The following is a 143,191-nucleotide window of genomic DNA, read 5'->3' on the forward strand; positions in this document are numbered from 1 at the left end:
TCGAGGTCACGTGACCTGAGGTCAACCTTTGACCTTGACCTTTCGAGGTCAACATATATATCATTCGATGCGGATTGACGAGAGGATCACGATGATGCCCTTAGTTTGTTCCTATCTTGACTAGTATCTTGACTAGTTCGAAAGTTATTCGAGAAAAACTCTCTCAATATCTAGCGCCGCCATTTTGACTTTTTCGACCCCTGTGACGTCATCTTTGACCTGACCTGAAAATGACCTTAGTAAAAATTGTAGATCTTGACCGTGCGTATCCGATGCCGTTTACCGCTTGTCGCTATCTTGCTTCGTTCTCGAGATCTCAGGGGGGGCGGTCATCCGCCCCCCCCCCCGTCGGTGCGAAGTTGGCGCAGACCCCCGTCGGTGCGCGGGTTAAATCGCGCATGACTTGGGTATATTCCATAGCGCGAGTGACTGGGTAGGCCTCTGCAAAGCCACCCCCCCCCCCCCCCTCCTCCATCTCTCTTATCTCCGAAACTACCTACTGGTCTGATTTTCCCAATTCAAATGGTTTTCGATAGACTTGGTAAAATGTCGAGCAAAAAGGTAACTTTACTGACCTCGAGTTGGCCGATGACATATTACGGGTCAGGTATGTGCAAAAAAAAAAAAACAGCAACACTTTGGCAAGTTCACAATTCTCTTCGTGCTTCAAAAGCGTGATTATAATGATTAATGATGACCTCCCTCACAGCATGCGCACATCGATCACTGAAAAACTTCCCATTCCTTAAACACATCAGATATCGCCATAAGCTAGCAGCAATGAAGATGAATGCACATTTCAATTATTTTAAACGTTTATTCGGCCAACGTGGCGTTTGTTCAAGTTGGAAGTTGGTGGTTGCGTTTATGACAGACAGAGAGCTTACCTGCTCTGCCAGTTAAGTTGGTTTTAAATGTAGCTTCTTTGAGAAAATACGTTATAATTTAGCATAGCAGTGGAACGCGAAACTACATATGTGACGCCAAGAGCAGTTTGTTAGATGAAAATGACAGACTTTAAATGCTCTAAATACTCACGGTGGCTATAAATGATAAATGTAAATACTTTTCAGTTTTCAGTGTAACAGTCGGACTCGGAAACAAGGAAAAATAGCTCCGCAAAGACCGTCTCGAAACTTATCGAGCAATAAGCAACTGAGCTCACTATTCTATGAGAACAGTTTCCTTGCTGATTTCTTTTTTATATATACTTAGACATGAACTCCTCCGCTGCACGGTGTCCCCAAAGAAAACTTACCCAATGAATCTTAAAAAAAAAAAATCCATTTTTATTACATTCGTCTGAATTATAGGTATGCGATGCTTAAGCAATGCAATGAAAAGTAAGTGGACAAGCTTTCAGGCGAATCAGTTGTGCACGCCAGCAATTGTCGCACCTAAGAAATACAGAACATTTTTGGCGCCAAATCAAGTCTAAGTATTCGGTGAGGTCGTCTGGGCTGTGCGGCCACAGGTATTTTTCAAAGAATTTTGCATTTCATTTACCATTCGCCACTTCGGTGATCGCCAGTTATTGAACTGTATGACGACTCCAAATGGCATGAAAACATACCTATGAAAGCAAAATTCGTGCACCCAAATGCTACAATGTTTACTTAGTTATCACAGATCGAATTCTCAGCCGTGCCTGCCGATTGCCATGCGCTTGCGAATCAATAAAAAACTATGTGGAAATGTAAAGTATCCATGACAGTTGGATAGCGACAACTCAAGAAACTCAAGATTACTTTCAAACGATATTTATTTTTAAATTACTTTTAAATACACAAAGCTTTCGGTCACATACGACCTTGATCACTGTGTTTCACAATGTTTTACAATTATACAAACGATGATATGAGCGGCTTCTAACGTTTTTCGTGTCTTCTTTTTATATTTCTTTCTAATATTCTTGTTTTAGTCCAGTCTGGTAAATGATTGCATTTGTCTAGTCTATATGAAGGACAATGGCATTCGACTCTCTATGATATTTGACATCGCTTCGATGTTCTTTTAGGCGTACGTCAATGCCCCGTCCTGTTTCACCTACGTAACTTTTTTCCGCAACCTTTGCAAGGGATTTCGTAAACCACACTCTTTTCTTCATTTGTATTTTTATCTGATGACGTTGTTTTGGCTATTTCTTGTATCTTGATTCCTGTTTTCGTTGCGACCTGAATGTTCGTTTTCTCGAGTTCTCGTGAAAACATGAGTTCTCGCAACGTGAGTTCTCAACGTGAGTTCTCACTTCTCGCAACGAAAACAGGAATCAAGATACAAGAAATAGCCAAAGCAACGTCATCAGATAAAAATACAAATGAAGAAAAGAGTGTGGTTTACGAAATCCCTTGCAAAGGTTGCGGAAAAAGTTACGTAGGTGAAACAGGACGGGGCATTGACGAACGCCTAAAAGAACATCGAAGCGATGTCAAATATCATAGAGAGTCGAATGCCATCGTCCTTCATATAGACAAATGCAATCATTTACCAGACTGGACTAAAACAAGAATATTAGAAATAAATATAAAAAAGAAGACACGAAAAACGTTAGAAGCCGCTCATATCATCACCCGGGACACATTCAACTCGAGAAGTGGGTTCATTTCATTATCATCCTGGGCAGCAAAACTGGAGGTAGGCTAAGAAATTTTCATGCGCTTCACATTAAGAATTTTAGACGGTTTTTGTATCATTTTTGCGAAGTTTGTATAATTGTGAAACATTGTGAAACACAGTGATCAAGGTCGTATGTGACCGAAAGCTTTGTGTATTTAAAAGTAATTTAAAAATAAATATCGTTTGAAAGTAATCTTGAGTTTCTTGACTATATGTGGAAAGCTTTAGCCAAAACGCACCCAAAATGCATCCACGCCGGCCTGAACATGGATGTGAATAGCATTTCTAGCAACTCAGATTCTGAAAAACGGTGAAGCACTGCAATATGCATGGGGTTTTTACTTATTGTTGCACTGAGGCACAAGATGGGGGGGGGGCGGTATATTGACGAAAGAACTGTATGTTTGTGTTTCGTTGTGGTTCTTATTGCCGTTTATCCTAACATTTTGTTGGGATTACCCGAAAATTCAAAGTATTTCAATAAGAGGTGGCAAAAGGTGAAAATTTTGGGAACCAGACTCGAACCAGACCCAACTGGACATTTCTGGAGCCAGTCAGAATTGAAACCGGAACCATTTGGACCCGTTCCCCAAATGTCAATTAATGCAAACTATTTGCAGGTAACATTAGTTGCATGACGTAAAACAGCCTTTTTCCCCACTGGGAATACTTAGGAGCTACAGTGTGCAAAGAAGCACACATGAGCAAATATTTTCTTTCCATTCACTTCTTCTTTTTTGCAATCATGTGTAGTGTGCAAGATGTATGGTTTATGGCAGGACCCGGTTGAACCCGTCAGAAAATTTCCAGGAACCGGTCTGGACCCATATGGGTCCAGACTGGTGTTTGGGCCGGGTCCTCGTGTCCACATTTTGCCACCTCTAATTTCAATTGATACGCAAATAAATGTTTTAATTAATTATAACACGTGCACTTTAATGGAGTCAGTCTAGAAATGATATACCAACATCGGAGCATATTGCGATAAAAGAATTTATCCTTACATTTCCAATCGAGGCGAAATGAATGATACGTCACTAGCGCCACACTTTGTTTTTCTTTCCACATAAATAAAATCACAGTTGCAACGATATTTGAGCATTTCCTTGGAGTGCACCTGCAACGTTAAAATGGACCGATTCTGGCGGCATGAGCTTTTTTATCTGCATGATAATTGCCGCGCTCTATCAGAAGATGGCCGTAACCCTATTTCATGTGGGAAAAAGTCGCATAACCTTTGAATCTAAGAGCTTTAGCCAAAAAAAAACAAATCGTCGGGAACAATATTAATTTGTGACTCATATTGCATATCACATAGGCGTAGGAACAGGGGGGGCCAGGTGGGCAAGTGCCCACCCACTTTTCGAGGTGGGGGGGCCAACCATGTGTTTTGGCCCACCCACTTTTTACTCGAGGCCCCTCGTCTCGATTTGAGAGGACGTCGTCACCTTCCAGAATAAACAAACTCCGTAAAAATAAGTTCCACGAATCCCCACGCACGGACTCCAAGGGGCCGTGATGGATCCAAGGAGGCCCTCTGTTCATACTTGTCAGTCGAAGCCCCTGAGACTGATGGCCTGAGAGGCCCTAGTGGATCTGAGGAGGCCCCAATATCCACACTGGTCTGGGGAGGCCCCTGACACTGGCAGTCTGGGAGGCCCCTCTATCCACACTAGTCAGGTGTCTGAGACTGGTGGTCTGGGAGGCCCCTCCATCCACACTAGTCAGAATAGGCCCCTGACACTGGCGGTCTAGCCGAGGCCCCCTACCCTCACTAGTCAGAGGAGGCCCCTCTATCCGCAATAGTCAGATGAGGCCCCTGAGATTGATGGTCTGGGAGGCCTATCCATCTACACTGTAGTCAGAGGAGGCCCCTGAGACTGATGACCTGAGAGGCCCTTATAATCACACCAGGCAGAAGAGGCCCATGAGACTGATGGACTGAGAGGCCCTTCTATTCATACTGGCCAGAGGAGACCCCCAAAACTTTCGGTCTAGGAGGTCCCTCAATCCGGCACCAGCCAGAAGAGTCCCCTGAGACTGATGGCCTGGGAAGCCCTTATATTCACACTAGGCAGAGGAGGCCCCTGAGACTGATGGTATGAGAGGCCCTCATATTCACACCAGTCAGAAGAGGCCCCTGAGGCTGATGGCTGTGAGGCCCTTCTGTTCATATAACTGGCCACTGGGGGCCCCTGAAAGCGGTGGTCTGGGAGGGCCCTCTATCCACACTAGTCAGAAGAGGCCCCTGAGACCGATGGTCTGAGAGGCTCTTATATTCATACTGGCCACAAGAGGCCCCTGAGACTGATAGTCAGAGAGGTCCACTCCTAATGAATCTGAGGGGGCCCTCTATCCACATTTACACTTTTCTAGGGAGGCCCCCGAGACTGATGGTCTGAGAGGCCCTTTTATTTATACTGTCCACAGGAGCCCCCTGAGATTAATGGTCTGAGAGGCTCTTCTATTTATACTAACCAGAGGAGGCCCCTAGGATTGATGGTCTAACAGGCCCTTCTATTTATACTAGCCAGAGGAGGCCCATGAGACTGATGGTCTGAGAGGCCCTTCTATTCAAACTAGGCAGATGAGGCCCCTGAGAATGATAGTCCGAAGAGCCATGCGGCGGCAACTGGCCGTGGCCATATTACGGCTCGGTAGGGCCCCACAGAGCTCATGAGAGCACCTCAAGGGCTCCTAAGTAGACACGCTTATCCCCATAAGGATGCCACGCCGGCTTCTGAAGGCTCCTTGTAGGCATCTAAGGGCCCTTTCCGGCCTCTAACGGCTCCACCCGCCTGTGGTGGCTCCACGCCAGTGTTTATGAGCGCCACACAGCGGCGCCTTTGAGGGTCATACTAGTGTCTCTTAGGGCCCTATATCGGTGGCTCTGGGGGCCCCACACCGGCGCCTCTATGGGCCACCACACCTGTGCATCTCAAGGCTCTATAGGTACATTTGAAGGACCCACACCGACACCTCTGAGGGCCCCACACCAGTATCTCGGAGCTCTGAAGGCCCCCAGTGACTCCGAGGACTCACCGGCTCCTGAGAGCACCATGTTGATGTCTAACGGCTCCACAAGGCCACTGAAGGCACCACACAAGCTCTCACTGAGCTCTAATGTCCATGTACCGGCCTCTGAGCGATTTAAGCCAGCGCATTCATAGCTCCACACCAGCAATTGTAAGAGCTTCACACTGAAGTATCTGAGGGTTCCACACCGGTGTCTCTAAGGGCCACATACCGGCATCTCTGAGGGCCCCATACCGGCGTCTCCGAGGGTCCACATCTGGTGGGCACCCATCAGCGACTGAAGGTCCCACACTGTCGACTCCGAGAGCCCCATCTGCGTCTGGGAGCACCTCTAAGTCTAATCTCTAAGAACCACAGCGGCTCCTCCGTACGAAAGATGGGCGTCTACATGCCAAAGGGGAGCGGTTCTGAGACAGTAGGGCACCTACGTGCAATAGAGGGGCGCCTATGAAGCCCATAGGGGCGCCTCAATGCGAAAGAGGGGCGCCTCTGAAGCCTACATATATGGGCGTCCACATGCAATAGAGATCTGCAGACTGCAATTGATCAATGCCATGGGGCCTGGGGGTGCATTCATAAGAAACAGGAGCGCCGGCATGGCAAAGAGAGGCGCCTTCAAGTGTCCATAAAAGAGAGACGTCTATGATAAGCGCACATTGTATGCGACAACGGGGCGACTGTGGGACATATAGGGATGTCTCTGATGACTATACATAGGGCGCTTATATGCCAAAGAGGGCGCCTATGAAGCTAATGGGGGCACCTGGGAAACGAGGAAGACATTTGTGTAAGGGTTTTCAGGGGTCATGCGCCGTTTGCGGCAAATAGATTCTAAAAAAATCGGAGGGGAATAAGTTTTAAAAATGGTGCGCGGACTTCCCGCACTGTTCGCTTAAGCGGTTACGCCCCTGGGTACATCTGCCCGAGCTCAGAAGCTAGATTTGGAGGTCATACTTGAAAGCAGCCAGCAGGACGAGGCAAAAGTTGGAGGCCCCTGAAAATAGGAGGCCCCCTGGAAAAGGAGGCCCCTTGACAGGGTGGCCCACCCACTTTTCATGACGTTCCTACGCCCGTGGCATATCAAATCAAAGCAAAATCAATAACAAAAATCACGGAAACAAACAAGAAAAATCACGAAAATAGCAACAGCGCCAGACTTCCCTATTTAACCCTAAATTACAAATCGTTAGTTGATGTAATCAGTTTCATCTCTTGGGAGGCACACAAACCTCTAGAAGAAATCCAAGACATACATGCAAACACATCCAGAAACAGGAAGATGGTGGCGAGTTCTGACTCCACTCACGCCTCAGGTCGCAGCGACACCGCCGGCGGAGCACATCTCCCGTCCGCCCGTCACAATGGCGTCAGCGCTAACAAGATGCAAATGAACCGTAATGAAGAGCAATAGGATAACTACAAGATGGCGGTCCCGTCCGCTGATTAGGTAAATTATGTGAGGCAGCGACACAAAGGCGCCAGCAGTGAGAGCCACGTCAGTGGTGCGCGCGAGCGCCGCTCGCCGGCAGAGAGGGACGCTGAATGGCCCGCGGCGCTATAGGGGGACGGGGAGGGGCGCGTTGAATGGCCGACGGCACGGCAATCCTCGCCTGGGCTCTCAGAGACACCCGTGCAGTTTTCCTCAGAGACGCTGATCCAATCTGAGAGTGATTGGTAGGATGTGTCTGGTGGCAATGGGACAAGAGACGCTAATGGAAACATCGTGCTTTCATATAGAAATATAAGTTAGAGCTAAATGTTACAGAGAAATAAGGCTCTAAAGCTCTAAAGACCCATGCTAAGCGGAGTTTTTAAGCAAGTCGTTGCCTGATAGACATATCATGAAAAATTATATTTAATGCAGAAAGGTAGGGTAGCATTTTACATAAAGGCATCTTTGTCATTACCCGACTTCACCTGTCTTGTAAAAGCGACTATCATTGCTGATTGCATGCCATTCATGTCGATATGTCTGGAGCCAGGCCAGCACCAAGCACCAAATAATGCTTCCACCACCAATCGCTTTAGCAGTCGGATGCTCTTTCTTAGCCGAGCACCTATAGATTATAACTGATGAGAGGATGATGCTGAGATTGGGGAGCGACTATATTAGAGAGCCAGGTATGTCGGACACTTCTTTGCAAAGCCAGTGCACGAAGTGGGCTTCATTGTTGCATCTAGTGTACAATGTCAGAAATATGACTGAGAGCGGGCGGCGGTTGGAGTGATTCATACATTCCTTCTTCTTGCATGTTGAACGATGAATTGCATGCATGACGGATATGTTGGCTCGGGAGGATCTGAGAATGCTGCCCCCGAGAGGCGGTCCGAGTTGTAGCTTCTATCGTCTCATATCATAGGGTATCTTTCTTTATGAAATTATATAAGCATTTATATCCGACTTCACGTGCAGTTGGGCAATGGCCGGTTGTCCTGTCGTATGTTCTGGCTAAATGAACAAAAAAGATAGGTAGGTACGCCGGAAACAAACCATTCACAAGATTTATGTATTCCTATGCGAGCACCTTAGAAAGCTTAGGTAGCATAGGTAACTAATAAATTCACTAAGGCAACTGACGGTCTGCGCTCGGCTCGCGTAGTTACGGCTCTTGCGAGATTAAGCGTTAGGTTTGGCACTTTTACATTTCCGGTTATATCTCAGAAACCAATCGATCTACGATGAAACCATTTTATTTTACACGATCATGGCCGGCTTGTTAGCCAACAAGTCGATCGCATCCTCAACACTTAAAAGCTTAAGACGACGAAGATATAGCCTGAAGTACACTAAATTTTCTAGGTGCAAAACCTACCGTTAAAACCCGCGAGACCTGAACTTCGCTCGCCGCTCGAGTTTGTGCTCTCGCTCGCTGCTCGCTGGTCGTGCGCCCGGGTCGGGTCGGGGGCGTCGCTGGCCGGGCCGTGCGGCTCGCCGGGCTGGCGCCACCGGACGGTGATACAGCACTGGCCCAGTGACAGGCTCGCCGCTATCGCTGTCAATCTGGCAGACCGCCTTTATGCCGAAATGAATTAATACCAGTGTTGGCCCGTCGGCCCGTCCGTCAGAGCGGCACATTCCGCGCCCCGCCGACGATAACATCGACTAATTGCTACCGAGGTGAGAACTTAATTTGCTACTGGTGCTGGCTGACGTTTTTGTGGCCTTTTTGTCACCTGCGGCGGCTCTGTGTTTACCGGCCAAAAACGGCGGCCAGCGATAGGCGTGTATTGATGAACGAGACGTGGTGCCGCCGGTCGGTAATGGGTCGACCGGTGACATCGCCGGATGGACCGGGACGCGGCCGCCGGGTCCGCACCCGCCGCTGACGGCAGGGCAGTGTCCGCCAGTGCGCTGATGACCAGGATAACCGATAATGAGCCGGCGCGTTACGCAGCAGAAACAGTGAATTAATAACTCAGTACTGGAGCAACACCAGTGCAAGTCCTGACAGTGTTTGAATTAGCATGGCTGGGGCGCATAATTGTCTTAGGAATTTACCATGCCGTTGTTCTCATTCGCTTGTGTCTTCAGTGACATACTGATGATAGCATATCATGCAGAATAGGATGCATTGCACTTCCATAAAGCAATGATTATTACAGGCTCATCGCCAGCATTAGCATAGTATTTCCGGCATGCATCCCGTTCACGTCGAGCTGACGGAAAGGGAAAGCTGAATCTGAGTTCCCTGAATTACGTATGACCAGGACCGCTGCCATTTTGACCGGACAGAGGTGATGACTGACAGGGGCTATTGAAGCCGGAACGGGTTAGGTGCCATTCTGACCGATGCAGTTAGTTAGTAATCGATACAGACCGGGAGAGGTAGTGTCTAACAGGGACAGGCATGGTCTGCCCGAGACAGCCGAAATCTGAAAATTCGGACCGGTGCGGCTTATTAAGACATGCAGAGCCTGACCCGGGCAGCTGAGACGGACAAGAGTAGCTGGGTTACCCTGACCGGAACTGCTATGAGCCAGAAATTGTATGTTACCGGTAAAGCTTAGTTTTGATTGGGACTTTGAGGTGACCCTGATCTGACAGAAACTGACCAATCAATTATGAATCTTGAAATAAGCATGAAAGAAATGTATTTCAGTTGAGACAAGTATAATAACACGGAACAAAAATGATAGACGAACGCGTTTCGGCTAATCACCGTCATCAGCGTCTAAAAGGAGAGCAAGAGGCACACATCGAGCAAATATCACAGTTCAATCGTTTTGATTTTTGCATACACTTTTAAACAAGCATGTTACAATGTGGACAATGTGACAATGACAATGTGTATTCTCTTAGGATTCTTTTAGGATATTTTCTCTTTATCAAAGGAAATGTAACCACATTGTAACATGCTTGTTTAAAAGTGTATGTAAAAATCAAAACGATTGAACTGTGATATTTGCTCGATGTGTGCCTCTTGCTCTCCTTTTAGACGCTGGTCGCTGATGACGGTGATTTAGCCGAAACGCGTTCGTCTATCATTTTTGTTCCGTGTTAGCATGAAAGAAACTCTTGGAGACAGATTGTTCACGCTTTCACATTCACGCGATCAATCAAATAAAATCGGCAAGTATACCAGTTATTCACGAGGTAGGTACACTTGTCCTTTTATAAAGCGTTTTGTAGCTTTGTGATGCTGAAATATTATTGCTTGATCTACACATGAAACGGTTCCAATGGGGCCAGTGAGACACCACGGAGATATTCCATCCACAACCATCGCACCTCATGTTCTGAGATGTCACAAAGGTGTCTCTGAGCCATGCCTCTGCCGAAGCCCACAGTCGCCGAATTACTGGGCCAGCCTCGATCGTCTGATCTCACCAACGGCTTTGTCCCCAGCGCGGCTTTGTTGGCTCTGCTAATACGGCATAAGAGCATTTCAGCAATTTTCATTCATATTTTGCGGTGGGGAGTGTCGGAAATTTGAGTCGTCCCTTTGGGCTTGTCTGACGTGTCTTGGTTTAACAAGGCTTTAGACGCGCTTCCAACGGCTCAAACCGCCGCCATTACAGCCGTCAAAGAGAACACGATAATCTTACATGGGACATTACAATATTAATCTCCCGCCCGCCATCGTGCGGTGGAAGTATCGAATTTATCGACGCGCCTGCGAGGGGGATGGGTGAAAAGCCATTTGACACCGGCCTGGTGGCGCTGAATGAAAGTTGTGATTAGATGTTGATAGTGACCGGGTAATGGCACCGCTCAAACCGTATCCACCAGCGGTGATGGCGGTCCCCGAGCCCCTATGGCTCGTGCGGCAGCGAACCTCCCCTCACCTGCCCCCCATCCACACACACACTCACGGCTCCAGCGGCAGACATTTGGTCTGCACCCCGACGGCAGGGGCTCGCAGCTTACGGCACTCCTGCGGTAAGTACAGGCACTCAGTCTAAGGCGCTCTTACGGCAAGACTGCACGGAAACATTCGGGGACTGTTCATTTTCTGATTTGTCTCGAAACGCGTAAGTATGGCTGCATGGTGGGAGTCGCTGTCTTTCTGGTCGTCGCTTTTTTACCACTCATCAAACGTGGGAATAGGTACAGCCCTCAGCACACTGCGTAGTAGGTATTCTTTTTTAACAAAACCGATAATAACTCAAAGGCTATGTTATCAGTCGATCGGAAATCACTTGACATAGATGCACCATGCTCCACTCCTTCGATTGGCTCTATCACTGAACAAAGTATACACCCAGTGTGGCAATAAAAATCAATAGTCTGCTTTTGGGGCCAGTATAAACTTTTGGGTATTGTTACCAAACTGGATGGAAAATGTATACCATGATACCTAAGCCAAATCTAATGTGCGGAGCATCGCGCGTCTTGCTGTTACGAGTGTGTACAGAGCTGTGCAAGGTTTGGTTACGTTGAAGCACACTATACGAGTGTTCTTAGGTGGTCGGCGCTTGTTTAGGCCTAGCTTCGGAGTTTCCGGCCCCAATGGCTACTTAAGAATCAACGTCCATGAGTGTCACCCAGTCACTACAGGGAATGATTCTCAATTGGATAACCGTTTTTTGTGCTCCTATGGATGCCACAAAGCAGACAGACCCCAGAAAGAGACTTACCGTCGCCCATCAAACATTAACGTAAACGACGAGGCAATAACAATTTTCAACGTGTTCTTATAGCCTATGGATCAAGTTTTGTACCAAAATATTATTTATTTGTTCTAATTTACTTAGCGCTTACAATCCTAAAAAGATAGGGTTAAAGGCAGTCAGTTTTACTTCTTTTCCTCGAGCAGGTTTTTTTCAGTTACGTTATGCTTTCATTTTAACCTCGCCGGCACAGGCCATTTTGTGTCCTTCGACGGCACGAGGGGAGGGGGGTGGTACGACCCCCGCCTCGCGTTTGGCCCCTGATCGAGCTAGAGCTTCGCGGAAAAAATGAGCGTGCTGCCCGCCACAGGAGAAAGCCGATGATACCCGATTTTAAGGTCCTATGTCATCGGTTGACCTTCCAGGTCAAGTCAATGACCCAAAAGTCGGGAAAATCTGGATCTGTTAGAACGTTGTAAAGTGTGGCTGCTATGGGTTTTTCGGGGTGCTGATTGATTACGATTATCATGTTAGTTTCGATCACAGATGATGTCTTTATGCATTTAGGCCAGGTCCGGTCAGGTCAGGTCAGGTCAACCAGTAGGGGTCGTGACGGGTATTCGTAGTACGTGTCAACCGCCTCTGACAGCTTCGTAACATGTTACGAAGCCACATGTTACATTCTCTATAAAAAAAACTGCGGTCAAAAAGTGATGGTGACTCACCTTTGGTCACAGCTAAAACAAAATTTGAGATATGGTGTAGGCTTCATGAAAAGAACGAAATTCAAAGTAGCTGCCAATTACCATGTTATCAGGTTTTTTGGAAGCTTCGATAAGCTTATGAAATAAAACTTTTTCTTTCCTGCGCTGACATTGGCAAAAAAGGCACTATCGGACGCTTTTCATTACCATCGGGATCATTAATCCCATTTTCATCATTTTAAAGCCCTTCTGATAGAGCATCGCCATATTAACCGCTCTGTGCTTTAACTCATTTGGTCTTCACATCAATGAAAAGTTCTTTCTGTCATTTGCGAGGATTACGGCAAACGTTCAACAGTATCCGACCCTGTGAGGACAAATAACGATGAACTTCGCTTCTTGCGGTAAGTAGATGGCGATGCGTTGCCGCTTGGCCGATAGCGGCTCTTCCTTTCAATTTCTCCATTTCTTGTGATTCTATGGATGTATGCCGCAAATGCGAGCAATGTGTCTTCGCAGGAGTTCCGACCCGGTCGTACATCAAAGCTTCATACACGAGCCGAACGGATCAGAAGACAAAAGGGCTGACCACCTAATAAAGAACTGTGTTCTTTCTGCCTGACCATGCAGGTCTGAAAAAAAATGATTTCAGGACAAGTGTCGAGGTGACATTTGACTGGACGAAAAGACCTATAACCGAAAATAACATTTATTTTCATTCTCCCTTTTCTGTTTATATGGAATTCCTTGTTTGATTTACTTCCCAAACCAAAACCAGCATTTAGTAGGGTAGCCTGGGGCAAGACGCCCCAGATAATTTATTTTGCTACATAACTTTTGTCCTACATCACCTGGAAGGCCAAATTTGTGCTCAATGCGTTCTTTGGACATTTTACTTTAAATTCCACCCCTCAAATTCATTCACTCATGATCGGACTCCAAGCTAGGAAGTGATTTGTGAAGCAACTGCAAATGGGGCATTTTGCCCCAACCCCAGGGCAAAACGCCCCACGGCCCGGGGCAAGAAGCCCCATACTCTAGATTAAAGATTAAACATGCTAGTTGACCAAATCTTATATGAGAGGTCCGTTAGACCTTGGGAGGCACGGCACTGAAGTTAGCACCTTCCATCCTATCAGGTGTTCAGCTATGACACTATTGTATGAGCAGGTTTTTCACCTGCCTCATAAGGCCAAATAATAAATTATTGCCATGCAACTGTCAACCAAATACTTCCTTTGCCATCCGGTTGCTGAGAAAACTACACATAAATGCATAGAAACTTACTGTTTGCCAGCTACCGAACATTAGGAAATGGGTAGTACGAACAACACATGAGGCAAAACGCCCCATGAGGCTTTTTGCCCCGCGACCTACTGGGGCGTTTTACCCCATCACGTAGTTCGGTCAGAAAACAACGCCTTGCACTCCAGCAAGACATAATTTAACACGAACCAACCCGGCATTATAAGCGTTAGATAATAGTTGTTCAAAATACATAAAAGTCGTTAACCTGATGTGGACCATAAAAGAACGCCATGATGCATAACCTGACAACAAAACATAAAAATCACTCCAAAAACACATTTTTGGCTATATCTCCCTAAGGAGTCATCACAATTTCTTTCCAGTCTGGTCATATAATGATCATATAGTGCACGTTTTATAGAAGAGAGAATATTTCCCCAGATCCTTGCCAGTTCCGAGAAACATCGGTGAGGCGTTTTACCTCGGCGGGGCGACTTGCCCCGGTCTACCCTACACCTTTTTGCACTCAAAATAGGCATCTTTTCATTCAATTTCGGCGAATTGCATTCAATTTTAGCGATCTCTCATTTGCTTCGAATAGAGAGATCGCTAAAATTGAATGCAATTCGCCGAAATTGAATGAAAAGATGCCTATTTTGAGTGCAAAAAGGTGTACTCCGAGGCACCTATTATTCTTTAGTCAAGATGCCACGCCCATTTCGGGCGCTGCCGAGCAGTGTTTCCCTATCGTGAGCGTGGCGGCAGCCGACGACTCTCTCGGCAGCCATCGCCGCTGCGGTGCCGGGTGATAGGATTACACTCGCAGCTCGCGCACCTAATGGGCACTGGCTGCCGGAGCCGGTCGGGGCGCCACTCCCGGTCACTGGATACTACCCCATTACGGTGCTGTCAACGCGACCGGCGAGGCGCCGCCGCGTCGCCGCAGGCCGGGTCGATTGGTCTATCCACGGCGTGAGATGGCTGCAGTCAACCAGACACCTCCGGTGGGTTTGATGGGAGACGGAAGACGAGATGGCTGCAGTCACCCAGCCGGAGCCATCTCTCGTGGGGTTTGTGGATTGTGGAAGTCGTCCTCTGAATGCCTCGCGATCAATGTAAGCGCCACTAGCAATATTTGGTTATTCCAGTGGAGAAGGAGATGGTGTCTAAAATTGAAATGGTGTGATGGAAGGGGGTGTAGAAAAGTTCCTCAAAACCGTGACCGGCAAGTCGGATGGATGGAGCGAGAAAGATGGAAATATCGCTTGGAAAGCCCGTGAATGTCGCAGCTAGATGATATGCCAGTTCTGGGCGCAGAGATGTTAATGAAAGTTCTTCAATCAAAACAAGAAGCCAACTGCCAAGAGGCCACGTGATATACCATTTTCGTTAAATGTCAGTCATCATCGTAGATCTCATCCACGTATGAAATATTCGATAAGAAATTGTTATGTTGCGATATGCTGCACTACGAACAAACGAAATTCCACTTAAGTGAACTTTGCACCTACCACATTGTGTGCGCTGTGCATTTCGGTCTGATCATAAACGGACTTTGTGCACGACTTTCTCAGCCATTCACAGGGACATTTACCGGCCAATTCGGGGGTTCAGTTATTTCTCCTCCTCTTACCTTGGGTATGCTTCCATGGCCGCAGCATCCGTCTGTGGTCGGGACTAGAACAGAGAACTTGATCGTCTTCCCCGTCATTGAAAAGGGATTGGGATGCTGACATCTCGAGCTCCACAGCACACGATTCCATCTTTTCCGCGTGAGGTTTAGAACTCACGTCCTTCACAGAGCACGGCACTACAGCTCACTGGACTGGTGGGCCGGGAACGCACTATTCGCGCTACGCCCTAGCCACAGCGCGGTATTGCGGGATAGCCGCCGGCACGGGGCAGGTCGGGGCGGTTCGGGTCAGGTCGGCTCGCCGGGCGAGGGCACGACCGAACCGGCCAGGGTCAGATCAGGGTCGAAAAGCTGGCTGTGTTTGAGTGTGCTATGCTATGATGCGTCTTGCTGGACTCTGCTAAATAAATGCTGTGATCGTATTTAACCCTCGCGGGCCCGGGGGGGGGGCGTTTTTCGCCCCCCCCCCCTGGTGAATATTTGCGATAGCTCTCGAACGCTTAGGGATAGGAAAGCCAAACTTTCAGTACCTTTTTTCCCATCAATTTGACATCTTCTGAAGTAAAAAATTTGGACCTAGCCCCCTTGATGACGTCACAAGGTCCATTTTGCTAGACCCCTGCACGGCAAACTTTGGAGTCACAGACTCAAACTTCAAATAACTGCTAAAAATATAGTTTTAGAGATAAAGACAAATTACGAGCACGGTTGTGTAGCGTTTGACCTAGAGAAAAATAGAAAAATAGTTTTGGTGACCTGAGGTCAGAGGTCAGGTCAACGACCCCGACATGTGGTTTTAGTTTTTCGCAAATAACTTCGACAGTGGTACCATCGCATTCGCCTTGTCAAGCCGCGTCGAATGATATATATTTTGTTCGGAAAAGGTCAAATTTTATGTTGACCTCATTTGACCTCGAATGACCTCTGGTTGACCTTAACACATGAAAGGTCGTTTATGATGGATTTGTACCCGCTGATCACGAATCTGGCATCTATTTTCCTCTAAGCCTTCATTTAGAGCTTCCGGATGGCAAAATTGTCTTATTTATTATTACTATCTTGAATCAGTGAAATAGCCTCTAGCAGGGATACTCTTCTGTGACCTTGACCTTTGAGCAGCCTTGTATCGTAAGATGAACCACAAATAGGGAACTGATGAGCCTCAAAACATTTCAAAACATCTTTGAAGCTAGCACGCAAGATGTGCGAAAATGTGCCAAGTTTGAGGTCAATTCTGAGTGTGACCTTGACCTTGACCTTTAATTTTGAGCACATTTTCGGAATCCTCAGATTCTCTCCTTTCGTTTGACACCTAATTTTGCCGGTTTGATGCAGCCTGCCGTCCTCTAGAAGGCTTACTTTGATATCACTACACATGTGCCGGTATTTGCCTTTGACCTTGACCTCTGACCTTGAAAATTGACCTGAGGTCAAAAATTTTAGATGCTTTAGAATCGTCCCGTAAGGACCTTTCGTTTGGTATCGCTTTTGTTTCCGTAGCTCCCTTATTTACGGAGTTAGACAGGGGGGCGAAAAACGCCCCCCCCCCCCGGGCTGCGGTGGTTGGGATTACCCCCCGGGCCCGGCCGGGTTAAAGAATTCTGCTTCACCTGACCAGCAAGAGTTTATATTTAAATACTTCGATTGCATACCGTCAAAGAATCACAAAAACGGATGACAAATGTGGAAATCATATCTACGAATTTTGTCGTCCCATACGACAGATAATGTCCTCGAACTACTGGCATCTAGTGTCGAACGATCTATCATGGGTTTGGTGTAAAACGAACTGAGAGTGCTGCTGAACCTGATTAAATCTAAGTGATTGAAGGGTGCCTGATTAAATCTGATTCCATGCTGAAAAACGACTGATGTCTAATATAGCGCTCACCTTGACCCTTTACCGTAAACACTTCTTACACACAATTCAGTGCTCACCAAAACACTGTTTACCGCAACCATGTTGTATTTATGCACTCATGATCGTACGCATTTGACTAAATTGGCTAAAACCTCTGGCCGCAGTGATGTGGCGCCTTTGATCTGGCTCCCGTGGCTCGGCCAGGTTTCTTCCTCTGCGCCCGATCAGGGCCGCTCGCCGCTGGCCAGTCGGCGCTCGATGTCGTCAATGACGACCAGCAGCTCCGTCACCGAGTCGATGACGTAGTGACAGCCGCAGTCGGTCATGATGTCGTAGGCGCGCTTCATGCGTCTCTGCACCTCCTGGCGTGGGGTGACCGCCAGCTGCGCGGCCGACAGGCCCACGTAGTTACCCTGTGGACATACAGTGAGGCTTATATGACACATTTCCAACCGATCTGCGAACTGCGACAGTCAAAGCAGCGTAGTAGCTGGCGCTTCGGGGTATGTAAGTACATGAGACAATGCCTGAGCTCCAAACATGGTGTTGGCCGCTCTATTCTCTGCAATATGTTATTCCCTTTCATTCTCAGGCCAATTCGAGGCAAATGCACCCCCTGATAGGATGGTGAAACCATAAAAACTATAAAAATGAGTTTCTACTGATGATGCAGAATAGACAGTGTCTGTCAGCCAAAATGGTGTCCGACCCTCCCCTCGTTCGGCCCAACAATAGCGATAGATGCGACATCTGCCAGTAGAGTGCAGGGCTCGCCGAATCCATAGTTCGGTGCTTGGCCGCTTGCTAGTTCCAATGGTGGCGCTGCAGCCGGGGTGCAGCCGCTACTTTAGGGGTAAGAACGACCGTTCCAGCTACCATATACCATTTTGTCCCTAGGGGACCCGTTTTGCTTGCCGCCCGTAACATTACTCGGAGGACGGAGACCCATTGCACCTGACGGCCCATACAATAAAGACCCTAGCCGTTCCACCACTGGGTACCCGTTCCATATCCCGTTCCACTCCTGGGAATCAGTTCCACTTTTCGCTTCACCACTGAGTAGTAAATACCCCGTTCCACTTGCCGTTTTGACGACACCGACGGTCCAGCAGCCGGCGGCCAGCCCCTCCCGGATGCCGTCCACCGTGTCGTCTACTTTGACGATGGCCTCGATGGGGCTGACGTTGAGTCGGATGGCGTTCAGCCACACCATGTGCGGCAGCGGACGGGCCGCCGGCACTTCGTCGGCGGTGACGCTCACGTCGGGACTGAAACCCTTGCGCGCCGCGATCGGCTGCGGGTCGAGGTCAGAGGTCAGTCTTAGCGGCATGTCTGTCACCTTGACAGTCGTCCTTACCTAACCACGAGCCAGCCCACCCTCCCCTACTAACTTTCCACTAAACGGAAAAATCAAGTTTGGGCAGGTTGAAAATTGGGAGTCTGTCATCTGTAAGAATCTGCGATATAATTCACAAGGTAACTTTCCATATCATGCTGATAGTGAAAAAGAACTTCGAAGGGCTGCAGCGAAATGGTGAGTTTTATAGTGCAAGTAATGATATATCTATGAGCTGTTGCCGTTTCGGTCGACCGTTTCGAGCAATGTTTTTTTTTTTTATAACTTCTTGCTGTTTCGAAGTTCGATGCATGAGAGGATAATAAGCTGACTAATTTGTGACCAATGTATGTAGCTCAGCAATATTAGTTTAGTGCTGCTCGTTGCTGCACCTAAGTTTCACTTTCCAGGACCTCCTTTTGCTTATTACAGCATTCCAGTTTTAACCCTCGCCGGACCTATTGGTTTTCTACATACGCGCCGGCCGAGGGGGGGACGGGTACGACCCCCCCCCCCCCTCGCCGTTTCGCCCCTGGTGGAGCTAGCGCGTTGCGGAAAAAACTAGCGTGTGCGCCGTTACGAGACGCAGAGATTGGAACCCGATTTTAAGGTCCTAGGCCAACCGGTGACCCTGAGGTCAGGTCAAGTGCCCCAAGGTACGGTTCAGTTTTTGGTGAATAACTTCGCAAAAAAAAACGGCCACAGAGCCGCGATTTTGGCAGCATCGTGTTCGCCTCGCTCAGGCGCGTCGAATGATATACTTTTTGCTCGGGTCAGGTCAACTTAGGGTGTTGACCTCAGGTCAAGGTCAGGTCAGCGCCCCAGGTCACGAAGTTGGTCTAAAGAGGTCATGTCGCATATCATTCGCTTCGGCAGGTCTTCTTGAGTCCATTGGTGGCTTTCCCCGACTCGCTAGCTCAATTTGATCAAGAGTTATTGACAAAAAACTAATATGACCTTGATGACGTCATAAATGACGTCACACAAGGTCAACATTGCAAAAGTGACGCATCTAACCTTGCAAGGAGTGCATCAAATCACGATTCTGTGTGCTTGAGATAGTTGGAGATCGTTCCCGGCGCCAGAATAGCAGTTTTCATTTCCCCCCACTGATTTATAATGGTGAGATCACGAAAATGACCTGACCTCATATGACCTTTAGGAGAAATCCGAGATATACAAGTTGTGAGACCCATAATGGATACTAGATCCTGCAAGTTTCATTTCCCTGTGACATCTCCTCTGGCAGTGAGGGCGTTGCGAAGTTGCGACATCTGAAGACCGTGCAGAGTTTCACTTATGACGTCATAGGTCAGGGACCTGACCTGACCCAAAAATGCGGTTGGTGTCAAAAGATCCGGTTTGAATCAAAGGTCAGGTATGCCAAGTTTCAGCTCTCTATCCAGCATGTTCGGAGCTATCGTGAAGAACCCTATGGGGGGGGGCGGGCCGGCGAGGGTTAAATTTCAAAACAGGCATAACCCTGTCATAACCCTGTCGAACTGTGTTGATTTTCAGAGAGGCATGTAGGTAGTGCAGTCATGTAGCTTGTTATCGGCCAGCAGAACCTGCCCGTGTGCCGCCGGAAGGCTGACCCCGCCCCACCGGTTGCCGGCCGGTGTCAGGGTACGTCGGACCGCCTGTCACCACTCTGTTCAGCCCAGCGACCCTCTCAAGGACGCTGCCCCACCTACCGCATGTATAATGTCAACAAATCTACATATGAAGTCTGTGCTGACTGGGTGAGATGTACCAGCCGCGGGGCCGAGCAGGTCACTGTAACAGTGGCGTAATGACTGTGGAAAAGGCCGGTAAAATTTACAGTGTTTATTTGTGAGTCAGTTCAATATCACTTTCAGGGAACGTCGCTAAAAAATTTAAAAATTGGACGGCATTTCTGGAGAAGCGATTCGTTTTCTTTGCAGGTTCTTGAATTTATAGGTCCCTACCAGTAATTGTAGATTAAGTGAGACGCATTTTCCGAAATATATTGATTTGATATGATGTGGCATGTGATAATGTGAGTTAGAATAGAGGAATGAGTATAATGTCGTATCCTTTCACACCATGTATCGCTGACCTCACTGATGACGTAACAACGTCACTGATGATATAACATACGTTTAACTACAAACACCCTCGAGCATGAAACACGAAACTGACCACGGGCCTGTGTATGCCGAGGTCAAAATATACAGACGTCCGCGACAACATACCATCAGCCGGTCGAGGATGGGCCGCACGAACCCGGTGCAGGAGCCGATCTTGATGCCCCGATCTCTCAGCTCCTCCACCGTCTGCGGAACGTTGGTGATGACGTCAGCGTGCGTCTCCAGAGCCTCGATGTTTTTCGGCACGAACTTGGCGTACATGCGGTCGACATCGTCCTTGGTCGGCTCTCGGTCGAACTTTTCCACCCATCGGCGACGAACAGTGGGCATCTCCAGCATTTTCTCAATGTGCGTCTGCAGGCAGCGAGAGCATCATGTCAGGTATTTGGAATTTGATGTGCCACCGAGGACAGAAAATTAAGATTATTAAAAGGTGATGCTGTCAAAACAGCGACACGAGAGTTCTAGCACTAGAGAACTACAGGATTTATAATTACGGACACCTACCTATATCTACACTACAACTTATTGTGCGGATGAAATTCTAAGATTAATTCCACTTGACTTTTTCGCTATTCCATCGTAGGAACTTATTCACCCCAACTTTCATTTACATCGATGATAAAGCTTAACTAACTAACGAATGGTTAATGCAAGTTTACCGTTTATTTGTTTTTATTATTTATATATATTTATTTATTTATTTATTTATCATTATTATTTTCTTTTTATTTATTTATTTTTTTCCTTTCATGTGGAGCATCACTCATCATCATGACGTCCGACGTCCGTTTCACATCAGCTATTTACCCTTTTGTGCATGCCCATCGGCTCTCTGACTTCATTGTCCGTCACTGCAATGCCCTCTTCTTCAAAAATGGCGCGGAATGCCAGCGCTGGCGCCATCACACCTGTGTCCACGACGGTACCTGTTGGAGCCACGGGGGGGGGGGGCGTCACTCGGATACAGAACAACATGGGGTCACCACTCGGCACTCACCAGTCACCATAATCAAGATCGTATCGTATGCACAAACGGAATGTGGCGTCTGGTCTCTGAAGAAGGACGACCTTTATAAAGAGTGAGGTGCAATCTGCACCATAATTTCGCTACGAAATGTTACTTTAGAGTTTAGGGAGAAAAAAACTGGTGCATGACCTGGCTGCATGCATGCCGATTGCCGGTCGACAGCTTTCATATATGGGTAAGCATATAAGTGGCGACTGGTGAAGGTCCCCATCCTTAGCGACACTCGAGCGGCACTCGAGCGGCACTCGCTTTCCGGCCATGCCATACCTATGCAGCCCGGCACGTCAGGCCCATAAAGTGTCTGACGTGACATTATCAGCGACACGGCCCGGCACGGTACGGTCACACATGAGATGTATCCAGCGAGCATCGCACGCCGCCCAGTGGGCTGTCAGACCGGTCCTCCCCCCCCCCCCCCTACCACTACCACTGCAACCACTATTACCTGGGTGCAGCTACTTCAGCTAAGTTAGCGAGTGACCTTGCGTAGGAAAGCAAGGTTGAGAGTGTATATTTGAGGACGACTTTACATTTATTTTGAGGTTTCTTGTTTGCATGGTATCGCTTACAACGTAAGCGAAATGTACGTTTTTAGCTGTATAAATAAATGCTCTTACCTGCCCAGTCGAAGATGACAGCCTTCACTTTGCCAATGTATGTGCGTTTCATGCGATATTCGGCTTCCATGATGATTTTCTGTCAGAGGAAAGAGAAGATTGATAGAGGTTGATGATGAATAATGGTCATCACACATATAGCTGGTCAATGGCTACTAGCCATTGGCTAGGTCACAAAAGTCAATGAGCCAACAATGTTGAATTTGAAACTACTGCTCAATATAGTTTGTAAAATCAAGCACTTTTATCAAATGTGCTAACAAACTTCGTGTACCTATATCATGTTCAATTACCCTCATTCCTTCATACACAGGCCGATTAGCGAGCAAAAGCGAACAGTACCTAACTACATCAGTGAAAATATACTCGTAAAGAAGGCAAGCTGGGATAAGCGGGCAGTCACGATTTATGGCATGATCTTTATCAAAGTAATCATTTAATTTTAATAAAAAGTAGTTAGCTTCATCTACATTTTACAAATATCATTTTGTACGCGTTTTATACAAGTCGCACTATCATAATTAACCCTGTAAAATAAAGCGGCATCCCACAACGTAACAAAAAACATGTAGATGCACGCATGCTTCGCTGCATCGATATGTACCCACGAGAAAATCGGTCATCCTGTGATCCCAGACCTGGCACAATGCACATCACGTATAAACCCTTATGTCGTCAACCACTACACGAGGTATATATGCCTGACTACGCGAGTCGGGTCGTCATTGCGTTACGTAAACGGGCAGCTCACCGGGTAGATGTGTGTGAGAAGACGTAGTCCAGCAGTAGCAGCCTTGGTAGAGGCGACGGCCGTCCGCCAGGTCGAGCCACTACAGGACTAGTGAGACCCTCCTCCTGTGAAGGCCACCCCGCTGCCCGCCTGCCCGTGCCCCCTCCCCCCCCCCCCCCCCCAGCCGGCAGTCGATCTGATATAAACATAGCTGAAGGGCGCACGGCAGGCGACGGTACGGGGTTCCTGTGAAGTGGTGCTTACTGTTCACTTCGCACGAAGAGACGGAGAACGGGAAGTCATCAGTAATGTTTTATTCTGACAGCAATATCTTTCATGTGCAAATGTCTTGAAACGTATTGTTCGCATGAATGCATGCGTATTTTTAATGGAAAAGTAAAAATGGCATTAAGTTATGAGCCTTGATATACCAACGATCAGCAGTATTAAATTTAGTTGAAGTCTCATAATGAGGTTAGGAATAGGTAAAAAGCTAAGCGAACGGATTATCGAACGGTAGAAAGCGTCTGGCCTCATCAATGCCTCGTTCAACTTTAATGAAGAGCTCTCGTGCTCCAAGTGATCAAAGCCCTGGGTTAGGCCTAACTACTGAGGAGACAGCCTACCGCCTCTGCTATTTCGTTTTTACGCCTACATCTACACCGGATCTGTCGTGACTTGTGTCACAGGGCTGCGGAGTTGATGGATTTTCGGCGACGCCGACTTCGACTCTGACTCCGACTTTCAAAAACTAACTCCGACTCTGACTCCGTCTCCAGGCAGAATTGTTGACTCCGACCGACTCCAACTCCGACTCCGACTCCGCGGACCTGGCATGGCTGCCAAGTCGATGGATTTTAGGTGACCCCGACTCCGACTCCGGCTCTGATTTTCAAAATCGACTCGGACTCCGACTCCGGTCATAACTGTCGACTCCGACTGACTCCAACTCCGACTCCGACTCCGACTCCGACTCCGCAGCCCTGAGTCCTGTGATAACTGATAAGCTCTCAAATGCGATTTCTTTTAAGCCTTGCGGTACAGTCTAACTTCAGGCGCTGACTACCAGTGACATCTAGCGGCAAAAGTTGAACTAGCGTGACAATGGCAATCGCATACCATGTATGTACTCTCAAATGCAGATTGCACATGTTCATATCATATACCTACAGGCACTATCAGCACCATATTGGACTGAAAGGAGGATGAACACAACAAGAGTGTTCATAGCTTACCGAGCGATGGTCGGGTATCCGTCTCTTTCTATGCAATGCAACAATCGTTAACCGTAGTTTATCGTATCTCTGGCCGTTGTCGCCAGAGTCAGGCAAACCAAGGAGACTCGTGAAAGAATAACTGAAAGCTCACTGATGTTCCGTTTATTGGTAGGTGCTCGTGCACATGAGGTAGGTACCGGTACTAGTTATGTACCTATCTTATCATCCTAGCAATTATAACATAACTCTGCCACGATGCAGTTATGTCCTGCGGTACAGCCTAAATTCAGGCGTTTATTGCTATTGCCACGGCGCGATATCTCAATTGTATTGGTAGCCCCTGCTCTCACTGACGATTGACCTCTGGCACTAGATAGACGACAAAATATTGATATAATGCTACGCTTCTGTGTGCTTTCTTATGCTCTTTTTACCTTCATATACCTAAAGATATCTTACAGTATTTCAATAGAACGTCTACGATCATCGTCATCAGGCGTCTACGAATAAAGTCCCTCGAGACACTGCAGGATATGCAGCGTCTGGCTCTGCATGCTCTTCTTCTCGTCACACCACACTGCAGCGACAAGAGCTATTCGTGTTTGTGACCGTTAATTCTGAACTCTGGGCGGTCCAGAAACCGAGTGATACCCCACGGGAAAGGGGTAACGGGGAGCAGGAAGCCGTTCCACGACCATGGGAGAGCTGTATAAACAACCGAGTACCTATCCCGTTAGATCGCGGTCAGTCGGCGATTCGGTACTAGTGAATGTATGTGTATACGAGCTTGTGTATCTCGAATATTGAGTAACTGCATGTTGTCAAAAGACGTCACTTCGTCGAATTCATGCAATGACTTTACATGATACAGCGAAGACAGCCTCCTTACTGCGTTATAATTAGTGTTTACCCTAACTGAGGAAGTGAGCTGCAGCGCTGTCGGAAATAACAGTAAATAAGCGAATAAAATGCCGTTCTATCCATGCATGCAGGACGTATAGAAACCGTTCGACTTCAAGTTTCAACCTTCAAATTTCAATCTGGCAAAGTTAGCCTGCCATTTCGCATCCATTCTTGTTTGCCTCTTAGGTTATTGTTCTCGAATAAGAAATGTTTGTAAATAGGGAGTGGTGCCGTTCGCTGCACTACCGCCATCTGTGTCAACTATAAGTGTAAGAGATCCTCCGTCAGAGGGCGCCAGTGCGGGCTGTCGAAGAGACTGCATCGTAGTCGGCCAGTGGCCGATGATCCGATCAGTCATCTTTTGTTTGGAAAGCGTTGTTACCACACGGTCTGCAATTGCATCCTAAAATAAGCTACATCACTATTTTCAAGCATGACACCGAATCACAGCCTTTTCACAGGCCAATCGCTGCAGTGCAACATCCTTAATCCCGGGGAGCATCCACGCTTAGACACCACCACTTAGGTACAGTCTGTCTTAAAAGTACCGCGCAAAGTGACGGTGGATCCATCATGCCTGACCGAGGAAGGGCCTACTAAATTTGAGTCACTGAAGCAATTCACATCCTCGTCCATTCCCTAGGTCAATTGGTTCGGTGACTTTCAAATTATAGCAGGCCCTACCTCAGTCAGGCTTGATGGATCCACCGTCACTTTGCGCGGTACTTTTAAGACAGACTGTACATGGCTGGGGAGCGCAACAGGAAAGGCACAACCGGTATTTTAATGCTCGACTGCAGCCTGCTACATATATCAATGGCTGTGGGTTTCGCCTGCAATTACACAACCAGGTTTGATTTAATTATTTATGTATTTACTGCATGGCATGGGATACAACACAGGACCCAAATACACATAGAACACAGGGATTAAGTTGTGATGTTGACGAGTTGTGATACCCGTTTAGGCACAGACCGCATCAGTCGAATTCTAGGCACATTTTATTTTAAACAGGTCAGAAAATGCAAACACACATTGCGCCTTAAAGCTATGACGTCCAACAACATCTGTGCAGTTATTCTGATTCCAGTCGAATTATGCCTTCGTACTATCAAACAAGAATACGGTTACGGAGTACAGACGTCGAGCGCAAAAGCATTCACGCAGCCCAGAAACTTAGCTTAAATGGAGTATCGCAATGGTGTCATATATGACACTGGCCAAACATATGCATTATACAGTGACCAATCACGTTACACACTGAACCAGTAGCAGCTAGAACTATAAGTCACATAAATAACACAGAAACCGATACACATGAATCGCCCCAGCTAGCCTATCTGTAGTTAAATTGTAAAATAACGTAATATAGCGTCAAATGGCTACTACCCCGTCATAACCATTATGCCCATACGATCACCCCACATGTTGGACAACGAACACTCGATATGCATGACAATACTTGCCCCGGTGAGCCTGGAGCCCCGCAACCCCCCCCCCTCCCTGCCCCTCCCTCCCTCATCCCCATCGAACGACCTGATGACTCGGGGGCGGTGCCCAGCCCATTAAGTCCAGTCAGCTCTGGTCACATCAGGCGCCTCTGGAAGTCAGTCTTCTGGACATTGCGATCAGAAGACCCATCCAGCAGGCCTTCAAATACTACACTAATTCACACAGATTAAATGTCAATCAAGTAAGACAATTTAGCGTACACAGCATTTATGCCAATATATGGCACATTTGCTGGGACGCACTACGAATATAATATAATAGGTAGGACATTAGCTTCAAACAGAGGTAGCCACACACTGTCGTATACGATCTGTCACTGATGAGTACTGAAATCGGTCCGGTATTGAGCGGTAAGACACTGTGTCCCTGCAGTCACGCTGTACCCGAGATGCGGTTGCGCCATGACCTAGTCCTCGGGCAGAGGGTCGTTGGTCTCCTCCTTGATCACCCCCATACCGGCGTCGTACGTCATGCTCTCCTCCCTGCGGACCACGGCAGTGGCGTCTTACTTCCAGGCTCCAATAACAGCATATAACAACCGTGCGATATGGGATACATAGACGGTATCAAATACCAATAATAATTGCGATTATACGAGAATAGAAAAGCGTTTATCGTACAAATATGACAGCTTAATTCGGAATAAAATAAGACAAAAACAATACACATCAGGCCGCAAAAGAAACTATTAAGTATTAGCATGCATCACATGCAAAAACGCACACATGCTAGTAAATTACACGAATGGAGATAAAAACCCACGTCTCCTGATATATCCGAACGATTACGGTTGGGAACTTGACACTTGACTGACCCTTACGTCACGCAGCTCAGTCACGACGTGACGGTTAGATGATATAATGAGCCCTCGCCATGCACCCCGACAAAACTACTAATGGACCTCATGCCTTGTTCCCCAGGAAGGATGCAAAGAACGCAATAAAATCAAAAGTTTTCGAATAGCAGTTTAGCTTGATCTTCGAATGAGCCTTAAGGCCTGGCTACACTATGCGTTTTCTTCGTGCGTTTTTTGCGTGTTTGCGTGTTTTGCGTGATATCGTTCTAGAAAAAAGAACGATATTACGTTTTTGTGATGTTTTTCACCTTAAATTTTAGTTACATAAGAGTTATATTAGCTTTTGTATATAACCAAAGTAAAAATTATATTGTTTATAACATTTTTCCTAGAACGATATTACGCAAAACACGCAAACCTGCAAAAACGCACGCAGAAAACGCATAGTGTAGCCAGGCCTTTACAGCTTGAACAATTTAGATTCTCCTTTGCATGCAGTAGAGTGAAAAAATATTATAATTATAAGCAGACAAGCCGGGTGTTAAAAGTTATAATTGACGAGCGAACTATATCACGCCTCTTGAAGCAATATAATTGTTGAATTTTATCCATTTAATCAATCGTTAAAAAAACTTACTGTACCTGCTACCCACAACTATGGGTCACTCTTAAATTGTTTTTGAGAGTAAGGCATCTTGCGTTTGTTTTATGACGGGGTCGCTTAAATTCTACAAAAAAAAAACGTTATATAGTAAAACGTTTTAAATAAATTACGAACAAATAAACCAGCTAGCCGCAGCCATCGGCAGTCCGCTGCAAATCCCCGGTGTCTGTCGGTGTATCGCTTTCTCACCGCGGCGTGTTAGCGCAGGAGGCGAGCCCGCCGGCCCCGTTAGTCGCATGCTGGGCGGGATAGGGGCGGGTCAGTGGGCCGACCCGGCGGCTAACCTCTCCGCCTCTGCCATCGACTCGGACTCCGTGTCCTCAGAGTCATCAGAGTCGCGCGCGGCGGCGGCGGCGGCTCGGCGGCGCAGCAGCTGTACGGCAGCCACCGAGTCGGAGTCCTCGCAAATGCTGGCGCGTCGCGACACACACGGCGTGGCCACGGGTGTGGGTACGGCCGACACGTGGCGCACGCACAGCTGGAGGCAAGTGGTCACAGGTCAGAGCTCAGACACGTGGTCAGACAGGTCAGAGCTCAGATAAGTAGTTAGGTCAGTCATTACTCAGACACGTGGTTGGACCGGTCAGTACTCAGACACGTGGTTATATCAGTGGGTAATCAGATACGTGGTCAAACACTAGGGGTGGGACTTCCACTGGCGTCTAACTGAGCAGACGTCCAAGTTGGTGTCTAATTGTTGGACGGATACTTCCAAGCTAGAAGCGTCTTAAGTTAGCTGTCGTCAGATAGATGCAGCCGCCGTCCAGCTAGACGTGTCTAAGACTTAGACGCGTCTAGCTAGACGCGAAGTGGAAGTCTCCACTCTTCAAGTTTTTATTCGCATAAGTTGTTCAGCCGACAAGAAATAGCTCAGGGAAAAAATAATGAAATACAATAAACATACAATACGTTAGATACGGGGAAAAAATCGAAGGGATTTGCCTTGAAACAAAAGGTTTGGTTCATTTCAAAGAATGACTAAGGAATATTATTTACCCTTTGGCAGTCCACTCCCGCGTTCCTGATCCTTACGTTGCCGTCCTTGTCGGTGTAGTACCAGCTGACGCCGCAGTCGGCCGAGCCCTGCGCCTCCAGAGCCATGCGCACCAGCTCGCGGTCGACGGGCGCCCCGGCGTCCTCCTCCGCCGGCTGTCGGTCCACCACCTGGATGCCGGCGGCCATTACCTCGCTCTCCAGACGCTCGGCGTCCGTACTGGTGCACACCGTGAGACCGTGCTCCCTGGGGGAGATACAGACACACTGTCAGACCGTGCTCCCTGTCAGATACAGACACACCGTCAGACCGTGCTCCCTGGAGGAGATACAGACAACGTGAGAAAGTGCTCTCTGTGGGACAGACGCACTGTCAGACCGTGCTCCCCGTGGGGAGGATAAGCCTCTCAGCACCGCCCTGAGGTACCGTTTGAACACCGGTCGAACAGCAGCCAGCCACCTTTTACATAATTGGTCAGTCACCGGTCACTCAACAGTCCGTCACAACTTACAAGTCGGCAGTCGCACGGTGCAAACAAAGCGGTCAGTCACCGGTCAATGAAAACAAGCTACCATTAGTCGTCGGGACCTGCAGCAGCGGCCATCGAGGACTCGTACGATCAGCGTACCTGTGTCATCTCCAGAAAGTAGGCAGACCCTTGCTTCATTCTTATCGACACCAATTGTGACATCATCCAGACAGCTCCACCAGGGTACAAAGAGTACAGACGGTTGAGCGGAGACATCTTGCTCGAGTAGCTGATAACATGATCATTATGGTCCGGACCCAAACCCCATCTTAGCCGTCCATCCACTCATAAATAGGCCTCACCCAGCAACTACCAGCGTATCTCGGTGCTCCCGATGATTCACAAACCATGTGAACCCGTTGCTAGCACGCAGCTGAACAATGTCGATAGCCCTATTCTCTGTCCTCAGCAGCACATATTCCATCCCGGCTAATCCGCAGAGTCAGCCCTACTCGAGTCTGTCGCTTACATAACCGATAACATAGATAGTGGACGCGCGACATTGTTTGTCACCGGCGACACTTCAAAGGCGTTTGACTGTGTCAAACATGTCGGATACTGGAGGCTGGGGTGGGACGCATTGACGTCAAATGGCTTCGTGGGTGGCTTTTTGGCGTTCCGGCCGTGCCCATTACATCATGGACACTGGACAGTGGAACATAATCAGTAAGATGGCGGTACAATCGACTCAGGAGTTAGGAGGGAAGGAGGAACACCAAATAGCCGCGGCCAACCGGCATTATTCTGTCTTTTGATTGGGCTGGCTAGGATGCAGCGCCGTATATCGCGTGAAACAGAGAAACTCGTCGTAGAGACCCTCCTACCTTCCTTTTCATGCAACTGCGCGTATTTGAGAGAGGTGTTGCTCCGTGGGCCGGACACAAAAGCTTCAGATATACATTAACTCTGTCACACTCGATGTCGTATCGAGCACATGCTATCGGAATTCGGAGGTACTGCACATTGCACATGTCTGGCACGCTGCACGAGCGTGGCTGGTTCACTATCGGAGACCTGATAACTGACCGTGACCTGTGCACCATGTACCGACTTATCCATCATGAGAGTGACCCTCATTACTGCTCCCGCGTTCAAGGGGGTCGTCGTAGGTATCAGCGTGGGCTACCGGGAATCATCGATGGATGAGACTGACTATCAGCGAGAGAGACACTGCTCCCGAACAGAGTCGGCCAGACGCTCATTTTTATCAGGCTTTAAGAGTATGGAACATAATGATGCGAGGCAACAATACAATAATCGAATGCTATGGCCATTTTTAAGACGTATATAACAGATCCCACTAGGAATCGTCTAGAGTTTACGGCTCAACGTAAATATTCCTATAGTCGTCACGAAGACTCATCATTAGGTAGTTGATAATTCGCTTCCTATTATCAGATACAAATAGAGGTAGTTTGATACAGATTGAGGTAATGTTGCGACCTTCCTGATAAACAGCATGGCCACCTCAGGGAGCACTTAGCAGAAGGTCAAACCGCACGTGGTTTGAAATATTACGCATTTCGCGACTATTATCAGCATTGTGTCATGTCACTCCAGCATTCGTAACAACGCCCTCATGAAGCTAACTATGTGGAAACGTTCTCCAGGCCGATAAGGCCGAACAAGGAGATGATAAAGACAACATGTGTGCCGCATATTTGGTACCCTATGACGTAAACAAAGTCGGTTCCGACGGCCCCGTCGGAGCGGTCGTCCGATAAAGACTGGCGTCTGTCGGCCACTGGCCGGGCAAGTCTGTGGCACAAACACCGCGGCCGGCCAGACGGACCCTAGACCGGGGGCGAGGGTGGCGCGGTTCAGTCGCACTGTTTGTGCGCAGTAGCCGCTGGCGCCGCGCTCAAGGCCGCAGTCGAGGGTGTGGGGGAGGCTGGGCACCGCCGGCCAGGGGGTCTGCTCACTGTCAGCAGAGGGCTGGCCATCCAGGATAAAACACACAGCGTGGAGCTGGGTAAATTCTTACTGAGTTCTATTCCCCATTTCGCGTCAACGGATCTGAATTATATAAACAGGTAAATGACGGCTACCGTACAGCGTATATCCCAGTCGGAGAGTCTGTGACACACAGACACGTCGAGCACCGAATTGCACTCAACCTTATCATTTGCTAGCCGTCCGATAACTTCACTTATCAATGACTCACTGCTACTAACCCAAGACTATCTCTATGCCCATCTTCAACTAGAGTCCGTCTCGACCAGCTTTTATAGGAGTGTTCCGACCACCTTGTATATGTCTATCCCAAACCGCTCACCTGTTGGTGAAATCCACGTGGAACTCGCGGTCAAAGCGTCGCACGATGCCCGGAATGTAGGCGTCGGCGCCGTCGTCGAGCACGTCCGGCACCTGCGTCTGTCCCTCTTCCAGGCCAGCCGCTACAGGAGGAGTGCCAAAGTCATTAGGAAATTCACCGAGCGGTGCATACGCCGACACTTGAGCATATGAATCAAAGGTGCATTCAGATGGGCGTGACTGCATATTTAAAATTCGACATTCGAACGACGTCAACGGTATTGAAAATGTCATTTGTGTTACATTTTAAGGACATTGCCAGTTATTTACAACGGGCGCCGTACTAACACTCTCTGGCTAACGGCGATCAGCGCATAAACTTATACTCTGTGACTGGCAGCGATCAGTAGGCATACTTACACTCTCCGTACTTATAATACTTCCCATACTTACACTCTCCGTATTCGGTGAGGTTCAGCCAGCACAGTAGCGGCCAGCGGGCGTATACTCCCCGTACTTACACTCTCCGTATTCGGTAAGGTTGAGGCGGCACAGGTAGCGGGCGTATACTCCTTGCATTCCCCGTACTTACACTCTCCGTACTCTGTGAGGTTGAGCCGGCACGGGTACTATATATATGAGCAGGCACAGGCATATACTCCCCGTACTTACACTCTCCGTACTCTGTGAGGTTGAGCCGGCACAGGTAGCGGGCGTGTACTCGCCGTACTTACACTCTCCGTACTCGGTGAGGTTCAGGCGGCACAGGTAGCGGGCGTGCACCTGCCGAGAGCGCGGCAGGTGGGCGCTGAAGCCGCTGTGTACGGCGCTGATCACCTCTCCGGCGATAGTCTCCAGCACAAAGGCCAGCTGCGGGATGCGCTGCACCAGCCTGGACACATAGACAGATACCGGTCAGAGGGGCGGTCAGGTCAGACAGGACAGGTTAGGGTTCTATACTTGTCAGGTCAAATTGACAGGTCCCTCAGGGAAGGCTGAATCATTTGGATCACTAAACAACACTCTGTCAGGCTATGATGACATCTAAGAAGCGGCTATTCGGGACCCAACGGATGCAATTGTGATCGTTCGGGCCTCTATCTGACACGCGATTGGAGCTGCTGTCGGGGTTTCTATTTCCCTCTATGGCAGCGCGGTGGCGGTCGCCGTACCTGTCGTAGATCTGTCTGATGATGCCGAAGGGCAGCGTCCATGGCACGGCCAGCACCATGAGGTGTCTCACGCCCGGGAAGTTGAGCACCCAGTTACGCAGCATGCTCCTCTGACGGAGGATGTTCTGGTGGAGCGGCTCGTGAACGGCGTCCGGTAGACGGGCCAGCATCGCCTCCTGAGGGAGCGACGGGGAGGGGGGAGACGGGGCCGGTCAGTTTGGGGTGACCCCGTGACGCATCAACATCGATAATGACGCGAGAGATAAACAAAGTGACTGAGCTTTAGAGCAAAAAGTGAAGAGTGGAAAAGATACGCAGAAGCTAGCCGGATTCTGTGTATCGAGGGTTTTCAACAAAAAGTTGAGGTGTTATCGCGTGTTGTCGTCTTGTCATTCATCTGTCATGAATTAATTACGATATTAATAATTTCCGTGTAAACTCCGTTTGAAGTTAGCGTCGGTCGTCGACATTTGTAAACATATACGAGCAGCCGTCACAAAGAAGCTGCTAGTTCGAGCATGTTTGAACGAAAGATCGCCTGTTATTTGTGTGAGCAGATTTGTACGCGAGAAACCGTCGCTATTTTCTAACTTGTTTGTGCAGTCGTCACTGGCCTATTCTTTGCGGAAGCGATTGCTCACTAATCTGTCGTTTATACAATCCTCACTGGTCACTGACCTGTGTTTGCGCGATCAGTCGCCACTGGCCTTTTTTCCTTTTTATACACCAGTCATCACTATAACTTATCGTTGATGCGATCATACGCCACTAACCTGTTGTTTGTGCGAGCAGTCGTCGCAGTGCACGTGCTGGATGAGCCTCCCACAGCTGGAGTAGGCGCGGCCGACAATCTCTGTTGTCATCACGCACACCTGACACTTCATCAGGTCGTGACGCATCAGAAAACGGATGGCGTCGTTGAAACCCTGCGTCGCAAAGACGGACATTCTCATTTGCGTGGCCGGTAGCTGTGTATTCACTAAATAATCTACTGGGTGTTGCGCCGACCTAGCCGGCGTAGATAGAGGCCTCGCAGGTTACTGCATTTCAACGACAAATCACGGGCGGCTGTGTAGCGTTCGCAACACCTATTGAAACAAGCCTTTTACGTCTGCCGAGCACTAGCATGACGAACAACAGACATTTTCAGTGTCAATATACCTACCTTGAATTTGAAATGTCAGCAAGCAAAGGCGCTCAACTCCTTCATCTCACCTGATTGGCCAGATCGGAGAGCGTCTCGGGCGACGGCGGGTACATGATCATAAACACCCGCATAAAGTTCTCCGGCGTCAGCTCGATCCGCGTGTTAGCCGCATCAATCTGAGGAAAACAAACGACGTGTCATTGAGACTGCCACCGATGCGTGCGCACAGTTATCACTAGCTATTTCGTTAACTAATTTATTTTGCCCGACATCATACCTTGCTTGTTTATAGCATATGCCAAAACGTTTTCAGCAGGGCAAAGTATGTCGACATGTGTGGTATATTATCGTTAAGAACATCCCGTATCAGAACCGGCAGCCAAATATCGACCTCAAGCGCCCACACTGCCTCTATACTAACCACGATGAGGCTGAGCGTGCGGTCGCGCGGGCAGATGTCCGCCTCGCCACAGAACGGGCTGACAGTGATGGTGCGGCTGTCCAGCGTCGGCAGGTTGTTGCTATAGCAACCGTCCATGTAGCGGACGCCGTCGAAGCGCGGAGGCCGCCAGCCGGAGAACGCCGGGATGAAGGCAGTGCACAGCAGCGCCTGTGGAGAGGGCAGTGGTTAGTCGGTTCGGCTCTTTACCCTGGACCAGTGACACAATCTGTACATTTGTCGGCTAAGTTAACTCTGACTCGGGGCATCGGTCAAGCTGAGGGCACGCTCAGTCGTATGAATGGTGAGCCAGCCGCAGAACAGACAACCACGTCGAAAGAACAGCGAAGGCTGCCGCACAAGGCCTGCAAAGTGCAAACCTTGCTGAGACAAGGACACGTCATATTGAAACATAAGTGACGACTATGGAGCAAGTAATTTTCCGTGAGGAAATTTCCAATGTGTATATTTTCTTCAGCAGCATCGTTTTGAGAAGCTCTTCTTGATCTTATATGTAAGTCCAACATTGCATTTACGGAGGAGGCGAGCAGAAACATGATTGACGGCTGTGAATACACGTACCGTGATGAGCTCATCCTTGGACTCGAAGTGAGACAGGATGGCGTTTTTGCCGTCCTCGAGACGCGTCACCGAGATGTGGAGACGTCCCGAGCACAACTCGTGGGCGTTATCCGGCAGATTCTGAAACGATCCGCCAATCACGTATGATATCAACGGCCTATCACTTCGGTTACAAGCACACACAGACACAACTAACACTCCCGTACAGAAAGAACTAGATCATAATTCATAAGAAACTACACATTATAAAGGCAGTTCCACTACAGTTGATAGTTGTTTATCTACGATCGACTCGCATGATAGCCGCCGGCAGTCAAAGAGATTGCATGCCGCTCCGTGTCACTAAATGGTCACAATGGCTACAATTACCGTGGCTTGATGGGGCCATCCGGCCTGAGCTCAGACAGAATCACCCAACAGAACACACCGAAAATGACTCTGGCCCAATGATGTTATATCAAGGATGCTAAGCTTGCCGAATTACGGTCCACGGGCGCGTCGGCTACCAGGTCATTTGTGAAATACATCCAAAAATCCAAGGTACTACGGTGGCCATCAAATGGCCTGTTGCTCAGGCCTGTTGGCAGCGGCAATGGGGAGCGCCGTTGAACCCCGAGGTCAATGTCCCATGTGTCCACACTCCACACCCGTTCTTACCTTCTGCAGGCCGGCGCGCAGCATGACTGGCACCGAGACGAACGGGCTGAACGGACCGCCGATGTGGTCCTGGATGACCCGCGAGACGGCGACCAGATCCGACATGATCTCACCTGTGAAATACAGACACATGTACTGACACATACTGATACGACGAAACCGACATGTACTGACACATACTGACACGACGAAACCGACATGTACTGACACATACTGGCACACACCAACTCATACTGACGCACAGCCGACACAAAGTGACACCGAAACACACTGAAACATAGAGGCATAAATTGACTTTACTGAAACGAACTGACATATACCGATACCGACGCATACCGGAACATACCGAATACACTGCCACACAATGACACAGACAACTTAACAAACGGATAGATTCACTACAGGACACGGACACTAAAGGCATCATCGATTGTTTACACACGATTCTTTGCCGCGCCTTGAATGCGTCACGGGAGGGCAACACACCCTTCGACCATAGTTGACCATTCGCAGATCGGCCCCAGTTCACCAAGGCCGCTGCGTCTAGCCGTCAGCGGGGACGTCTCAATGTAAACACCGTCTGCAGTGTCCGCACGCTTGTCAGGGGCGATTAGGTATGGTTGTCTTTCCATAATATTTGTGAGTTTTATAACATTTAGAGTTTAGACATTTGTCTACAAAAGAAACTGACGAGAGGTTCTAGTTCATTCTTAAAAGATAATTTCTTTATTGTCTGGTCTGACAAAATGGGGCAAGTTTTGACAGACTGTTTTGTTTGGGTTTTCGGGACACACGGGTTGCAGAGGTCACAGGCGTCCATCTGGCAAACTGTAGTAAAAGCCGAGTCTGTGAGCAGGGGTCCCTGTGTACAGTGTACTATGTAGTGCAACGACCGTATACCGTCGCTCGTCACTCACTGAGACTAGCGTTACAGATGAGAGCGGCCGCCGCGATGGCGCCGGCCGACGCGCCCGCGATCCGGTTCTGCAGCAGCTCCGGGCAGTAGCGGCTCATGCAGGCCGCCACGCCGATGTGGTACACGCCGAGGAAGCCGCAGCCGGCGAAACTGAGGTTCATCTGGGACAGTTTGTCGGCCACGGATGGTCGGGAGGCAGACGAGTGCAGCTGGCGACGCGGCAGCCGCGGCCGGCTCGGTCCCGGCTCCGAGCCGGCGGCGAACTGCACCACGGCGGCGCGGCGCACCACGCGCTGGTCACCACCGCCCAGCGTCATGGCGGCCGCGGCGGGGGGTGGTCGGGCTCCGTCCACCTGTAGGACGGGGGACGATCAGACACATATTACACATATAGCACAGCAATAACAATAGCCGGGCTCCGTCCACCCGACCATATGCCGTGCCTGCCCCCCCCCCCCCTCCTTCGAACCTGGCCGTGCCGTTTGTGCACCTTTAACCACTGCTATTAGTCCACCTAGTCCCACTTCCAGTTGTCGAGGTTAGGGTAACATTCTTAGAGAATGTGATGCGTCAACATGCGGGTAGGTATGCAGGGCTGACTGCTTTGTCCTACCTGTATCGTCTCATTCACTAGCTAGGTTCGCCCGGTTACCGCACCCATAAAGATAAGTGCCGCTATGTTTTGTCCCACTTGCGACACCTGTATACACCTACACGGTATCAGTCAGTGCCCTGTGGCGTGATGTGTCATGACGCGGTCAGTGCCCGACCTGTCTCCAACGCGACTGTGACTTTTTGTTTTACCTCTGTGGCTTTGTGTGAGCTATATCTCTTTATGTGGCTGATCTACCGGTGTTCCCTGACCCTCGCCCATGTCGTAGCGAACCTGGGTTTCAGCCTTGCTAACGCGTGCGACGCCGTTCTCAGGGCACAGTCTCTGTCAAACGAAGAGCTATTTCTAACGAGCTCGCTTGGCAGGGACCAAGCCCCCCATGAGGCGGCGCAGCTAACGTTACGGGCTGACCTCACATTTTTGCGTTCGTGTTGGCACCACTACTGGTATAAAACTGTGACGTGTTACAAAAATACAGGCAGTGCTTCGGATCGGCTCTTTGAAGGAGGACGGAGCACTGCTCCTGAATAGAGGTAAGGGGGCCGCTCCCCTCGCTACTACAAAATGGTAGCAGCGGTAGGATACATGTTTAACTAGCATGTTTAGGTTAATCTTGTTTTAGGTTCTATATTTTCTTGCCCACCTCCCGCCCATTTTATTATCATTATTAGGTATCACTTGTTTTTTTTTTTCTGGGAATTTTGTTTATAGGTCGTAATCATGCCAAATGACCCAGAATTACAGCCTTTGCCACCAAACCTTAATATTCACCAAATAGGTTCATTTATTCCCAATTTTGATGGATCATTTCCTATTCAGGATTTTTTCACAGAGGTCAAGGAAGCAAAAGCGTTAGGTAACTGGCCTGATGTTGTGGCGATCAAGGTCGCAAAATCGAAGTTACAGGGGCACGTGGCGGACATTGTCCGTACTCGTATGGCACTTGCAAATGCTCAAACTCTGGAAGAATTTGAGACCCTACTTTTAAATGCCATGCACACGGACAGACCAATAGCAACCCGGCTACAGGATCTAATGACGTGCACACAGCACCCCGCAGAAACTGTAGACCAATTCGCCAGTCGGCTTAGGGCCAAGGCGAAATCTCTAACTGAGTGGGACGCTACTCCGGAAACCCAGCAGCTGAAAAACAAAACCGTGGCGGCTACTTTTGTAAAAGGGCTGAAGCCAGCCCTCCGCCAGCTGGTTCTGCCTCACAACCCTGCTGATTTCGAATCAGCGATAACCCTTGCCAGGACACACGAGATGAACAGCTCCTTTATGCCCGACACTAACTCCGCATCGGCAGCACAAGCAACTACGAGCGTTATGGACGAGCTCCAACGCCGCGTAGCCAGCCTCGAGCTCGCTGCTGCACAACCGACCTATCGTGGTCGTGGCCGATTCCCCTCCAACACGGCCAGCAGAGGTGGCTCGGCACCGCCCAGCCGTGGTCGTGGCCGTGGCCGTGGAAACGGTCGAGGCCGTGGCTATTTTGGGCCACCCCGTGCTCCTCCCCTATACCAACGACGGCCACCTTCTGAGCACCGCTGTCAATGCGTGTGCCAGAATTCAGGCCACTACCAATATTCACCTTGTGAATGGTCTGAGCGCCGCAGCTCGCCGCGACCAAGGTCGCGTGAGCGTCGGGAACGGTCCAGGTCACCATCTTTCTCACCTGACCGGAGTCGTTCTCGAAGGTACAGATCCTCTCGTTCCCCAAACCAGAACCGCTCGCAACGCTAGACGGTGGAAAAGCGTTTGCGAGCGTTGCATACGATCAAGCTGAAAACCTTATTTCTCCACCAATACTGAAAGATATCTATGTTTGTGAGACAAAAGCATCTGCTTTGTACGATACTGGATCCAGTGTCAGCCTGATCAGTCGAGATTTTTTCCGAACTTGCAACAGTGAGAGTTCTCTCGGACATCCGTCAGTATCTATTCTTGGCGTTACCGGCTCTGCAATCGAAATCGTAGGTGAATGTTTTATTACCATTAACATTCTTGGTCGTGATATCAAACATAAATTTTATGTCACCGAAAAGCAGCTTTCTTTTGGTTGTGATATTATTTTAGGCATCGATTTCATCATAAAACATCAGCTGATGTACAGTCCAGCATCAAAGGAAGTGACGTTCCTTCAGCCATGTGCGACATCTTCGATTCGGTCGAATGTTCCAACATCAAAACGGCTGAGTCCAAAGCGAAGAAAGCGAGTCAGATTCTTGTTAGGGACAACGGACGATTCAAAACCCATCACTTCTGATAGTCCGATATATACTGATGATGTCAACGAGGCGTTTATCATCGACGATGAAAAGAGTTTTCCACTTTTTGTATCTCAATCAGTTGAAGTTCCACCATTTTCGGAACATTTTGTTCCGATGAAACTTCCGCGTAACTTTACAGCAGACGAACGTCCTTATTTTATTCAGGGTCATGTTGAACAGTCAGTTACAGGAATCCATGTAGCACGAGCTATCGCATTCTTTCGAAAGTCACGAGTGTCCATACGTGTAGCTAACATAACGTCTGAACCTATCTTGCTCCGCAAGAATGTCCGTCTTGCTCAGTTCAGCCCCACTGCAGCTACAGTCAGGGAGAGTTCTGTGCAATCAGATCATGCCTTGCACGCTGCAGCAGCTTCAGCTGAGAGCAAGATCACAGTCGACGACTTCAAAATTGATCATGTTCCAGAACCATATCGATCCCAGTTACGTGACCTACTGATGGATCATATTCAAGCATTTGGAAAAGATTTGAAAGACATTAAATTTACAGATGTTTACGAGCATCATATTGAGTTGTCTGATGCAACTCCTGCTTTCAAACATCCCTATCGGTTACCTTTTGCTCATCGTGATGTTGTCAAAACAGAAGTAGACAAATTATTAGCTAGCGGTATCATTGAGCCTACCGTAAGCTCTTACAATGCACCTATCATTGTCGTTCCGAAATCGTCAGGAGGATATCGACTAGTTTCTGATCTGCGCTTGCTCAATCAGAAAATTAAAGACGATCGTTTTCCAAGTTCGTTCGCGTCTGACGCTATTGATCAATTAGCTGGATGTACACTATTTTCTACTCTTGATCTTCTCAGTTCATTTCACCAGGTCCCATTGACACCATCTTCACGTCCGTATACAGCATTTACGGCAAACAATCAGCATTATTGCTATACTTCTGTTCCATTTGGATTGAAATCAGCTACTTCTGCTCTGAACAGAGCTTTGCAAATAGCACTCTCTGGTTTACAGGGCATTGACGCATTTCTATACGTAGATGACATTTTGATAGCTAGTCGCAACTATTCTGAGCATTTAGAAAAGTTGGAAAAGGTATTAACTCGTCTCGAAGAAACGCGTTTTGTTCTGAAACCCTCAAAATGTTCGTTCATGCAACATGAAATCAAGTACTTGGGTCACATCATTGACGAAAATGGTGTTCGTCCTGACCCGTCCAAAATTCAAGCGGTACAAGATTTTCCGACGCCTTCTACAGTCAAAGAAGTGCGATCATTTCTCGGTTTTACAAACTACTATCGCAAACACATCCCAAATATGTCTGAATTAGCGGCACCACTTATCAATCTTACAAGAAAGGATGTTCCATTTGAATGGACTAACCAATGTGAAGAAAATTTCAAGGCCATCAAGCGATCATTGGTGAACTTTCCTGTTTTACGTTTTCCAGATTTTACCAAAGAGTTTTATCTGTCAACTGACGCGAGCAATGTTGCAATTTCAGCAGTTCTAGAGCAAAAACATGGAGACGATCTCCACCCTATTGCGTTCATTAGCCGTCAGCTCAACAAAGCTGAACGAAATTATTCTACAACAGAAAAAGAATGTTTGGCTATCTATTGGGCCTTCGAAAACTTGCGGTGTTACCTTCTAGGTCACTTCACTCATGTCTTCACAGACCACTTGCCATTGCGTGGTATCTTCAAAGGTACCAATCCAGGTGGTCGTTTAACCAGATGGTCCCAAAAGTTAAATGTCTTTGATTTCGAAATACATTATCTACCGGGACGTAAGAATGTCAAAGCTGATGTTCTTTCTCGAACAAGAACTGATTCACAGTCCAAAGATGACTTTCTTGGTTACGTCTCTAGTACTTCCCTAGAAAGTGAAGGGTGGACTCGAGAGAAAATCAAATTTGAACAAAGAAAAGATCCAACTTTAGTACCTATCATTGATCAGTTATCAGGAAAAGAAACGGGACGCAAAGATTTGCAACTGCATGAGGAAATATCTGCATATTTTCTTAGTTCAGATGGTTTGCTTTATCATGTTTCTCCGCAAAAGAACAAGACTCGCCCATACATAGATCAGATGGTAGTTCCACAGCCAATGAAAATGAATATTATTCAAAAGTTTCATGATACTATTTGGTCCGGTCATCTCAAGTTCGACAAAACTTTACAAAAGATACGACTGTCATTCTTCTGGAAAGGCATGTACACAGATGTGAAAAGTATGTAGAGTCCTGCCGTCTTTGCATGGAAAGACATGCCCACAGGCATATCAAACGTGCTCCTCTTCAGCGAACACTCGTTCCGGAGTACCCGATGCACATTGCATCATTTGATATAGTCGGACCACTCAAGAAAAGTTACCGTGGTAACACGCACTATCTCAGCTGGATAGATCATTTCAGTAGATATCCTGAAGCTGTTCCCTTAACCGAAACAACTACTGAAGCAGTAGCACAGGCATTCGTCGAGCAGATCATTTCTCGTCATGGCATTAGCAAAATTTTGCTTAGCGATCGTGGATCCAACTTTACGTCAAAGCTAATGCAATCTATTTGCAAACTTTTAGGAGTCAAACGTATTTTCTCGTCACCACGCCATCCTCAGGCAAATGGACGTGTCGAGCGACTTCATTCGACAATCAGCAACATTTTATCTCAGTTTGTGGACTCTTCACAAAGAAACTGGGATGAAGCACTACCACTTGCTCTTTTTGCGATTCGGTCATCAGTCAATCGTTCGACTGGAGACACTCCAGCCCAAATTTTCACTGGGCGTGATCCTATCCTACCACTGGATGTGGATACACAAGCTCCTTTTGATCCGTTTGCATCCATCGATTCTTATCGTGACATCCTCCACAAACACTTGGATTCACTGCACTCCGTCGTGCGTGCAAACAATGAATCCGCTATACTGGCACAGGAGAAAGCTCACCCCACTCAGGACAAAACCTCATCCTTCCCACCGAATTCCCTTGTATATCTCCACAATCCGCAGTTCAAGCCCGGTTTGACTAGAAAGTTTCAGAAAATCAACCGAGGCCCTTATCGTGTGCTGTATATGACGAGCCCTGTCAATGCTCGTATACAGCACGTGCACAATGCTGATGACGTGCAGCATGTTCACGTCGACCGTCTGAGACGTTTCTCTGAGCAACCCCAGCTCACGTCTCCAGACGACCATCTCAACAGCAGCGAACCTGACGGAGGTTCCGTAGGCAAAGCCACAGAGAGCAGTAATACTGATGCGAATATGCTCATTACGCTGCCGGCTACGCCAGGGACTTTCGCAGGACCCCGCTTCGCTGGAGAGAATGGTCCCGCAGACAATGCGGACAACAATGTGCCAGCGGAAGCTGCAGCACCAAACATACAAGAGGGCGATCTCGCCATGATTGAGGAACTTTGGAACGTTCCTGCGGCCCCTGCGGTAGACCAAGGTCACCGACAGGACGCGCCGGCCTACAACTTGAGGCCGCGCAATGCTTTAAGGCCGCCAGAAAAATATCGCCAATGAGCGAAGAAAAATAGCTAAAAAGCTATCTGCGCAAAAAATGCATGCAATATATAAATAGATAACGCGTTATCCTTGTATATAATCCTATTCAGAGAATATGTAGTGTAAACTGAATGTGTGAATATGAAAATGAAATGAATGAAATGTCATGAGAATGAAATGTCAATGTGAAAATGCAATGAATGCAATGTTTAAGATGTACACTCAAATATGCAAGTTTATATAATTCAATGTAAAATTTTTACCGTTTATTAACATATTTAGATGTGTTCTGTTTCAGGTTTATCGAGAGTTGTGGTACAGTCATGCAGCACCCATTACGAAATTATTTCTTATTTTGATTTACCATTAGTCAACAGAAATATCTTCACTTAAGGTTTTATAGCCGAATGTCAAAATGACGTATGATCGGTACGTCGAGCCCAACGAACGTACTATACGTACATTCCATTAGTTGCTCTGTCACTAAGTGCTCGCCGGAAAGTAATAACTGTGTTCAAAAAGCTTACGTCCTAAGGGATTTGAATGGCAGAACACAACAATATACTACAACCGGCAGATTATTTTGGACAACGCTATAGTGACTTAATGGGATGCCTGCTGCATGTGACTGTACCCAACAAACTCGCTACACGAGATGCCGTTATGAGGAGGTGTTCCCCGTACTATTCCCTTCGTCAATTCGACGAATTTCTTCGGCCAACTCTACTGTTCAACGAGGTGAAAATATCCATTACCCGTTCCATATTAACTGTCCTCGAATATCCCATAGAATCAGTTGTGGATTGGTATTGTATGCCCCATAACTGCCAAAACAATCCTTATGTGCCAAATCCATTTTGCTCTTCAGGTAAAATATCCGTATCCGTCAACGCCATCTATCTCTCATCCCGTTCAATACAATTAGATTTTAACAGCTCTCTCGTGACTCACGTATTTTACTCATCACATCCATGTCACGCTGAGCGTGTCTGTATATTATACGATAGAATAGTCAATATTGCATCGTAACATTTAGATTCCCTGACTCTTTAACCAATTTAACGTAACGAAACCTCTGCCCATTCTACAATTATATTGCACTTCCGTGGTCTTTTAGATTTTACTATGACCACAATCCCTTGGCACTCAAATGATCTCTTCTTATTTTGGGCAATGGACACGAGGGCATCTATACTCATCTTTAATGCACTATCAACGTCTTTCGCCGTTGACTGACTACTACACCATCCGGATATCTCGTCACTATCGACCGGCACCAGGCAGTCACCGTGGCACGCCGCCACGTGTGACCATTGCCAACGCTGTCAACACTATGCCATCTCTATGTGACACTTCATTGTTAATCTTCAAGTTCATTATCAGCAAGTTCTTCTAATTGCATATTTGTGTACTGTTTCCAAGACTTTGTTTTGAACTATTGCTGAAGCAGCACATCACAAAGCTGCCATTTATATTGTAAGCTTGATTGGCTACATTACAACTTGTATGTATGTATGTGTACTGTTTGTGACAAGTGTATGAAAGCATATTTGTATGTGTGTAAGCTTACAAAATCTTGTTTCACTTCTCAGGCCACCGACCAAAATACGAGTTCTGCACGGTGTTATGCTGCCAACCTCCATGAGTCACAACGGACCGTCATACACATGCACGCAACAGACCGAGCTCCAGGCCTCCGCCGCCAGCCACGGGCCCAGGCCGGCAGCGGAGACGTCGAGATTCAGCGAGTCGAGATCTGGTACATACCACGTCTTCAACACGACCCTGGCGCCACGCCCACGATATCCACACGGGCGCGGTTCACTCATCGCCGAACAAGACGGGTCGTCTACTGCCTCTGGCGCCGCAACACACGCATCCTATCGTGTGCGGCCAGGCTGAACAGAAGAGGATCACCAGCAACATGATCCAGTACCAGCGACATCGACTCGCGACGTCTGCTACATCTCTGCTCGCACTTCGCCTCAACGAGGTTCGTGCTCTGCCTCAACTAGCTCTGGCCTGCCAAAACTAGAGTCCAGCGAAAAGGACCACATCAAGAGATCCCACCACACGAAGGGACATCAATCGCAGGCTGGCCAGAGGCTGCAACCGTCAGAGACCTGAATCTTCAAGTGCAAGAGATTCGAGTAGCAGACCGCGCACAAAGACGTCCATCTCGGTCATGTGTTGTTATTTTGACGCCTCCTGTTGTCGGCTCATGGGGGAGGGTAAGATAATGTCGTAGCGAACCTGGGTTTCAGCCTTGCTAACGCGTGCGACGCCGTTCTCAGGGCACAGTCTCTGTCAAACGAAGAGCTATTTCTAACGAGCTCGCTTGGCAGGGACCAAGCCCCCCATGAGGCGGCGCAGCTAACGTTACGGGCTGACCTCACATTTTTGCGTTCGTGTTGGCACCACTACTGGTATAAAACTGTGACGTGTTACAAAAATACAGGCAGTGCTTCGGATCGGCTCTTTGAAGGAGGACGGAGCACTGCTCCTGAATAGAGGTAAGGGGGCCGCTCCCCTCGCTACAACACCCATCCCTCGCTCCCAGGGGCAGGGTCACGAGGCCCGGGCTCACGCAATTATCGGCCGATGTATGGCTCCCGCCAGGCGGATGGGAATACCGACCAATATCTTTAGTCTCCGCGCGGATTCAGCAGGTAGCAACCGCATCTAAGCCAAGGCTGCGAGTTAACCGTTTTTCAGTGGCTTCGAGCAAGACTCCGGCTTCAGTTTCACAAAACCGACTCAGACTCCGAATTTACGCACTACACACTAAGCACTGCAGGGATCGACAGAACTGACATGTAGAGGGTGGAGTCTCAGTCAAACGTTGCGTAAGGATATACATTATACATGGAACCGTTTCAGGTGACCAGTCTGACACAGCCCACCCCGCTCACCAATTTCATCTGGCCTGTGATGTGACCACTGGCCACCGAAGGTACCTAGGCTTCCGTCGGAAATAAATAGCGAGCGGCAAATCGGTTCGGACCCTCCGTTCCGTCGTTTCCATCCTCAGGATCCTGAAATCCTTCTCCTCCACGCCGCAACCCCCACTCCGGGCCGGACAGGCACCATTGTCTCATGCGGGCTGCTCCCGAGGGAGCGCACCCCGTAGCCGGGTGCAGGGTGCTTGGGGGGGGGGGCTGGTCGGCTTGTCCATTCGGACGGGCTCAGCCCCGGCGACTCTCTAGGCCTCTAGGGTGTCTGCCCAGACCAATGTCTCCCCCTAATTCCTATCATCCTTCCGGCTCTGAAATGGTCTTGTCAGACCGAAAGGGCCTAACCCAACAAAACAAAACAAAATCGGTTCGGTCCGGGTTTCAGTTTTCACCACCGTACCGATTGTCTGTTGTTGTTGTTGTTGTTGTTGTTGTTCCCCCTGGGCCCTCCTTACGGAGGACCATAGCCGAGAGGCTCCCTATGACGAAGGTAGCCGGCCTCCAAGGCAGCCACCAGGTCGGCGTCCCGCAGCCGCGACGGGTCAACGTAAATGCTGCCAGTTAGCCGCAGGCGGGCGCCAGCGAGGGCCGGGCAGCGGAGCAAGACGTGCTCCGGCACGTCCGCCTCCTCCCGGCACACGGCGCAGAGCGCCGCGGGGCACCGCTTATCGGGGCACTGCAGGCATGCCACGGAGGGGTGGCGGCCGATCCGGTGCAGGTATTGGAGCGAGCGGCCCCAGTGGCCCGCCCTCAACTGGTGCACCGAGATGGCGGCCTCTCGGTCCTCTCCGGGGATGGGGAGCGGCAGGGTGCTCCCGAAGATAGTCTTAAAAAAGGAGTCGGGCCAGTTTTCGCGCCACTGACGTGTGGCCATCCGATGAACTGCCCGTGTCAGGGACCGAGCGTCCGAGGGCACGGCGCCCTGGGGCAGGGTGGCCGCTTGTTTGGCCAGGGCGTCAGCGCGCTCGTTCTCCGCCAGCCCGCAGTGAGCAGGGACCCACTGCAGGGTCACCTGCCGGCGCTCGGCAATGTCCAGCAGCGTCCTCCAGATCGCCGCGCCGATAGTGGTGGTCTGGGCGGCCGCTCCCGCGCTGAGGAGGCTCAGGGCGGCTCGTGAGTCAGAGCACGCCACCAGCGGGGCGGGGGACGACTCATCCCGGACTCGCTCCAGCGCCGCCCTCAGGGCGAACAGCTCCGCGCGGGTGCTGGAGCAGAGGCCTCCCGCCGCCACCTCCACCTCGAGAGTCTCCCCCGACGCAGTGAAGATGACGGCGCCGCCTCCTCCTCGCCTGACCCCAGCGTCCGCAGAGCCGTCGGACCAAATCCACGTGGCCTGGGCTGGGAGCGCCGCCAGGTGCTGCCGCGCGGCCTCTCGTCGCGTCTCGTTGGAGGAGGCTCGACGGCCGCCGGGTCCCACGTCCAGATTGAAGGCGATCGGGCGGCAGGTTGTCCACGGGAGGAGGGGAACCTCGAGGCGCGGCTCCACCGTCACTCCCTCGGCGCCCGCCTCGATCAGCGCCGATCGCCCCAGTTGTCGCCAGCCAGTGGTAGACCGCAGTCGGGTGGGTGGGTCGGCCTCCGCGACGCGGCGAAGAGGGTCGTCCTCCGGCAGGGCGAGCGCTCGGCAGAGCGTTCGCGCGGCCAGCGTCTTCCTGGTGGACCATGCTGAAGGGATGCCTGCCTCGGCCAGCAGGGGATCCCTGGGGGTGGACCGTGGGCATCCGGTCACCACCCGGGCGGCCGCCAGCAGCTCGCGCTCCACCAGCTGGACGTGTGACGGGGACGCGGCCGGGAGCCAGGCACCCGCCGCGTATTCAAGGGCTCCCCGGACATACCCGTTCGCGACTGTCCTGAGCTGCGCCTCGCGGAGACCCCAGGTCCGGCCGGTCATCCTCCGCAGCTGTGCCGTCCGCGGCCGGACCTTCCGCCGCAGAGAGTCGCAGTGGTCTTTAAAGCAGGGATGCGGAGCCGTGGAAATTTCAGACGGCTCCGGCTCCGGCTCCGGCTCCGGAGAAAAAAATCGGCTCCGGCTCCGGCTCCGGCTCCGGGTGAAATGTCATGGCGGCTCCGGCTCCGGCTCCGGCTCCGAGTAAAATGATTCGGCTCCGGCGGCTCCGGCTCCGGCGGCTCCGGCTCCGGCTTCTACTCAGTACATCACCTATGCGATCAATTAAATACGGGTGGAAGAAAAAAGGCGATGGGATTGGTACACGTTGCTTCTGTATTTGTATAACAAGGCTATTTTGAATACCACATTGTTTTACGCCTTGTACTGTCAAACCGAACTAGGTAAATAATTGTTTCCTCTTAAGAAAAGGAGCCGGAGTCGCCCCCTTTTTTGACGGCTCCGGCTCCGGCTCCGGCTCCGGGCTATATTGTTTCACGGCTCCGGCTCCGGCTCCGGCTCCGGGCAAAATATGCCGGCTCCGGCGGCTCCGGCTCCGGCTCCGGCTCCGGCTCCGCATCCCTGCTTTAAAGTGTAGAAGTCTATCGAAGGTCACCCCCAGACCTTCGATAGACTTCTGATAGTCTACCGATTGTCTCATTAGTCGAGACACTCTCCACGGCACCAGCGCCACGAGGAAGGAGAGATGGGATCATGGGAACGTCGGTCCGCGATTTACCGCTTTCCCAGTGGAGGACGCTGGAGCCTGGAAAACAACCGCTGGGGGCATAGCGCGCTAGAACATGGCTCCATAGAGAAAATCCTACGCTCGGGTGTTCGACCCATTTCAGAGCTGTCCGGATCCTCTCATGAGTGGCATGGGTCCTTCAGAGACAAGGCAGTGGACAGAAACGTTCGAGAGGATCGATAAGCATCGTCACGTGACGGCGAGCATGGAGTCGCCTGACAAAGCATGACCCAACAAAGTCCGTCTCGCGATCGAGACGAGCCAGGGCAGAGGCATCAAAACTATCAGGACTGCTGTAGAACTCGCACATCATTAGAATAAGAAGCTGGGCCGATAAGTAGACCCTCCGAGATCAATGGAAGTCGTCTCAGGACTGTGTTGAGACATCCCAATCCCGAGTAGTTCGCCAAGGACTTGTTGGTCATTTGGTAGACTCTTATGATGTCTAACAGTCCTCTGAGGGACTAGGAGTCCTTTCAGAACTGGTGAGAGGTACAGTAAGACTTCTGGGCTGGATGACCGTTCTGGGTCCTCTGATAGTCCTCTGAGGACTATTTTGGGTCCTCCGAGGACTGTTGTGAGTCCTCAGACAGCCGTTGTGGGCAGGGCAGCGGAGTCGGAGTCGGAGTATGAGTCGAAGTCGTTGCGAGCCGACAGTGCTGAGCGGAGTCGGAGTCGATTTTGGAAAACCGGAGTCGAGTCCGAGTCACCGACAATGCATCGACTCCGCAGCCCTGGCGGGGTCAGAGTGTAAGTCGGTCGGGTTCGACAGTTTTGCCCGGAATCGAAATCGGAGTTGATTTGTGACAGTCAGAATCGGCGTCGGAGTCACCGATAATCCATCGACTCTACAGCCCTGGTTGTGGGTCTTCAGAGGCTCAGCGTACGATTGCGGATCCACGGAGGACTGTAATGGGACGTGGGTCCTCCGAGGACTGTTGCGGAACGTGGGTCCTCAGAGGACTATTGCGGGACGTGGGTCCTCCGAGGACTGTTGCGGTTCCTCGGAAGACGGCTATGGAGTACGTATCCTATGGAGTAGAGGAGTATAACTGCTGAGTCCTTTGAGGATTCTTGGTCCTCTGAGGACTGTCGTGGGCCCCCTGAGGACAGTTGTGGCTCCGCTGAGGACTACTATAGGCCCTCAGAGGACCGTTATATAGGTCCTCTAAGGACTGTTTCCGGTCCTCAAAGTACCAACATCTGCCGAGTAAGGGCAGGCATAACCTATTCCCCTGTAACTCACCTTGCTGAAAATGTTGATTGGTATCAGTTATCCTCACTTCCCTGGATCTTCGCTATCAATCACACTGCGTCCGCGCCCACTCTTCTCAGTCGCAGTCGCGCCACTGCCGCCTGACAGCCGGGTCCGATTTACGCACCACACCGACGCCTCGGAGTCGGCCGACCGAGGCCGCGGCCGCTGATTGGTCGGGCGGTGGGCCACGTCTATGACGTCACAGGCGGCGCGCCGCCGCCGAGCCGGCCGCTTTATCGGGGAGGAGCGGTCCAAGGGTCGGACGGCGGACGGCAGACGCGTGACAGTGCGTGTCCCGACTGTTTTATCTCTGTGGTCACATCTTGAGGATGTAGGATTGGCGTATCTGTGGGGAAACGAGGAGTTAGTCCCATGTAGGCTGGGTTGACAACACCCTTTACCCAATAGCCCCCTCCCCCCCTCACACACACATCAGAGCCCCTCTACTCTAATGATCATGTGATTCCAGTCATAAACTGAAACGTCATTCTCAGAAAAAGGAACCAAAGCCTGTGTGAGCCAGATACATGAATCATTTTTAACAAATCTCTGGCGCAAGGATGACTACGCATGCATTACCATTCACCAATGACATGCTGGTCCAGTGGCCAGTTTGATCAAGTTTGCTCGACAGTGACGCCCTCTAGCTGGGCGTAAAAACGCCCTCACATCTGAACCAAGAAGCCTCGGGGTAGGTTCAAAGGGGAACAAAGCAAAAAGCCTTCAACAAAAAATGACAAAAAAAGAAGTACAAATAATCATGAGGTCGCTGATGAATAACTTCCCTGGTAGTCGAGATTCGGGTCGTCCATCCGTCACGCCTTGCCTTCTTTCGTCACACACGGAGCGAGGTACACAGATTTATTGAAGCCGACGTGGGGCGGCGCGCCGCTGGGTCCGGTGTGTCCGGTCGAGAGGGCAGCGGAGCCGTGGTGAGACGGTGAGAGCGGGTCTCAGTGGACTGGTCGGGTCTGAGACCACTGGCCGGCCGGGTCTTAGACCACAGACCGGTCGGGTCTCAGACCACTGACTGGTTGGGTCTCGACTCACAGACCGGCCGAGTCTAGACTCACAAGACCAGTCGGGTCAGGACTCTCAAACCGGCCGAGTCTGGACTCACGGACTGGTTGGGTCTCGACTCGCAGGCCGGCCGGGTCTAGACTCATATGCCGGCAGGATCTGAGTTCGGGGACTGGCCGGGTCTCAGACCACAGACCGGCCGGGCTTGAACCCTCAGATCAGCCGGGTCTCAGCCCGGACCAGCAGTGTCTCAGCCCGGCGCAGCTAGTGATTCCGGACAGTCTCAGTCCTTGCAAAGCTCCGCCAGCCGTCGTCATCAGACCACTCCCCCGCCGCCCCGCGGACGCGCCTGCCGTGCTAAACGGCGCCCTTCAGCCGCCGTCCACTCCTCAGTGGCCTGAAGTAGTCGCCGCTGCGCTCCGGGCATATATCCATAGTCATATCCTAATACAATATATCCACATAAGCCAATAACAAATCAAAACAATAACCAACACTATACCGCCCTCGACGACAGGAGTGTGTATGTGTGTGTGTATACGATCATACGCTCGCGCAGACAGGAAGCATGGAACTATCCGCTCATACTGGGGAGATATACGGCCAACAGGCTGAAGGGTACAAGAGGGTAAAGCTGGGATTGTCGACAACAGCACTACATTGTCACCGGCAGATAGCAAGGAGAGTAGGGGGCGAGGACGACACGGATACAGGGTGCCACGGCGGTACGGGTTAGGGGAGGGGACAGCTGGAGGGGCAGAGGGGGGTGGTGGTGCTCCTCTCGGCCCGGCGCGCGGCTCAGACAGTCACACACGCGGCGCCGGGCGGCCGGCGCGCGCCGCACCACCGAGGGGCGCGCGGCTGGAATGGGGCAGCGGCGGCGGCGGCGGCAGAGACCGGCCGCGGCCGCCCGGGGGACGCAGACGTCACTAGAACTGGTCGACCAGCAGATCACAGAGCACCTGGGACGTCTTCTCCTTGCTGGAGCGGATCGTCAGCCGGTACATCTGCCGCGGGGACACAGAGGCGTCAGGAGAATCGCCCAACGGCGACCGGAAATAAATCCTCCGCAGATATCAATGAGCCATCGATTAATTATCACCACATAATTCATCAATAAAATGGGGGTAAAAACATACCGTGAAGGCATAACTGCTGATCTCTTACCAAAAAGTGTTCGTTCACAGATTGTTTACAACAGTCAGCGACTCAGTAACAAAAACGTCAGTAATGGCAGTCTTATCTGACACGACAGCGCCGGCCAGCTCACCTGCGCCTGTTTGTTGGGCTCGAGCCGCAGCAGCGAGCCCACCTGCACGCCGCGCCCGTGCAGGATGCCGGCACACACAAAGTTCTCCGGGTTCGGGTCGACGCCCTCCAGCAGCTGCATGCCGAAGCCGGCCAGACGGCCGCCCAGGCTGGCGTCCATCGGCAGCTTGGCCTTGAAGATCTTTTGTGCTTCCTGAGCCGGACTGCGAGAAAAGACGAGATTTGTGAATTTCGATGAGTCTGAGAGGATGTGCGATAACTTACGGAGAAAAAGCACCGAGGAACGGTAACACGATGCCTTATAAAATATTAGTGCGTATGCCCAAAAATCTACTAACCGAGCGAGAACACGTCGAAAAAAATACTACTTTTTTCGGTAGAATTCCGACAAAGGCACGAATATCTGGATCTAAAGTGACAAAGAAAATAACTTAAAGAAGACTTGAATGATAACAAGTAAAAAAGGTGATACAGCAGCCATCCAAACACCATAACCAGACGTACCCGCTCAGGTTTTTCCAGCGGGCGAAGAACGCCTCCGAGTTCATTTCGGTCGGCTCGATAAACTTGTTGGGCGTGACGGGCAGCTTGAGGTGTAGCTTCTGCTGTACTCCGCTGTACATAAAGCTGACGGAGAGGTCCGGCATGCCTGCAGAAAGGACATAACGTCACATACGGAAGGGTAAACAGCTCATAAGCCGCGGTAGTAACGTAGGTTTAGTACAGGATGGGACGCATCTGATGGCACCCGTATCGGCTTCCGTTGACTTGCGACCAGTAAACTGCTGGGAATGGCGTGATCGCGAGTGATTTTTGTCGGTCGTGTCTACGAGTCACGGACTCACGAGAGTGCTGACGTAGCAGTTCGTCACCCATCGACTGACGGATGCATAAATATATGACGATATACGTCGTGTACACTGCGCAAAACTCGCTTACAACCACGAGCCGAAGGTCAAAGCTGGCGTGCACGCTTGGACAAGCGTATTAAGTACTACCGTCACAATGAAATCTTACATAAAAACAGCGATCAAATTACTCAAATACAGCTTTAGAATACGGTGCTTCTGGCACCGGGAACGTTATGGATCACTGGAACATTATTGTGGATGATATTTTGTGTAAGGACGTTGTAGTTAGTTTTCACTTGTTCACTATCATTAGCTACTCTTGCGATCTCAACCACTGCACTTACCCACATACTCCTCGATGAGCTCAAAGTTGACGGTCTGCTGCACCTGAGCTCCTCCGTCAATGTTGTCGTCCACGGGCTTGGCCTGGACCGTCAGCCGGTTGGTCAGGCCGTCAGGCAGAGTCACCGATGTGCTGAAACCCTGTGGAGACGGCCGTACAGAGCGTCAGTGGCGGAAAAATTGGACCCAGTCAGCCTGTGCCGTGTAAGTGATGCCAAACACATCTGGCATTTTAAATACCAAAGACGGGGTCAAATCATATGTCTAGAGAAAAAATACGAGAAAACGCCAAACATATTTTTGTGAAAAACCTTTCAATTAATCTCATCAAGACAATCGATACAAAACAAAATTATCGATGAGTATTGAGCATAGCAGGCAAATATACAAGAATATCGTCCGCTGCTCGGTACGGGGAAGCGGCTTTAGTTCATTCATTTTAAACAGCCCCAAAATCCAACAGTCCATCCCGTTTCCCACCCGTTCCACACCGATACCAAGCCCAGTGCGGACGCCCAATCTCTCACCGTTAGCGCCATCGGCGTCTTGTTGCCGAAGAAGATGCCGACCCGTCCCAGGTTCAGCCGGTACTCGCTCTTGATACCGATCTGCAGAATGTCGTTTTCAAACAGCACGCCGTTGTTCTTGCAGATGAACCTAAAGGAAGGGATAAATCAGCATAAGGCTTAAGTAAGTTTTTTTGTAAAATTCATTGCATGAGACTAAACTGTAAAATCAACGAAGACAAAATATGTTCTTGTCTAGAATCGGCGCAAAAGATCAGTGCTTATCCCCCGGTACCTCTCCAAGAGAGGAGATTTCCCGCCTCCCTCTCCCCATCCCTATCCCGTGTGTAGCGTTCGGCGCCTCTCGGAACCTGTTGCACACACAAGATAGCGAGAACAATATTTTTATCACGTAATACCATCAGCGCTTGGTTCCCTGTCATATCGGTGTGCGGAATGAACTCACTTTTTCACAGCGGCCTGCTGGTCGTGCACGGCTGCGGCGGCGGCGCCGTAGTCCCCGCCGGCCGGACTGGCCGGGTGCGCTCCGTTGGTGGCCGGCGGGGCGGCCGCGGTGGACGTGCCGCCGCCTCCCAGGTCCCCCAGTACGTCCACCAGCAGGCCGGTGTTGGTCGGCGCGGCTGCCGACGGGGGCTGCACGGCTCCACCGGCCGTGCTCAGCAGCGTCGGCGTGTCGGAGGTGCCCAGACCCTGTGGGGGCGAGATCAGGGGAACGTTAGCGAACATCAGAGGACCATCAGTGATCATAGACGACCCTCAGCATCGTCTATCATCGCCCGTACCCCGTTAAACAATCATCAGCATCGATTAACCAGAGTACAGCAGCTCCGTCGCCGTATGGACATATTTCTGATACCCAGCACTGCCCGCGCCGCGTCTGCCACCCGCGCCATGAATGTACTGCGATCAGCTTTTCGTAGCCTACGGGCTGCGCTAGAGCTCACCGACACTAGCGCCATCCATCAAGCGCTCGGTCAACCTCAACCTCTGCTGTCACCCACAGAGATGGAGACCCTGAAACGCTTGGGGCGCTCTGGTGGTCGGAGTAGAGGGCGACACCATCCAGCACACGACTCGCGGCCGGCTCGAGTTGGCTGTGACGTGATCTGGGGCAGCAGGTCCAGCATGCGCGAGAACAGGCCGACCCGGCCAAGGACGCTGCTGTACCCTACCGTCGTCTCTGGGGACAGCGCGCCCGGCCCAGTAGCGCGACAGGCTAACGTCCCTGTGCAGAGACGGCTTAAACTCGGCCACATCAACATACGCTCTCTCGTGCCTAAAATCGACGAGACACGACTGATATTACGACAGAACAGCTTGGATGTTTTATGCATTTCTGAGTCGTGGCTTACTGAGCAGGTGAGCAGCAGCTTACTGATCTTCAACGGGTATCAAGTTTTTCGACAGGATCGAGCCAGGGCCAAGCGAGGTCAGAAGACGGCCCGAGGCGGTGGACTGGCTGTACTGGTCCGTGACGGCATCTCTGTGACGAAGTTGAAGATATCGTCACCTGTCGACACCCGCCTGGAGACCATGTGGCTGCTGATGTCGTTTGCCGGCGGCCGGTCGGCGGTGATCGGAGCGGCATACAGACCTCCGGACGGACGGACGACGGACGACCTGGAGGCGCTACGTCACCAGCTGCTGGAGGCGGTCGGCACCGGCAGCCGTCTGTACCTGCTCGGTGACCTCAACATAGACCTCATGAAGCCTACCAAACCTGACACCGTTCAGTATACTGCGCTACTGACAGATCTGAGCCTGACTCAACTCATCTCAGAGCCGACTCACCCAGGACAGACGCCCTCCCTCATCGACCACATCGTCACCAACGACATCAGCGGGGGTCTGGCCGGGTCGGTGATCCAGGTGCACGTCAGCGATCATGACCTGATCGCGGTAGAAGCACCGCTACCACGGATAAAGAAGAAGCCGCGGACGGTCACCACTCGGTCAGTTGGACAGACAGACTTCAACCATCTGTGTCTGGACCTGCTGATGTCAGACTGGTCTCCACTCTACACCGCGGAAAGTGTTGATCAGGCATACTCAGCGTTCCTTCACATCTGGAATGCAGCCATCGACACACACTGCCCTCTGAAACAAGTCCGTCTCAAACACCCGGAATGTCCATGGCTGACGCTCAACGAAGACCTTCAAGAGCTGCAGGCGAGACGAGACCTGGCGCGGAGACAGAGGGACTCGCTGCGCACCGAGAGCGCTCAGCGGACCTACTCTCGCCTCCGCCGTGAGTTCCGATCTCGCCTCGCCAGGGCGCGCGCTGAGTTCTTCTCGACACCAACATCGTCAACACAGATGTGGAAGACGCTGCGCTCGTTCGCCCTGAGCTCATCCAAGAACAAAGCTGACGTCGGTCTGGACGAAGCAACTGCCACATCCTTCAACAGGTACTTCGCCGGCGTCGGAAGCCGCATAGCGGAGGAGCTAGCTGCCCAGCCGGGCCCTCCGCTGCCGCCCCGACCGCCGGTGGTGACCAGTGCTGCATATCGCGTCCGGGTGGCGACTCTTCCCGAGCTCGGAGACGCTCTGAGACGTATGTCGAACTCGAGTGCTGTGGGCAGTGACGGCGTGTCTCTGCAGCTCGTGAGGAAGTGTTTCCCTGTGATAGGACCACATATTTTGTATGTCATCAACAAGTCATTCGTCTCTGGGCAAGTCCCAGCTATCTGGAAACGCGCGGTTATAGTACCGATTCATAAGTCAGGAGACAGGACGCTGCCATCTAACTTCAGGCCCATCAGTGTTCTCAGTGTGATAGTAAAGCTCGCAGAGAAGGTCGTAAGTTTGCAGCTTGTCGAGTTCATGGCTGAAACTCAGTTTCTAACACCAACGCAATATGCCTACCGCCCAAAGCACTCGACTGAGGACGCTGTGGTAGACGTAGTGAGCGCCATAGCTGCCAACAGAGACAAGGGCCAAGTGACATGTCTGACATCTTGTGACCTCTCCAAGGCTTTTGACACTGTTGATCGTGAAAGACTGCTGCAAAAACTCAACTGGTACGGAATATCAGACCACTGGCTCCGAGATTATTTTAAGGACAGAACACAGGGTGTGCGGGGTAGCACCGAGCTGGCAACGGTCGATTTTGGCGTGATACAGGGTAGCACTCTGGGGCCCTGGCTCTTCAACACCCTCACGAATGACATGCCATGTCATCTGTCCGCCAACTGCAAGGTAGTATCGTATGCTGATGACACCGTCCTTATGCACAGCGCGCTCCCCACCGCGGACGGTCTTGCTGAGCTTCAGCGGAACGTAGAGGCTGATCTGGGAGCGGTGGCTGCATGGTTCCGGTGCAACGGACTGAAAGTCAACCCTGACAAAACAGAGATGACACTGGTGGGAACTACCTCGTCTGTCAAAAAAGTAACCAACTTCAACATCACCTTCGACGGCATCAGGTTGGAACGCACTGAACACATGAAGTTTCTCGGCGTCTTACTTGATCAGACTCTGTCGATGGAACGACAGACAGCCCGTGTCGTGCAGCGCGGGTATGGCACCCTCGTCACGCTCAGGAAGCTGAGAGGCACGCTGCCTCCCTCCACCATGACAACGCTCATCCAAACCCTGGTCATGCCTCACGTCACCTACTGCCTGCCTGCATGGGCTCCGCCCACGCATCAGCTACAACATCGCATCGAGAAGATGCTGAACTTCGCCATCCGCATAATCACCGGTAAAAAGAAAACCGATCACGTTTCAGCCGCTCGCAGACAACTGGGCTGGTTGAAATTTGCCGAAATAATCGAGCTCAGAGACTGTGCTTTAGTGCACAGACTTGTGCACTGCACCGACACTCCACAAGCCCTGAGATCGCTTGTGTGTGCCCGAGCGGATGTGTCCGAGCGGACCACTCGTTCGGCCACCGACGGTGTCCTACACGCACCGCGATGCAGGATGGAGGTCACACACAAGACCGTGCCAGTTCGTGCTTTACGGACATGGAACCGTCTGCCCAACGAGCAGCGACAAAACATCAACCCGACCACTTTCCGAGCCAGCGTAAGAGCAGCATACGCGAGCCAGTCATAGATGCGCCACCTATCATCCGTTTTTTTTTTTTTTGTCTGTGATTTTTAGCCAAGCTGTGCCATGTGCGTACTTTTATATAATTTTATACGTTTTATCACACTCGCGTGGGCATACCTATTTTTATCTCATGTTCTCTGAAATCTGCTTCAACGACTGTGTGATATACGTGTCCTTTATGTACTTTGACACTGTGGCGGTAAAAGCCAACATTGTTGGATCCCACTAAGACATGCAATAAATAAATAAATAAATAAATTAGTGGGGACTCTGAGCAAGAAAACACAACATAATTGAGATGGATTTAACATCGAGTGACCAGTACGAGCATTGGCCGTTCCACAATTACCTGCGTTTCCGTGGGCTGTCCCTAAGTGAGAAATCAAACATGCACGTCTAGCAGCCCTCTGCAGGCAGTTACATTTGGTTTGCCCTGAAACCCAATATGTGGCGTTCAACGTGACTTGATACCCACCTGTGGCCTCTCACTGGCGTGCGGGTTGGCGGCCCGCGGCGTTTTGCTGATGTCCGGGATGCGGCCGCTCTTCTTTTTCAGGATGGCCAGGATGGAAGACTCGCGCTCCGGGAAGGGCGGCATCTCCTCCAGCACTGTTGCCTGAGAGAAACAGGCGTGAACTTCAGTGAAATGTTGACTCGATGACATCAAGTGAGCTGTTGATGAGATAAGAAATATGACTTTCGATATGGTCAAATGACAGCACACCATATTCTATCACCGAAGTTAACCCGCGCCCTGCTGGGGGGGGGGGTGTTTGAACACCCCCCCCCCCCTTGTGGTTTTTCGCAAATACATATCTCAAAAACGGCGGCGCGGAGCGCCGCCGTTTTTGGTACACCTTATCATGCATCAATTCTACACATTTTGTGAAAATTTCAGACCAAGGTCATTCAAGGTCAGGTCACCAGGTCACTTGAAGTGACCTCACCTCATAAAAAGTTTCAATGTCTGTCATAGCTACACCGAGTGACCGATCGCTTTGAAACTTTCAGCGATTGCTAAGAGCAATAGCATGTACAAAATGTATATCTCAGAATTTTGATATCGATGACCTAAGGTCAGGTCAATTTTGCGACCTCCCCATTATAAGTCAATGGGAGAAAATTGAAATGCGTCTCTTTTGGGCGAAAGACATTATAAACACTCCCAAACACTGAATTACAAGTGGTTTAGACACACTGAACATGAAAATGGTGTCCGTGACCCCTGTTTATGCCCTGAGGTCATCTTAGGTCACGAATGGTATCTAACAGTTTTTCGCAAATAACTTTTGATAGAGGCATGCTAGAGCGATGAAAACACCTTAGATGTGTTCAGCTCGATGATACGGATCGACTGATATGCAACATGGCCCTTTCCGGTCAGGTCATGACCTTGACCTGAGGTCAAATTTTCAAGTTGACCTTTCAAGGTCAAGTTATAGTTCATTCGATGCGTCTTGACGAGAGAAACACGATGCCGGTAAAAGTAAGCTCTTACAAGGCTTGGGTCAAAAGTTATTGCAGAAAAACTGTTTCCGAAAAAAAAATCGGCTATTTTTGTAGTTTTTGCCCCTGCAGGCAAAACCGTTGACGTTAGGTCAAATCTGAGAGAATTATTCAGAAAGGGCGTTAATAGGGCTATCGAATGCGCTTTTCCGCGGCGCTGTAGCTCTATTGGTTTCCGAGTTATGCGTTGGCTTCTTGGAAATTTTCGACATTCGACCTGGAAATCGGCGAAATTTTGCCTTCAATGACCTCTGGTGACCTGACCTTTGACGTGACCAAAAAATTGACCGAAGTGATTTCCTCATTATTTTTGACGCTCTTTCGAACGCCGCCTTTCGCGTATCGCTACGTGGCCCAGGAGCCGAGTTACAAGGGGGGGGGGTGTTCAAACCCCCCCCCCCCCAGCAGGGCGTGGAAATCCAGGACCCCCAGCCGGGCGCGGGTTAAATTGACCAAAGAGGAAAATGAGTTTGGATATAACTAAACACAAAAAAAACAGCCAGATGCGAGCTCCCGATATTGTACCGTAATATTTTACCATAATATAGAGAGCCATCGCCTAAGTCTAAGTAGCAAGAATTATAACAACGGCCGCTCACCAGCACGTCTGTGGTGGCGTGCACAGACAGGCTGAGGTACTCGGAGGCGCGCTGCTGCAGCTCCGCGTCCGCCGACCGCAGGTTGTTGTCCGAATGAAGCACGTCCTGGATCTGGGACTTTATCTCCGGAAACAGGTTGATATACTTGACGTAGGTGGAGAGCAGCAGCGCTCGCGTCGGCGCCGAGCACAGGTGGTACTGTAAACAGAGGGATACCAGTGAACGGTTATTCGATGAGAATGAGATATGACTGAGTTATTCCAAAACAGTTTTGGCTATTGAACTAGTCGGAATGTCCATGGATCTCCAAGGAGAAAGGCGTAATTCTCCTATCATTCATATACGTTTTTTCGAGCCATTGTTATTTTCTACGTCCACAGATGCAATAATCAGCTGCAGCTGGTGTTAGTGACTGATGATTCAACTGCCAATATCCAGAAATCGTGCTTTTCCAACCAAGCGGCTATGAGAGCTCAGATAGGCATTAGGCAACCACACGAAACGGCTTACTCACCGCAGGCAGTACCGAGCGGCGAGCAATCAAAACCGCAATCGTTTCACGGATACTGAAGAATGTTTCTCGACCGAAGAGCACGAACGCAAAGCCATTTTTCTACAATCATGTCCGTTAAAATCAAATTCGTAGAACAGCATATTGGCTACTCGCCCCCCGCCCGCTTCCACCGTTTCCCATTATAGACCAAGCTGGTGGTCACCTTGGAATGGAGCAGTTTGAATTGTACTGCGGGCGCCGAGCGGGCGTCGCCGGCGATCAGGTTACCGAACTCGCCCAGAATATAGCCGCCCACTTTGACCATGTTCTCGTGGCAGGCGGGCGCCTGCAGCGCCTCAAACACCGTCTTGGCCGCGTATCCCTGCACGTCCTCTCGGTTGACGACAATCTGGATGACACGGTACCAGACTTCCTCGCTGACGTAGTCGCCGGCGATCCGGATCAGGTTGAGGATGACGTCCACGTACCAGGTGTAATCCATGGCGTACTTCTCGGCCAGGATCGCCACCTTCAGCACCTGCGCGGAAAGGCGAACTGATACGTCACAAAACTGGTATCACTGACTATCGACATACAACGTCCTTATACGTGTATCCGTAAGCAGTACAATGCCTCGCCTACAGTGAGGAAAGAGAGTCCTACTGACATATTTGGACAAGCAGATTGAGACACGAAAAATTACACGCAATATACGAGCTAATATTCACAGTCCGGTGGTCGAAAGCATGCCACTTCTTATGTTCATAACTACCACTCCCATCATCAATTCAATCCCCTAGTACCACTGAATTAGTGGAAGCCGTACCATCTCTTCTCGGATGGAGTAGTCGGCCGACTCGAGGTAGTTGAGCATCTCCTGGACGATGGTCTCGGCGTTGGTGCGGTCACACATGGCGTACAACAGGTCCACGGCCCGCTGGCGCACCGAAACGTCTCGCTCAGTCTGTGGACCGGATAAAGATACCGGTAAATTAAATACGGTGCTACACACAGCGGCACGGGTAAACACAGACCTATATCCACCAATACGTCCCTACCAGCATAGGCGGCCGTGCAGCTGCCGGCGGCACTGATTTTATACCGACCTGCGTCTTGGAGGTGGAATTTAAAAATAATCAAGGAGGTAAAAATCATAAAACCATTGTCGAGTATCATCCACCATGACGAACGTCGTCCACCTAAAACGACCTTCGTGGTATGGCCACTTTGATGGTAACGGTAGTCACTAATACCATGGTAGTCATTAACGATGATATCGCCCTACCTTGAGCGCGTTGATGACGGTCTCCTGATGTTTCTTCACGGCTTCGTGCGAGAACTCGGAGGTGGCCAGCAGGCACATGGACTCGAGCGCCAGGTAGCGCAGGTTGGTCTCCCGGTGGGTGAGGAACTGACCCAGCTGGTTACAGGCGCGCACCAGCAGCTGAGGCTCGCTGCCGGAGCAAAGGGTAAAACAGAAGCGTGTCAAACGGCAGGTCGGCAAATGCAATACCATTTAGAACGTCAGACACACGTCTTTAGCGATGATAAATGACTATCCTTGTCGAGTCAGCGTTCTCTGATCGTCCCCAGCCACACGCAAATAATGTAGAACATCGGACTTAATAAGCATCTTTGCATTTTTAGCGATCAAAAGACTGGCAGAAGCTGCCGTAACAAAACTCTTTTAATCATTAGATGGTTCCGCCAATCGCCAGAACGACCACTTGGCAAGTGTTGAATTCGAACTGCATACGTTATCTCAAACCAGTTCTAAAAATAACACTCAGCTGGCTTAGATAAACAGCAGGGGCTGTCTGTCAATAGCAGTGACCTTTCAGGCGGCAGTAGTTGATACGGTCAGCCTAGGCTTTCCGCTCCGATTAAATGCTATATCGTTCTCTCAGCTCCGATTAAATGTCATCTCCGACTATTGTCTGGCCCTCCGGAATATTAGGTATCTCGGTCTTGCTCAGTCTGAAATCTGAATACTACACCGGTCGCTAAGCTCCATTTGAACCTACCCCAGGCTGTTGGTATGCCGCTCAGTCTCCCAGCACTCCGTTCTTATGTGGTTTTCCCGTGTTGCTCACCTGTCCGAGTGAATGATGAGGCTGATGGCCTCCATCAGCACCGCGTTCTTGGCGTTCGAGTGCTGCACTTTTTTGGACTTGGGCGGCTCCTGGGCCTTGTTCAGGATGGTCTCCAGACACTCGTTCAGCCGGCCGCGCACGCCCGGGTCGTCTGGAAGCGGATATAACAGCGTCGGTAAGCGTACAAAATGCACAATGCACATGCCACATACCTATTCAGAAACAGGCTTACCCAAAAATACCCGGAAACATTACGACACAATAAAAAAACACGCCTGAAAAAACGAGGTGGGAACTCGGATTCCTCTGATGTTACGCTCTGTTCGAACCAAGGCCGCATCTGACAAATATGTCGTCTTGGTCCAAACATTTGGAGCTGCGGGGTATCGATCCCCGTACCTCTCACATGCTAAGCGAGCGCTCTACCACTTGAGCTACAGCCCCACATGCAAGGTGACGGAAGCGTACTCAGAATGGCGAGGGGAGGTATGTAAATTTGAGACCAGACCCCGACCCATCATGCTCCAAACAAACGGACCAGACACCCGTGGGGCCGGCCTGACCAGCCCGCTGTCAACAAACCCACTAACCACCCTACCCTAAGCACCGCGCCGTGAAAGCGATGTGGTGGCCACAGAGCACAATTACCGGCGAGTCCAAACGAAAAATTCAACTGTATGTACGCCTTCAGTTATATCACCCAAAGACAGGATGATTCTACATCTATCTCGCCTAACAAGGGAGAGTTTCGAATAAATTATATTTGCTCGGTTTCTATAGAAACGTAAGCAAAAATGTCAGCTCTGCTAAGGTTTTCATGGAAACTACACACACATGTAAACAACCACTGTACAGGGTGGGGCAGAAAGATTTACCTGTTTGTTTTCGGTCAATAACGCAAAAAGTTATAAACGGATTTTGATAAAATTTTGCATGCAGCTTCCTAACTGACTCATGTATCAACATTATGATCCTGTTTGCATTTTGTAATATTTGTTGGCGAGCTATAGCGAAGATGACTAAGAGAGCCCAAATTGCGGCGCTGAAGTAGGTTGGCCATAGCTCCTGAAGCGTTGCCAAACAGCTCGGTGTTGCCGTAAAAACTGTTTGCAATGTAATTAAATGACTTAAAAAGACAGCCTTAGTGTCGACGAAGTCCATGCCAGGCAGAACAAGGGATATCTGCTTCAAAAAGCTGGTAAATATCGTGCACAAGAAGGTGTTTCAAGTTCTAGGCGAAGCATGCGCAAACTGCCAAGGGAACTCGGTGTTTCGCCAAGAACCGCCAGGAGAATCATAAACGACGGCTTGGGCTTCATGTCATACAGTGTGCAACATCGGCACCTAATTTCGGCGGGATCCAGGGAAAAGTGGCTACACAGGACCCAAAAGACATAGGAAGAGATGAGGAGCGCCGGTAACAAGGCATTTTTCTGGTCCAATGACAACATTTTCATGCTTGAGCCCCAGAGACACTCCCAAAGCGTCAGCTTTTTGGCAGATGGTCCATCCAGCATTGATCCTGCTATTCGCACCATTTTTCGTCGCCAGCAGCTTGCTGGTGTCTTTGGTTGGGCTGCCGTCGCATCCGACGGCTCAAAAGGAGCCTTGGTCTTCATCAAGGAGGCTGTAAAAGCTAATTTACAGGTTTAAGCCCATCTGCTGGAGAAACACGCTTTGCCTTGGGTCACTCAGTCGTTCCGAGACGGATACGTCTTCGTCCAGGACGGCGCGCCGCCGCAAACGGCCAACATCGCTCAACCGTGGTGGGAGACCCACATGCCTGGGTTCTGGGACAAAGACATTCGGCCATCATCAAGTCCAGACCTGAACCCGATGGACTTCGCGATCTGGACCATCTTGGAGAGGAGGGTGTGTGCAGCGGCACACAGCAGAATCGCCGCCCTGAAGCTGGCCCTCGAGACGGCACCGTCGAATCTTGGCGGGGACACCGTGCGGCGCTCGTGCCCCTCCGCAGAGGAACGTTTCGAGGCAGTGGTGAAGGACAAAGGTGACCCTATGGAGTCATAATGCCGTCGCTGAGATGTGTACATGTTACTGCATATATGTGCCAGAAATCAATTTCATATCTTTGTTCGGGGCCGAAATATTTAAGAAAATCAAGAGGTAAATCTTTCTGCCCCACCCTGTAAACCCTGCTGTAGCGCCGCGTTCGAAAGGTGAGCCATAATGGCTTCTTTTCCGACCGTAGTACCCTCAGAAGCTTCTACGTGGACGACGAAGATTCTAAGTAACGTCACGTATAATCTTCGCGACATCGACACCAAACGGCGTCTTCGGCCCGAGAGAAAAAAAAATATATATGTCGTCCGGGAGACATCGAACGCGGCCTAAACCAACGGCCCTCTCACCAGGCGGTGGGTAGTTTTGCAGCAGCCGCAGCAGTTTGACCGACAGCCAGGGCGCCGGCACGAAGTAGTAGGTGTAGTCCTGGAGGTCCTGGTAGCTGGAGGTGACGATCCGGCTGAGCCGCGAGACGGCCAGGCTGACACAGCCGCGGTACTCCTCCGAGCTGTGGCGGACCAGCGCCTCGATCAGACTGACGGCCGCCGTCACCACGCCCATGTGCTGGTCGTTGAGCAGGTGGATGATCCGCGAGGTCCACTCGCCGCTCGGGATCACCTGGTGGCGGAGCAGGGAGTCAGGTATGGCGCACTACGAGCGGCAGACGCGGAGCACAATCCAATAGACATGAGTGCGATCCAACAAACATGTTGATGCCACTTCCATTCATGGCGATAACCCTGTTATTCGCCGTTTTCATCACCAGGCTGCCAGCTTGCTAGAGCTTTTCGACTGTCATTCGTCGAATTCATGTGGTCTGAGCGGTTCACCAACGAGAGGCCAAGAAACGCCAGCACAGAACTTCCATATATGGGGAAAACGGTGGCATGCTAATATTTATTTATTTATTTATTTCACATCATAGACCCATTCCACACAAGCGTGGCTATTCTAGGATCAGGGTCACAATTAAAAAATAAGGATAGTTGGTCACACATATCGTACACGAATTCATTCTCACAAACTCACACCCAATCACACTTCCCGCGAGCGGGTCGTCACTAGCCGGCATCGGTCTGTTGCTGGAGCAAATACCTCCGCAGCTCTCTTTTAAATGGGCTCAGGCCTAGGTCGCGAATCGTTTGTGGTAAGTCATTAAAAGCGGTCACGGCTGAGTATAAAAAGCGTCTCCTACCGGATTCTGATCTAATGGTAGGCACATTCAGCAGCTCGTTCTGTCGCGTGTCGCGCTGATGAACATGTCGTCGAAGCGTGAGGCTGGCGGATAACGTCTCGGGCTGAGAGGTAGACAGAATGCGCTTTAACAATGTCAGCGTGTGAAAAACATGTAAATTGCGCGCCGAAAGCCACTGCAGTTCATGAAGGACGTCACTCACATGATCAAATTTTCGACGCCCGGAGATGACGCGTGCTGCGAAATTCAACACTTTCTGTAGCCGACCAGTTTGTGTGGTGTTACAGGTTCCGTAGACACTAAGACAGTAGCGAATAAGTGATACGACTAGAGATTGGACTAGAGTTGTGAGCGTCGCAGAAGGTAAACTATGACGGCAGTGACTCAAACCGATTAAAATGCCTGTGCAGCGCCGAACCACATCGTCAATGTGCGCGGTAAAAGTCATAAATTGGTCGAATACGACACCCAGGTTCCGCACCATGAGAGATCCGGAGACAGTCGTGCCCATGAACTTGATAGAAATGGTTGGTACCTGTCGAAGATTTTGTCGAGTGCCGAGAGCTATGAGCTGTGTTTTTTTTAGCGTTGATTTTCATGCCATTTTTGCCAAACCAGTGAGCAAGTTGCGAAAGATTACGTTCCATGGAGCTAACAAGGGCACCAATGTCTCCGGGCCTGCCACTCACGAGAACCTGAGTGTCGTCCGCGTACTGCACTATGCACGCGTCATCAGCATACAGCGGCAAGTCGTTGTCGTAGATGCTGTACAACAGCGGACCGAGCGCTGACCCCTGGTAAGTTCCGATCGGGTTCGGCAGAGGCGACGACAGATCACATGAGCCTCGCTGGCTCCTAGCTACTACTTGCTGGTAGTGGTCCGCCAGGTAGCTCTTAAACCAGCGAGTGTCTACATTGTACAGCTCCAATTTTCTCAGAAGTCCATCATGAGGTACAACATCAAAGCACTTTGATAGATCTAAAAGGCACAGAAGGGTGATCTCTTTCCGGTCCATGGCCTCAAACACTCTGTCAGTTACAGTGAGTAACGCTGTGTCGGTCGAGTGGTTCAATCTAAAACCGTGTTGACTAGAGGAGAAAAGGTGATGGGTTGTAAAGTACGTAAAAAGCTGTTCATAAACGACACGTTCGGTTATTTTGGCGATGGTTGGTAGGATTGATATGGGACGGAAATTGGATAGGTCAGTGGATTTGGGCGACTTTTGGATAGGATGGACTAGGGCTAGTTTCCATGATGTTGGGACGGTGTGGGAGTTGATGCTGGTGTTGACAATGTGGGTGATGACAGGACAGATGGAGTCGAAACACTGCTTGATGAACCGCACACACAGTCCGTCCGCCCCGCACGACGTGCTGCTCGCCATCCGGCCGATAACGCGCCGCAGCTGCTCCGGTGTAACAGGCGCTACCTGGAACCGGCCGGTGCTGACACGGGGCAGGCGCACTGCCAACCGCGGGCCACCAGAGTCCACCTGTCGGGCGGTGGAGGTACCGACACTGGCGAAGTATTGGTTTATCGCGTCCACGTCCGCGTCCGGTAGTGGTCGGGTCGGCCGTTTTCCCGATATAACCGGCCGCACATTGCGCCACATGGAGCTCGGTCCGCCCTCACTTATACGCCGGCCGATCTCCTCGCGCGTGTCACGGCGGACAGCCGACCTGACCTGTCGGTTTAAGTCCTTATAACGATCCCGGTCACCGGCCCGGAGCGCCGCGCGCCGCTGTGACATCAGACCTTTTGTGTTCTCTGTCACCGGGGGCGCCGTCGGATTGCGCACTTTGACCCTCCGAATGGGGGCTAGGCTGTTCACAATGGGCACCGTCACGGTCGTAAAATAGTCCCACTGCTCACCGGGGTCGGCAGTGTGGAACACAGGGCTCCAGTCCACGTCACTGAGGCGGCGGCTCGCCTCCGTCGTGTCCAGTCTGCGCCAGCACCGCCCGGTCACCGCACACCGGGCCGGGCGGCGGCCGGGGACCAGTACCAGAGCACGAGTCCAGTTGTGGGGACTGAAGTGGCAGTGAAGCGTGCCGGCCCGCTCTACACCCCGATTCGTGGCAATCACATCGATGGTGGAGCCTGATGACCTGAATGTAATAAAAAACAGGCACGGAACAGCGGTCATAATTGGCGATCTATGATCGACCTTTTATGGCCGTCGTAAGACTGACCTCTCTTGACCTCGTCCCCCTTTACAGGATCTTCAAACGACATCATGAATTTCTCTCCGGCCGCAGTAGCTCACCTCCGGACTGGTTCTGAACAGACGCAGCAGACAGAGCGCCGCCGACTGTTTGACCACGTCGATGGCGTCTGCGGAGACGAGCAGGCGCGGGATCTCCTGGCCGAACGCCTCGGCCATGTCTTTGCTGCCGATGTTGGCAATGCACTGCATCGCCAGGTTGACGTGCACAGGGTTCCTGGGCGGCACAACCGAGTTCGCCCGTCAGTGGGATACTGAGCGGGAGGGCAGTCACCAGGATCCTGGACGCGACAAACAGGCAGGAAGGAACACACACCCGTCACTGGCGGGCTACACGCGACGGACAGTCTCTGGGTTCATGAGTGCGACAAACAGGTACACCTGTCATTAGGGGGCTCTGTGATTGGTGCAGTTGCCAGCATTTGGACGACGCGACAGCTATAACTTGAACTATCTCACCGGCTCATCGTGAAAGAGGGTGACCACATAAGCTAACATAATTTTCTGAACAAAATAACAGCATGTTCACTTAAAAAATGTTGAACTTTGTCCTAAAGAGGCCATTCGTAAATAAAAGGTGCCCACCAAACAACACATAAGTGGTCATGGTGCATATTAAACATGTGACTTACTTGGAAGCCAGGTCATTTTTGATATTTTGTATGATGAGCTTGATAAGATCAGAGTTTGTGTTGATGAGCACCGAAATAAACAGGTAGCCCTGAAAAAAATGATGGCATCTGTCAGCCACATGATTATTGGTCAATGGTCATTGGTCATTCATAATACCTCATCCAAAGATGGGCACTTCTTCTTCTTCTAGGTTTCTTCTTCTTCTTCTTCTAGGTTTGGGAAAACAATTAAATTATGGTCACTAATCTCTAACATAAAATGCATCACTCATAGTATAAATAGGAATAATCAGCAGACAAATCTTAAGAAAGCATAAATGAACTTACTCATAATGAAAAAGATAATGATCAAACTCCTTCAATACTCACAATTTGTTTCTCTGTGTACTTGTTTGAGGACAGCAGATTGACTGCCTCCATATGGCCAAAGTCAATGTCATGGCCCAAGAGGAAAATGAAGAGCAGCTTGCACACATATTTCTTCTTCTGATACCCATCCAATGTTTTGTCACCTTTGAACTTCCCACGAATGTTTGCCAATTCTTTGTTTATCCTCTTAATTTCAGCTTCTTTGCTCTTGCCTGAAACAGATGATGTTTTTCAAACAATTTGCAGCATGAAAACATTATGGCAATGACCAAAGCATTTTAAATGTTGTGTAACCATTTTTGTCAATATAACTGACTTAACCCTGAACCAGCCTAACCAACTACAACCAGAACCAGCCTCAGATTTAGCAACTATTAATCTCACCTCCAAGGACACTAGTTGAAATAACACCCTCGAACTTGGGTAACAATCACTCTGCCTTATAAACCTGTCATTTGAACAGTTTGATCTCAAATATGGCTAAATCCCTTGGTGAGTGTTCTTGTAAGCACTAGGAACCATTTCCTTATAAATAAAAAGACTGATTAATGGTTAGAGCTAACCTAGAGGTTTATGGCAAAATCATGGTGTTATTCTTAGATTTCTGCTTAGCATATATTGAAAGATCGTATAAAATAATAATGGCAAGCACACACAAAAAGGCTGTTAGATTAAATTTCAAAACAATACTTACAATTTCTGATATCAGAAATGAAGACAGCCAGCCCTCTCATACCATCTCCCCGGACGGCAGGCATCCTGCCAGACCTGAAAGCACAATACCTGTCAGGAGGTGCATAAGCCTAACAATGCTTGCCACTCCTTAAATCCTCTCTGACCAGCCTGACTTTGTAGAAGGACATGTAGGTACTCCCAGTTCTCACCACACAAACACCAGCACCCTACCATCTATTGACTGGGCAACCAGACTGACTCATGCAGACAAATCTAACTATGCAGTGCTCACTGAAAAATCAAATATCACTGGCAGCTACCTATATACTAATACCCCCTGCCTCACCAACCAGGAAGAAATGAGTCACGACAGTGCAGTTCCGAATTTAGGATAATACATTAGTTTACATGATTTGTTATACACGGTTTGTCGACATATTATATTCAGAATGGACAAAGTAAGAAAAAATAAACGATAGCATACTAGCCCCATGCCCCAAACGCATATTATTCAGAGAAAATGGGGTGAAAATGTTGATGAGACATAAATGACGCGCATCATTCTTTCATAGTGCACCAATTCCTTACTTTTACAGGCCTCACTTTTGAAGAATCGAACTCCAGAGATGTCGGTTGACCAAAATATTATGCCTTCAAAGAAAGGAAACCACAAAACACATTACACAAACACCTCAATTTCACCGGCCACCGACCCGAACCGCCCCTTCCAATCCGACATCCACCCCCTTCGTGGCGTGAATTGCTACCAAATTATCAATGTTCAAATACTTTCTCAAGTATTTTGGAAAAAAGTATCTAGAATCAGCATTTTTTGTTGTGTTTTCATATTTTAAATATTCATTCTTTGATTCTTGTGTAGTCTTTCTTTATTTCTATGGTAGTTTATACAGCTTTTTTCAATTTCGCTAAAAGATACGACCTGTACATCCTACTTATACCTATTATCGTTACCAGCCGGCTGCGATCCAGAGAAAGAGTTATTTCTATGCGACTCCTTTTGGTCCATTAATATTCATTAATCCAAATGATCCGTCTCATCCATTTAAAAATCCACTTATATCCAAATTATCCATTATAAAATCTTTTTCATGAAGCTGGGATTCATTCATCGCTTCGAAATAATAAGGCTTTCTTGCGGTTTAGGTTAAGAGTTGTCTCTAAAATCGTCAAATCGTCTGTAGATATGGTAGCTCTACATAGTAGCGTTACTAGCGCAGACGTCACATTAGTGCTGTTCAATCACTATTTTTGCATCAGAACGCTGTCAGAAGGCAAGCTTAACTCGGCTTCTCATTGGTGAAATTCACGTAGGGCGTACGGCTCACCAATGAGAGGCCAGAAGGGCCCAAAAGTAAACTTCCACGCCGTGGGCGTGAGGTGCTAGGGCGTGCTAGGGAATCATATATCAATATTAGGGAACTGTGGAGAACGCTGGAAAGCGTTGATTTTTTGGCATTGATGACTAGTCAATAGGTACGCGCCCTAATCCACAAGAAGAAGAAGAAGAAGACTAGTCAATAGGTAATTTGTGTAATATGGATTCGATTTTCCATGAAAAGGTAAGTGTTTTATCAGAGTTTTGTCACACCATTATTGTCAGGTCCTTTTTAATTTTCTGTTTTGGGACTGGTCTTTGGGAAATGTTTCATTAACATTTGTGAGTTTGCTATGTGTTATTTGCTGCATAATGTACCCTCATATGATTGACAGGCTCAGACAGACTTGTAACATTACAATAGTGTGTAGGTACCACTGACACAATAGCAGGGGCGCAGGAACTACTTCAGACTGTGGGGGCACACCATGATAGAGATCAACCTAGGGTACCCCCAAATTTAGTTTTCTCGCCAGTTTTAGGCCACTTATTTTTCATCCCTTGGCTTTTTCAACAAAAAAGAAAACATTTGCAAAAAAGTGAGGTATTCCGTCTTAAAGTTGTGGGGGCACCGCCCCCACGGCCCTAAAGTTAGGGGGGCAAGCTGCCCCCACTGCCCCCCCCGGTTCCCGCGCCCATGCCGCCCATGCACAATAGTCAAATACTGCATTTTACTTTGAACCAGTTCAGGACATTGACATTCTTTTCAGCAAGAGGGATCATTGTGTGCCCAGCACTGTCTGAATGCACTACTCCAAGAGCCTTACTTCACGGCTGTCGACCTGGCCACCCTGGCTCAGCAGATGGATGAGGCCGAGCACAGCCGAATGTCTGAGGCAGGCGTTGACAGTGAAGAGTACCGCCACTTTGTCCAGGTATTGCGATTGGGTCAAGGCAAATCCTTGTATGGTATTTCTTTGTTGCCCAATTCTTCATCCTCATTTGCTTCATTCACACATTTTTTTGCATCATATTTCTTCATCTTATATTTCATGGTAAGCGCCAATATTGATAGCACACTTAGTCCCATCCCACATTTCTTTTTTATGGTGATTAGGTTAGGTGAGAAAGAGTAAGTTAACATTTTGCTAGGTTAAGCTGGGTTGGGCTGGTTAGGTTAGGCCAGGTAAGGTTAGGCTAATCCTCGCCTCGCCGGACCTATTGGTTTTCTGCATATGCGCCAGCTGAGGGAGGCAGGTACCCCGTCGCCCTTTCTTCCCTGGTGAAGTTAGCACGTCTCGGAAAAAACTAGTGTGTGCACTGTTACGAGACGCAGAGATTGATACCCGATATTAAGGTCCTAGGTCAACCGGTGACCTCTGAGGTCAGGTCAACTGCCCCAAGGTATTGATCCGTTTTTGTTGAATAACTTCGCTAAAAACGGCCGCAGAGCCGCGATTTTGGCAGCATCGTGTTTGCCTCGCTCAGGCGTGTCGAATGATATAATTTTTGTTTGGGTGAGGTCAACTTAGGGTGTTTACCTTGGGTCACGGTCAGGTCAGCGCCCCTAGGTCGCGAAATTGGTTGGAGGAGGTTATGTTGCATATCATTTGATTCGGCAGGTCTTCCTGAGTCCATTGGTGGCTTTCCGGACTCGCTAGCTCAATTTGATCGGGAGTTATTGACGAAAAACGAATATGACTCTAATGACGTCATAAATGACGTCACGCAAGGTCAACATTGCAAAAATGACGCATCGAACCTTGCAAGGAGTGCATGAAATCACGATTCTGTGTGATTGACATAGTTGGAGATCGTTCCCGGTGCCAGAATAGCAATTTTCATTTTCCCCATTCACTTTATATGGTGAGGTCACGAAAATGACCTGACCTCATATGACCTTTAGGAAAAATCCGAGATATACAAGCTGAGAGGCACCTAATGGATATAAGGTCCTGCAAGTTTCATTTCCCTGTGAAAGCTCCTCTGGAAGGGATGACGTTGCGAAGCTGCGACAACTGAAGACCGTGCAGAGGTTCACTTATGACGTCATAGGTCAGTGACCTGACCTGACTCGAAAATGCGGTTGATGTCAAAAGATCCGGCTTGAATCAAAGGTCATGTATGCCAAGTTTCAGCTCTCTATCGCCGGCGTGTTCGGAGCTATCGCGAAAAAAACCCTTTGGGGAGGGGCGGCCCCCCCCCCCCCTCGGCCGGCGAGGGTTAAGCTAAGTCAGTCAAGGTTGCCTTGGGGTAGGTTAGGTTAAGTTTGGCTAAGCTAGGCTAGGCAAGGTTAGGTTAGGCTTAGGTTAGGTTCAGATTTATGTAGACGAGGATTTGCGGACAAAGCTTTGTGGGGCTCGAAAAAAAAAATGTGGAACGGAAAACACAGACGAAAGGATCCAGAATGCAGATGGGAAGAAGTGGGCTCGAAATATATTTTACGCTTACGATGCAAAGAGAGACGAAAATGAAATGCAACTCGACACGTCACACGAATGCTCGCTTTGTATTTGTGTGTCTGTATGTGTGTTGTTTGTCGTCCCTGTGGTTACATTCGACTCAAATTGCCCTGTTTTCCTCTAGGCAGGCTCCCAGAATATGGACGACAGCGGCTACTTCTCTGTGCAAGTGATCGCTGCAGCACTGCGTGTCTTTGAGCTGGAGCTGGTGCCGTTTGGCAGCTCAGATCCGCGGGCCACGAGCGCTCGACAAAATATCGCGTGAGTGATGCTATTTACATGACATCCTGCCCACATAACCTGTCTGCGTAAGTTTTTCGAGAAAAAAAATTGTCGTGTGGTGTGGAACCATTTTATTCGTTCATTGATAGTTGTCGGTTTTTCGTGCGAAGAATGTGTCCAACATGTATTGTTTTATTTATAAAAGCATTGAAACTGGAACTTAGTCACTTTTGGGTTCTTTTAGGTATAATGCTGAGTTATGATGGCGACCATACACGTGTCGACTGTCGGCATATTATGTCAATTTACCGTTTATTATCGACTTACGAAGGCACTGATCTCTCGCAGGGGTCAATCGGCGTTCATTTGTAACTACCGGGAGCACTGGTTCACGGTTCGGCGACTGGGCCGCCAGTGGTTCAACCTGAACTCGCTGCTGACGGGGCCTGAGCTGCTGTCCGACACCTACCTCTCCGAGTTCCTCGCCCAGCTGCGACAGGAAGGTAGGCTGAGTGCTGATATATGCTGCTGCGTACCGATACATATGAGACTAATATACCGACTGCCGGGACACCCTGAACAATGAACATGCTTGATGCACTTTATTTTATATGTACTCGTCGTGGCTTCGTTGTACGCCCCTGCCAGCTCATACCGTGGTGTCATCAACTTATGGGTGCGGATGTCTGGCAACAGACGTTAAACGTTGAATTTCTCGATTATAATAGCATTAGCTCTCTTTATGGGCGAACTTACACTACTGTAGCGTACTATTAACTTACTACATATTTACCAGCGTAAAATAATGTGTGCGCTGTGCGGCAGGCTACTCGATATTCCTGGTGCTGGGCGCGCTGCCGCGCTGTGCGGCCGACCAGCGGCTGCAGACCGAGACGGTCACGCAGACGGTGAAGCCGCGGCTCATCTCCGAGCAGCGCACCATCGACTCTCTGGCCGGCGACGATCCGCAGCTACGCGCCGCCATCGCCGCCAGCCTGGACGGCGACACCGGCGGCCAGCCGACGGACGAGGAGCAGCAACTGCAGGCCGCCCTGGCCGCCAGCCTGGCCGAGTCGGCGGCGCCGGCGGCCGAGGAGCAGGAGCAGGACGAGCAGCTGCGCGCCGCCATCCAGCTCAGCCTCCAGCCCGGTGGGCATTCATGCTGCTTCTTTGTTGAGCGTAGGCCATAGCTGACTGTCAGGGTGGAATTCGCTGGGCTGAAAACCGGAATCTTTAGTTTGTGGTGCACAAGTTTTTTACCTATCGCATTGCTGTTTCAACTTCACAAACTCGCAAAGAATAATCGCAAAAACGTGTTTCCGGACCGTGTATGAATTCACCTAGTTGACGGTCACATCCTGTATTTCAGAGGCTGATCCTGCTCCAGCCGACGGAGAACAGGTGCGCGCCAGGAGACAGGCGTTCCTGGACCGACTCCAGCGCCCTGACGGCGGTCAGTCCACCACGTAACGCTCGTGACACCCCTCCGGCCCGGCGTGACGCTGCCGCGCGCGTCCGGGCCGCCCACTGTGATTCAACTCGTGACTCTGGTGTGGTATTTCCGCTTGACTTCATCGGAAAGTGTGGGCGGAGTGATATTTTTGTGCTCGTTATCAGTAGCGAGTAGCGCACTTGCTACTACTAAATGACAGTCATATTGTGGGTACTCACACAAGATAGTGTGATACGTTGGATACGCATTACCGTGCATGTCGCCTCAGATAAGGTTGCTATAGTTCGTTTTTTTTTTAAAAGGACGCTGGCTCCAAGTATGTTTTTCGAACAAGCACGTGTTTTAGCCGCCAAAACGAGCAAAAACTGAACCTGAGAAAATCGAACGTCGACTAATTTTAACATGTGATTTCTTCCCGATAACTTCCATATGTGCGTTTTGGAACCAGATATGGGAACAGTGCTGACGTCATGCTGTCGAACACGTATTGCAATGTAACGTATAACTATCATGGACGGAACCGCTTACTCGATTATGCTCGGCAACAGTGAAAAACTAAGTTTCACCCAAATTCGTTGACACTTGTCCCATTGCACGGACATTTGGGTGCCTGCTGCCACCAGTGACGTCATTATAGAATGTTCATTTTTAAGAAACAATTTCCAGCTACTTACCGTGCACAATTTGAAATCGATCATTTTTTCGGTAAGAAATTCTTGGCCAGACACTGAAGCTGCCAAAACTCACGTGAGAGCTTCGATATTGCACTTTGAGCCAGCGTCCTTTTGAAAAAAAACGAACTATAGCAGAAACACAGACCTTTATTTTCACTTGCTTATTTCACTTTATTTGTTTTGAAACCAAGAAGGACCGAATTAGCGCGTTTATGTTTGTAACTTATGCATCGCGTTTTTGCTATAACACTGCGTGATAAATCAACACCAGCGTGTTTTAGTTGCGTTTTTACAGCTGAAGCTGTAAACTGACCACAATAAGTAATTTTAGGTGAGCCGGTCGTTTGGGCTCTGTCGGACAGAGCTTGGTCTGACTCGCGGTCTTTTTCTTGTGCCGTTCTACATGCTGTAAGGAGAGTCTGATCCCCGTCACTACATGTTTTCACGATCACCTCGTAGAGAAAGTATACGATGTCATGTTTGCTGCTATTTAATCAGGTGACACACTACACTACCGTCTGAAGACAAAGCAAGACTGATGTCCAAGTATTCATTTAAATTGGTAGCGAAATGCCTTTCGGCTGTATTTTGTTTTCATGCTACCAGCTGGTGCCTTTGAATCAGTTGAAACCCTGTTACCAAGGATAGACTGTGGGATTCTCAGTCCAACTCTTGAAACCGAGGTCCAGCAATGTGGCGATGTGCCTGCGGGTAAATACAACCTCCTGGCCCTGAGCTGTCGTGTGCAGAGTTGACTTGCTGAAGCAGGACCTGAATAGAGATAAGTAGATTTAATGTTGTAAGCCTAATATGCTGCGACCGAGATCGAGCATGACGCTCAGAACAATTGTGTAACTGGCTATGGCCTATGAGGCGCAACGACTGAACGAACATCGTGAAAGTTTTAATTACGAACACTCTACCCGCTAATATTGTGTTCCCGCCAACAATATCCACAAAATATTTGTATATGCAATGAAATAAGTTTCGTAGACCCTTGAGGTTCGTTGAAAGAGATAGATGTGAGTGTGACCGTCAGATGGCGGTACGGTATCGTCGGCGACGCTCTCTTCCATCTGCTATAGCGCTGACAGTGCTCGGCTCATACTGTAGGTGTCGCCACCACCGCGCTCCGTCCAGCCCTGATGGCCGTGTGGGGCGGCGTGGATGGCCGTAAGGCGTATACACAGCTGAGAAGGACGGGGAGGGTGACAGCACTCCGCCGGGAGGGTGACTGGAGAACGAGAGCCGCTCGAAAACAGGCGACGTCCCGAAACGGCCGCTAGCGACAGTAGGGAGACGCCACGGTCGCCGTCGACGGGCTGCGGTCGGGCGGTCGGGCCCAGAGCGGGGTGTTGACTCGGCGAGCGGCTATTGCGGCATATGTGCTAGGTCGCGACTGGCAGATTTATCCGGCTGTGTATGGTGATTGCTTTTCATTAGAGGGGAAGGCCCCTCTAATGAAAAAGGGGAAGTCCCTCCGTCAACTTCTTAGCGAATGGTCAGGGGCAGGCAAAAAAGACGGCAACCCAAAGCTCTCGACAAGGCATGAACTAAAAGCATGAACTTATGTTACTATTATATTTCTTACCTAACCTCAAAGGTCACTGGTTGACCCCTGATCGCAAAATTGAGTACCAGTTGAGTTGAAACGGCTACGTTTTTTTTCCTCGAAATTCTAGCTAAATTAGGGGGCGAAACGGTGACCAAGTTCGTGGGTCATCGACATGTTGAAAACGAATAGGTTCGGTGACGGTTTGACTGGTTCTAGGTATTTTCCCTCTAAGCCACAACACAAATTGAGACATGCGACTGTTGAATTCGAAACTGTTCATTTAGCTTTTAACCCAATAAAAGATGACTGATCACCAAAGTAGGTAGAAGGTGACGATTAGGTATTGAAGACTAAAGCCGAAGTGCTTTCAGCGAGGTGCCGATCGGTGCTGTCCGTCACTACGTGGCCAAAGAACCGAATAAATGGATGAGGACCGTAAAAGCGGCCCACGCCGCGTTGTGGTTGGCGCGAGGACAACCTACCGAACAAAGAGAACTGTCAGGGGATAGTCGATAAATTAGTGCTATCTGCATGTGATTGGCATTCATTTTCCCAGCATTGCCGACCTCGATCTTCTAGGCCTGTGGATAACCGAAGTTATCATGGAATTAACAATGTACGAATAAAGTCCGTTTTTAGATCTTGGTTTTTAGGGCGTGCGTTGAACCGTTTACCCAAGTTCATAAGTTTTCAGAGGCAGAGCACACGCCTTATGAACTCGTACTGTTATAAATGGGGCAAGAAAAGTTTGTTTTTCGCAGCAGTGTGCCGCTCTTCTTGCACTCAGTTGCGTAACTACGTTTTCGTTAGAAGATAGGCACACCTACCTACTACTACCGGTACCGTACTAAATACGTACCCCATGAAATTGTGTCAAAAATACTTATACGAACGCTTTTAGCCATGAGAACATATATTTTTCGTAGCCCTCGCAAGCAGTCTTTACTGCGCGGAAATTGTCAAGGGGAGACAATGAACATTACATTAGGACAATTGGGCATCCATTAGGCTTGGGCAAAGCATGGGTGTAACTTTGTATACTTTCGAGGTCCCATGTGGGACCCCAATGCGAACATTTGGGACCCCAATTGTCATTTTGGGACCCCAATAGTGGAGGCCCCCCGAGACGCACCAGCTACTTTGCAAACGGAGGCCCGATGTTCATATAAAAGGTTCTCTGTTTAAATAGGAGGCCCCTTGGACAAATCGGAGGCCCTGTTGGACAAATAGGAGGCCCCCTGAACAAGTAGGAGGCCCCCCGGAAAACAGGAGGCCCCCTGGAGAAATAGGAGGCTCTCTGGACAAGCAGGAGGCCTCCTGGACAAATAGGAGGCCCTAGACAAATAAGAGGCCCCTAGACAAATAGTAGGCCCCATGGACAAATAGGAGGCCCTCTGTACAAAAAAGAAGCCCCCTGAACAAATAGGGAGGCCCCATGGACAAGTAGGAGGCCCTCTGTACACATAGGAGGCCCCCTGCAAAAATAGGAGGCCCCCTGGACAAATAGGACTTAGGAGTTCCTAGGCCTAGACAAACAGGAGGCCCCTTTCACAAAAGGAGGCCCCCTGGACAAATAGGAGGCCCCATGGACAAGTAGGAGGCCCTCTGTACAAATAGGAGGCCCCCTGCAAAAATAGGAGGCCCCCTGGACAAATAGAAGGTCCTAGACCTAGACAAACAGGAGGCCCCTTTCACAAAAGGAGGCCCTCTGGACAAATAGGAGGCCCCTTTCACAAAAGGAGGCCCCCTGGACAATTGGGAGGCCCCTGAACAAGAAGGAGGCCCCCGGGATAAAGAGGAGGCCCCCTAAAAATAGGAGCCCTCTGGATAAATAGGAGGCCGCTTGGAAAATAAGAGGCTACTTTAACCAATAGGAGGCCCCCTGTACAAATAGGAGGCCCCCTGAACACGTAGGAGGCACGCTGGACAAATAGGAGGCCTCTTGGGCAAAGAGGCCCCCTATAAAAATAGCAGGTCCCTTGGACAAATAGGAGGCCCCCTGGACAAATAGGGGGCCTCTTGAACAAATAGGAGGCTCCATGGACAAGTAGGAGCTAGAGGCCCTCTGTACGAATAGGAGGCCCCCTGGACAAATACAAGGCTCCCTTAACAAAAAGGAGTCCCTTAAAAAAGGAGGCCCCGGGACAAGTAGGAGACCCTTGGACAAATAGGAGGCCCCTGCACAAATATGAGACCCCTAGTCGAATAAAAGACCCCTGGATAAATAGGAGGCCCATGGACAAATAGGAGGCCCCTGAACACGTAGGAGGCCCCCTAGATAAAGAGGAAGCCCCCTGGAAAATAGAAGCCCCCTGGATAAATATGGGACCTTCTGGAGAAACAGGAGGCCTCCTTGACAAATAGGAGGCCCCATAGACGAATAGGAGGCCGCTTGGACAAATAGGAGGCGCCGTTAACCAATAGGAGGCCCCCTAGACAAACAGGAGGCCCTCTGTAACAGTAGGAGGCTCTCTGTACGTACAAGAGACCGACGCTCGACCTGTAGAAGCTTAGCTGTATGTACACTAGGAGGCTCTCTGTGCAAGTAGTCGAAGTAGGAGGCTCTCTGGTCTGTACTGTACCTACAATTACAATTAAGAGGCCCCCTGGGCAACTTAGATGCAACACAAATCGGAGGTCACCTATAAAAAAGCGGGACTCTGTTGGAATACCTGATTTAATAAAATATTTTTCTGATATTCAAATTACTTAGATAGGTAATCCTCGTCCGCACATGGGGGGGGGGGGCAGTGGTTGCCACACCCAGCTCCCCGCCCTAGGTAGTTTTTTCTGCTCTGCACTAAACATTTTGATTGCTAGAAATCGGATGTTTCGTATAGCTGCTGCTCTATCCTGTTTTAGCGTCCACTGAAAATTTCAAGTTTCTGTGGTTTTTGGTTTCGGAGATATGACCTTATTCTTCAGGTAATGTCATAGCCCAAATGACAAATACCCAATATCTTGCGTTGGCGTTGGGTCTTGTGAGCTTTTGACACCTTGATTTCGGCCTTTTTTGTCAGTCTTACTCTTACCTCCCATCTATCATGGAATATGTTGTTCAATGATGTAGAGATGCCAGGGTCAGGGTCAAGGTCAACCTAGGTCGTCTAAAAATATTGCGTTTTAGGCAAGCTGAATTTACTTTCGTGAAGTTTCTTTGACTGTATTTTTTGGTAAAAGCTTCTCAGTTCATGATCTCATGCAGGACACATTCACAATCGGTGCACACATCAGTATACACACAGACACACAGACATACAAACACATGTCATTGACCTTGAGCTAACTTGACCTGAAATGACCACAGCCAGCAAAAACCTAGTCGGATAGTGTGACAAAGAGGTTCTAGCTGGCTTGGCACCACAATACGGCAGCGTCATCGGTATATGATGAGCAGCGCACGTGATATTCCAACGGGCAACGGTGACCCCAAACAGCAACATTCTTTAGTTTGACCTGACCTGGAAGGTCAATAACTGACCTGATGAGGTAAAATTGGTATCATTGGATTCGTCTCTTCCCAAAGAATCTGTTGCTCTTGACCGCAAGGCTTAAAATCTTGTAAGAAAAATTGTGGTGATGTCGAATAAGATACCTACCTACACAAGCAGCGGGCCAACCCATCATAGGTATACCGATGACGCTGCCGTATTAGTGCCAAGCCAGCTAGAACAGCTCTTTGTCACACTATCCGACTAATTTGCTGGCTGTGGTCATTTCACGTCAAGTTAGGTCAAGGTCAATGATATGTGTTTGTATGTCTGTGTATGTCTGTGTATGTACTGATGTGTGCACAGATCGGTTTGTGTGTCCCTAACACTTGATCATGAACTGAGAAGCTTTTACTAAACATACTTACTTACTTATACTTACTTATACTTATAAAGTTCGGAATTTTGAAAGGCCACATGGCCTCAAGGATCCGGTCCTATCGAGCTCCTTACTGACTCAGTGTCCTGACTCAGTCGTTAAGGTGAGTTGTGTGTTTCAAATGTGCCCAGTGTTTGTCCAGTCTGGCTTTGAAGGCGTTTAGGTTGGGGGCATCGACAACTGATGGCGGGAGTCCGTTCCAATCGTTGATGACTCGGACGGAGAAGACATTTCGACGCACTCGGGATACGGCCCTCGGTTTCGACAGCTTCCATTGGTGTCCGCGGGTGTTGCCTGTCGCTGCCGCCGCAAAGAATCTCTCTGCCTCGAGGTCAATCCCCTGTCTGAGCACCTGGTAGACAGTTATCATGTCGCCCCGGCGTCGGCGATGGTATAGAGACGGCAGGTCGAGAATCCGGAGCATCTCCTCGTATGGCTGATTTCGGATGGCGGCAACCAGCTTCGTAGCTCTCCTCTGGACCTTTTCAACGCGCCTCTGGTCCTCCCGATTGAAAGGTCCCCAGATGGAGTTCGCGTATTCCAGGTGAGGTCGCACCATCGTTCGGAACAGCAGAGGCAGAGTGTTCTCGTCCACTGGCGGTCGCAGGGGGGGGGGGGCACGGGGGCCATGGCCCCCCCTTTGGTGCTGAAAGGTGGGGCCATACTATCTTTTGGCCCCACCTTTCAGATCGAACAAAAGTCCTAGAAAAGCTTTTTGTGTGTTTCATTTTCTTTCTTGCGCCATCAAAGGACGTAAACTTCATGCACTCATGAGTGGGCTCAGTTTCGCATTCTGTCAATTTGGCGGTCAGCGTCGCTGGCACCGGTTCACGAGTATGGCCGGATCTTATATGGAATATCAGCGTGGGTTTACTTGAGGCTCTCGTAGGCCCAGCATTCAGCAATGGCTGGCATGAGACCCTCTTCGGCAGTGGCGGGTGGGCCCTGCTAAAGGAGATTGGCTCCAAGACATTAAAGTAAGACCTCATGGGTTGGTGCTGTGCACCTCAGAAGCCCGGTGGTGACGCCGCATGCCGGCTTGGTTTCTTAAGGATTAGCGTGGGACCTCCGGGGCCTGCATAGAGTTTGCATGAGCTAGTATGTAATCTCAAAGGCATGTGTGTAATGTGTACACAGTGGCGGTCGCGGGGGGCCGGAGGGGGGGGCATCAGGGCCATGCCCCCAAAGGTCAATAAAGGGGGCCATCATATCATTTCCCCCCCCCCCCCCTCAAACAACCAATGGGCCCCCATATAGGTGTATGGGGCCCTGGCAATTATTCGATCGTCACGAGCCTAAAAACCCACGCCCAGCTACCCACACCGGTCTTTGAACGTCCTACACTGACCTCTGAGGGAACTTCAGTGGCGGTCAAGCGCCCACGTTGACCGGTAAGAGCCTACATCAACCTCTGAGGCCCCACATCTGATGAGGGCCCCTAACCGGCCTCAGGGGTCCCAACCGGCGTCTGAGGGTCTCACACCGGTCTCTGGTGGCCTTATTTCTGTCTCTGGTGTCCCAAGACGAACCTTTAGGTGCCAATAAGGGCCCCGCACTGGCTGCTGAAGACCCGATGCCGGCCTCTAAGGGTCTGCATTGGCCTCTGAGGAGGGCCCATCTTGGCCTTTGAGGGCCCTCTGCTGGCCTCTGGGGTCCAACGACGGCTCATGCCGGTCTTTTAGGGCCCCACGCTGACCTCTGAGGGCCCATGTTGGCCCGTAATGAGTAAGGACCCACATTAGCCTCTGAGAGCCCAACTCGGTCTCTGATGGTCTCAAGCTACTGGCCTTTGTAGTTTGCTCAGAGAGCTGAGAGCTGTTACTCAGAGACCTGTACTGGTCTCTGAGGGCCCTAAACTGGCCTCTACATGAAAACATACATGGGTGGGTTTCTGAAGATCAGAGGGCTCACGCAGTCTCCGGCACAGCCTTACGTTGGCCCTGATCGAGATTGCTTTACGTCCTGATGGTCCCGCGCTGATTCCCTCATATTTCGACGTCGGGACCCCATGAGCCGGTGTGGGTCCTGGGGCTGGCAGAGACTGATGAAGTCCTTAGGGTTCAGGGCCAGTCTTTTTAGCAGTAGGACTAGGCAGGTTGAGTGAGCCTCAACAGAGCCGTTGCGAAGCCCCGCAGGAGTCGCGCGCGGCCCTCAGATGCCAATTCTGAAAGCTCGGAACCTGTGGGGGTCTCCAGAGGTCGGTGTACCCACAGTGTGGTGTACCTACTCTCTCCCGCCGCCACACAACTAGGTACCTATATGGGTAAATGTCATAGTCTAAAAATGCTCTCTGGGTTTCACATGCTTGTTCAAAGCAAGAGGTATCTGTACTTTTCAGCAAGAGGTATCTGTAATTTTCCGAATTGTTTTATAGTGGTAAGGTCATGAATCCGCGTGCCTGACCTTCCATTATACCTATGCTACACCGATCCGTCGTCATGGTGCAGCGGCCCGACCGGTGGGCACACCGTGAGACGGTAGGTAAATGGAACTGGTGATTTTGCCTTAAATTGAGCTCAAAGATTTCACGCAAGAATGAGATGGATGAAGCATAAGTAATGCCAACTGTGCGGCGCCTCGTGGACGTAAAAAAAAAATAGCCGATCACCCCTCCCCCTCCCGGTGACGGATACATGTTATGTCCCGCGAGTGTGACTTTGGCCCCCCCCCCTTTTGCTAGCGGCTGCGACCGCCAGTGTTCTCGTCTAGAAGGGCGAAGCTTCGCCGGATCACGGACAGGATGCGCGATGCTTTCGAAATCGCCGCGGCTGCCTGCTCACGGAACTTGAGTTGGTGGTCGACGTGGATTCCGAGGTCCTTCTCCACCGAGGTCTGGTCCAGCTGCGTGTCGCCCATGTGGTAGACGTCATAGACCCGGGAACAGGGGGGGCAGCGGGGGCGCTTGCCCCCCCAACTTGAGAGCCGAGGGGGCGGCGCCCCCTCAACATTGAGGCAGCGAGAAAAGATCTTTCCTCCCTTTTCCGGACTTTTTTCCTTCTTGTTTCCTTTATACATCTACGCATCAACACATGGCATTTTCCTTGTCATCTGAATGGTTTCTGCTGATACAGTAGGCATCGATTTGACAACATCTGCTATTGACTATTGTCATCCCGCTTTGATTTGGGCCTGATCGTGGCCATAAGTTTGGCAGGCCAGATTTTATACTGCACCAGCTTGAGTCAACTTTGAGAAATACATAACGTACAAGGTGGTAAAATCGTTGCTATAACACAGTTTACCCGCTCCGGATGTGATGGAGGGGTGTGGGGCAATGAGTGCACTGACGTGGCGCCCTCGGAGGGCCGGTATGGGATTAAAGCTCAGCGACACTAAGGGCGTGTGTGGTGCCTTCGGTTATCGGTAGCACCCTCAGAATCACCGGCGTAGGGCCCTCAGAGCCGCCGGTAAGGGGCCTTTAGAGGCACTGGTGTGGGGCCGCCATGCAGGTGCCGGTGTGGACGCTCAGAGGTGCTAGTGTGATTCAGAGGCGCCGATGAGGGTCCTTACAGGCGTTGCTGTGGATCCTCATAGACGCTGGTGTGGGGCCGTTACAGACGGGTGTGGGGCCTTTAGTGCTGCTGACGCGAACTCTCTACAAGCCGGCAGGGAGTCTCAGTGACCGGCAAGGGGACCGTACGCCGGCAGAAGTCCTGTGGGGTCCTTAAAGACCGGCCCTCATAGGCGCCGACGAGGGCCCCACAGTTGCCGTTATGGGGCCCTCAGAAAATTAAGTGTGGGACCATCACCGGCGGGAAATGCCCCTAGAACTGGCACCTCATAGGCCGGTAAGACCTCTCAGAGGCCAGTAACGGGCCTTTGGAGATCACCGAGGTGTCCTTAAAAGCCGCAAGATGCCCTCAGACGCCGGCGTCGGACCCTTATGGAGATCTTAGTGTGGCTATTTAGGGCCCATGAGGTGCTCTGACGAGCCCCATGGGGCCCTTCTGAGTAGAAATATGGCCATCGTTAACCCACAGCGGTCAAATGGCGCCGCAGGGCCCCTCGGACCCGAGGGTCCCCTTTATCCCGATGGTTTAGTGTCCCCTTAGACCCCTAGCTACGCCACTGTTTCATATGCATCATGTCAGGTATTTTAGGCTCGCCCCCCCAACTTGAAAATCGTTCCCGGGCCCCTGGTAGACGTAGTTTCCATTGTGGGAGCCAAGATGCAGTGACTTGCACTTTGTTCGGTTGAAGGGCAGCTGCCAGCGTTCCGACCATTCAACGAGTGTATCTAGGTCAGATTAGAAGAGTCAGACATTTCGTTTTTCTCACAGACAATGACAATAGGTACAAAAACAATGTAATAAGACCAGACGTTTCGACAACAAAGTGCCTTCGTCAGTGGAAAAACAAGATATAGGCTTTACATCGATAAAAAAATATAGAAGACGACCAGCCTGCACGAAATACAGTTTTACTTTTTTGAAATACAGGTTATATCTAATCTCGCACTAAAATGTTATATCGTTCTTCTGTCTAAACTAAACACTTGGATTCGTTACGTTGACGACGTGCTCGTAATAGTTCCACACGATATGAACCTGAAAGAGAAGGTTATTGCCCTGAATGCCGTCGATCTGAAAATCCAATTCACAATTGAAACCGAAAACAGCGGAACGATTCCTTTCCTGGACACACTGGTTATTAGGTGCGGAAGTACAGCAAAATTTAAGGTATACAGAAAGCCTACAAATAAAGAAGACTACGTCCACTTCCTTTCAGGACACAGCGATCGCGTAAAAAGTGGCATAGTCATCGGCTTCTTTCTCCGAGCATTCAGGATTTGTAGCGAAGAATTCCTCGACGAAGAGATCACCCATATATACGATACGTTTACAAGACTTCATTATCCAAAAGGTTACTTAATTCGGCTCCAAAACAAGGCGAAGGAAATAAGGAGGAAGAGTGTAGAAGAAAAGAAGAAACAAAAACAAGAACAAAAGAAACGAGGACGATTCATAACGATTCCCATCTCGAAACAAGCGAACGAAATAGCGACTAGTCTACGATCAGCTGGAACCAATGTAGCCATCGTTTCAGGATCCAAGATTCAAGATTTAGTGCGACCGAAAAAGGTGAACACATCAGACAACAGTGTTGTATATAAGATACCTTGTTCTGGACCATGTTCAAAATCATATGTCGGTGAAACGGGGAGGGGTTTGAAAACACGACTTCAAGAGCACAAACGTGATGTTCGAAATCATAATGTATCCAATGCGATGGTGCTTCATATAGAAAAGTGTCATCATCTTCCAGCTTGGGATTCAGCTACAGTGATGGAAAAGGGCATGCCAAAACCGATTAGGAGAGCCATGGAAGCTGCATATATTTTACTTGAAGACACCGTTAACATAAAGCCAGGCTTCTACAGCTGGTCCAGGATAGGTGCGAAAATGGTGCTAAAAAACAAATAGCTATATCTATACATAGGAGTGTCTCTGTTATAATGTGTCAATGTGTCGATTCCAATGCTGTGATTATGACTTACAGAATAGTTTAGACAGAAGAACGATATAACATTTTAGTGCGAGATTAGATATAACCTGTATTTCAAAAAAGTAAAACTGTATTTCGTGCAGGCTGGTCGTCTTCTATATTTTTTTTTATCGATGTAAAGCCTATATCTTGTTTTTCCACTGACGAAGGCACTTTGTTGTCGAAACGTCTGGTCTTATTACATTGTTTTTGTACCTATTGTCATTGTCTATCTAGGTCAGCTTGGAGGGTGAGAACGTCTGATGCCCGGCTGACACTCCTGTAAATTTTCGTGTCGTCTGCGAACATCTTGATTGAGGACGCGACTTCACCGGGCAGATCGTTGACGTACACGACAAATAGCAGCGGCCCCAAGACAGTTCCCTGTGGCACCCTGCTGGTCACAGCGGCCCATTCCGACCTTGAGTTGTTCACCCGAACCCTCTGTTGCCTCCCCGTGAGGAACGCCTGCACCCAGTTCAGGAGCTTGCCATCAACGCCGCAGGCTCGCAGCTTCAAAAGCAGGCGCTGGTGTGGAACAGAGTTAAAGGCTTACATACAGCCAAAGAGTTAAAGGTTAAAGAGTTAAAAAAGAGTTAAAGAGTTAAAGGCTTACATACAGCCAAAGAAATTTCACGAAAAGTAAATTCAGCTTGCCTAAAGCGCAATAATTTTAGATGACCTAGGTTGACCTTGACCCTGACCCTGACATCTGTACATCGCAGAACAACATGTTCAATGATAGGTGGGAGGTAAGACTGGCAAAAAAAGCCGAAATCAGCGTGTCAAAAGCTCACAAGGCCCATAGCCATCGCAAGATATTGGGTATTCGTCATTTAGGACATGACATGACCTGAAGAACAAGGTCATGTCTTCAAACCCAAAAGCCACAGAAACTTGAAATTTTCAATGGACGCTGAGAAAAGATAGAAAAGCAGCTATACAAAAAAATCAGGTTTCTAGCTTTAAAAATGTTAAGTGTAGAGCAGAAAAACTAACTTGGGGGTGGCGACCCTCTCCCCAGGTGCGGGCGAAGGTTAACGCTCACACTTTCTGGGGTCGGCTTACGGCTAGATTCCTTGCGCAATGCTGTGCGGTTAATTTTTTTTCTATAATAAAGGCATTGTGTTTTCACTGATGTTAGTTGTCGGACTTTCGTCCCCGTCTTGAGTTGAGATGTTAGTTTCACAACGTTTCGGCCAGTTACTTCTCCGGCCGTCGTCAGGTGTTCTTTGGCCCTTAGAAGGACCTGGATGTTGGTGGCGTTGCGCCGTACGCGTCATACCGTTCGAAAGCTCCTGTAGTCAGCGGGAATCGAACTCGGGTTTCCCCGGTGATAGTCCACGGTTCTAACCACTCCACTATCGAGGCAGACATCGTTATGGAGCTGGAAACTTGGTGTCATTTATCCCCCAGAGGTTTTTGTGATTTCCTTAGTAGTGGGAGCCATATTGGGCTAATGTCAACGCTTGGCTTGCTGATGGGGTTGCTAGCCAGCGCCATGTGTGCGGCTTCCTTGATTTTTCTGATTTTCCAGTGTGGCTCCTTGTCGATGATGGTGGTATCATCCCAAGCAGGTCTGTGATCTCCTTCAGACCATGCATGCTCCGCCACACCGGATTTCAGTGTTTCGCCTCGGATGGTGGCCTTCCTGTGTTCTTCGAGCCTGACCGCCAGTGGGCGGCCAGTCTCGCCCTTGTATGACCTGCCGCAGCTGCACGGGATGTCGTATATGCAGTTCTTTGTTTTCTCCTTGGTGGTTGGCGGTCTGACCTTTGTGAGTGACCTGCGGAGGGTGGTGGTACTTCTGAACACCGTCCTGATGTTGTATGCTCCGCAGATTCGCCTTAGCTTCTCTGACAGTCCTCTGTTGTATGGGAGGGATACTGTCGCGATGGGCTTATCCCTTGGTTGTTGTTGGGATGCTTCCTTGGGTTTGTGTTTCATGAAGCTCGTTGGGTATCCGTTTCTCCTGAAGGTGCTGGTGAGGCGTGACATTTCCATCTTTCTGGCTGCTTCGTCTCCACAGATGTTGGTGGCTCGGGTCTGCAGGCATCTTACGATACCTTTCTTCAGTGGCGCAGCCAGGGGGGGGTCAGAGGGTCAGCTGACCCCCCCGAAATTTCTGTCAGGGGCCCGCTCGAGAGAGAGAGTGAGAGAGAGAGAGAGAGAGAGAGAGAGAGAGAGAGAGAGAGAGAGAGAGAGAAAGAGAGAGAGAGAGAGAGAGAGAGAGAGAGAGGAGAGAGAGAGAGGTCCTAATCTAATCGGACGAGCCCGCTTCGAGAAATGCCCACTGCGACACCTCGGGTGAGGGGTCGGCCTGGGGCCCCAGGTGGACAGGGCCCGGGCCCCCCAGGAGAACGGGCCAGGCCCCCTGGGTGGATGGGACCCGGGCCCCCTGTAGATGGGTCCGGGCCCCCGGGTGGATAGGGCCCGGGCCCCCCGGCGGATGGGGCCCCGGTGGATGGATCCGAGCCACCGGGAGAACGGGCCCCGGGTGGACGGGGCCCGGACCCCCGGGTCCCGCGAGAACGGGTCCAGGCCCCTCGGGTGGATGGGGCCCGAGGCTCCGGGAGAGCGGGCCCGGGCCCCCTGGGTGGAGGGGGCCCGGGCCCCCGGCTGGATGGGGCCCGGGCCCCCGGGAGAACGGCCCTGAGCCCCGGGTGGACGGGACCGGACCCCCGGTTGGATGGGGCCCGGGCCCCGGGAGAACGGGCCCGGGCCCCCTGGGTGGATAGGGCACGGGCCCCTGGGTGGATAGGGCACAGGCCCCCGGGTGGATGGGGCCCGGGCCCCGGGAGAACGGGCCCGGGCCCCTTAGGTGGATGGGGCACGGCCCCCCGGGTAGATGGGGCCAGGGCCCCCCGATGGATGGGTCCGGGCCCCCGGGAGTACGGACCCCAGGCCCCGGGTGGACGGGGCCCGGGCCCCCGGCTGGATGGGGCCCGGGCCCCCTGGTGGGCGGGCCCCGGAGCCCCGGGTGGACGAGGCCCGGAGCCCAGGTGAACGTGGCCCGGGCCCCCGTATGGATAGGGCTTGGTCCCCCATGTGGATAGGGCCCGAGCCCCCGGGTGAATGGGGCCCGCTAGGGTGACCCGCTTGCTTCGCAACGCGAATAAGGGGTATTTTCGATCGGTGGGCGTTTGGTTGGTCTTGTGTCTGTGGGTTATGTATCCATTACGGTCGATTGCCTTTTGACGGCTAAGCATTTTGGTTTTGGGAAAAAATATCCATCGCATCGAGGTGCTCGTGTCTGATAATAACCATGCGTTCTACTATAGAACATGCCAAGTGTATTTCATGACATAGGTTGGCGTAGGTTATTGAAGAGTGAAAGCCATCGATGAATTACTATGTAGAGGTTTGAAACATTTATATTCTTAAGAATATTGTTGCTCGTCATGCAAAAGCGATGATTGGACCTTGGTCACAATTGAATGCTCTTCCAATCTATGCCCATTTCAATTGTCAAACATACCAGGTTATGTAGCAAAACCCCTGTAATTAAGTAAGTCATAAGCAAATGCTATTTTCTCCAGCAATTTGTTCCACCTTGTTTTTGATCAATTAGCTTTTCACAATTTTCCCATGAGAGGCGGTAGGTACATTTCTCTTGCCAACAAGCGTTGTTTGAACCCGCTCCGTCTGACAGTCACCCAAAAATAGCATTAAGTCCAAAATCCGTCCAAAACGTCAATTTTTCAAGCATAAGTGCCCTCACGGGTGCACGTGGCGCGTGCCATCCCTGCACCGCACACCATTCGATAGCCCGTTCGATTCTCATGCACGATACTGTGTTCCTCGTGCCGATCGGACCCACGGTTACCGAGATACTGCACGGGGACTGGACCCGTGTCGGGCAAGTTGAGCCATTGTCGCCCATTTTTGCAAGCCGATTTATGCATGTAAAGTCTATGACGCGAATTTGCACTTTTTGAGCACGCGCCATGTGCTCACCACCGGCCCGATCGAGCTGTGACTCTTCACAGGCACGTTACCCATCCTTGTTCTATAAGTTGCGCGAATTTCAGCGCACTATGGAAGTTACGTCGCGATCAGCCGCTTTTTTACGCGAGTTCTTCGCGAAAAAAACCTTAGGGGGTTGCATCAACCCCTCCCCTCTGTGCCGGCGAAACTTCTTACGAGCGAATTCACGTAATGAAGAAGAATAAAAGCACAATCTACTACAGCAGCCAATAGATGACTTAGGACAGGCACATGGGACTACTTTTAAATCTTGTGCGACAGAAGCAGGCAACAGTTCCGATTGCATATAATATGCTATGCATATTGGGGAATTGGGGCTCATATCGGACTCGAAAGATACGAAGTCATACGTCATAGTAACATATTTCTGTCGTGGTCAATTTGCGTAAAAAGTGAAGACCGGGTGATTACCGAGCTACTGTTCTATGCAAATTTTCTGATTCAAACTCGCTCAGGGTTATCGTGCAGGTAAAGGGGGCCCGCCCAGCAGAATGCGTATGAAATATGGAGAGATTCTGAAAAATGGGTGGGGGCCCGCACACTAGGGGGCCCGCTTTGGAAGCGATGACCCCCCCGAAACGAAATCCTGGCTGCGCCACTGCCTTTCTTGACTGTGTCTGGGTGGTGTGACTTGAAGTTGAGGTAGCGGTCGGTCGCTGTTGGTTTGCGGTAGACCGATGTTCTGAATGCTTCCTCAGATTTCTCCACTTGGACGTCAAGGAATGGTAGTTTGTTGTCGACTTCTGTTTCCATTGTGAATTGGATGGAGGGTCGGAGGCTGTTGAGGTGGTCTAGGAACGGTGTTATGTCCTCGCGATGGTCCCACAGGACGAATGTGTCGTCGACATATCGCAGCCACAGGGATGGTTTCAGTGGTGCTGTTTGTAAGGCCAGTTCCTCGAAGTGTTCCATGTAGATGTTGGCGATCACCGGTGACAGGGGTGAACCCATGCAACAGAGGACTGTCAGAGAAGCTAAGGCGAATCTGCGGAGCATACAACATCAGGACGGTGTTCAGAAGTACCACCACCCTCCGCAGGTCACTCACAAAGGTCAGACCGCCAACCACCAAGGAGAAAACAAAGAACTGCATATACGACATCCCGTGCAGCTGCGGCAGGTCATACAAGGGCGAGACTGGCCGCCCACTGGCGGTCAGGCTCGAAGAACACAGGAAGGCCACCATCCGAGGCGAAACACTGAAATCCGGTGTGGCGGAGCATGCATGGTCTGAAGGAGATCACAGACCTGCTTGGGATGATACCACCATCATCGACAAGGAGCCACACTGGAAAATCAGAAAAATCAAGGAAGCCGCACACATGGCGCTGGCTAGCAACCCCATCAGCAAGCCAAGCGTTGACATCAGCCCAATATGGCTCCCACTACTAAGGAAATCACAAAAACATCTGGGGGATAAATGACACCAAGTTTCCAGCTCCATAACGATGTCTGCCTCGATAGTGGAGTGGTTAGAACCGTGGACTATCACCGGGGAAACCCGAGTTCGATTCCCGCTGACTACAGGAGCTTTCGAACGGTATGACGCGTACGGCGCAACGCCACCAACATCCAGGTCCTTCTAAGGGCCAAAGAACACCTGACGACGGCCGGAGAAGTAACTGGCCGAAACGTTGTGAAACTAACATCTCAACTCAAGACGGGGACGAAAGTCCGACAACTAACATCAGTGATACTAACACCTCGTCTCAAGCATTCAGAAGAACTATGCATTGTGTTTTATTGTCAAAAGTGACAAAGCCAGAAGTTTTCGTCGATTTCGGATGCCGCGGGGGATATTTACATACAATGTCACCCTGCTGGCCTGAATCCACCAGTAGGGTCAGGTGACCTACCATTTCTTTATCAATATTCAAAAAAAAAAAAATCATGGCATCGGAGCTGTGACGAAAAATAAGTGGCCTAAATCCGATGAGAAAACTGGATTTGGGGGTACCCCAGGTTTGGCTTCTGAGCCTCTGGTCCCCCAATTAAAATTTCTTAGAGCAGGCCCTGGCGTGGTTCGTAAATCACCGCTTCCGCAATTGGAGGCCCCTAATTGCTTGGAGGCCCCCACTAAACGGAGGCCCCCTTGGACGTTTGGGACCCCAATGGTGATGTCAAAGTTTCACCCATGGGGCAAAGTATGGTAGCATGCAACAGGCTTCGTTCGGGGGCTCGTCAAAAAGCATTATCGCAGGACTTCATTAGATTTTGCCGTCTTTCACTGCTCACCAGACTACGCAATACGCCTACCTACTCTATCGCTACAAAAATTGCATCAGGATGCCTGTGCGCGTCTGGTCTGTGGTCTGCGATCTCCGCGCCTGCTCCTGCGCCGAGAGTATCTGTTTGTGCTCGTCTGTTCCTGCGCGGAGTGTGTACTGTATACTTCCACAGCGTCCAGATCATTCTCCCCCCCCCCCCCGGCGGCAGCTGGGGGAGCAGAGCAGAGCGGTGGCCAGGTGCGGTCGCCGGTCGACCCCTCCGGCTGCCCCCTCCGGCGGCGGCCACGCGGTCCGAGCGCGGACAAAGCGCGCCCGGCGCCACCGGTCGATGGCGGCACGTGCCGCCGCCGCGTCCCCCGGCCTGTCCATCGATCGGCCGAGCGAGTCGGCTCTGTGCGTGGAGGCTGCGTCCGACGGCCGCATCGACCCGAGGGGAGTGCCGCGCCGCGCCGGTAAACAAGGCACCGCGCCGGCCGGGCCCCCACAGCCGCGCCACGTGCCGCTTACTGCGCGCTATCCCACAACAGACTCACTGATTTGCCGGGAAAAGGTGGTGCTGGATGCTGCAGCTGCCGAGCATGCTGTGGCTGGGTCTCGACAAGGGGCAACGCCCTTGGGCCGTCTGTGGAGGATGACACTGAAAACCTATGCACGGTCAAAATGCGACATTGGATGCAACTGGTTGTCAACGTGGGCGATACTAAACGGCCGATACGAACTATAGAGTGATTCGAAGCCCATCCTCCACCACTTGCAATATGTGGTTCTGACGCAACGTTACCACCATTGTGTGTGAGGTAGCCCGTGCCCTCCCTTCTCTTTTCTTTAATAAAGTGAAGAGTGTGCTGGATTGCTGGTGCTCACTGTTCACCTTCGGGTTGTCCAAAGCCGGGAATCATCGCACTCGGCGCTTGGTATAGGATTTAGTTGGATGCCGAGGCTTCCACGAGTGTTTTTGACGAGGAAAAGCCGATGCCGGCACATAATCTTACACTGTACGTCCGTTATAAATGGTCGCTTTTAACCGCTAACTAGATATCAAATTGTCAGGGGACGTTTTCTTACAAGTTACAAGGCATACGAGTTAATAGCGGGCTTTTATGCGGCCGGGCGGAGCAGCCCACCTTGAAAAACACTCGAGCCCGAGGGTATTATATGTTGCGAGTCATAACGGGCACAATGGGTTGGAAACCGTATTGTTGGAAAGTCGAGCCATAACTTCAAGGAGCGCCCATTCCTCGGGCAGCGTGGTGCAATATTCATCAATAATGCGTCAGTACATACGCAATTTGGCATTGAACGCAGTTTAGGCTTCCACATATGAACATATTGACAAGTGTTCGCGCACTCAATGGTCCCAGTTTTCCAATGACCCTCCGAATGAAACCATGTGCGCTTGACAGCTTCAAAAGCAGCAACAAGGAGTTGAAAATAAGTAGGTGCAGCATGTGCACGTAAGCTTCATTATCATCATAACACATGAAGCTTCTCCGAGTCTGTTTCTTTCTCTCGGAGGGTCATAGACGTCAAAGCTGCCCTTTAAAACTAACTGGACACGCCTGTTTGTTTGTTTTTATTGGGCTTGGTCCTTTCGGCCTATTGAGACCATTTCATGGCCATGGGAGGAGGAGATAGGCCCGTGTCGACCACCGGCTGATGCACCGCAGTGGCTGAAGTGAGCATCCCGAAAGACGGGAGTGTCCCGATAGAACAGGTCACCCAACTGCACTCAAACGGTCACACCGGACGGACCCGCTCCTAGGTACTAAAACTGCCCTCACTGGTCGTCTGGTGGGGCGACCGTCTGCTCGAACAGGGAGGGACGTGTGATGAAAAATGAAGATTTGATGACCCTAAGGATAAAAGGGATAAATGGTAATGAATGGTGGAACCCATTGTCAGCTAGTTTTTAAGTAAACGAATGGGACAAACGAAATGATTCCATGCACAGGACTCGGCCCGATCAATAAGTCCCATAATTTGAACCCCAGCGCACACACCACAGTGCCCGTTGTCTTGGTTCCGAAAAGTTCAACCTCAAAACACGAACCCCGCTATAAAAATGTTGTGCACCCCTCTCAATTTATTTTTTCGACGAGATTCCGAGCGGCACAACCGTTTATTATCCAGCTTCGTAAAGTGTCAGGTCTTTGTGTCTTTGTCGCTTGGACCGCACTACATTCGGGACGAAACGGACAAAGAACCGTCTAGGAGGTCGAGCTGTACCAAAAAACGTGGCTGACCTTTTTGTTTGGGACTTGGCTGTCCGACATGTTCGGTGCCACTCGGTAAAAACAAGGTTATAGTTCAATAAGTTCTGGCCAAGTCGGAGACCAAAGACATAGACATCCGTGTGCTGCATAGGTAAATACGCCCATGTTGTAGAATAACCATAAATCATTGATAAATGAATCATTTACACCTATCCTTATTTTGACAATTAACGGTTGGTGTTAGAATTTTCGATTCATTGACCTTACTCTATCCTTTGTCGGCTGTCGTTGACCCCTACTAATGCCACGGAACATATACCTAGTCTAAAGTTAAACGACATGTAGTCTAACGACATATAGCCGTTACACTAGGTATATAGGGGAGACCGGGGAGAAGTGGGCCATTATTTTGACGTCAACTTTGAAAAATCGTAAAAAATAGAATATTTAAGGTTTAAGTAAATTTATTGCATTTACTGGCAAACAGTTTATTTCTACTTCATTCTTTACTGTTTTTATGCGTGTTTGTTCACGTGTTACTTCTCAAATTTAAATTTTAGGAAAGGTTGACAATGGGGTGAACTGGGACACGTCCAGGAGAAGTGGGACAAATGATGGGGAGAACTGGGACTGGTCAAAAAATGTGATTTAAATGGAATACAATTAAAATTTGATGACCCATTACGAAGAAGAAGGCATTTTAAAAATTGACACTTAAAGAAATCACTTCGATTATCTTTTTTGAACTACACTGACAGCACTGAGTATCCTGGAAAATTTTCCAGTGCATTTGCATGCGGGAGAACTGGGACAAGGCTTAGGCACGTTGTCCCAGTTATCCCCAAGACGTCATTTTTATTTCAACTGCTCTCCCACACAAAAGTATAACAGATACATAAAAAAATGTTTCTGCATACCTATATTTAGATGACTTCACTGACATCCGAAGGTGAACGGCCTGAACATTTCACATCGCTGAGTAAACGGCAAATCGAATAAGAGTACAATGCCAAAAAATCACATTTTAGACCCCAACTCAATATCTCAGAGACAGGCAACCGGAAAAGTAAACCGCTAGGCTGTGACGTGCCCCGACTAAATTCATGAGGAAATATGCAAAAACAAAATTGTTTGTCCAATCGCTCACCCAGATATTGAAGGTGTCCCACTTCTCCCCCGTCCCAGTTATCCCCACTCTCCCCTAGGTATTCCGTGCTAATGCCTACCAAAAGCGTGTAATAAATAACTAAATAGATATAGGTAAAACGTTCTAACTTATCATGCAAAAGCATCATACGCCTCTAGCGGCATAAAAGCGCCTCTTTGTCACGGCTGCCTCGATTCCGCACTGATCATGTGAAAATATCGGTTTTTCATGAGCTCGACCCCCGGGACCGGACCGGTGCCGGTCGGCGGCGGCAGGTGGTGGGTCGTGTCCGCCACCGGGAGCGCTTCCGGCCCCACCGATCCCGCCGTGCGCCGGCCGCGCTGATCCCAGCGTACCAAACAAGGGGGAGCAGCGCGCTCCTCCCGCCGGCGGCACAAAGGCGCCAGGTGATGGGCCGCGCGGCGGGCGCGCTCCGACCCCGCGCCGGATACAGCTGCTGCCGCGGCGCGCGCGCGCGCGTGCGCTCACTAATTCAGCGCCGCCATCGACCGGCTGATCTGACAAAGAGCTCCGACCGACGCGCACTGTAGCCGACGCCTCTCGCACGGGGCATCCCAGCGGTTACATGGAACAGCTGTATAGGTTGATTATTTGATTCGAGTCCCAATAGAGCTGCGGACCTGGTGAACTGGCGGGTCGGCTGGGGATGTAGTGTGTCGTCGGATGTCCCCCGCCCGCTCCTGTCGGTCACCCGCAGCCCTCCGGCGTCCACACAACAACTTTTGATTCCGGTGAAGAACCAGCCAACTCCGCGCCGCTGCTCAATAACTTTTTAGCTGGAACACGATCGGGCGATGACCGTCACTTGAACCTTCTGAAACTCAGCGAGATCTGCCGTTGCCTCAGTTTAAGCGATTTCAACCTGTAAACCATTCAAACAATACGGCGCAGATAAAACACACTATACGCACGCACTCTAGATACAAATCTAATCTATAATATTGACGGTCACGTCAAGTCGGAGCCCCCGCGCAAGGAAGTACTGCATTATGTAAAAAATCGGTAACTCGAGTATTTTCCAGTACCTACTTCGGCACCGTTGATGTGGCTACTGCGCAAGAGACTGTCGCATTTATATCAGGCCCCCGTTCATGATATGCGATGTGCGGACTTCGTGTGCTGGAGAATGAAACGTTTTTGAAGTCACCAATGCGTAGTTGCAAGACGCATTAGTCACCCATCACATAAGTCACACAGTAGATCGTGCGTGTTGAGAGTGATAGTGATGATGATGTGATGATAAATCCATTGGACATTGTGTGGGTGGAAAACCGTAAGAATGTTGATGGTCGTGGAGCTCACCGCACCGACCACATACGCAGTTCGACCATGAATGTGATGTGAAGCGTGTGCACCGTCGGGACCGAAACGCGGTCGGTAGAAAGGGCGTCTATGTGACATGATTGCTGACCTATGACCCGTGACCACACCTTCCATTGTCATCGCTGAACTTGCCACTTGACCTTGGTCCAGTGCACTGGACCAATTGAGTGCCCAGGCATCTCTCAATGCCCAATATGCGAGAAAATAAATGTTTACAGACACGAACGTGTTCCCTTTGACCTCGCGATTAACTTATGAAGCGCCGGCTCCCGAATGCGGCACCAAATATTGCAAACCATATGATAACGTCTCTACGCTGTAAATTCCTTCCATGGAACTGCCAGTTAGCAACTCACTAATCTTGGTTGAAATTTCACGGCAAAGTAGTGCTTGAATTTATTACTGCTTGGAGTTCGTGATAGGAAGGGGCACTCGACCTTGTGCGTAGCTGCTGGCTGTTCCCAGCCCGTGACTGAGCAATGCTCCGTTTGCCCCAGCTGCTGAGTTCGCTCGCGCCCTTCTCGTGTTCAACGGGCATGACCCGTTCAAAGAATATTATAAGCAAACAGTTTATTGAATACCATTGTAGTACAACCACTGCTTAACAAATTACCAAATGAAAGACGTAAAATGTACTACTTACACATAAGAAAATAAAAATCAACTAATGATAAAAACGCGCAACATGGGAAGAGACTGAGGGCAGCGGGGGTGCCCCGAGCGCGCTGCCCTTGGGCCCTACATCGCCCGGCCCCTCTCGCCGCTATAACAAAGCATCCAGTTAAAACGCCGCACAGCGCGGCAGCAGCGGCCAACAAGAGAGCCATGAGTATATATCAAACCTTACATATACATATTGGTAAGTACGGGCGGCCGGGCGCGGGCGACACGCGCGCGCAACAAGTAACAGAAGCGAGAGATTTGAACTGTGAAATCCGTGCTGGAATGTGGGCGTCTATTGATTCTGAGTTCGGGTGGCGTCAGGCGCAACAGCTGAACACCAAACATGGTAACGGTAACACGCAAAACAGCTCCAAAATGAGACAACAATGGCGCAATCGGGCACGGCGCCCGCCAACCCGGCCCACAGAGCGAAGGGAAGTCACAACAAGAGTACAGTTGAGCCCACGGTACAAGCACAGTCCAAAATACATTATTACCAACGAGTGCGCGGCGGCCGAGTGGCGTCCAGTGGCGACGGGCGCGCCCGACGCCCGGTCGGGCGCCTCTATACAGGGCGGCGGCTCGCCGGCCGACCGCGGCCGCCACCGCTCGGTGGCGCATGCACACTAACCAACTAACAGGCACACACCAACTAGGTAGTAAAATATACTCAACAACAATGGTACACGCGTCGGCTCAATGGCGACCGTCCGATCGACAGTCGGCCAAAGCGAAGCGAACAGGCAGACAGTGGACCTGGCGTCCCCCGGCGCGCACATGGCACACGGCCGCCTCGGGAGGGGCCGGACAACAGCGCCAGCCCCGGCGCGGCCTCAGTCCCAGCTCTCGCTCTCTGGTTTGGGCGGCACGCGCCACCGGACGAGGGAAGCCTGGAACCAAGGTTCATGGCCTGTTTTACCCCCGTCCGCATTGAAACACTGGTCCCATTCGGAAGAAAAGTTGCCACCAGGCAGGGCGCGGCCCGTCGCCGACAGAGGCGTACAGTGCCGATATCAGTGGGGGTATATCTAGACCGGGAGTCATATGGAACGACATTGTGTCAGTATGCGTGTGTCTTTGTGCGTGAGGTGTCCGTGTGTGTATGTCTGTGTGTGGCGTGTGCGTGCACACGCGAAATAATGGCTGGATGGGTGCGTGAGAGGAGCGCACATGCTACCGAAAAGGTCACACGACGGCGGTGCCAGCTGCTCAACTTGTATAAAAGAAAACATTGTAAAAATACTGTTTCACGACGTTTTAACGGTTCTAGTGAGAGGCACTGGCTCGGCCGGCGGTGGACGCTCGGCCAGTTCCGCAGCCCGGCCGCAGCGCGATTCCCGAACGTTAGCAAAGTACAAAACTTTATAAAATCTCCACACATCTGACCAGCCCAGGGTGGCACCGCACGTGCGCGCGCGATGAGGTACAAACAGCGCCCATACACAGCCTGGCGGGTGAGAAGCGGGACGGGACGGGGGTAAGGGAGACGCCACTACCGGGAGAACAGTTCGTCAGTTGGACAGGACCGGAAGCAGGGCCGAGACGGCCGCGCGCCGCGCCCCGGCCAGCTGCCCACAGCAGGAAGGCCGGCGCCCTGACGGCACGCCACAGCGGGGAAAGACGGCGCGGTAAAACGGGCTAAAAGAAGACAGGTTAAAATGGTTAAAATGCAAAACTCAACCCAGCTTTAATATCAACAGAATAAATAAGGAAACTTAAATAGATAACAAAGTTAGATCATCGCATCAACGTAAACAAAAACAAAACGGGGCCACCGCTCAACAACACCTTAAAGCTGCTACGAGCAACAGTGTCACGTGGGTGGGGACGCCCCAGCGAACGCTTCATAGCCTGACTAGGGCGATGGCCGGCGGGCGAAACAAGCGCAAGTCTGGTGGGCATGTTGAGGTGGCAGCCGCCGCTTAACTAGTGCACACTCTGTACAGGGTGGCCGCCACCGGCTCACCACGCCCCTCGGTCGGCCGCAGTGGCCAGCCGGCGCCTTAGAACGGGTAGGCGTACTGCACCTGGGACGGCGCGTAGCGGTACACGTACAGGCGGTAGTCCTTGCTGGCCAGCACCACGGAGCCGCCCTCCATGAGCGCCATGTCGAAGCACTGGGCGTGCTTCACCTTGGACTCGAGGGCGCTGATGAGCTGGCCCTCCTGAGTGAACACAGTCAGGTTGAAGTTGTTGTGGTTGTCGGCGATGACCACTTGGCCAAGAAGGTTGATGCCAACTCCGATGGGGTAGTTAGTGACGCCCTCGCCGCCGATTTTACGTAGGAACTGGCCTTCGTAGCTGAAGACCTTGACACAGTGGGCTCGGTTGTCGCTGATGAAGATCTCTTCCTTGTCGTTGACGGCCACGCCGTTGGGGAACTCGAGGTGGCGGCTGCAGCCGAACCGCTTCAGCACGTCGCCGAAGTAGTCGAACACGAGCACACGCATCACTTTGCATTCGACGACAACGATGCGGTTCTTGTTGTCGACCGTCACACCGCGAGGGTGCTGCAGGATGTCGGCTCCGAACTTGCGGACGAACGCGCCGTACTGGTTGTAGATCTGGATCTGGTGCGTCGGCGAGCGCTCCGTCACCACGATGTCCCCGCTTTGTTTGTTGACGAACACACGGTTCGGGTAGAGCAGCTGGCCCTCGCGCTTGCCGCATTCGCCGAAGCTGAACTGGAAGCGGCCCTCCTTGTCAAACACCTGGATCCGGTGGTTGTTGGTGTCGGCCACGATGATCTCATTGCGCGCGTTGACGGCCACTCCGGAAGGCTCGGTGAACTGTCCCTCCATCACGCCGAACTCGCCCAGTTTGACGTTGTAGATCATCTTCTGGCGGCGGATCTGGCCGCGCGGCGGGTACGGCGGTGTGGGCGCCGGGGCCGCCGGCGGCGGGCCGCGGCTCAGCTGGCTGCCCGTGGCAGACGGCGGGCGCAGCGACTCGCCCGCATCGTTCCCGTTCGACCAGCGGCCGTACTGGTTGACCGAGTAGGGCGAGAAGCGACCCGAGAAGCCACTGTCGTAGCTGCCGCTGAACGAGCGCTCCATCCCGGAGGCACCGTTCAGGATGCTCTGGCCGAGCCCGCCGCCGGCGTTGCCGTTGCAGAAGCCGGAGCCACCGCCGCTGCCGCCGCTGCTGGCGGAGGTCGACTGGCCGAGGCCGTTCGACAGGCGGCTCGGGCCGAAGTCAGCCAGGCTGTTGAAGTCGCCCAGGCTGTGGTGAGAGCCGAGGTCCAGGCCGCTGAAGCCGGTGGCAGGCCGCGAGGAACTTCCAACGCTACTGCGGTCGTCAAGGCGCAGCTGATGTTCAAGGCCGTTGGACAGAGACGAGAGACCATTCAGGCCACCCACGACGGTGTTGAGCTTGCCGTGACCGTTGGAGCCCCCGCCGTTGCTGATGCCAGTCAGGCTGAGCGAAGAGGGCGGGTGCGAGAAGAGATCGCTCGAAGAGTTACCGTTGAGCATAGCCGACAGTTCCGATGGAAGAGCGAAGCCCAGACCGAGATCGCCGCTGCTCTGGCGTCCGTCTGACAGCAGCTCGTGGTCGTAACTGGAGCCGCGGCTGAGGCTTTGCTCCAGAGACAGCTCCGGGCTGGAGCCGTGAGACGAGCCGGACGGACTGGAGCCGAACCCATTGAGCGCGCGCAGGTCGGTCGTCTGCACGGGAGAGGCGCGGCGACTGTCCGTGGCCACCTGGGGTCGGTACAGGCTGCGCATCATCTCACGTCCGATCTCGCCGCCGTTACGCAGCAGCGACTGCGCCACGGCCTGCTCCGCCGAGAAGTGGTCGTCGATCTTGCGGTTCATCACACCCAGCTTGCTCTCAGCGGGCTTCTTGAGCGCCAGCACCTCGGCGTTCAGGCCGAACTGCAGCTGTCTTTCCATGACGCTGATGATGTGCGTCACATCGCCGGCCAACAGCAGCATCTTCTCGCCGAACTTCTCCAGGCGCGCCTTCATCACTCGGTGAATCTCGTCCAGTTTGAGAAGAACCTGGTCCTTGCCAGACGGCAGCACGTCCACGAGAACTTCATGGCCTTCGTCCACCAGTCTGCGGCACCGTTCGTACGCCTCGTTGTGCCGGCGAATCTGACGGGCCAGGATCTTTTTCATGTCGATGACTTTGCGTTTCTGCGCGTCGATGGTGGCACAGAAGACGCCGATCTCGTCGGAGACGATGTCTTCCAGCATGGTGCGCCGGTGGTCGGCGGGATGCTGGTCGGCGCACAGCTGGCAAGTGGGCACGTCACAGGTGGCACAGTAGTACTGCAGCGGCTGGGACAGATGCAGCCAGCACACAGCGCGCTTACCGTCGGCGCGGGCCTCTCCCAGCGACTGGACCCGGTGGGCGCGACTCAGCTCCAGGTGGACCGTGTGGCAGCCGGTGCACATGTATTTGGCGCAGGTGGGGCAGTGGGACACGGCCGGCCGGCCGCACTCGGAGCCGGCCGGTCCGCCCGAGCACGGCACGGCACGCCGCTCGGCCGCGCCGTGCTCCAGCGCGTAGCGCGCCGCGTAGTCGGGACGCAGCTTCAGGTGACCGAACACGTCACGCTCCTGGCACACGGGGCATTCGTTCTTGCCCTCCTGTTCCACCCGAACGTCAAAACATGACTGGCAGAATGTGTGCAGACAGCGCAGCAGCCACGGGTCTTTGAAGACGTCGCGGCAAACGAGACACTGCAGCCAGTCTCCGTCCTGAAGCAGACAACCAAAGATTTACCGTCAGACACGGTCAAACCATTTCATCGCCGGCCACATAACCTCAATAAATAAGCGTATGAATGCACCGCGCGGATCATCAACAGAGACAACACGTAACTGATTACAAACATCAGGCTGATTTGATATAAATGACCGGTCACAAAACTCTAGATTATACGACACCCGCCACCAATAGACCAGTCGATGGCTCAATGAGTCATGCTAGGCTGTTGAGGTCTGATGCCGAAATCAAGGACAAAGGTCGAAATTAGGTCACCGGTGGACGGCGGCCAGAAACGTATTTGATCACCGTGAGCGACGGGCTTCTACGGGCTCGTTATGGTGTTTACTGTTTATGAAGTATTGTCATATAAAATGCATTAACTCTTTCCAGCGTGTTCACACGCATTTTTTGTGATTGGGTTTAGTTCACTGCTACCCAAAATCGGTCATTTTCCAGCAGCCGAAACAGGGAGACAGCCAAAGTGCCATTCGATGATCGCTTCCTCCCTTCACCAATCGTTGCCCTAGCAAACTGATTGGTCAGCTGTGCAATCTCCTCTCACGCGACACGCACCAAGTACGCTGTACGCCATCATTTGGGTTGGTAACCACGGCTTGTCTGTGGTAGATTAGACAGGGACAACTGCTGGTTTAGACCGCTAAGCAATCGGCGGTGTCGTTGCACAGTTATTGGCATAGCATGTGTGAACACGCTTAACATTCCACTCAATTTCGTTAGGAATCCGGAAGTTCCTCATAGAAGTCCATTGATCGCCGCCGTGCCTACGCAAAGCTTGCATCATTTATGGAAACAAATGCTCTAGTAGCTTCGAAAACCCTTCGTTCCATTTTTGGCTAGGGAATAACTTTATGACCATTGAAAATACACAAATAAAGTCAAAATAAATGCACTTCATTAGTATCTTTATAACAAAATGCTTGAAGTTGTTAAATATTTCAATTCGCCGCCAACAGTGGCATGCAGAGTTGACAAGAAGCCACCATGAATAAAACACCGTCGTATTGACCAATAGTTCAACAATTTTAGACAGCGACAAAAAATGACCGTTAGAGCGCCCCACTTTAAACGTTTGTCACTTCATACCGTCCTTGCATCTTTCATACGGCAACGACCAACAATGTTGGGTGACCTTGACTCCATTTAATTCTCCCGAGCCCGCAGGGACGGTCACGGTGTTCCAGACCCGGCGAGGCGAGTCTGACCATACAAAAGAGCAGAGTGTGGCGCCGAGTTGTCGCAGGTCAGTGCCTGAGCTCGCTTACCTGTGTCAGACTGGTGGCGGGCGGCTCGGCGGTGCCGCTGCTGCCGCTGCTCAGTTTCCCGGATGACGTAGGGGTCGCCATTTTGATCAGATCCAGATTATCTGAAACGAAAGAGAGAGCCCGTCACATCGCTGCACAACTCCAGAGGTGACGGCTAAACGGGACAGATACACTCCGGGCTATCGCCGGTATACGGAAACTGAGAAGCAGCCGACTTCGCTCACTCCGGCAGCCCACGCAACCGCCCAAGCGGCCTCATTTCAGACAGAAGGAATGTTATCTTTGTGATAAGAATGCGGTGCTGTGATAGCGTTTATGGACTTGCACTCGTCACTTGCACACACACGCATCCAGTTATCCTTGCAGTCTACCTTGCAGTTTATCTGGCTCTTTGTTCAGCGGTCCCCCCAGACCACGTGGCCATCCCACTTGTTTTTCGCCGCCAAGTTCGGTAGCTTTGAGACCAGAAGCGGTTACCGTTCGATCACCGGGTCCTTTGACCACCGGCGCCAGCTCGGCCCGCTGTCCGGAAGGGACGTCCACTGGAAATCCCTGTCCCATGCCCTTTTTGCAGGTGGTCGGGCGCCGGGCCCCCTCCGGCGGCCGGTCCCCGCCGTTTCCCCGCTCACAACAGACAGGAGGGGACGGCACCAACGCCGCCGGGTGAGTCAGCCGATCGATCCCCGCCACAGGAGACGCCGGCGCCGCCGAAAGGGCACCCCTCGGCGAGCCGCCCGCCCCGATCCAATGTCCCCGCTCCCTCGCCCTCGCCCCGGCCGCGCCGGCGGGGTGCGTCCAATCACATCTGTCGACCATACCGGCCTCCCTCCTCCCATAGTGCGGCTACTAGTGATGTCAATTACGGAAAATCGGAATACCGATACCAAACCAAATACCTATCAAAACCATGAGAAAATACCGAAACCAAACCAACTTGGGAAACTGAGGGAAATACCAACTTTTTACCGATTTCTTAGCCTCTTATACATTAGTCAAGGCTTATGATACCAACAAAATACCAAACACATTACGATTGAAATACCAAATACCAAGTTGGTATCGGTTTGGTATCGGTATACCAAAAAGTTGGTATCCGATTGACATCTCTAGCGGCTACTGTGACCATCATTGGGCCTCACAGAATGGTGGAAAAGACACTAATATGCACAGAATCAGTTTATAGGATGAAAGCGCACACGTTGAACATATTTTGCATTTAGATGTTGGTTTTTGCCGCCTAAGGATGCATTGATTGAACTGTCTAGACACTAGACAGTGACCTTGGCATTGTGACTGAAGCGAAGCGCAGTTTTGGGAGCCTAAGACCCTCGCTGATGACTTGAATTGGAGAGATGAAACGCGAAAAAAGAAATCAGACGAGGAAACGTATGATCAATAACCACAATCAAAACTCTACACACAAAATGCGCAAGAAAGAACATCCAAGAAGATAGAGTGGAGTGTGTGCGTGCATCATCCCGCTTCATGTCTAGAGACTTGTTCCGTGAATTGTCATGATTACGATTGATTGATCAGGAAATACTAAGCCTACCAGGGAACGCATAGACAGTCGCCATCCCTACGTTGAGCGAAAAGTCAAAGATGCCACCACCATAGAACTGCACGCAGCTGACTCTGCGGTGATGTCAGTCATGTTATGCAACAACATGAACTTCGCAGGCAGCGAGAACTCAAGCAATGAAAAAGATCAGGTAAAACATCGACCAGAAACGTAGTTGAAGCACCTTTCTCTTCAAACAAAACCAGCCCAAAACACTGAAGTCCGATGGAAGATTGAATGCCAAGAACGCAGTGTATCGGTCACTGTTGACTGAATAGAGGATGCCTTGGTGCAGATAAATGAAATGAGGACATTTGGAGCAGATTGTCCGTGCAGGTTCACGGTGCAATAGCCGATTGCCGACAGATATCTTACCATATGCACCGTGCGGAGTAAATCGGACCTGTGCAGACCCTGTCGAAGTCCCGGACCATCCACTGGAGAGCCCGCACTCTCAACCGTGAGCGGTCACCGTCAACTTCACAGCACCATCATCTCTTTTTTCAAAACAGCCGGTTTCGTAATGGCGTCATGCTATTGGCCAAGAGTCGGCAGGCGCCGCGCCGCGAGGCCACAAGTCCAGCTGGTGATTGCCACAGACAGCGACAAAGGAGCAACCGAGCGGGTAGGTTCACCGATTCCGTATCGTACCACCGATCGGCGGCCGGGCCAGACCCATCGCGGCCCGTTACCACATTGGCACAGAGCGGGCCAGCCCGTTCACGGCAGACGGCTCACAGTGGGACGGGCGGTCCACGCCGCTCGCCAGTGTGCACACACACACCACTGTAGCCGAGCACTGGCCGGCGCGGCGCGGCCTGCCCGCTCGCCGTCAGCTGACTGCGGCCCTTCTGACCGGGCCGGCCGGCTGGCCGGGCGGTGTGCATGTGTACGACACTGGCGCTCACTCACTTTCACTGGCTGCGGCGCACAGTGTGGCCTAACGCCAGATTAGCGCGAATTTAATCAAAAAACGAATTTTGGAATTTTGACTTTTTATAACTATCAGTCGATAGGAAATTGTCCAAAGTATGTCAATATCACAATACTCTGGTTCAATTTCTTTCTTTCGGTGTCCAAAAAGCTAGCTTAAGTGGACATACGCAATGCCGGTCCCGGCTGTGCTGAAATCGTCGAAAACCCGCGTCATGTTTACAACATATTTTGGCGTAATTGTCGGAAAGGTTTGGAAATAATTGGAGTGGTATATGACTACTGAGCCTATATTTGATAGTATACCCGAATGCTATATGTATCCTTGGACTAACCGATGAGTTATGCTCATTTGAAAATGACCTTTTCAAACATCCCCTGAAAACACTGTCCATCTTAAAAACGTAGAGATATAAGAAAATGGCCAAAAAACTCCACGCCAAATCTACCATGAGAAGATTCGCCACACTTTTCTGGACATGATCCATTCAAGAAACCCTGCCCCAACCTGCCCCCCGGCCTTTGGCTCAGCTTTGAACGTATCGGGTTGGCCCGCCCGGGGAGGTCCGGCTACAGGGTGGGCGCGGCGGCGGCTCCGTAACGTTACGCGGATGGCTCAACCGCTGTATTTCTGACTTGTTATATTGCAGAATTCGGTCGCCAATGAATAAATCTTGAAAATTTTCAACCCTCGCCCATATAGGGGATGAGGGTGGGGGTCGAAAGAACCCCTCTCGATTTTTCGCAAAAAGCTCATGTAAAAAGCGTCCGATCGCGACGAAACTTTCAGTACCCTCGAGTTTATCAATTTTACACCTACCCATTAAATTTTACGACCCTGACCCCAATGACCTTTGACCTGTGACCTATTTCTCGAGACCATGTTTGGCCGGAAGCGCGATTGGGCGTATATTTGCTTGCATTAGCCGCGCGTTTGCAGTCTTTTCGTGGTTTCAAGCGTCTAAACATATGATATTATGATGTTGGTCCCACGCATTATGGTCGGTGTCAAGATCACTTGAAGGTCAGGTCAGTTCAATGACCTTTGATGACCTCGGTTCACATTTTTTAGTTTTACATGCTTCCAGGCTAGTTTTTGGAGCTTTCGAATTTAGTAACCATTTGAACATTTAGGAAGAAGTTTTGGTGCCTTCGTTACATGCAACGAAGCTGTCACTGGCGGTTGACACCTATTAATTATGAATACCCGGCGGGACTGGTTGGCCTGACCTGACCTGACCCGACCTACGTTCGCGGCTAGCAAAACACCAATATGGGCGAGGCTTAATGACATGAAGGTGCTTTTTTTTTTTTTTTTTTACTACTCCGCCACCCATTATTAGGTGACCAGGAGTGCCCCCACCCACAGCCCAGCGACTCACAGCACCTTACGTTAACACCAGATAAAAATAAAAAAGGATAAGTCGCGGCACTCCCAGCTAGGAAAATTGAAAAAAAACAAAACAAAGTAAGCAAAAGAAGTGCGGGAACCGGTTAATAAATAAAGAGAGCCAAAGTACAAGTAGTCATTGCTGAAAGCAGCGGATGACTGTTCTACTACATCTAAGAAAGAAGTCATTCATACATGCATACATAATTGGTTAGTAGAGTGCATTCAGCCTTTCACTCCTAGAAGAAAAATCAGCAAATGGCAATCCAGTGGGGAAACATTTCTGGTCAATTCGAGCGCAGGTCAACAGCCAGACTTTCTAGGGCCCACCAGCTAAGCAGGGCTTGTTGCTGATGGACCCCTTCAAGTCCGGCGTTCCATTTGAGTGGGGACGTATCTCCTGTGTTGATAATCACAAAGGTAGGTTACATTATCAACACATCATTGTCAGCCTAGCCCAATAATAAATGCACCAACATGTCCATTTATTATTGGGCCACTTGTCGAGATGCTAAGCACTTGTATGAAAAGTACTAGGTAAGCGTGTGTATTACGCTATTTATTGCTATTTATTATCATGTTCTTGTTGTTTTTCTTATTGTAAGATTTAACATATTTTCATATTCATTTATAGGTATATTTACGAGGATACTTAGTACCCAGGATTACTTAACTAATACTTTTGCTAATACTTCACTTAAACTTTTGATAAGTACTTTTGCTTAGTACTCACTAAGTAAGATATTCTTTACATATTTTTTGAAAGTGTTTTTTGATTGAGGTACTTCTTCTAATAGAAGATCTTTAGCTATTAAGTCATTCCAGAGTTTGGGTCCGATGCAAGGAAATGAGTAGAGCCTGTAATTTTTTGTTGAAAAAACAGGTTGAAAATGATGGATATTTCTTGTCTGATGGATAGGGTCAGTTGAAAGATGAAGTAATCGTCTTACAGAGACTGGTAATTCCTGCATTATGTACTTATGCATGATAAGCATTATTTGAAGTTTGGCTACGTCTTTAATTTTAAGAATACTATATTTTTTAAATATTGGGGTAGCACTTTGTGGTGGGAAAATACCTTCAATTAGTCTCATGGACCTTTTTTGCAGAATTACCAGCCTTTGAAGGTGGTTTTCATAGTTGGAACCCCAAATGAAACAGCAGTAGTTGATGTAAGGAAAAATCAAAGAATAATATAATTGAATGAGCTGCTGTTTTGGGATAAAGCGTCTAGCTCTTGCAATCATTCCAATGTTTCTGCTGATAATTTTACATATGCTACTGATATGAGATGTGAATTTGAGGTCAGAGTCAATAAGGATTCCTAAATATTTCACTGTTTTCATTTCAACTACTGCTGTGTTTCTAATGTAAATGTTTAGCTTTTCAGCAGTTCTCCGTTTTGAATATACTTGGAGAAATGTTTTTGATGGGTTCACTGTGAGGTAATTTGCTTCTAGCCATTCAGATATTTTTGACAGGGCTGCATTTGTTATTTCTTGAAGTGTTTCTCTGTTTTTATGTTTGAAAAATATTGCAGTATCATCTGCATACAACATAATTTGCCCTTCAATTGGAAGATTTGCAATGTCATTTAAGTATAGAATGAAGAGGAGTGGTCCAAGAATTGACCCCTGCGGCACTCCTATTTTTATTTCTCGTTCAGTTGACTTGACCCCTTCTATCTGTACCACTTGAAATCTGTTTGTTAAGTATGATTTGATTGTTTTTAGAATATTTCCTCGAAAACCCATTTTGTTTAACTTTTCTAGTAGTATTTGGTGTTCTACAGTGTCAAATGCTTTTGAAAGGTCAAGAAAGACACCTGCTATAATGTTATTAGTTTCCAGTGCTTCAGTTATGTAGTCTTGAATAAGCATGACTGGCATGTAGGTAGAGTTATTTTTCCTGAATCCAAATTGATTGTCTGAGAGAATGTGTCTGCTTGTTGCAAAGTCTGTCAGTTGGTAGTGGATAACCCTCTCTAATATTTTTGAAATTATTGGCAAAATGCTTATTGGTCTGTAGTTAGATAAGCTATTATGATCTCCACTTTTGAATATTGGCTTCACAGATGCTATTTTTAAGGGATCTGGGAAGGTTCCTGTTGAGAGGCATAGGTTGAAGAAATAAGTAAGCTTTGAAAGGATGGGTTTGTAAGAATGTTTCAATATTTTTGAATTGATTCCATCAATTCCAGCACCAACATCTTTAAGCTGATTAATTATTTGTTCCACTTTATCATCAGTGACACTAGAAAAGTTAGTCATTTCTCCTTCTGTCTCTCGAACATTTTCTAAGGGATTTGTGTTGTTACAAGGAATATTTTGTTTCAACTTTTCCCCTATTTCTGTGAAAAATTTGTTGAAACTTTCAGCCATTGACATCATTTCTTGACCGCTATTCTCAGTGTTATTTAGTGTTTCACCTGGCAAAATATCACATTTGCTTTTTTGTTTTAGAAGTTCATTTAATGTTTCCCATGTCTTTTTGGGGTTCCTGTTGTTTTTTTGAAATTCTGCTTCATAGTAGGCCTTCTTTGAGTTTGTAATTGCCCTATTTAGACAGTTTCGATATTTGTTGTATTGTGCTATATTGTATGAATTAGGATTTTTTAGTTTGTTCACAAACATTTTGTTTTTGTGATTGATGGAACAGAGTATAGCTGGGGTCATCCATGGTTTTATGAAATTATTTTTTCTTGAGCATGTTATGGTTTTTGAACACATAGCAATGCCATCCTTGTATGCTTGTATAATCTGTATGCAGGCCAGTTCAGGATCTGTTTGAGTGGTGAGATCATCAAGACTCTCTATTAGGTGGCCCTTCAGGTGTTCAATTTTATTGTAATCAAATACTGTTCTTTCCTTATCCTTCTTTTCTAATATTTTATTTTCAACATTTGCAGTTGTAAAGATTACAAGGTGGTCTGAAAGGTCTGTTACAATTACCCCTGGTACTACTATTTTAGACAAGTCATTTGTGAAGATATTATCAATAAGAGTACTTGAGGTTGGGGTAATGCGGGTAGCTTTAGAGATGGTTGGCAAAAATCCAAAACTGCACATCAATGTAAAAAATGATTCATTTGCAGAATTATTATTAATTGAGAATAAATCAAAATTGAAGTCACCTGCAATGAATGCAAGCATGTTTAGTGCGGTTAAGGCGGAAAGAAACTGTTCCATTTCAAGAAGAAATTCCCATTCATTATCAGGGGGTCGGTAAATTTGACAAATAAGGAAAGATGGCTTATTTGTTATTTTTTTTGTTACGGCTTATGGTGTAAGTCTTTGTTTTTACTCCCATTGCTGAGGTTCAGTCCTATCGGTGCGTGTATTTCAGCAACCATCTATCGATTCATGTGCTTCACTAGGAACATTCGCACAGAAGCATAATTAGATGTTGATTTTTTTTTCAAGCAAACTTTGGGCAATCATAAGAATTTACCAGAGAAATTATGGGAATTTCATAAACGATTCCTCCTCCTAACATGCCCATCATTGCTGGAACCCACAATTTTATGCATCTTATTTGCGGTTAAATTCCAGAATTTCGTAATCAGAGTCGGAGTCGTTCGGAGTCAACAGTTCTGACCCTGCAGTCAGAGTCGGAATCGGAATCGATTTTGGAATCCGGACCAAGACTCGTAGTCTGAGTCACCGAAAATCCATCGACTGCGTGGACTTGCCATGGCTGCGGAGTCAGAGTCCGAGTCGATCGTATAAGTCGACAGTTTTGCCCGGAGTCAGAGTTGAAATTGACTTTTGAAAGCCGTAGTCGGAGTCGGAGTAACTCCATCGACTTCACAGCCCTGGTCTGGTAAGCCCAACACCCGTCGTAAGCTAGTTCTCCTTACTTTTAGAGGCGGAACTATGCCATTATATGTCAGCAAGCATTTATAATGTATCGTAAAAGGTCTCACATAGGTTTAAGTGTCAATTTTGAAACCAGGGAACCATTTCCAACGGATCCGAGCAGCGCTGGGATTTAATTCGCGCTAAACTGGTGTTTGGCCACACTGTGCGGCGGTCCAATAACGGCTGTGGCCTCAGCGAACCACTCAGTGAACTGTGTGGGCGGCCGACCGCGGCGGCCAGCCCACCACAAACCAAAGGACAAGGGCGCGCGGTCACAGCTCAGTGGACGAGTCTACACAACCGCAAATACGGCCGTATCCACATCGTTCGTGGTTGTTCGTACTGTTTCACAGATGTAAATAAAAAACGAAAGCAAAGGAGATGATCGCTCACCCTTTGAAATCGACGAACGTAATTTCGAGCTTCGATAAACTCGATTAAAGAAATAACACTAATGACAATAATTCAGTCGACAACTCACTGCCCAAGTCTGGCGGTGGTGCATCCGGGCCCATGTAATGGGCTCATGCCGGACTCCAAACGATCTTAAGTTAATAGGATGACCTACCGTGCTCCCTCTAGATTAGCTGCCAGTCTACCTCGAATCCAACATTGGGAAATAACGTGATCGATTCAAACCAGTGCCAGCTGGTGACGCAATGCGGCTGTCGCAGAGGTACGGGTCCGATCGGGGTCGACAGGCGTGTCGCGCAACGGAGCACCACCGGCCGACCGCCCGCTCCAAGGTCAAGCCGGCTATTGGTAAATAGTCCGCCAACGACCTGTGATCTGGGCCGGGCCGGCGCGTCGACAGAGTGTGGGTACCGGGCCGCGGCCGTGCGGCCACCTGGCCGGTGTTGCAGCGCGCGGCGCGGCCCTGTCCGGCGGCCGGCGCCGCGCAGCACGATTAGAGAGGCTGACAGCGTTGGGCAACGCACGGCAACCGCCCGGCCGACGCGACGGCAGGCACGTCTCGGGAGCGGACCAGCCGGCCGGCCGGCCCCGAGCCCAGCCACTTTCAAGGCCGGCGAACAAAGCGACAGCGGCGGCGGCCGGCCGGCCGGGCCCGACTGGAGGCCAGCCGCCGACAGAGGAGCACGGCCGACACCCTGCCCGGCCGGCCGGCCGACCGCTCCACCTCCCGCGGCGCTCGGCCGCGCAGGGCCGCGCTCCAGTTGCAACAGGGCACGGGCTTCAGAGGATTTCAGTGTAGGCGGCCAGACCAGACCAGTCGGACCAGACTCAGGATGGCCCAGCGAGAACAGAGGGGTGGATCCGCTCGGGAAAACATTTAACCTTGTACGAATTTGGGGAACAGCTTTAAACTGGTTTTTCCAGTCACAAGATAGCTATTTTATTATGCGGATTGGATGAATCTGTACAGAAATTATCATCCCACAGTATAGTGATTAGTGATACTGCTAGGCAAAACCATACGCCTAGACCGATTTTTTTTGTGATGCCAAGGTAGTCCATGTCCCGTAAAAGCTCTTCGAAATCTACCCAACAATGGTTATGCAATGCGCGCCTTACTAGAACATTTCCGTTAAGTGAGACGGGTTGTTCTAGAAGGCTATTTATTTTTATTTAGAAGGTAATTCAAGCTCGACCCCTCAAAAAAGTGGAAACGTTCCACCGAAACGAATACGTCCTGGAGCCCTGACGAATTTGAAGCGACAATCAGATGTCAATGACCTGTGCCGCTAATTAAGTACATTCTCAGTGCAATAGTGCAATGCAAACAAAACTCGGTGTTTGAAGAACGCGTCTACATGCGTTTTATCTGTTTACAACTGGCTTAGCACTGCTTATTTCACAAGAGTGTTGCATCAAAACACATGCTGAATAATGGCGTAATTGATACAAGGTCAAGTCAGGTCAAGATCGGGACGTTCAAAGCTTTTTTTGCGTAGAATGGTGGAAATTATGTACTTAGTAGATTCGCTGCTTCCAAAACGAGAAAATCAATAAGTTTGAGGATACAACAAAAATCAACATAGTAGCTTAGACTCCAATATTCCCTTTTGCTTTCGAAATGCTCACAGGTTTTGTTCCGAGGCAGTTATATCGGCGCTTTCGGCACCTGCCAATTGAACTCCACACCAGCCTTTCCCGCATCCCTGATATCTCATATGGCACTGGTGCACACACTGGAGCTATCCCGGGCTCCCAGGCCCGGCGGCTCCGACGGCCGCCCCGGCATATGAAGCAAGGCCGAGCCCCCGGGGCACGACACCGAACCGAGAGGGTTCTATTTAGATGCGGATCAGGCCTGGGCCATGGGGCCGTCTGGTGCAGCGTGAGTCCATCTCATCCCACCAGTTACTGTCATCTCCTGTGAGAGAGGTGCCCAGAGCTGGGTGTTTATATCGGTATTGCTCAATGGGATATCGCAAGAAAACGAGGCGGATAAAATGCCACCCAAGTAAGCCTTGGGGTCAGCTGTTTTATTAGGGAATGAACCTATGGGGTGCAAATATTGGCTGAGGTAACTGAAGAAAGATCAAAGCTTTCATAGAGCGAATAACACATACGTTGTCGAATCAGACTTGATACACATTAGAAAAGCACTGAAATATCTTAAATGAACTCATCAATTGCAAACTACAAAATAATAACTTTGCTTTTAAAATATTAGCAATAACAAACCGCACGACACCGATGCATAAACAAACTACGCGAACGCTCTCGAATTGGAGACTAATTCAACAACAGGTACTATCAAATGCGCCCTTGAAAGTTTTCGTGAAACAAAATGTTTAAACGCGATCGGTATTATCAATTCCTGGGACAGAAGTTCTATGGCGGGTAATGTAATTTTTTACCCTTTGGATTTGTTACCCCAGCACACTTAGATCGTGACAGATTTTAAACGAGGTCATAGAACAGCTGGAGGCAAACATGCAGGTCATTATCACATGAACCAGATGCAACAATCTATGTCAGACCGATGAATAAATGAAAGGTAGGGAACGAATGAAGGCTGTAAAAAATTAATGCCAACACGATAACAAAACCTAATTGTAGAACGTATAACTACAAGGTGATATAAAACGTAAAAAAATCAAACCCGTGAACAAGTTTTTACTCGATAAGATCTATAGTACCATAAAAGGTATCATATCATAAAAGGTATCATAAAAGTGAACGATCATTTAGCTAGACACCGGAAGATATAAGACGAAAGACTGAGGCTGAGCACAATGTCATCAACTTCGACGGAAATAAATCACTAGGTTAAACCTCGCACTGGCAGGGGTGGGGGTCGATGCCCCCCCCCCCTGAGATTTTTTGCGATGGGCGCTGAACGATTAGTCGCATCGTGCTGATATTTTCAATGGCCCCTGGGGCATACTTTGCGCAACTTCTGGTAAAAAATTATTTTCGGGTCATGTCAGGTCACCGAGCTATGGTTATGAAAAATGTCATGCCAGGGTTGTTGTGAAGGGGTTAATAAAGGTGAATCTGAAGTAAGCAATTAACTTTCTCATATCTTTTTTTTTTGCAGCATTACAATAAACCCGAGATAAAACTGATTTTCCATAAAATACTGGTCGACGGTGTTGAAACTTCACGGGTCGGGGTAGCACGCTGCGCCTACGACTGCACTCTTTTCGACTTAGCGACTAACTTATTCCGACGACGCCACAGCAGCCAGCCCCGACACGACAGGCTTGCACAGGAGGTGGAACAGTTGGCGCTGCGACTATGATGAGATGAGTACGACTTTAATGGCCAGCCACTTTTACACATCATGGTGGCAAGCTCATCTTGGATGACAACCTCATTCTCAGTCAAAGCCATTGAAAAATAATATTGTTTCGGTATGATGACAATTCCAATTTATAAAAACAAACTGTTTTGATGATCGCACCTAGCAACATTCTATCCATGTTGATGCTGGAAGTTATTGCATGATGAGCGATCCTTTAAAATGTCGCATTGTGAAATCAATTATTAGTATTTTTGAATACGCAAAAAAGGCATCAGGGCAAATGTAACGCCAAACCCCACCCAGCAGTCCTCGTCAATAACGCGGGAAGTCCCGGGTTATTAAGTTTAGCCCGCGCCATTTACCTCCCGCCCAATTCAGTGGCTTGTGACGACATGAAGACTACTAAATACAATTTTACAGCCTCATATCAATGGCTGACCTTGGATAAAGCCCAATGACAATCATCTTCAAGATAGGCTTGTCAATATTTGCAATATGAGAGAGAACCACCTTTGTATAGCGCAAGTGCATTTATTGAGCCTATGGTTGCTGGGATAGTTCAGTTCACCAACTACAAGGCCCGGAGGAGTCGTAAGACGTCCTCAGTCCACCACTGATTATACGTTCGTAGCAAAACGCAAAAGCGGGCAACGAAAGTTCGCAGCGTGACGTTTCTGGACAGTCTAAAAACCTACATTTGGAGGCTATGGGTCAAGTCAGGGTCAGGTTAAATATCCAAGATCAGGGGTTCAGCAACATGGGCTTTTTGAAACCTTGTGCTGAGCTTCCGCCTTCCGTGTCATTAACTCATCCTATACCATACAAAGTCTCGTTCCGAAGTACGCGGAACAGCTGGGATCGGTAAAACAAGGGCCAAGGTAAGGCCAAGGAGGCATGGTTTATCTTTAAAATATACAGAAATCAATATTAGGGATGTGACACATGCGGATAGAGTGTTATAGAGGTGTATAATTGACTGGTGAAATCTTCATCATATGACAGTGTACTGGCAAACAGGACACATTTACGATTGATTGGGTGACCATCGTCTTTTACGGCATGATTCGATTGAAAAAAAAAGAATAACACGAACAAACCATCGAAGTTGGCCATTAAATTGGCGGCATATCAACAACAGAGCGTTCACGACAAGCCAGTATCACTATGTGACATTTTGAACGACGTACCATGCTAATTTTAGTCGTGAAAATCCCTGGAGAGGGCAGTCCCATTATGTGGCCTTGGTCCCATTGGCTAAAGGAGGAGAACGTTGTCATCCACTGAGGCATAAAACTTTCGACCGGAATTCGACCAGTGATAAGGGTGTGGTTGGAGGGTACTAGCCTGCCTGGTGGGTATTCCCTCTGCCCACCGCAGAAGGTAGTAGAAGCATGGTATTACGTAATGTGATGATCCGAGCCGTGCTTCCTGGATCAAGTAGCATAGTGCGCACGGTACCTTGAATGTAGCCAGTAACAGGGAGAACAATATTGTTTCAGCTTTTTATCAATATCAAACATGCCAGCGCTATTAAAACCTTATTAGAGGTTTACCATAGCAAATTAGAAAGCATAATCTTGGCTTGCTGACATTTTATTAATTCCTTCTGTACAGTAGGTCTATAAAATAAGTCCCCAGTGCGGGTCACCAGTGGACAGTTAGCGCCTGAGCGCTACTCGGGCGCTACCTGCCCGGATACGGAGAGGACTTATTTTGTAGACCTACTGTACACAGCTTAGAGCTGACCAATGCCTACTGTGGAAACTAATCAAGTCAATTGGCTGAAAAGGATATGTGACCTCTATTCCACCCGAGGGTCAACGGGATCGATTTCGAAATACCCAAACACCATAGCATGTGCTCGTAAGGGTTCGTCAGGCGATTGTTGGATTAGGAAGCAAAACTTTTATTCTTTTTTTAAGGCCCTACCTTTTCATCCAAACTGGTGGTCTACGCGACGATGGCCTGCAGTAGTTTTCTTTAGAACGGATGCAAAGGCTGTCCTTGAACTGGACCATTATGACTGACGTCTTGGAGCCGAAAACATGTCATCAATCCTCTGTCTGCACCGCTTCATATCACTCGGTTGTCAATTGTCATGCATTTGTTCAAACTCAAGAATCATCTCTGAGGAGTTGCGCCACTGGCCGGCCCTTGTAGGGTGACGGTTAAGAAACGATCCAGTAACGTATAGCATGTGTAACTCAGCCGGCTCCGGCGGCACAGACTTCCCTGCTCCGTTCACAGCGCAAGTGTCGTAACCGTAGGTCGGGCTCGTAATAGAGCTCGTAACCGCCGCGGGCTAAAGCCGTGGCGGCCGTTCGGCGGCCCACGTCAGCAGTAAGAGACTATGTGAAATGATGAGTACTCGTATGCGAACGAAAAAATCGAAATGCTTGGCTGTAATGAGGTGATTGATAACATGCAATGCATTATTGGACGACTTTCGAGTTGAAATGATACTTATGCAATCAGTGTTAGACTTGTGTCTTGCACTGTTATTGACAGCACAAATGACGCAAAGAAAACTTGCGCACTGCGCTGAAAAACAAAACAGATCTTCGGGAAGCGGCAGACACTGCGCAGTAGAACCAATGAAAACATACACAGAACTAAATCCGACCAATCGCCAGCAACGACCGTGTGACCCCGGCGAGCCAGGCCACCAGGGTCCGAAACAGACAGGCGGGCCGCTCAGAAGGCCACCGTCTCCCAACTAGGTCACACCGGTCGCAGTCGAGCGAGCCGTGGGCAGGCGAGCGGCGCTGAGCGGCGCGGCGCCGGCCCCCGGCCCAAGGTCGCCCTCGGCGCGCCATGTTTGGACCGACTGCGTCACGCGCCGCCAGAGAGCGGCGCCATCACTCCGCGGCAGCTGCAGCGCACCAGCGGAGAACGGCGGCGGCCTCGGGGCCAACCCGTCCCCGCTCCACCTCACCACTTCCTTGGAGGAACCAGCGCAGCGGGGCGATACCGCTACGATGCCAACGTAATGCTCAAGACGTGAGCGAGCGTTCACTTTGAACCAGTCACTGCGGCTTGACGACAAAGCGACAGGTCAATAGCGCCCTGAGTCATATCCTTTGGTGCCATCGGGGCGGTGACTGGAGGGTGGGCCGGTGCAACGACTACCCTCCCCGTGAACGGCAGGGGGAGGGCACGTGCGGGTGGCCAGACCGGCGCCGTCGCCGATCGACCCCCCCCCCCCCCCCACAGACTGTCCACGGTACGAGCTCACAGCGTGCGGCGGTACTGACACCGGCTTTGTTTCTTGCGGATTGAGAATACTCCAGAATGGACTACCTCACTCAATGCCAGTCGGCAGACAGAGACCGCTCGCTCGTAAAGAAAGGCGAGCGAACTTCGAGCGGCCGTCCGGAAAATCCACAGCGAAGCCAGCAAGGTATAACATCAGCAGGAATATTCCAGAACCATCGGAAAACGACCAACATCCCTGACGTCAAGGTCAGCGTTAGTGAAGAGTGAAGACAACAAAATCAAACATCTGACAAAACAAAATTGAAACCGGGCAAATATATCGAGGATGCCACTGATATCGATGAAAAACAAATCCGGAATACGGTACTCACGCTTCATGTCGAATCTGCGGATCGTCTGAGAGCGGTCAGACACGCACCATTCCGCCGGTGCTGCTGCGGCGGCGGTCGGACTCGGTGTGGCCGCGCCCGGCGCGCCGGCCGCCCGGCCGCTCTATGTGAATGTGGCCGCCGGCTGACCTCGGTCGCCGCGCCGCCGCCAGGCCGGCACCGAAAGTGAAAGCAGCCGTGCGGCGGTGGCCGGCTGTGACCCAGAGCCGCCGGCGGTGCACTCACTCACTCTGGGAGCGCGGCCGCCGCCGGCGAGGTCGCTGCGGCCCAGGCCCTGGCCGTGAAACGCAGCGAGAAAGCTGGCCGCGCCGCGCCACAACCAGCACCGCCAGCCGCTTTCAAGGGCAGTGTCGCCGACACACCCAGCCAGGAGGCAGCTTTATGGAGCGACATGGATGACCTGGTATCCCTTGCGACGTTGATATGGCTGGAAGCGAACTGCTGGTGGCAATAACACCCCCTGCCTCTCAACACAGCGACCATGCCTGTGCAGTTGTGCACTTCAAAAGGAACGATGTCTGCAGACACGGCCAACTGTCCAGTGCAAAACGGGGTGCACTGCGACTGGCTCAGTTTCGGGAAACGAAGTGCAGGCTGCACCTACCAAAGAGCACAGTGAAAGGTGACACTCTCAATCTCACATGACGGCTGTGTTTTATCTGCTTAGTAAAACTGTGTTGCTTTTCAACTTTGCTTTTGGAGCAGTCTATCTGGCCCAAGACAACAAAAAAAAAACGAGGTGCCTAGGTCAAGCCCGAAATGGATGATTTGTAGTATATACCTACATTGTACGCTTTGAATATCTGCAACAATATTCAGCCCCGAGAGTTCCAGGTCGAGCAGACATCAGGTTAGTTCACAGCACGGTTCAGTCATCTACGTGCAACGGCGATGCTTCAGCCTTGTGGCTCCGCGACGTGACCTTTGGGATCAGTGATGAAATTTGCACACAACGTGTTCTTCAATTTCGTGCAAGGCAAGCATGCCAAATATGGTGACATCATACCTACTTGAAGATTCTTGTGAGGTTAGGTAGGGTTGGCATTTTTGCCGGCAAAAACTAGTTTTTGCCATTTGCCGGTTTAAACCGGTTTTAACCGGCATAAAGTGGCAAAAACTGGCAAAAACTAAAACAGTCAAAACGCTATGCCTCTACATGCGTTTGAGCAGAACACGTTTTAAGTAGGATTCAGTCAATACAATATGCTTTCAAACAGAAGTGGTATCTTGACCATTTTAGTGTTAAATAGTTCTGTGGGTCCTCTATAATTAACCAATAAGGCGCCTTTTTGGTGAGACAAATGAGAAAGTGCGCCGGCGGGCGGCGAGTATTGAAGAAGTGGGAAAGGGCATCTGCCACTGACTTGTGCACCGGACCCTACGAACCGGTTCCCAACAGTGTCAGTGCCAAATTTGTGCTTAGTCGACGTAGCCGTTCTCCCAATCTGGAAGCGTCACCCTGCACGTGCGCACGTGCAAAATGGACCCCGACCGACTATGCACGACACCCTACTAATCAGTCCCTAACGGTGTCCCAATTTGAGCGCAATCGACCCAGCCATTCTCGAGGTCTGGTCGGAAACGACTCCTGCATATGCTCATGTGCAGAAGCACACCAACAGCGATGCATGAAAGTGCACTTCCTGGTGGACATCTATTGACTACCGACAGACATTTTAAGCAGCGGTAAACTAGCGAGACAATGCTTACTGGGTCCCAATGACAGACATGACTTTGTACATTTCAATCGATTGCTTTTTAGGCAAGCAACGCAGTTTTGGCCACTTGAGTTTTTGCCAGTTTCTGACAGTTTTTGCCACCATGGTTTCTGCCAGCCGGTTTAAACCGGTTAAAACCACTGGCAAAAACCAGTTTTTGCCACCCCCTGCCAACCCTGAGGTTAGGCTTGAGGGCGTTTGAACTGCAACGGGCATCGGCACTCAAGCCTATGCCTGATCCCCTCCCCCCACCCCAAAAAAAAAACGGACAGCGGAGGGCAGCTAAGTGAGGTAAGCAAAACCCCATGAAGCATACTTCGCCTTAGATATCTGATATGTATCCTATATACGGCCTTGATATGTATGAATTGGAATTACAGTTAAACTATCGAATTATAAGACAACGGAACCATCAAACGTCATAATTTGAAATCTCAGTCAAATTCATGAGCAGAAGCATACCGATCAAGTGCTTCGCTGATTTGTCAGTCTCTTTGTGATCACGCTATAACTGCCTACCTATCCATTTGTATCATTAACGTCTGTTTCATAAAAATCACATCGATGACTTTCAGATATCCTCTCATAATACAAATGAATAAGAAAATAATAATCAGAGTTCCCTTGACCTTGCCATAGAAAACATATATAGCTACGGGTGGTGAAAGGCTTGGTTGGTGGCAAGTTGCCCGTTATCCCACAATTAACCTTGCATGCGTCTAAACCAGGGCTGCGGAGTCGGAGTCGGAGTTGGAGTCGGTCGGAGTCGACAGTTCTGCTCGGAGTCGGAGTCGGAGTCGCCAAAATCCTACCGACTCCGACTCCGGAGTCGGAGTTAACGCTGCATGGCTCAGCGTCATGCACTGCACCTGTTTAATTGACGATACTGCGCTCGAAATTAGATTTTGTCGAAAAAAGGTCATTTTGCTGTTTTGGACGAACGTTTACAGCGAAGGAAGCAGAAGACGGTGAATTCCCCAGAGCCTGCTTTTTTAATTATGCATGTTATTTTTAATGCAAATTTGCAACGCAACTCCTTGGAAAGCACAAGAGATCGTTTCAGGCAAGATAAAAACATCTCCATTATGAACTTCAATATCATATGTATTTATTTTAATAGAACCGTCCGCAGTCGGAGTCGGAGTTGGAGTCGATTTTTGAAGCCGGAGTCGGAGTCGGAGTCACGCTAAAATCCATCGACTCCGCAGCCCTGGTGTAAACGGGCTAACTGAGGCTCCTGCATCACCAGCACTGAAAACTGCGGGGACGAATAGTTATGTGTACCTATACCAACGAATAGTTATGTGTATACCAACGAATAGTTATGTGTATACCAATCACTTTCTATCTCATGGGGCAAATAACTTGAGCGCAGCTCGTCAATCCATCAACAGTCCACTTATGGGTATTGATAGCACGATTATAAGTTTGCATGTCATGAGGTATAGATACGGTCGAGTTTTCCACGCATCAGCGAGGGTGCCATTACGAACGATACAGGGCGCCCCGAAAGCCCGTTGACGGGTAGAAGCCATTCATTTTTGTTAATATTTCCGGAACAGCAGGAAATTCAGTGTAGACCTTATGATAGATAGATAGTTTATTAAGACCCTCCATTGACATGGTTTTTATGGTGTCTACGTCAATGACAAATAAACAAACATTGTAAAAACACTTAGGCAAGACAGGTGCTACATAAAAAATGACACACTGGCATAAAACAGTGAATATAAAACACATGTGAGAACCGTGCCTATACCTACATGACAAGTGACAGCTGACTACCTGTGGCTATTCCACGCACTCGCCGCACGATAAAGAAAACTTCGGCGGGCAAACTCGGTGCGGACCCGGGGCAGCTGCAGCCGGCCGTCGGACACGGCGCGGGTGCTGCGGGATGACACATCGGCTCGCAGTGCGAACTGTTGGCGCAGAAGTTCAGGAGTGATAGATGAGTCGATGATGCGAGTGACGTTTGCGAGGTCACGCTCGGCGATCAACTCGTCTACGGTGGGCCACCCCAGTTCCCGTAGCGCCGCAGTCACGTGATCGCGCCGTCTAAGACCGCTAACAATACGCGCACCAAAGTTAATAGCTTTCTGGATGCGACGCTTCTGTGTGACCGTACAGCTTCCCCACACACTTAAACAGTAACGTATGTGGGGAAATAGGGTAAGTGGCTCCTATCACGCACACCTAGTAGGAAAACTGCTTTTGAGACTTACTGAAACCTGTTTTGCTGATAAAGTGGTCACAAGCAGTTTTCATAAGCATTTGCTTTCTTGATTTGACTTTTATGTTCCAGCGTTCCTTCATCATTTATGACATATAAGGCAAAACCTCCACCAACGTCCGACGTGCGCTAATAGAGCACCGGTGCTCTTATGACGCACATTCAGCTGCCTCAAATGCGCACAAGAACAATTCCAACAGGTTTAATAAACATGTCGAGGTATTGATCAAATCACTTTATTTTAAAGTTGAACACCATGAGCACATCATGAACTTTGAACTCGACACATCATGAAACACACCATGAACATGAACGCATCATGAACATATCATGAACTCGAAACCTTTTCACTGACTCAGTATCTACGGTCGGCAGAGGTCACAAGTGAAACTTGTCTGTTTTGTTTCAGCGTCAGTGCATGGCACGCATGCCCAGCCAGTGCACACTTGTTATTGTATCCACTCTTCACACGATCGTGAGAACTTCAAGTAGCAGTATATGCATGTCGTCTCACTTCCTGATGACTGGTCTTCATTGGGCTTTACCTTTCCTGTTTTATTTTCACGTGTCCATGTTTGGCTGTTTTCTTTGTTTTTTCCTTGTTACCGTCGGACTCAAACAATGCCCTCTTTACCAGCACAGCATCTCTATTAACTGTCCTTCGCTTACCTTTCCTCTGCACGCGAGGGGTTGGCATCACGTCATGCAGACTTTTATCTAGTTCTTCGTCGTCCCGCATGGATACGGAGTCAGCACGAGATGTTCCATCGGCCGAGCTCCCGGGCCCGGCGTCACCAGCCGAGCGCCCGGGCCTGGCGTCACTTGCCGAGCGCCCGGGCCCGGCGTCACCAGCCGAGTGCCCGGGCCCGGCGTCACCAGCCGAGTGCCCGGGTCCGGCGTCACCAGCCGAGCTCCCGGGCCCGGCATCACCAGTCGAGCGCCCGGGCCCGGCGTCACCTGCCGAGCTCCCGAGCCCGGCGTCACCTGCCGAGCTCCCGGGCCCGGCGTCACCAGCCGAGCGCCCGGGTCCGGCGTCACCAGCCGAGTGCCCGGGTCCGGCGTCACCAGCCGAGCTCCCGGGCCCGCGGCGTCACCAGTCGAGCGCCCGGGCCCGGCTTCACATGCCGAGCGCCCGGGCCCGGCGTCACCTGCCGAGCTCCCGGGCCCGGCGTCACCAGCCGAGCGCCCGGGTCCGGCGTCACCAGCCGAGCGCCCGGGCCCGGCGTCACCAGTCGAGCGCCCGGGCCCGGCTTCACATGCCGAGCGCCCGGGCCCGGCGTCACCAGTCGAGCGCCCGGGCCCGGCTTCACATGCCGAGCGCCCGGGCCCGGCGTCACCTGCCGAGCTCCCGGGCCCGGCGTCACCAGCCGAGCGCCCGGGTCCGGCGTCACCAGCCGAGCGCCCGGGCCCGGCGTCACCTGCCGAGCTCCCGGGCCCGGCGTCACCAGTCGAGCGCCCGGGCCCGGCATCACATGCCGAGCGCCCGGGCCCGGCGTCACCTGCCGAGCTCCCGGGCCCGGCGTCACCAGCCGAGCGCCCGGGTCCGGCGTCACCAGCCGAGCGCCCGGGCCCGGCGTCACCAGTCGAGCGCCCGGGCCCGGCTTCACATGCCGAGCGCCCGGGCCCGGCGTCACCAGTCGAGCGCCCGGGCCCGGCTTCACATGCCGAGCGCCCGGGCCCGGCGTCACCTGCCGAGCTCCCGGACCCGGCGTCACCAGCCGAGCGCCCGGGTCCGGCGTCACCAGCCGAGCGCCCGGGCCCGGCGTCACCTGCCGAGCTCCCGGGCCCGGCGTCACCAGTCGAGCGCCCGGGCCCGGCATCACATGCCGAGCGCCCGGGCCCGGCGTCACCTGCCGAGCTCCCGGGCCCGGCGTCACCAGCCGAGCGCCCGGGTCCAGCGTCACCAGCCGAGCGCCCGGGCCCGGCGTCACCTGCCGAGCGCCCGGGCCCGGCGTCACCTGCCGAGCGCCCGGGCCCGGCGTCACCAGTCGAGCGCCCGGGTCCGGCGTCACCTGCCGAGCGCCCGGGCCCGGCGTCACCTGCCGAGCGCCCGGGCCCGGCGTCACCAGCCGAGCGCCCGGGCCCGGCGTCACCTGCCGAGCGCCCGGGCCCGGCGTCACCAGCCGAGCGCCCGGGCCCGGCGTCACCTGCCGAGCGCCCGGGCCCGGCGTCACCAGTCGAGCGCCCGGGCCCAGCTTCACCTGCCAAGCGCCCGGGCCCGGCGTCCAGCTCCACCGCCGTTTTGCCAGCTCCACCGCCGGGAGTGGAGCTCAATGCCGCATTCTACACTGTGCCAATGCCTAACATGTCAATTCATCGTGATATAAGCTGTTCCTTGTAAGAAAGAAGGCTAGATAATCATCAAATGTACTGTGCGCATTTGCAGCACTGAAAGTGTGCGTCATTGCAGAACCAGTTGCCCTAAACACGCACACCTGACATTCAGCACCCTCCCGTCAGCACTGACGCATTCTGGGTAAAGCATGCACGCCTAAACTGAGTCCCGTTTCATTGCCATCCGGTCAGTGCCCATCGATCTTTTCGGCCTATTCAGGTTTACGCGAGAAGTGCATGCGTCTTAAAACATGCATTATTGCTTCAGGCACTTTTTTGCTGAAGAAACATTGCACCTCAATCACAATATCCGCCATAACTACTCACCTTTTGAGCCGACAACACCCCACCGCCGTCCACACGCAGCACAAATGTCGCTGGAAGTGATTGACAGCTGATTTTTTCGTTCCTGGCTTCTGCTGAAGGAACTACATTAAAAAAAGTTCTTGGTGTGCGCTTTTAGGAAGTGTGCGTCATAGGAGCCACTTACCCTACTAGAGCTTCGATCAGCAGCTGTCTTGTGCATCTCGGTAGCTTATGCCGGATCCTGGCCAGGCACACCAGCACGCAAAAGCACTTACGAACAACACCCGTGATGTGTTCATCCCAAATCAGGTGAGAATCGATGACGACCCCCAGAACCCTGACACTGTGGTGTGGTTTGAGCTCATCGTTTCCAAAATGAATCGAGAATGTTGAATCAAGATTTTGACGTCTAGATTTAATTATTATCAGTTCAGTTTTAGCTGGGTTAATTTTCAGACGATTTTGGGTGAACCATCTCAGTCCAACTGAGAGAGAAGTTTCGATGCGGTCCTTCAAGTTTTGCAAGTTTGTATAATAGTCAGTGTCAAGGAACTGGGTGTCGTCAGCGTACATGACTAATTTACCATGTGGAATGTGCTGAGGTAAATCATTGGTGAAAATCAAAAACAAAATCGGCCCCAAAATCGAACCCTGGATCACTCCATGAGACATGTTCATAGCAATTGATTATGAATCTACATGTACCTACTACGCTCACCTGGCCTCACAAGTCACACAGGCCACCATATGCATTTAATGCATTTAGTCCCGCATAAGGTTACGGGGAGGATCCAATTATGAATAGGTACTCGTCACCAGCCCACCATACGCACGAAGGCTGCGCTCGCAACGTCGGGTCAGGGCCATATAAACTATTGGGAAAATATGGCGTTCAAACTATGGCGAAAAAGCTGACACGCATGGACTGGGCACTGGACGCTGGAGTGACTTTACAGTCCTCAAAACAGCATGCCGTAACGAGTACCACATTGCGTTTTACATCTTAGTTATGCGTTTCGTTCTATAGTCTTAGTTGTGTAGCAAATTGTTAATTCTAAAGAAAAAAAAATGACCGATGTCGAAAAAAACTGTAAATTCTTAACGTGAGGGTTCCAGATATTTTAACCCTAAAAAAAAAAAACTGAAAGTGACATAGGTATCTGGAGTGAAGCCTTAACGCCAGACAAGACACTCGAAAAAGCCACAAAACGCCTAACAAAAAGGAGGATCCTATCAATGACAGCACTCGAGAACCCGACGAATGTGTTGGTGTGGGAAAGGAAAATTGCTCAAGGGCTGAAAAAATATGGCAATGGAATCTGGCATATCATGGCCTAATTCAATATACCCTGTATCATGGCAATGGAATGAGGAAAATGAATTTATAAACAAAGTGCGCTAACAAATCTGCATAGAAATATGTGTTTTATTATATTAACCATTTTTGAGTCACACTAAGAAGCGACTGAACTAGGAGAAATCATCCAAATATACAGAATCAGTGATGCAAGGGATCCTGAATTAGCAAAATATGGATTGTCAGTGTTAATTAAAAATGGGATAATAAAATGAACGATAAATAAATGATAGCCAGCACACACAAAGCTTTCTTTTTCAATCTAATCACATCACAAAATGTGCCTGTAGCCTTAGCAAGTACATGAAACCATGCAGTCATGATAGCAGCAAGCCCTAATATAGTTTTAAATGATAAACTACATGAGGGAAGGCAGCTGCAAGGAGGGCAGCTGCCTTCCCTCATGCTGATAAGGTGTTCAATGATCACTGCTATTCATCCATTATGCTAAGTTCTTTGCAAAATTTTCCAAAGAGAGGCTCATTGGCTCTGATAAACTTTTCTAAACCCTGCAAGCATTCCAGTACCTAAACACATTTGGCATTACACAATGTAATTCATTATTTCACAACGATTTGGTGCAACACATAGAAAATCCCTACATAAAAAGAAGCATTTACATGTCATTGACATTTTTTATACCTATGAGCAATGAGCATACATATGTAGGTAAATCAGCATACATAACATAGGTATATCAATGAAACCAATGAGACCAAAAGCAGTCAAAATATGATAAGGCATTGTCAAAGCCCCTCAAAGTGCAACCTTTCTAAAAAAGAAATAGCTTGCCTGACCTGAGGCATCCCATGTTGATGTAAGCTGATAACCATGCTTAGACAGAAAGGAGCTGAATGGTATGAAATCTCCAATCTCATCTCTACAAGACACACAATTCAAATTATAATTGATAAGAGACACAGTTAATTTGATGTGGTGTGGCAACAGGTGTTTGTCTATCATGATGGTGGTAGGTTGCCACTTGCCAGTAATGGCATTATCCTGTTGTTTACCAACTAAAACGCTATTCCTTCAGCTTTTCTGAACATAAGCATTTTCTGCTTATGCTCATTCACAAAACAAAGGCATGACTCCACCAAACAGCAAATGACAAGCCTGGTTTGCTGGCAGTAAAGCACAGTTCCTTGTGAAGTAAATGTTATTACAGGAAAATGTTTAATATTCAAGGTTTTGAGAGAAGTGCAGTAATTTTACTTTTATTTTTGTAATTTCCACTGGTTCAGTACTGATGTAAATGGCAGAGCCAAAATATATTGATATGTATCAAATTGAGTAGGTATCTATAGTCCGTTTTTCTTAAGTTTGCCCCTCACTGTAAACGTCTCTTTGAACACAGCACGAGAATTGCTAGCAGAATTACTGAGAAAACTGGTTAGCGCACATTGTATTGTAGATATGAATAATATTTTCAAAAATAAGTTTTGAACATCGACGATTTAACGTTATGTTAAGCGCCATGCAATTTATTTATTAGTTCAGACATAATTCCTGAGAAGTCGTCTATCCCTGTGGGGCTGTAGGTATTGGCAGATACGATTTACGAGTCTGTGAAATAGTAAATAAATTTGATGAAATTGATCGTCTGTGAAATCTGGTTAAATCAGTGTGCGCCTACCAGTTTTCTCAGTAATTCAGCTAGCAATTCTCGTGCTATGTTCAAAAAGACGTTTACAGTGAGGGGCAAACTTAAAAAAAACGAACTATAATACATAATTCCTTAACCCATTGTTTTAAGTGCAAAATGTGGGTAATATCAGAGAGATGCCTATGTTACATTGACCATCATCATGTCATGCATGCGTTGCATGACACTTGCAGAAGCTTTTTGAAGTTCCTCATAATGTTAAGAATAAAAATAATAATACCCTAAACCGAAGATGTTGGATTAGGCAGTTATTGATGGTAAAGTTGGGTAATTACCTTGTCCTGCTATAAAGTCATGTTTGATGTCATAATAACAAGAGTAAACAAACATTGTTATCATGGTCCATAGAAAAAATATTGCAGATGAGATAGGTAACATTCAGAGTTCAGAGTAACGGTAAGGTCTCAGTCTGCATTTAGACTGATGGCAGTTGGTTGTCTTGTGAAATGCCATATCATTAACAAATTTAATACTGCAGCTTAACATGTTAGCTTTCAGCAAATTTACATAGCATTGAATAAATACTGCAAAAACAGGAAGACCCAGCTGCTTTTCTTATTTCCCCACATGAATGTTCTATTGATCAACACATAGGTCAAAGTAAGCAACATTAAAGGGACCCTCCCACCTTCAAAAAAGTTAATGAATTGGCATGAAAGTGATGTCGCTCGGTTCAGAAAGACCAAAAACGAATGTCTACCAAATTTCATCGAAAAATATTCACCGGTTTTCAAGATATTAGACTTTTGCTTTTGTTTACTTTTTGGGATCTCCGCTGTTCCTTGCGACTTTATTTGAAAGTGCGGCATTTGTTGCGCGCAAAGCAGCATATACCACCGCGTGCTACAAAACGTTTTAGTCAAACATTTAAAAATCGTTAGATATATGCGATGACGTCACACATTCAGAGGGGTATTCCTATGCATTAGCCCCTCTGAATCAAAATGCTGCAATTTTGAAATTCAATATTTCCGATTTAAGGCATTTCTCGATGTTGTGAGTGCCGAAACCGGTAGTTGTGAGCCAGGGACCCCATTTTGGCTATCTCAACTCAAATCTAATGTTAAGGTGGGAGGGTCCCTTTAAGGGCCTGTTCCAGCACCTCCAGTAGAAATTCTTGACTGGAGGCTCTACCAGAGGTTTCACTGGAGGCGCTGGAACGCAATCTGGAGATTTCTGGAGACTGGCGTCATAGATACCTAAAGAATGACAATTGTTCTCTCTTGAAATGCAAAATTTGTTTTCAATTTTAGTAAAAAAGATTAACAAAATTATAGCAATGTAATTTTCTTTACATTCAAGTTGTAAAATTATCAGTCAAAAGTTCTTTGTTTACATTCGTGATTGTCACATGTGCGCCATAATTGTAGACCAGAGCCTCCAGAGAAATTTGGACCTCCCAACTCTCTGGAGGCTACTGGAGGTTTCTGGAGCTTCGGCGAGAGCTTTCTGGAGCTTTCTGGAGGCGCTGGAACGCTCTCTCGAGGATTCTAGAGCTTTCTGGAGGTTTCTGGAGGTTTCTGGAGGCGCTGGAACAGGCCCAAAGTTGCAAACATTACAGGTTTGGCTTGGGTGAACAATGATAAAATAAGGGTCCATTTCAATCCAATGTCTGATTATTGTCTACACATTAGTCATAGGTCAGGTCAAGTTCATCACTTATATCACTCAAATCAGAGGGGTGTTCACGGGCACCGCACACTGCTGCGTGCGGTGTGTGCGGTGCGTCCAGCAGGCGTGGGGGTAGGGGATGGGTAGGCGGCTCTGACGTCACGGCTGCGTGCGGTGGACGGTCCGCTGTGGCCAGTCCTGACCGGCCACAGCGATCGCTGTGTGCGGTGACGGAAGGCTGACGTAGGGACGCAGTGGGCGGAGCTTGGAGGCTGTGTGCGGTCCGACCGCACACAGGGCCCGTGAACAGCCCTCAGCCATTGCAAGCAGCACGAGTAACCAGCGAGCCTGATGACTGATCCAACATCATGACTACCAGTTCTAACTTCTTTCTCGAAAAACTTTAATAAAAACACATTCTTCAATATAGCATGAGCAAATGCCACTAAATATTGGAGTAAAATTTGTAATGCACTAGTACGAAATGGCAGTAACCTGAACCAGTAGGTAGATGCAGGGGCCCCTAGTGGCAAAATGTTGCCGATGAACATGTTGGGATTGAGATACCTATCCTGATCCTGTTAATTCTATGTGAATGGTAATATTGATATAAATCAATTATGAACGCTTTACTTAAAAAAAAAACTTCGTATCCATCTAGATTTGCCGCTTCCAATCACTTTTTATTAACTTCCTCTTACTTTGAGTAGACGACGCCGTGCAGCGAAAACTGACGCACAGCCTTTCATCAGTCCTCGTTCTCTCTCACAGCTAAATCACAGCGCCTAGCTTCACCATACTGATGAAGGCTGAACACAAAGAAACCACACCCGCACTCCGCGGACAACACCAACCGCTCCTCACTAACGACAAAGACTAACCTCCGAGCCCGAGCGCGCCACCGCCACGCCGCCTTTGTTTTGGACGGGCGGTGGTGGACTGCTGTCAATTTAGCAGCACTTTGATTATCCAACTACAGTTTGATATTCAGGGTGCGTCGATTTCGCCCAAACTTGCCCCAGGGACCAAGTCTGACACGCTGAGCACGAATCTGGTGTCAGAAATCCGCTATTCTCAACCGATCACCCAAATTTACCGTTTTTGAGTTCGTCCATCTACAGATTGACAAACTCCAGGGGCCATCGATTTGGCCCAAAAATGGGTCTAGGGGACCAAGTCTGACACGCTGAGCACGAATCTGGTGTCAGAAATCCGCTATTCTCAACTGATCACCCAATTTTACCGTTTTTGAGTTCGTCCATCTACAGATTGACAAACTCCAGGGGCCATCAATTTGGCCCAAAAATGGGTCTAGGGGACCAAGTGTGACACGCTGAGCACGAATCTGGTGTCAGAAATCCGCTTTTCTCAACCGATCACCCAAATTTACCGTTTTTGAGTTCGTCCATCTACAGATTGACAAACTCCAGGGGCCATCCATTTGGCCCAAAAATGGGCTAGGGAGACCAAGTCTGACACGCTGAGCACGAATCTGGTGTCAGAAATCCGCTATTCTCAACCGATCACCCAAATTTACCGTTTTTCAGTTCGTCCATCTACAGATTGACAAACTCCAGGGGCCATCGATTTTGCCCAAAAACGAGTCTAGGGGACCAAGTCTGACACGCTGAGCACGAAGCTGGTGTCAGAAATCCGCTATTCTCAACCAATCACCCAAATTTACCGTTTTTGAGTTCGTGCATCAACAGATTGACAAACTCCAGGGGCCATCGATTTCGCCCAAAAATTGGTCTAGGGGACCAAGTGTGACACGCTGAGCACGAATCTGGTGTCAGAAATCCGTTTTTCTCAACCGATCACCCAAATTTACCGTTTTTGAGTTCGTCCATCTACAGATTGACAAACTCCAGGGGCCATCGATTTGGCCCAAAAATGGGTCTAGGGGATCAAATCTCACACGCTGAGCACGAATCTGGTGTCAAAAATCCGCTATTCTCAACCGATCACCCAAATTTACCGTTTTTGAGTTCGTCCATCTACAGATTGACAAACTCCAGGGGCCATCGATTTGGCCCAAAAACGATTCTAGGGGACCAAGTCTGACACGCTGAGCACGAATCTGGTGTCAGAAATCCGCTATTCTCAACCGATCACCCAAATTTACCGTTTTTGAGTTCGTCCATCTACAGATTGACAATCTCCAGGGGCCATCGATTTCGCCCAAAAATGGGTCTAGGGGACCAAGTCTGACACGCTGAGCACGGATCTGGTGTCAGAAATCCGCTATTCTCAACCGATCACCCAAATTTACCGTTTTTGAGTTCGTCCATCAACAGATTGACAAACTCCAGGGGCCATCGATTTTGCCCAAAAACGAGTCTAGGGGACCAAGTCTGACACGCTGAGCACGAATCTGGTGTCAGAAATCCGCTATTCTCAACCGATCACCCAAATTTACCGTTTTTGAGTTCGTCCATCTACAGATTGACAAACTCCAGGGGCCATCGATTTCGCCCAAAAATGGGTCTAGGGGACCAAGTGTGACACGCTGAGGACGAATCTGGTGTCAAAAATCCGTTTTTCTCAACCGATCACCCAAATTTACCGTTTTTGAGTTCGTCCATCTACAGATTGACAAACTCCAGGGGCCATCAATTTGGCCCAAAAATGGGTCTAGTAGGGGACCAAGTCTGACACACTGAGCACGAATCTGGTGTCAGAAATCCGCTATTCTCAATCTCAATCAATCTGTAGATGGACGAACTCAAAAACGGTAAATTTGGGTGATCGGTTCAGAATAGCGGATTTCTGACACCAGATTCGTGCTCAGCGTGTCACACTTGGTCCCCTACACGCATTTTTGGGCGAAATCGATGGCCCCTGGAGTTTGTCAATCTGTAGATGGACGAACTCAAAAACGGTAAATTTGGGTGATCGGTCGAGAATAGCGGATTTCTGACACCAGATTCGTGCTCAGCGTGTCAGACTTGGTCCCCTAGACCTATTTTTGGGCCAAATCGATGGCCCCTGGAGTTTGTCAATCTGTAGATGGACGAACTCAAAAACGGTAAATTTGGGTGATCGGTTGAGAATAGCGGATTTTTGACACCAGATTCGTGCTCAGCGTGTCAGACTTGGTCCCCTAGACCCATTTTTGGGCCAAATCGATGGCCCCTGTAGTTTGTCAATCTGTAGGTAGATGGACGAACTCAAAAACGGTAAATTTGGGTGATCGGTTGAGAATAGCGGATTTCTGACACCAGATTCGTGCTCAGCGTGTCATACTTGGTCCCCTAGACCCATTTTTGGGCGAAATCGATGGCCCCTGGAGTTTGTCAATCTGTAGATGGACGAACTCAAAAACGGTAAATTTGGGTGATCAGTTGAAAATAGCGGATTTCTGACACCAGATTCGTGCTCAGCGTGTCAGACTTGGTCCCCTAGACCTATTTTTGGGCCAAATCGATGGCCCCTGGAGTTTGTCAATCTGTAGATGGACGAACTCAAAAACGGTAAATTTGGGTGATCGGTTGAGAATAGCGGATTTTTGACACCAGATTCGTGCTCAGCGTGTCAGACTTGGTCCCCTAGACCCATTTTTGGGCCAAATCGATGGCCCCTGTAGTTTGTCAATCTGTAGGTAGATGGACGAACTCAAAAACGGTAAATTTGGGTGATCGGTTGAGAATAGCGGATTTCTGACACCAGATTCGTGCTCAGCGTGTCATACTTGGTCCCCTAGACCCATTTTTGGGCGAAATCGATGGCCCCTGGAGTTTGTCAATCTGTAGATGGACGAACTCAAAAACGGTAAATTTGGGTGATCAGTTGAAAATAGCGGATTTCTGACACCAGATTCGTGCTCAGCGTGTCAGACTTGGTCCCCTAGACCCATTTTTGGGCGAAATCGATGGCCCCTGGAGTTTGTCAATCTGTAGATGGACGAACTCAGAAACGGTAAATTTGGGTGATCGGTTGAGAATGGCGGATTTCTAACACCAGATTCGTGCTCAGCGTGTCACACTTGGTCCCCTAGATCCATTTTTGGGCGAAATCGATGGCACCTGGAGTTTGTCAATCTGTAGATGGACGAACTCAAAAACGGTAAATTTGGGTGGTCGGTTGAGAATAGCGGATTTCTGACACCAGATTCGTGCTCAGCGTGTCAGGCTTGGTCCCGTAGACCCATTTTTCGGCAAAATCGATGGCCCCTGGAGTTTGTCAATCTGTAGATGGACGAACTCACAAACGGTAAATTTGGGTGATCGGTTGAGAATAGCGGATTTCTGACTCCAGATTCGTGCTCAGCGTGTCAGACTTGGTCCCGTAGACCCATTTTTGGGCAAAATCGATGGCCCCTGGAGTTTGTCAATCTGTAGATGGACAAACTCAAAAACGGTAAATTTGGGTGATCGGTTGAGAATAGCAGATTTCTGACACCAGAATTGTGCTCAGCGTGTCAGACTTGGTCCCGTAGACCCATTTTTGGGCGAAATCGAGGGCCCCTGGAGTTTGTCAATCTGTAGATGGACGAACTGAAAAACGGTAAATTTGTGTGATCGGTTGAGAATAGCGGATTTCTGACACCAGATTCGTGCTCAGCGTGACAAACTTGGTCCCTGGGGTAGGTTTGGGCGAAATCGGCGCACCCTGAATATCAAACTGTAGTTGGATAATCAAACTGCTGCTAAATTGACAGCAGTCGGTGGTGGCGCGGCCGCGCCGCGGCCATCGACTCCGACGCGCTGACGTCACGAGGCAAGCAGACTTGTTGCCATAGTAACGGGGCGCGCCGGGTGGTAACGTGCTGGAGGACATCTGCGCCGCTCAGCGAAACCCCAACCGTCTAAAAAAAAGGCGCAAAACCGTATCCGCCTATCTATAGATGGCCTTGGTATCCGGCATCCGCCGTGTCCACCCCGTCTACCGTCAAACCGTCAAGGGTCCCGGAGCAGTGGCGGCGGAAGCAGGGGCGTAACTTTGTATACTTTTGGGGAGGCAGGTGCCCCCCCAACTTGAAATTTTGCCACCCCAACATTCCGTTTGCCCCCCCAACCTTGGTGGGCGCCCCCAGGCCCGAAAGGCGCCCTCACGGGCCAGCGGCGTCATAGGAGCGCGTGCGCCATCTTTCAAGGGGGCGCCATCGCCTATAGGGGAGAGTGGTGCAGGAGGCCCCCCCTTAAGCTCAGTTGCTATTTTTAGACAACTGATAATATTTAAGAGCTAACGTGTGCATGCGCTGTGAGCATGCATCATTTTCCCATACATATTTGCATTCAAAATGAATCTAGGGGGTACACAAACCGTAAACTTTAACATTTTGGAAAAAGTTGCAAAAGGGCCTCTTACACTATGGGTATGGTAAGACGCCCCCCCCCCCTCGGGCGTTTAACAAGGCAAGTCGACTTGTAAAAGACGTTTTGCGAACACAGCTGCAAGGCCTTTTATTTCGAAAAGCTAAGCAAATACGGTGTTATCGAAACCAATAACACTTCCAAAGTGCTCGAACAATGCGAAAACTAGCACAACCAAACGCTGATGACCAACGAAAATTGTACCTATTACCTCTAGAAAAAGAAACAGAAAAAAAGAAACAAAAACAAACTCCTTGAAAAAAGAATGCCACGCCTGCCGCAGGTGCAGGCGTTTTAGCATCGGGGGCGTTTTTATCGGGGGGGCGTTTTATAATCCTCGAAGGGAGGGCCTCTTAAAAAAATGCAGTGTTTTAACGTCACAATATTTATGGTTTATGAGACATTTGCAGCGCACCAGAACATGGTCTATTCTGAAGCTAACATGTGACAATTTCGATGAGATAAGATTGCATTTGATAGTCATTGTTTTTTCAGATATATAAGGGTGATAAAGATGCATATATCTAGCAAGTAAAGGGGCAAAAACAGAAACAGGCTTACCAAAAGTCGCTGCGACGCACCTGATACCTCAGGTTTCGTGAGTTGTTGTTTCAAGAGGGCTTCTGCTTTACAAGAACATTAAAAAATAAATAACATTATTGGTTTGGTAAAAAAAGCGATGGGGCCTCTTACCGACCCTGGGCGTCTTACACGGATCTCCCCTATGGAAATGGGATGCGTGAGAGGGGAACCTCTGAGGCCGCTGGGGCGCCTGCATGCGAAAGAGGGGCGCCCACGAAGTCCTCAGGAGCGCCTCAATGCAAAACACGGGCGCCTGAGATGGCCACAGGGGCGCCTGCATGCGAAAGAGGGGCACCTTATTGGCCTCTGAGGCCCTTCGGGGTGCCTCTGAGGTCTATAGTATAGGGGGCGCCCACATGAAAAGGGGCGCCCATTAAGGCCATAATGGCGCCCCAATACGAAAGAGGGGAGACTGCATGCCAAAGCCTCCGAGGCCCATAGAAAGAGGAGCTCCAGTTGAAGCCCAAAGGGGCACCTCAATGGGAATTAGAGACGCCTGTGAGGTCTATAGGGGCACCTCTGATGCCCATGTCGAGAGAGTCGTCAGTCGTTTGTGTAACGTTCCTCAGGGATGGTGCGCCGCTTGCGGCAAGTAAAAACTTAGCTAAATAGCGTGCCCCATTGGTTAAAAAGCGCCCCTCGAGCCAAAGTGGTGCCCCTCTGACAACACGCACGTCTTATGTCATCTGTTTTGCTAATAACTAATGCCCCCGCATGCAGAGCGGCGCCCCATCCGTTTATCAATGTGACCCTTCAGGTGGATGAAGCGCCCCTCTGGCCAATACCTTATCATCATTGTTGCTAGAACAGCGCCCCCAGTCCGTAGACTGCCCCATTGGCTCCTGAAGGCGCCCCTCGTGCCCGTTTTGGCGCCCCTCTGCACTGAGTAATGAAATGTATGTGGCCTACCAATTCTTAAGGGCGCTCCTTGAGTCATAATCATCGCTCCTCGGGGAGGGGGGGGGGGGAGGCTAGAGGGCCTAGATACCATAGCACGCTATAGTGTGTTATGGCATCCCTGCTGCTAAAACGGCACACTTAGCTAGGCTAGCGCCTCAACGGTTCATACAAGCGCCCCTCGAGCCGAAGTTCGCGCTCCTCTGACTTACATAATTTCCTTGCTAAGTACGACGCCCCTCGCTGGGCATGGGGTGGCGCCCCACCAGTTTACCAACGCGCCCCTTTAGCCACATGAAGCGCTCCTCTGGTCAATGCGGTCAATACCTTATTTCATCACTGCAGCTAGAGCGGCGCCCCTATTTCGGTGGCTGTTCCATCGGTTCCTGAAGGCACCCCTCGAGACAGTTTGGAGGCCATCTGCAGTGAGTATTAAAATTGATGTGGTTAAGAATGGCGCCCTCTGCACGGTGTCGCACCGATTCTAAAGGGCGCCCCTTGAGTCAATGTAGGTAATCGTCCCACAGGGCCTTGTGTGTTATGGTATCCCTGCTGTTAAAGCGCCACTCTTGCTTGGCGTAGCGTCCCAACGGTTCATAGCACCCATCGAGCCAATGTTAGCGCTCCTCTGACTATACTGGTATCCTACATCATCTTTTTTGTTCAAAGGGTGGCAAAATGTGGACCCGAGGACCCGGTCAAAAGAACCGGTCTGGACCCATATGGGTCCGGACCGGTTCCTGGAAATTTTCTGGCGGGTCCAACCGGGTCCTACCATAAACCATACATAGTGGACACTACATATGATTGCAAAATATGAAGTGAATGGAAAGAAAACATTTGCTCATGTATGTTCCTTTGCACACTGTAGTTCATAAGTATTATCAGTGGGAAAAGGGCTGTTTTACACGATGCAATTAATGATTTCTACAAACGGTTTGTATTAGGTAATTGACTTTTGGGGAACGGGTCCAACTGGTTCCGATTCCAACTTAGACCGGGTCCGACTGGTTCCAGAAATGTCCAGCCGGGTCTGGTTCGAGTCTGGTTCCCAAAATTTTCACGTTTTGCCACCTCTAGTCATCAAAGCAGGAGTAATTTGTAGGGGAGAGCGGGGAGAGTTGTATCATGTCCAAGTTGTATCAGGGCGAATTGTGCCAAACTTATCCAATGGATGGCGCTCGCGACACGACCAGCCGACGAGGTTTTCCGGGCGCCATCTTTCCCTGTTCTGTCTTGTGGCTGAGTGGACGCGTCTCGAGGTGAGAGCCGATTTTATGTTTTTTTTATGTCATTCTAAAAAAATAGGTTGCAAGAAAATGTGTGTTTTGGGCATTTAGATGTGCACGAATTTGAAAGATCTCCGTAGCGGTGGTGAGGGTAGGTTCTAAGGCTGCGTGAGTGAAAACGGATTTCTCCAGCTGTCCGCTGTTTTTTTTTAGCACGAGGATGTTTTTCCAAGATGGCGGCTAGGTACATGTTGTATCAGAGCCGGGTGGGGTATGTTGTAACATGTATGTATGTATGTATGTATGGGTATGTTGCTTTTGATCGCGAAAGCTAAGCCCTGGCTCGCGTTTGTAGGTAGCTAGTCAATGCTCGTTCCATTTCGGCACAATGTGTTGGCTTCTTTGCTCTTAACGGGCCACTTTTGCGTCTAGTCTGTTGATGTTTCGTTCGGATTGCATTGACCTAAGTTTGGTCTAATAAAGTGAAGCCTTTGAGCATACCTATACATTGTATTAACCCCATTTAATGTTGCTGTTATGTTCAAAACCAGTAGCAAGCACACTCCCTGAAACGTGAAATAGTGATACAAATTACCCCACCATGTGATACAACTCACCCAAGCCATGGGGCAAGTTGTATCAAAAACATTGTTCTATTCGGCAGACCGTAGAAGAAAAACTGGTAGAGGTAGCGGAAGAGTTACTTTGCACAAAAAAGCAGAAGAATCAAGGAAGGGGACAGTATGGAAATAATGAGTTTATCACGGATAGTTACGAGTTTATGGGTCTCGGAGTAAAAACTCATACAACCCACCCCACTCTCCCCTATCATTTCGTGATAACTTGATATCACCTGGTGAGCCACAGACTTCTGCATGTCTCGGTATACAGAGGTATATGGGTGACCTAAGCTTGAACGCTCTCAGCCTGGGATTAACCCGCGCCGGGCTGGTGCTCCGCGACTTCCGCGCCGGGCGGTGAGGGGGGTGTCTGGTCTAACTCGGCTCCTGGGCCACGTAGCGACACGCAGTAAGCATCATTCGAAAGAGCGTCAAAAATAATGACGGAAACACTTCGGTCATTTTTTGGGTCAGGTCAAAGGTCAGGTCGCCTGAGGTCATCGAAGGTCAAATGTAGGCCATTTCAACAATTTTGGAAACTGCAACGGCTAACTCGGGACCAATAGAGCTACAGCGCCGCGGAAAAGCGCATTCGATAGCCCTTTTACAGACCTTTCTGACCTTTGTTCTCAGATTTGACCTAAGGTCAACGGTTTAGCCTCCAAAGGGCAAAAACTGTAAAATAGCAGTTTTCACGAAAACTGTTTTTCGGCAATAACTTTTGACTTAAGAGTGCCACGACATTACTTTTGGCAGCATCATGTTCCTCTCGTCGAGACGCGTCGAATGAACTATTTTTTGACCTTGAAAGGTCATTTTTAAAATTTGACCTCAGGTCAAGGTCATAACCTGACCGAAAAGGGTCATGTTGCATATCAGTCGATCCGTATCGTCGAGCTGAATACATCTGAAGTGTTTTCATCGCTCTAGCACGCCTTTATCAAAAGTTACAGCCAAAAAACTGGTGGTGACCGTCTATGACCTGAGATGACCTCAAGGGCACACAGAGGGGTCACAGGTGCATTTTTTTTCCGATTCAGTGTATCATGTTTACCTATGAAACGATGTTTGAGAGGGTTCTAAATACCATTCGTCCAAAAAAGGCTCATTTCAATTTTCTCCCATTGACTTATAATGCACGGTTCGTCGGAAGGTCATCTCAGGCTCAAAAGAAACGGTATATACCATTCGAAAGCTGACGGTGAGCTGAATCCAAAAATGTATTTTTTGTAAAAATCGATCGATGGCCTTTTTTGAAAATTGCGTTTTTGTAAAAACTTAATAATCTTTTATTCAACGGGCTGTCCCGGACATTCTTGAAACATAAACATGTATTTTTGAGTTCCAGTGAAAGCTGAACGCCAAAAGAACAATATTTAGCGAAGCAATATTTCCAAACGTTAATATGCGTCTCCCACAGCCGAAAATAAGGCGCAATCACACAGCTCAGTGTCACGATGGACCAAAGTCAGCCACACAGAAGCGTGAAATGACCCTTATCGACTCGCAGACCCGGCGCTCTCGGCCCGCCTGACCGGTCACGGAAAGAACGTTCGGCTCTCGTTCTACTAAACAAATGTTATATTTGTCAGTTTAACTGTCCACATCGCTATGAAAGTTATTCAGGATACCTGTGAAGAAAATTCATTGTTCTGCTCGATTTACAACATGCTTTAATTTACATTTTTCTTATGCATGTTTTGTTCCATCCAGCTGCGATCAGTGCCCGCGCAGGGGAAGTGAGCGGGGTTTCACTGTCAGAGGCTGTACTGGTGACAGCTGCTCGGCCGTGCGACCGGTCAAAGGTTACCCTGCCCCACCGGGCGCTACCCCCACTCCACCCGAGCTGAGGCCGGTGCAGCCTCTGACATTTCAGCGCGGCCAATTTTCCTTATATGGGCATGATACCAAGCTCAATTGAGCAAAGTAGACATGAACAAATGCAAATTAATGCATGATGTGAGGATGACAGAACAATGAATTTTCTTCACAGGTATCCTGAATAACTTTCATAGCGATATGGACAGTTAAACTGACAAATATGACATTTGTTTAGTAGAACGAGAGCCGAACGTTCTTTCCGTGGCCGGTCAGGCGGGCCTAGAGCGCCGGGTCTGCGAGTCGATAAGGGTCATTTCACGCTTCTGTGTGGCTGACTTTGGTCCATCGTGACACTGAGCTGTGTGATTGCGCCTTATTTTCGGCTGTGGGAGACGCATATTAATGTTTGGAAATTTTGCTTCGCTAAATATTGTTCTTTTGGCATTCAGCTTTCACTGGAACTCAAAAATACATGTTTATGTTTTCAAGAATGTCCAGGACAGCCCGTTGAATAAAAGATTATTAAGTTTTTACAAAAACGCAATTTTCAAAAAAGGCCATCGATCGATTTTGATAAAAATTACATTTTTGGATTCAGCTCACCGTCAGCTTTCGAATGGTATATATCGTTTCTTTTGAGCCTGAGATGACCTTCCGACGAACCGTGAATGGAGAGGTCGCAAAATTGACCTGACCATAGGTCACTGATATCAAAATTCCGAGATAAACATTTTAGACATACTGTTACTCTTATCAATCGCTAAAAGTTTCAAGGCGATCGTTCAGTCGGTGTAGCTATGACGAGGATTGCAACTTTTTTCTGAGGTGAGGTCTTTTGACGTGACCTGGTGACCTGACCTTGAGAGCTCTGGGTCTGAAATTTGCACATGTGTAAAAAAAAGATGCATGAACAGGTGTGCCAAAAACGGCGGCGCGGAGTTTTGAGATATCTGCGAAAAACCGCAGGGGAGGTGTTCACTCCCCCCCCCCCCACGGCCCGGCGCGGGCGGGGGGGGGGCATTTTTTATTTTTTTCGATGAGGGCAAATTTTTGCCACTGGTTTGCTTCTAGAACACGTGCGGAAAAGATGCAGTATGAAGTGTGTTCTTAACTTAAAAGGGGAGGCGTAAAAACGTCCCTTGCTTCTGCGTGGGGTGAAGTTCTACAGATTTGTTTTTTTAATCTCGCCTTTTTATCAGTTGTTTTTTCTTTTCTTTTTGTCAATTCATCAGTTCGTCTCGTTTCTTTAGAAGAACTACCATATGCGTTGTTTAATAAGGCGTCACTACCCTGGTCCCCAATTCCACTACCCGCCCCCGGTCTCTGGTCCCCAAAGTGCTTTCAAAATGTATTTGGTTACAAAATAATTCCGCGCTTTTGGCGCGCTATTTCAGAAAAAAACTGCAACATAACGTGCCAAAACACGACGGCACAAAAACAACGTGCTATGGTAAAAAAAAATGCTGCCGTAAACTGAAATAAGACTTATTTCTAGACAGTCACGGGGAGGCGCCCCCATGCCCTTAAAAAGGCGCCCCTGACAGCGTTGCTCCCCCAACGAAAACCAAAAAGTTACGCCCCTGGGCGGAAGGATGTCCGTGAACTTAGCGACGTATACGTATACGTATTCAGCGACGAATTCCAAATCACTTCAGATTCATGGCATGGGTTAAGTTGACCATGCTGAACACGAATATGACATTTATTTTAACTTTTGAGCTGATCTTCATGGTTAAAATCCGGTTTAAATGACGGGGAACCGCATAACGTCGCGAAAATAAAAACCCACGAATTCCAAAGTATGTGCAAAATGTAGAGCTCATCCAGATCTAACGTCCGTGGCAGAATCCAAGCTCGTGGCTCTTTAACTTCATGGTTAAAATCCGGTTTAAATGACGGGGAACCGCATAACGTCGCAAAAATAAAAACCCACGAATTCCAAAGTATGTGCAAA

At 49.7% G+C, this 143,191-nt stretch overlaps 5 protein-coding genes, 1 long non-coding RNA gene and 1 other non-coding gene across 11 annotated transcripts; 2 read left to right on the plus strand and 5 right to left on the minus strand.

Annotated features, from left to right (window-relative positions):
• Positions 1-17,236: 17,236 nt before the first annotated feature.
• On the minus strand, positions 17,237-23,092 carry LOC122364279 (phosphonoacetaldehyde hydrolase-like). Its single transcript, XM_043334507.1, has 6 exons — positions 22,995-23,092; positions 22,244-22,322; positions 21,407-21,525; positions 20,702-20,950; positions 18,234-18,443; positions 17,237-17,562 (listed from the first exon to the last, which is right to left on the minus strand). The coding sequence occupies exons 2-6, from the start codon at positions 22,311-22,313 to the stop codon at positions 17,374-17,376; spliced, it is 837 nt and encodes a 278-aa protein (XP_043190442.1). The 5' UTR covers positions 22,314-22,322; positions 22,995-23,092; the 3' UTR covers positions 17,237-17,373.
• A 2,853-nt stretch (positions 23,093-25,945) lies between these two features.
• On the minus strand, positions 25,946-50,096 carry LOC122364289 (1-acylglycerol-3-phosphate O-acyltransferase Pnpla3-like). Of its 2 annotated transcripts, none has more exons than XR_006253537.1 (13): positions 49,959-50,096; positions 36,756-37,107; positions 35,839-35,951; positions 35,182-35,301; positions 34,582-34,770; positions 34,229-34,336; positions 33,787-33,939; positions 33,014-33,189; positions 32,576-32,733; positions 31,864-31,984; positions 29,098-29,305; positions 28,255-28,543; positions 25,946-27,087 (listed from the first exon to the last, which is right to left on the minus strand). XR_006253537.1 is itself a non-coding variant. In XM_043334518.1 (13 exons), exons 2-13 carry the CDS (start codon positions 37,069-37,071, stop codon positions 27,012-27,014), a joined length of 1,932 nt encoding a protein of 643 aa, XP_043190453.1. In that variant the 5' UTR covers positions 37,072-37,107; positions 49,959-50,096; the 3' UTR covers positions 25,946-27,011. The 2 variants fall into 2 exon arrangements, 1 of the variants encoding a protein (XP_043190453.1); XM_043334518.1 differs by having other exon boundaries at positions 28,350-28,543.
• Positions 37,653-45,367, plus strand: LOC122364294. The gene is made up of 2 exons (XR_006253538.1): positions 37,653-37,900; positions 43,781-45,367. It is a non-coding gene; the product is annotated as an uncharacterized LOC122364294 (long non-coding RNA).
• A 721-nt stretch (positions 50,097-50,817) lies between the features above and the next one.
• LOC122364301 (AP-2 complex subunit alpha-like) lies at positions 50,818-70,624 on the minus strand. Of its 2 annotated transcripts, none has more exons than XM_043334544.1 (18): positions 70,436-70,624; positions 69,867-69,940; positions 69,173-69,384; positions 68,804-68,892; positions 68,214-68,388; positions 65,099-65,369; positions 62,727-62,877; positions 61,919-62,087; positions 61,460-61,597; positions 60,857-61,171; positions 60,141-60,338; positions 58,511-58,651; positions 54,425-54,669; positions 53,980-54,109; positions 53,455-53,593; positions 52,764-52,908; positions 52,261-52,462; positions 50,818-51,997 (listed from the first exon to the last, which is right to left on the minus strand). In XM_043334544.1, the coding sequence occupies exons 2-18, from the start codon at positions 69,928-69,930 to the stop codon at positions 51,920-51,922; spliced, it is 2,862 nt and encodes a 953-aa protein (XP_043190479.1). In that variant the 5' UTR covers positions 69,931-69,940; positions 70,436-70,624; the 3' UTR covers positions 50,818-51,919. The 2 variants fall into 2 exon arrangements, with proteins under 2 accessions (XP_043190479.1, XP_043190489.1); XM_043334554.1 differs by having other exon boundaries at positions 70,451-70,617.
• On the minus strand, positions 63,098-63,170 carry Trnaa-agc. Its single transcript has one exon. It is a non-coding gene; the product is annotated as a tRNA-Ala (tRNA).
• Positions 70,625-71,280: 656 nt separating the features above from the next.
• LOC122364310 (ataxin-3-like) lies at positions 71,281-76,729 on the plus strand. The gene is made up of 7 exons (XM_043334566.1): positions 71,281-71,338; positions 71,391-71,427; positions 71,954-72,118; positions 73,770-73,906; positions 74,216-74,370; positions 74,693-75,016; positions 75,237-76,729. Exons 2-7 carry the CDS (start codon positions 71,404-71,406, stop codon positions 75,335-75,337), a joined length of 906 nt encoding a protein of 301 aa, XP_043190501.1. The 5' UTR covers positions 71,281-71,338; positions 71,391-71,403; the 3' UTR covers positions 75,338-76,729.
• A 21,648-nt stretch (positions 76,730-98,377) lies between these two features.
• Positions 98,378-131,711, minus strand: LOC122364319. 3 transcript variants are annotated; one of them, XM_043334597.1, is made up of 3 exons: positions 131,475-131,711; positions 104,485-104,585; positions 98,378-103,191 (listed from the first exon to the last, which is right to left on the minus strand). In XM_043334597.1, the coding sequence occupies exons 2-3, from the start codon at positions 104,563-104,565 to the stop codon at positions 100,489-100,491; spliced, it is 2,784 nt and encodes a 927-aa protein (XP_043190532.1). In that variant the 5' UTR covers positions 104,566-104,585; positions 131,475-131,711; the 3' UTR covers positions 98,378-100,488. The 3 variants fall into 3 exon arrangements, with proteins under 3 accessions (XP_043190532.1, XP_043190512.1, XP_043190522.1); XM_043334577.1 differs by lacking the exon at positions 131,475-131,711 and adding an exon at positions 119,531-119,710; XM_043334587.1 differs by lacking the exon at positions 131,475-131,711 and adding an exon at positions 106,421-106,830.
• Positions 131,712-143,191: the final 11,480 nt, after the last annotated feature.

The sequence above is a fragment of the Amphibalanus amphitrite genome, unplaced genomic scaffold (genome assembly GCF_019059575.1).
Source record: "Amphibalanus amphitrite isolate SeventyFive unplaced genomic scaffold, NRLGWU_Aamphi_draft 000027F_arrow, whole genome shotgun sequence".
In the NCBI taxonomy this organism is placed as follows: domain Eukaryota; kingdom Metazoa; phylum Arthropoda; class Thecostraca; order Balanomorpha; family Balanidae; genus Amphibalanus; species Amphibalanus amphitrite.

Excerpts from the sequence above, each read along its gene's own strand:
- LOC122364310 (XM_043334566.1), top strand. The coding sequence starts at position 71,404 with ATGGATTCGATTTTCCATGAAAAG. Across the intron at positions 71,428-71,953 it reads ATTCGATTTTCCATGAAAAG|CAAGAGGGATCATTGTGTGC; the intron begins GTAAGTGTTTTA and ends CATTCTTTTCAG. Across the intron at positions 75,017-75,236 it reads CCAGCTCAGCCTCCAGCCCG|AGGCTGATCCTGCTCCAGCC; the intron begins GTGGGCATTCAT and ends CCTGTATTTCAG.
- LOC122364301 (XM_043334544.1), bottom strand. The coding sequence starts at position 69,930 with ATGCCTGCCGTCCGGGGAGATGGTATGAGAGGGCTGGCTGTCTTCATT. Across the intron at positions 52,909-53,454 it reads GCTCATCGAGGAGTATGTGG|GCATGCCGGACCTCTCCGTC; the intron begins GTAAGTGCAGTG and ends TCCTTTCTGCAG. Across the intron at positions 51,998-52,260 it reads AGCCCAACAAACAGGCGCAG|ATGTACCGGCTGACGATCCG; the intron begins GTGAGCTGGCCG and ends TCCCCGCGGCAG.
- LOC122364289 (XM_043334518.1), bottom strand. The coding sequence starts at position 37,071 with ATGACGCTGGGCGGTGGTGACCAGCGCGTGGTGCGCCGCGCCGCCGTG. Across the intron at positions 32,734-33,013 it reads ATCAGACAGATCTACGACAG|GCTGGTGCAGCGCATCCCGC; the intron begins GTACGGCGACCG and ends CTATGTGTCCAG. Across the intron at positions 31,985-32,575 it reads CCTCACCGAGTACGGAGAGT|CGGCTGGCCTGGAAGAGGGA; the intron begins GTAAGTACGGCG and ends CTCCTCCTGTAG.
- LOC122364279 (XM_043334507.1), bottom strand. The coding sequence starts at position 22,313 with ATGGAAGCCGAATATCGCATGAAACGCACATACATTGGCAAAGTGAAG. Across the intron at positions 18,444-20,701 it reads CCATCCTCGACCGGCTGATG|CCGATCGCGGCGCGCAAGGG; the intron begins GTATGTTGTCGC and ends CTCGACCCGCAG. Across the intron at positions 17,563-18,233 it reads CCGTCGGTGTCGTCAAAACG|GGTAACTACGTGGGCCTGTC; the intron begins GCAAGTGGAACG and ends GTATGTCCACAG.
- LOC122364319 (XM_043334577.1), bottom strand. Across the intron at positions 103,192-104,484 it reads CCGCCACCAGTCTGACACAG|GACGGAGACTGGCTGCAGTG; the intron begins GTAAGCGAGCTC and ends TGTCTGCTTCAG.